The 134,213-nt window shown below is 41.1% G+C and overlaps 1 long non-coding RNA gene across 1 annotated transcript; it reads left to right on the top strand.

The window, feature by feature from the left end:
* Positions 1 to 31,326: 31,326 nt before the first annotated feature.
* On the top strand, positions 31,327 to 80,339 carry LOC144583487 (uncharacterized). Its single transcript, XR_013537266.1, has 2 exons — positions 31,327 to 31,374; positions 79,940 to 80,339. It is a non-coding gene; the product is annotated as an uncharacterized LOC144583487 (long non-coding RNA).
* Positions 80,340 to 134,213: the final 53,874 nt, after the last annotated feature.

The following is a 134,213-nucleotide window of genomic DNA, read 5'->3' as shown; positions in this document are numbered from 1 at the left end:
GTCTAGGTGGGGACACAACTATGTATAAGAAAATTACAATACTGTGATGTTAACTGTGTCCATAGTAAGGACTGTGTTGTTTTCATAGCTCTTGAATAGTGGGTAATTAATCTGTCTGTCATGCCCATAAGATCTCTTTACTGGACAGTCACCTCTAGTTCAAACCTATCACTGTATACATGAAAGTAATGCTGATAGTATGTTGTTATTGCTCCAGTGTGCATCCCTGTGATCCCACTCTGAACTCTCAATTTCTTTTCTGTTTACTGAGTTCCAACAAATTATTTTGGAGTCTTCAAATTCTAGATTGGTTTTCATCATCCTGAATTAATCTGATAGCATCTTTCAACTTGCTCCCTAACTCCAGATCATTTACAAACTCGTTACCCCACCATGTTTTACTCCATTTATTTGTATTGCCAAGGATAGACAAATCTGGCTTTTAAAAGGACTTTAACAAAAACCTGTCAGAACATGAAGCATAATGAAGATTGGTTGCAATGACTCTGTTGGGCAGCAAAAGATCACAAAAGAAGAACGAGTGAGAGAGTGAGCAAAACTGATGGCATGGAATGGTTCTTTGCACTGATTAGCTAAAAGGGAGTTATGATCAGTCAGAATAACACTGTGATTTTTAAGTTGAAATTGCTAAAGACAAAATAAATAATACTTCCAAGCTTTATTATCTACAAGTACACACAAATATTAAAGTTAGTTTTAACTTCATTATAAAATAATTGGAAGAAGCCTTTTTATAATATGTCCTTCACATGCAAGTGGTGTTAAGCTGAGATAAAGGAAACATATTGGACATGGCAGAGGTTTGGAATGGATAATTGTTGTTTTAGTAAGACATTTGAATTAGAGAAAATTATTGCTAAATACAAAATAAGGTTGAAAAGTGATGATAACAGGTGTATCTGCAAGTAAAACACTTTAAGCTAGTTTAGCAAGGGCATACAGGTTACTTATTTCATGCATTTATTTATTTCATTAATTTATATACTACCCCCTTAGTGCGATAAACTGTTCTGGGCGGTTAACAAAAATAAAACGAGCCATGTGATAGCAAAGAATGATAAAAGGAAATGGAAAAATATGCCAAGCTCCAAAGCCAAGGTAGTGCAATATTTCATAATAAAATGACAGGGTAATGGCAAACAAAAATTCATATGAGGTTGCAATCAAAAGCCTTTCTGAAGCCTGGGGCCATGGGGGGGGGGGGCAACTGCAGCTTGACTAGGAGTCAATTCCAAGGGATTGGTGCCACAACTGAGAAGGACAAGAAGGATCAGCTGCTAGCTGATGTTTTCCTGGACTCTTTAAGTGTGGGTATTCAGAGGGTGGAGGGGTGGGTAGATGATATTGGGGAAAGGCGCTCCGCCAAGTAATGAGGTCCTAAACCATGGAGGGCTTTGTACGTGAACACTAAGACCTTGAAATTGACCTGGGACATCAAAGGTAACCAGTGCAGTCAGGCCAGGACTAGAGTGTGATCAAATTTTTTTCCCTTTGGTATCTACTGAATATTGTACATGGTTAAACAACACATTGGGTTAAGCTGAGACTGGATGACTGGCCCAAGGCCACCCAGTGAACTTCATGGCTGAATTATGACTTGAATGTCGCTCACCAAATTCATCACTTTTGTCACAACATCACACACTTGTCCTGTACAGACCTTTTAGTTCCATAGTCAGCATGCCATACACTGGTTCTCTCCAGTTGTCTCTACAACAAAATCCCCTGATCAAAACTGGTTGAAGACTCCTTTCACACTATGTCGAGTATGACCTTCATCCAAATTATGTTAAGTACTTTGAATGAAGGTCACCCTTCATGAAAGCACATGGTAAGAGACCAAGGTACTCTGTACATATAGCTGTTTTGTTGTTAAAACACCACAGCTTACAACAACGTGTTTGCATCCTGCCTGGCACAATTGTTCTTGCTGCAAACAGACTTTGGCAGTCATTAACATACTGTTCTAACATGATATATGGCAGTGTTTCTTTTTAGCCCATTTTCAATTAATGGGAGCTGTAACAGTGATGGATTTGAAAGGGTATCTCCTAAACACTAGAGTAAAGCTGTTTTTGTACTTTAATTACAAGACTCTTGGCATCTAGGGACTATTGTCTCACCTTACCCTGTGCTCATTGGTGAATGTATCAGAACAATGATGGCATTCTGACTCATGTAGCTGGGATTAATGATGTCATTTTTTCTTTGGGAAAGCTATAGTTTTAATACAACAGTTGCTTATTGCAATATGGATCAGGGCGCTGTTTCAGAATAGTGATGCTGAAGAGATTTTTGTAGTAAGCAAGGCAAAAGATTCCATAGAATCCAAAGGTTTGCTTTTCAGAAACATTCAAGGTTAAATTGCTCCATTAAAATGTGTGTGTGTATGTGTGTGTGTTAAGAGCAGTAAAGAACATCTTTTAAATGCCTCATAACACTATAATGCTGTTATCAACATAGAACAGACATCCTGCTCTTTTTTCCCCCAAGTAAAGGGATTTGCAACTTTGGCATGCACACCTATTTCACTGCTTGCAACAATAATTGGTGTATTAAACCAGTGAGCTGGTCAGATAGATATGAGCTCCTAAGGAAAATCACATAGGATTGGAAAGACAGAGTACTTGTGCCCCCTGTCCTCCCTGTATAGCAACCTTGACAGTTCTCTGCCAATATTCATAACCATGAGTTTGTAACTGAATTTTAATTTGGAGGGTTTGGGACCAACTAAATGGTTGAGGAGCATCGAAGGTTGCAATGTTGCAAAATCTTTGCAGGTACGAGCTTGTATGGGCTTGATTTGGAATGCAGATGGAATATTACTAGAAACTGACAGCAGAAGAACAGAATAAACACAAAACATTCTTTTAAAAATTGGGCAACTTATTTTTACCTGCAGTTAGCTAGGTTGAAAAAAAGTAATTAACAATCTTCATTTATGTCTCTATTCCACTTTATGGGCAAATGTTTGCTTAATTTGTTTCCACACACCTCTGTTTCTGAAGATAAGGATTCCAAAGTATTTTCTTAAGTAGCATTCAGAGCTGGAAAGTTGGAAATGTTACTTTTTTGGATCATATTTCCCAGAATCTGCTGGACAGCTGGCGAGTTGCTGCAGGTTTCTTAGAATTATAGTCCTTTAAAAAGGACTTTTTCAAAGAGTAGAAAAACAGGCTTCCACCAATTTCTCTCCCCTCTCAGTTGCTTCTGCTGCTTTAGACTTTCACTTCTCCTAGTGAAAGTCCCCCTGCCCAGGTTTTTGGAGGACCAGAACTGAGTGGTCTTGGTCAGTTTCAGGAGCCCTCCTGAAACCCAACCCATCTTGCCATGGTGAAGCCCCCTTTCCTATGGAAAATTAATACAAACTTGTAGGAAAGAAGAGAGGACTTTTTCAAGCTGTGGTTGCAATAGAAAGATTTGTTTTCTGCCAACATGCACTTCTGATAAAACCATCAGGGCAAAAGACTCATTTTGTCCATATCTTTGCATTATTTCACCCATGCATTGTTATCATGGCAGGGTGCAAGGCCGATTTTTCCTTTGTGTCAGAAGTGGGCAACATGTAGCCCTCTAGATATTTCTGGTTAGAAACTCCATAACCCCTCACTATTGCCTAGCTGACCGGCCCAAACCGTCTGGAGGGTCACACTTGTCCACCCTGCTCTATGCCATGATTGTGTGTAGATCAGGCCAGGGTTGAGTCTACCTTCAGCCAACCTGATTCGGTTACTTCAGGTGGCAGGATGATAGAGGTTGTAATACTACCACAACACATCCTCTCCTGCTCCCCTTGAACATTGCCAAAAGAAATCCCAGCCCTTCTGTTGATTCATTTGGCTCCAACAATACTGGTTGGTTTCTTTAATATGATTTGGATACGTAGGATTCTCAAGCCAAAACACAATGGCAGAGGTGGGGGAAAAAAGGAAAAAAATTACAGCAGAGGGCACTTTCCTACTTTAGGTGGCTGAACACCTTGTGCTGCCCCCCCATCTCATACATGTTTATTAGTCCCATTACTCAGTGGGGTTTCCTTTCGGGAAAGTATCTTGGGACTCCAATAATAAATCACCTATCAAGCTTATTGTGTTGGGAGAGGAAAATGTCATTTTCAACTCCCTACCTGAGCCCAAACTTATCTTCATTTCTCTGTGGGTTGGGAACTGAGAGACAGCATTTACTCACAGACAACAGCATTGTAGCAAGATCTGGTGAGGAACAAAATGTACTCAGCATGCTTCTGTGCCTGCCTGCTATCATGTTTTCAACAGGATCTGCCCCCCCCCCAGCCTAGCTTCCTTTGAATCACACAACATATCCAGAATGGTGACTCAGTTGATAAACACAGAGAGGGCTCCTTCTGACTTCTGGCAAATTTTGATTCATAGAAAGTCTGAAATCAAGCTTAGTTGAGTAGACCAGGGCCTCCAATTTTACTAACTTAATTTTTCCAAGATTGATTGATTTAATGCCTTTCACACTTGCAAGGCCTGAGGCAAGTTCCAATATGAATATAAAAAAAATTGATGAGTTAAAAACAAAAAAATCAAGTAGTGAAGTACTGTCAGATAAATTGCCACATTAAAATAAATTGTGGATTAATGTTAACTAAAAGCCATTTGACAAAACACAACAAAAGAAAAAGTACCATAGCTACCTTCCTCATCAGTCAATCAGTGCACAAAAGCTGTCTTGATAAAAATGTGGGCCTACTGACAGAAGGACAAAACAAGAAGGCCAGCCAGTAGAGGTTCCACTGTCAGTGGTCTGGGGAATTTGTTCTGGGTTTTTGTCCAAATGTTAAAGCAGCTGTTTGAAATGTTAACATTATTTTGGGAATAGGGTTTAGCACCTTGGACAGCTCATGAAAAGGGCAGATAACCCAAAGTGGATTCACAGCCCCTTAGACACTGGGGCTCCCCACCCTACTCCCAGCCTCTCTTGTGGATAGTTTAACTTCAGAAGGAAGTTCCATAGCCTAGGAACAGAGAACAAAAAGGCACACTCTCATGTCCTCACCAGACAGGCTTGTAGAGGTGGTGGGATAGAAAGAAAGACCTGTTCTAAAGATCTTAAAACTCAGGCAAACTCATAAAGGTCTCTTGCTTTGGTCATTCAGATAGCCTGGACCCAAGTCATGTAGGGCTTCATAGGTCACAACTAACACTTTAAATTATATATGGAAGAAGATTGGAAGCCAATGAAGTTGATGTAGCAAAGAATTTCTATTCTCACTATAATTGGCTCCAGTCAACTGCCTGGTAATAGCATTTCGGACTCACTGGAGATTCTGAACACAACTGAAGTGGTTGCTAGAAGTGATCTCATTCAACAGCATATTCAAATGTAGATCCGAAACAGCCGTATTAAGCTGTTTTAAAACATTTTTGGAGTGCTACCTTGCTGTTACACACTGTGAGGCATCCACATATTAGAGTTAGCAACTGACTGAGTTAATTAATAAACAGACTTTCACTGAAAAAGTACATTTATAGGCAAGTTTCATTCCCTCCCATGTAGATCACTCCCAAAGGCATCCATAGAACAGAAGATCCCAATAAAGTCCAAATGCAGATATTTTTAAAGTCCCCCTTCCTATCACTTTTCTTCTGAACTTGCACCACAGCTCACTAGCTGTGGCCTGTGATGGAAAGTCTGCAACTGCCTCCTGATACATAAATTCAACTGTCCTCCTCCATGTGTACCTACTTTGGGACATGGCTGTCTTGTGTGCTGCATGTCAGGGCCCTTGTGAACCATGGAGAGGGGGAATCATTCGTTATGCTACTGAAGGGACTGATTCTATTGCTACTTTGGCCTTGACTGAAGGGCTCATGGATTAAGTTTAAGCAAATAAACAGAGGCTACATCAGTTTTTCCATCCAGCCAATGAAGTCTCTGATCAAAGCCCTCCATCTCTTGGAGACTGATCAGTAATCAGCGATAACAGTTTTCCCTACATGCTTCCATTGCTTCTAATCACAACTTAAAGAGCAAGTGGTGCATCAGAGGGACTCTCTGCTATTATCTCTGATCTGGGAGAGATCTGGAAGCTATAGTCCAAAAAGTAAGTATCTGGGCTCCATAAAAAGAAGGAACCTAGCAGACAACAGACAAGCTTTTCATCCTCATTATTATAATTGCTCAGATATTTTCTGATGTTCTCTTGACAAAATAAAGTAAAATAAAAACACTTGTGATGGGGTAGAAGCAAGACTCCTGGTCCAGATTTTCCATGCCGTCCAACTAGTTTGTTCTGTGCTGTCTTTATGCGCACAGATCCTAAAACACACAGGTCACTATAAATCCTTCCTTTTGTGCAGAATACTGCTGTGCAGAATACTGCTTTTCACAAATGCTTGCCTTTGTGGTAACACAGCAGGGATTCCTATTAAGGTTTCCAGTGCTGCATGAAAATATAAGCCATGAAAAGAAAGGCATTAACAAAACAACAGTTTTAGCCATCTAGATTAAACTGCTCATGGTGGATTCACTTTGGGGATGTTTTTACAATTATTGAAGAGGCAGAGGGTGGGTGAAAATGATACTTTAATGTGATATGATATTATTGGACCCTTTTATAAAGGTATCTGCTACACTTCCAAACTATGCAGGTGTTTTTCATCTGGCATGAGAATTGTGTTTGAGGATGAATTTCACAATGTAAATTCAATATGATTTGAAATGCAAGTCTGGTATCTTCTTGTCTTACAGATGTTGAAGGCAGTTACATTTATTTGATGAAATGTAGAATCAGTGTAGCAGCCCTCTTCCCCTGTCACTGTTTTGCCTCATGCGTTCCAGGAAATCTGCTCTATGTGGCCACATGTTGATTCATGGAAATGCAGGTTAATGTTTGGGGGGGGGGAGAAAGAAGAGCTTGCAACAGGCCAATTTGCTAAAAATTTCAGCAGGCAGGAATCTGGTCTTCTGTGGCCATCTCATGAAAATGAGTGAGGTTGCTGAAGAAATAAACTATGATTACAAGAACCACAGGGAAGTAACAGTGTCAGGGTGATGCCTAGAAGCTTACTAAATGGGATTCTGAGCCATACATCAAATGTGCTGAAGGCCCTGGTGAGAAGACAGGACAGGATCACATTACACGTAAGTTTATGGTTCCTCCAAGGTGCAGAAATTACACTGTGCACTGTGGGATGAATTCCTACCTATGATTGCCTACATATCTGTTGATGCAAGAAGTGACAAAATATTCCATTCAGACATACAAATCATGGCCTTTAGGCTTTTAAGGATACAGATACCTCTGTAGAGCTGACATGGGCCATGTGTGGCCGTGGGCATCATGCTGCTTTCCAAATTCCCAAGTACAGCCTGCATCTCCATCCTCCCTGAAGTTTTTTTTAAAAAAATGGTCAAGAAGCCCTACTTCTTCCCCCTAGAGGTGGTAAGGGGCAATTTCACCCCATACCCCCTGAAGCTGTTTTAGGCTTGTAGTGTGTGTGTGTTATGTGCCATCAGATCAGAAGGGACTTAGAGCAACACTAATAAATGAGATATGTAAGAAGAGGCTTTATCAATTTCACCACTAAGTTTCCATGGCTGAGTAGGGATCGTTCTATCCACTGACTAGTTTATTCTGCTATCACAGCCCCCACTACTCTTCAGCAGCAGATTTTAGATGTGACACAAAAGGGCAGAGAACTAGTGTGGCATAGTGGGTGAAGTGTCAGGTGAGAGTTAAAGAGATCTAGGTACCTAGGTTCAAATCTGCATTCATCCATAGAAACTCACAGAGTGGTGGCGGCAATCATAAATGACTTGTTGAATATCTCAGATACTTCAAAAACCCTATTAAGGTCGCCATACGTTGGAAATGACTTGACAGCAGATAACAACCAAATTAACACAAAAGACAGCATACTTCTAGGCAGTTTATTGATGGTGTATTTTTACTGCCAGGATATAGGAAAGGTGCTTATCATGTTATTCTGGCCAAGATACCAAAATAATTTGATTGACCCAGGAGACATAATCTACTATGACTTTGGAGAACATCATGGGCTGGTCCTAAAGGGTTTAAATATTTTATATACTTAATGGATCATAATTATTATTATAGTTCAACTGCTTTTCAATTTTTAATTTGCTAGGCTTTTAGTACACTTCTCCCTTGAATTGCATGGATCTGAGCAGCATAATTTTGGTTATAAACTTCTCCCCTGCAATCAATCAATCAATCAATCAATCAATCAATCAATCAATCAATCAATCAATCAATCAATCAATCAATCAATCAATCAATCAATCAATCAATCAATCAATACTGTGCAGTGATTTGTCTCCACCAAGTGACCTGAGAAAAGTAAGTCTTGGGCTTATCTAGGGCCCTGTTGTTGACAGTGCAGTGGTCTACCATCTGATGGTGGTGGCCCAGCTGGACTTCTCTCCTGTAATGGAGGCTCCACATAGCAGGAGGGAGGGTGCTGGGGCATGCAAAGAGGTTGATGTAGGTTGGAAGGGGTGCAGTGTGTGTGTGTGTGTTGGGAGGGGTGCAGGGTGTGTGTGTGTGTGTGAATTATTTATGTGTGTAGTTACATTTTGAAATACATGGCATTTCCATGCCCCTAACCCCAGCATTGTTGAAGGGAGAAGTGTATTACTTGTTTTAATATTGTTAACTTCCTTGGGTCACTCCACCAGAAGAAAAGTGGCATATTAACATAAGAACATAAAAACAGCCCTGCAGGATCAGGCCAAGGGACCATCTGGTCCAGCTCCCTGTACCCCACAGTGGCCTCACCAGATGCCTCAGGGAGTACACAAATCAGTTAGATACCTGTCCCCTGATACCCCTCCTTGCATCTGGCATTTTGAGGTACCTTCCTTCCAAGCCTGGGGATTATACATCCCCATCATGGCTTGTAACCTGCAATGGACTTTTCCTCCAGAAATCAGTCCAATCCCCTTTTTAAGGCATCTAGGCCAGATGCCATCACCACATCCGGTGGCAAGGAGTTCCACCGACTAACAACATGCTGGATAAATAATTTTTTTCTTTTGTCTGATCTCACTCTTCCAATCCTCAATTTGAGAGGATGTTCCCTGGTTCTGGTATTGTGTGAGAGGGAAAAGATCTTCCCTCTGTCCACTTTATTCATCCCTGAAAAAATTGGTACATCTCAGTCACATACCCACTTAGGCATCTTTTCTGTAGACACGTTGTTGTTTAGTCATTTATTCATGTCTGACTCTTCGTGACCCCATGGACCAGAGCATGGCAGGGCCTCCTGTCTTCCACTGCCTCCCAGAGTTGTGTCAAATTCATGTTGGTTGCTTCAATGACACTGTCCAACCATCTCATCCTCTGTCGTCCCCTTCTCCTCTTGCCCTCACACTTTCCTAGCATCAAGGTCTTTTCCAAGGAGTCTTCTCTTCTCATGAGAGGGCCAAAGTATTGGAGCCTCAGCTTCAGGATCTGTCCTTCCAGTGAGCACTCAGGGTTGATTTCCTTTAGAATTGATAGGTTTGTTCTTTTTGCGGTCCAAGAGCCTCCTCCAGCACCACAGTTCAAAAGCATCAATTCTTCGGCTGTCAGCTTTCCTTATGGTCCAGCTCTCACTTCCATACATCACTACAGGGAAAACCATAGCTTTGACTATGCGGGCTTTTGTTGGCAAGGTGATGTCTCTGCTTTTTAAGATGCTGTCAAGATTTGTCATCGCTTTCCTCCCAAGAAGCAGGAGTCTTTTAATTTCAGTGTTGCTGTCTCCATCTGCAGTGATCATGGAGCCCAAGGAAGTAAAATCTGTCACTGCCTCCATATCTCCCCCTTCTATTTGCCAGGAGGTGATGGGACCAGGGGCCATCATCTTGGGTTTTTTTGATGTTGCGCTTCAGACCGTTTTTTGCACTCTCCTCTTTCATTAAGAGGTTCTTTAATTCCTCCTCACTTTCTGCCATCAGAGTGGTATTATCTGCATACCGGAGATTGTTGATATTTCTTCCGACAATCTTAATTCCGCCTTGGGATTCCTCCAGTCCTGCCTTTCGCATGATGTATTCTGCATATAATTTGAATAAGCAGGGGGACAATATACAGCCTTGTCGTACTCCTTTCCCAATTTTGAACCAATCAGTTGTTCCGTATCCAGTTCTAACTGTTGCTTCCTGTCCCACATATAGGTTTCTCAGTAGATAGATAAGGTGGTGAGGAACTCTCATTTCTTTAAGGACTTGCCATAGTTTGCTGTGGTCCACACAGTCAAAGGCTTTTGCATAGTCAATGAAGCAGAAGTAGATATTTTTCTGGGACTCTCTCCATAATCCAGCGCATGTTAGCAATTTGGCCTCTAGTTCCTCTGCCCCTTCAGAATTCAGCTTGTACTTCTGGGACTTCTCGGTCCACATATTGCTGAAGCGTACCTTGTAGGATTTTGAGCATAACTTTGCTAGCGTGTGAAATGAGTGCAATTGTGCGGTAGTTGGAGCATTTTTTGGCACTGCCCTTCTTTGGGATTGGGATGCAAACTGATCTTTTCCAATCCTCTGGCCAATGTTGAGTTTTCCAAAATTGCTGGCATATTGAATGTAGCACCTTAACAGTATCATCTTTTAAGATTTTAAATAGTTCAACTGGAATGCCATCACCTCCACTGCTCTTGTTGTTAGCCAAGCTTTCTAAGGCCCACTTAACTTCAGAATGTCTGGCTCAAGGTCAGCAACCACATTATCTGGGTTACCCGGGATATCTAAATCTTTCTGGTATAATTCCTCTGTGTATTCTTTCCACCTGTTCTTGATGTAGACTAAAGAGCCCCAAATGCTTTCCTCAGAAGGGAAGTGCCCCAGCCCAGTAATCATTTTAGTCACTCTCTTCTGCACCTTTTCCAGTTCCACTATGTCTTTTTGAGATTCGCTTACCAGAACTGTACACAGTAATCCAGGTGTGGCCTTACCATCATTTTGTACAATGGCATTATAATCTTGACTGTTTTACTTTCAATCCCCTTTTTAATGATACCTTGCATTGAATTGCTTCTTCACTACCACTGCACACTGGGTTGACACTTTCATCGAGCTGTCCACCAGATCTCTTTGCTGATCTGTCATGGACAGTTCAGAATCTATTAGCTAATAACTAAAGTTTTGATTTTGTTTTTGCTCCAGTGTGTATTACTTTACATTTTCTTATACTGAAACGCATTTGCCATTTTGCTGCCCATTCTCCCAGTTTGGAGAGAACCTTCTGGTGTTATTCACAATTCCTTCTGGTCTTCACCACCTGGAAAAGTGTCATTTGCAAACTTGGCCACCTCACTGCTTATCCCTGTCTCAAGGTCATTTATGAACAGGTTGAAAAGCACCGGTCCCATGAGAGATTGCTGGGGCACATTGCTTTTCACCTCTCTCCACTGTGAAAATTGCCCAGTGACACCTACTTTCTGTTTCCTGGTTCTGAACCAATTCTCAGTCCATAAGAGGACCTGCCCTCTTATCCCCTGACTGTGGAGTTTTCTCAGCAGCCCTTGGTGAGGGACCACATAAAACACCTTCTGAAAATTCAGATAGACAATAGCCACTGGTTCACCCGCATCCACCTGCCTGTTCACCTTTTCAAAGAATTCTAAAAGGTTTGTGAGGCAAGACTTCCCCTTACAGAAGTCATGCTGATTTTCCCTCAGCAAGGCTTGTTCTTCTATGTGTTTTAAGATTTTATCTTGGATGAGGCTTTCCACCCTCTTCCCTGGAACAGACATTAGGCTAACCTGCCTGTAGTTCCCCAGGTCCCCCCTCCTTCCCTTTTTAAAGATTGGTGTGACATGTTCTATCCTCCAGTCCTCTGGCACTGTGGCCATTTTAAAGGACAAGTTGTATATTTTAGTTAAGAGATCAGCAGATTCATTCCTCAGTTCCTTAATAACCCTTGGGTTGATGCCATCTGGGTCCAGTGACTTATTGATCTTCAATTTATTGATTAGGTCTAAAATATCCTCTCTTTTAACCTGTATCTGATTTAATTCAATAGTCAGGAGAGGCCCTTTGGGCAGCAGAATCTGCCCAAGGTTTTCTGTCATGAAGAGAGATGCGAAGAACTCATTCAATTTCTCTGCAATCTCCAAGTCCCCCTTTCTCTCTCCTTTCCCTCCCTCACCATCCAGAGGGCCAGCTGCTTCTCTGGCAGGCTTCCTGCTTCTAATATATTTAAAGAAGCTTTTATTATCCCCCTTTATATTACTGGCCATGCATTCCTCAGAGTCTTTCTTTGCCTTCTTTATCATCTTCTTACATTTCTTTTGCCAGTTTGTGTTCCTTTTTATTAATTATATTTATGATACAAAATAAATAATAAATCAAATCAATTAACTGCTGTCCTATTATCTCGGTAACTCATGTACTCTGCAACCAGGGGAAGTGTCATTTAATCTCTTAAAAAATAAACAAAACTGAAACAGCTGTTCTGTGTGGGGAAAACAAAGCTACAAAGGATGTATGGGGGAGATATCACAGCTCAGTGGCAGAGTATTTGTTTTGCATGTGGAAAGTTTTCAGCTCAGACACAGGCAGGTCCACTTAAAAGGTTCAGAGGGTAGATGATGAGTAAGTACACTGAGCCTAAGACCTTGGAGAGTTATTGTCACCTAGCACCAGGTGAGATGGACAAATGATGTGTGGAGTTACAAATGCACTTCTAACTTCACACTTAAGGATCTCCAAGGAACCCCTAGAGCCTGGTGCAGTAGTATTTAACATTTCCCACCAAGGAAGACAGCACTTCGTAACACAAAGCTTATTGTACAACAATGACTTATAATAACGTATGAAGAGCTGGTGCTTTCCATAGAGTGGGCAGTGGAAGGCATGCAGGACACATTCCAGTTGGAGCTGGAGGCTGGATGGAGGTTGGAAGGGATGGGATACTAATATGAACAGTAAGCTTCCTGCTACAACAATGCCTTTGTTCTTCATTGCTGTCCTTTGCTCTGCATAACTGTATCCAATTAAAGACACTGCATTTAATCTAAATGGCATGATTATCTGATTGAATTTGAACAGACAACATGGTAGTGAAGCTGGGACATTCCCCACGGTCAATACTAATTTGGTCTATTTAAGATCAGGTATGCTTTTGGATCCCAAATATTGTTGAATTGCTTAGTCTATTTTGTAGACTCTGTAATCTACAATTCAGAGCACTTTGTCTATTGCGACTTTCTGCAGTGCATTGAGAGTGGTCCTAACCGACTAGATAGGCGGGATATAAATCGAATAAATAAATAAATAAATAAATAAATAAATAAATAAATAAATAAATAAATAAATAAATAAAAATACAGGCTAAAGCTCATGAGGTGCAAAGAGTATCTATTCCTATCCATCTATATCTGGCCATACCACCATTGCAGCAAAGGTGTCAGCCCTTTTTTGGTGGGGGGGGGGCGTTCAGTGTTTAATATCTGATTTTAACATAGATATTTGCCATGTCTGTGCTGATCAAAAGAAAAAAACATTTAAAGATTTTAAAAATAGTCTTATTTATTTTTATTTATTTATTTATTTATTTATTTATTTATTTATTTATTTATTTATTTATTTATTTATTTATTTATTTATTTATTTATTGGACCTATATACCGCCCCATAGCGCTACAAGCACTCTCCAGGCGGTTTACAATTTTTTAATTATACAGGCTACACATTGCCCCCCCAGCAAGCTGGGTACTCATTTTACCAACCTCGGAAGGATGGAAGGCTGAGTCAACCTTGAGCCGGCTACCTGGGATTTGAACCCCAGGTCGTGAGCACAGTTTTAGCTGCAGCACAGTGTTTTAACCACTGCGCCACGAGGCTCCTTATATTTCTTACTTTCTTTTTTCATGATTATTTTAATATTTTAGAGGTGGGCAACTGAGGGCCAGGGCACAGAGGTTTTAAATATCAACCTCAGTTTTTCTGAAGATCCACAGATTAGCAGTGTGGACTTCCCTCACCCGTTTGATATTTCTGTTTTCTTTTTTCAAATTTTTTATTATTATTATTATATAAATCCATCTATACTGATTTAACATTGTGTCACCAGGGTACAGCTTATAATCATTTGTAAAACAACTACTACTCACATTACACTCCTAATCTATACAACATCCTTCTAACCATTGATAGAATAAGTCCCATGTTTGATATTTTGTATTAGAAGAAGGTATCAGCCCTTTGACCTCCCTCTCCTCAGGGTGTCTGCAGGAGACAGTAACAATAGGAAGACCAAGGACAATATGTGAGGGCAACAGCTCTTTCATACTGTTCCTCCCCAGCAATTGGAATTCATATGCATGCCGCTTGAGATCCTGGAGCTGATGATCAAATGAACCATTAATAGCCTTATCCTCTGCTCAAAGCTGGCGAAGTTGTCACTCGCCACACCATCATGTAAAATCTCATAGTTTTAGTTATGTGTTATGTGAAGATGTGCTTCTTTTCTCTGTCCTGGGTCTCCCACCATTCTAGTTAATTAGATGACTTTCAGTCTCTAGTCTAGAAAACTGATGAATAAAACTTTTTTTTTTAATGCACTGTGCATGAAAAATTCTAAAAATTCTCTGCCGGAAAAAGAGGCTGTCAATGGAGGCTGCAATCGTATATCTACCAATCTATAGCTAAACCCAAATGAATGTAGTAGACCCAATTTCTGATTGGATGCACCTTTTACTATGATGTAGTCTTGCAAAGTCTTGCGGATTTTTGGTGTTGTTTTTAAATGATAGAAAGAATAGTAAAAGAGAATGTGCTGTATACTTTTCTTCCAAAATAACTATATATCCACTATATTGAAAATAATTAATTAAGGGGCATAATTTTATTCTGTAGAATGAACATGGAAATATTTTAAAATACCTTTATAATGTTGTTGTTTAGTCATTAAGTCATGTCCGACTCTTGAAAGATTTATGAAACTAATTAAAGCAATATATACGGAGCAAAAGGCAAAAGTAAAAATTAATGGCGAACTATCAAAAGAAATCCAAATACAGAAAGGTACTAGACAGGGGTGCCCACTCTCCCCACTCCTGTTTATTTTGACTCTGGAAATACTAAACGAACAAATTAGAAACAAAAAAGAATTGAAAGGATTAAAAGTGAAAGGTCAAGTCTACAAACTCCAGGCCTTTGCGGATGATTTAGTTATCATATTGGAAGAACCATTGGATTCAATAGAGGACCTGATGACAACGTTAAGAATTTTTGGTGACATGGCAGGAATGAGAATAAACCAAAAGAAGACTAAATTACTTACCAAAAACATGAGAGAACATGAAAGACAAGAGCTAATAGAGAAGACGAACTTTCATGAGGAGAAGAAAATTCGATATTTAGGAATACAGATTACAAAGAAGACAAGTACATTATTCAAAGATAACTACATGAAACTAATGAAGGAGATACAGAACAATTTGGAGAAATGGGACAAATTACAACTATCGTTGTTGGGAAGAATTGCAGCAATTAAAATGACTATTTTACCAAAAACCCTATTCTTATTTCAGTCAATCCCTATAATATTAAAACAGTCATTTTTCAAAGAATTTAATAAGATAATCATGAGATTTATATGGCAAGGTAAAAAACCAAGAACTAAAATTAAGGCAATGCAAGATGCTAAGCAGAGGGGTGGCTTTGGTCTTCCTGACTGGGTTCTGTATTATAGAGCTTGTATTCTAGATTGGATAAAAGAATGGATAACTCTAGAAAACGATAGATTACTTACCTTGGAGGGACATGATTTGCAATTAGGCTGGCATGCCTATTTATGGTATAAAAAGGACAAAGAACAAAAAAAATTTAATTCACATATGATAAGAAGAGCTTTACTGGGAATGTGGAGAAAAATTGTACAACAAATTTATTATAAAATACCTGTATGGGTGTCACCGTTAGAGGCCTTTATCCAACCCAGTCTTATGACAAAAACAAACTTTTTAAAATATCAAGACCTATTAAAAAAGGATGGTGAACTAAAGTCTAAAGAAGAGCTAGAGTCACAGAATATATATATAGAGTGGTGGCCTAGAGCACAGCTAGAATCTAGATATACAAAAGATAAAATAGAAGGCTTCTACTTAGAGCAAACGATTTTTGACAAACTTTTATTAGGTTCAAAAGAACAAACTGTTAAGAAAATGTATAATTATATGTTGGAAATTAAGATGCAAGATGAAATGGTTAAGGAATGTATGATTAAGTGGGCACAAAATATAGGGCATAACATTGATATTGATCAATGGCTGAAAATATGGCAAAATAATATAAAGCTTACAAGATCGGTGAACTTTAAAGAGAATATATATAAGATGTTTTATAGATGGCACATGACCCCAGAAAAACTGTCAAAGATGTATACAGATGTATCAAATAAGTGTTGGAAATGTGAATCACAAGTGGGAAGCTATTATCATATGTGGTGGTCATGTGGAGTAGCGAAACAATATTGGAAAAGAGTACATGTAATGTTGGAACAAATATTGCTCTGTAAAGTGCCATTAACCCCAGAACTGTTTTTATTGAGTATGATACCTGAAAATATAGATAAGTCAAAGAATTATATAGTTATATACATAGTTACGGCAGCTAGAATTTTATATGCTAAAAATTGGAAAAGATCAACGGTACCGAAACAAGAAGATCTTATTGAAAAGATACGGGAAATAGCCGAAATGGACATTTTATCAGAAGTCATGAAGGACTATCCCTTGCAAAAGGCAACAGAAAGATGGGATCTATTTAACAAGTGGACAGAATCAACAGGCAGCTTGTGAACAGTACATATTGAAAGGAGAACTGAATCTAGAAGGCAGAAAAGAGTAAATAGAATAATTTAATATCTTGATATGGCAATAGGTACAGAATGGATGAAAGTATGTTATTGTCTCCCCTCTTCCTCATCAATCCCAATTCCCTTTTCCTTTCTGTTATCCCTTATAAAAAATAATAATAATAATAAAAAAGTCATGTCCGACTCTTCATTACCCCATGGACCAGAACACGCCAGGCCCTCCTGTCTTCCACTGACTCCCAGAGTTGGGTCAAATTCATGTTGGTAGCTTCAGTGACACTGTCCAACCATCTCGTTCTCTGTCGTCCCCTTCTTCTCTTGCCTTCACACTTTCCCAACATCAGGGTCTTTTCCAGGGAGACTTCTCTTCTCATGAGATGGCCAAAGTATTAGAGGCTCAGCTTCAGGATCTGTCCTTCCAGTGAGCACTCAGGGTTGATTTCCTTTAGAATTTATAGGTTTGTTCTCCTTGCAGTCCAGGGGACTCTCAAAAGTCTCCTTCAGCACCACAGTTAAAAAGCACAAATTCTTCAGCGGTCAGCCTTCTTGATGGTCCAGCTCTCACTTCCATACATCACTACAGGAAAAACCATAGCTTTGACTATGCGGACCTTTGTCGGCAAGATGATGTCTCTGCTTTTTAAGATGCTGTCTAGGTTTCTCATTGCTTTCCTCCCAAGAAGCAGGCGTCTTTTTAATTTCATGTCTGCTGTCACCATCTACAGTGATCATGGAGCCCAAGAAAGTAAAATCTGTCACTGCCTCCATATCTTCCCCATCTATTTGCCAAGAGGTGACGGGACCAGTGGCCATGATCTTAGTTTTTGATGTTGAGCTTCAGACCATTTTTGCACTCTCCCTTTTCACCCTCATTAAGAGGTTCTTTAATTCCTCCTCACTTTCTGCCATCAAAGTGGTATCATTTGCATATCGGAGGTTGTTGGTATTTTTTCCGGCAATCTTAATTCCGGCTTGGGATTCCTCCAGTCCTGCCTTTTGCACGATGTATTATGCATATAAGTTAAATAAGCAGGGAGACAAAATACAGCCCTGTCGTACTCCTTTCCCAATTTTGAACCAATCAGTAGTTACATATCCAGTTCTAACTGTTGCTTCCTGTCCGACATATAGATTTCTCAGGAAATAGATAAGGTGGTAAGGCACTCCCATTTCTTTAAGAACTTGCCATAATTTGCTATGGTCCACACAGTCAAAGGCCTTTGCATAGTCAATGCAGCAGAAGTAGATGTTTTTCTGGAACTCTTTGGCTTTCTCCATAATCCAGCGCATGTTAGCAATTTGGTTTCTAGTTCCTCTGCCCCTTCAAAATCCAGTTTGTATTTTTGGGAGTTCTCGGTCCACATACTGCTGAAGCCTGCCTTGTAGGATTTTGAGCATAACCTTGATAGCGTATGAAATGAGTGCAATTGTATGGTAGTTGGAGCATTCTTTGGCACTGCCCTTCTTTGGGATTGGGATCTAGACTGATCTTTTCCAATCCTCTGGCCACTGCTGAGTTTTCCACACTTGCTGGCATATTGAGTGTAGCATCTTAACAGTGTCATCTTTTAAGATTTAGTTCAACAGGGATGCCATCACCTCCACTGGCCTTGTTGTTAGCCATGCTTTCTAAGGCCCACTTGACTTCACTCTCCAGGATGTCTGGATCAAGGTCAGTAACAACAGTGTCTAGGTTGTCCAAGACATCCAGATCTTTCTGGTATTATTCCTCTGTGTATTCTTGCCACCTCTTCTTAATGTCTTCTGCTTCTTTGAGGTCTCTCCCATTTTTGTCCTTTATCATGTTCATCTTTGCACAAAAGGTTCCTTTAATATCTTCAGGTGTTTTTTTAACAGATCTCTAGTTTTTCCTTTTCTATTCTTTTCCTCTCTTTCTTTGCACTGTTCATTTAAGACGGCCCTCTTGTTTCTCCTTGCTATTCTTTGGAAGTCTTCATTCCATTTTCTGTAACTTTCCCTATCTCTCTTGTATTTTGTTTCCCTTCTCTTCTCTGCTATTTGTAAGGCCTCATTGGACAGCGACTTTGCTTTCCTGCATTTCCTTTTCTTTGGGATGGTTTTGTTTTTGTTTTTTTTTTTTTTTTGCTACAATAATTTTGCTACAAGAAGCTGACGATCAGAGCCACAATCAGTTCCAGGTGTTGTTTTTGCTGATTGTATAGAGCTTCTCCATGTTTGGCTGCAGAGAATATAATCAATCTGATTTTGGTATTGCCCATCTGGTGATTTCCATGTGTAGAGTCACCTGTTGTGTTGGAAAAGAGTGTTTGTGATGACCAGCTTGTTCTCTTGACAAAACTCTATTAGCCTTTGCCCTGCTTCGTTTTGAACTCCAAGGCCAAACTTCCCTGTCATTCCTTTTATCTCTTGACTCTCTACTTTAGCATTCCAGTCCCCTATAATGAGAAGAACATCTTTCTTTGTTGTCACTTCTAGAAGGTGTTGTAAGTCTTCATAGAATTGGACAATTTCAGCCTCTTCAGAATGGGTGGTTGATGCATTAACTTGGATTACTCTGATATTGAAAGGTCTGCCTTGGTTTCGTATAGAAATCATTTTTGAGATTGTATCCCAGTACAGCTTTTCCCACTCTTTTGTTCACTGTGAGGGCTACTCCATTTCTTTTATGGGATTCTTACACACAATAGTAGATATGATAATCATCTGAGCTGAATTCGCCCATTCCTGTCCATTTTAGTTCACTGATGCCCAGGATGTCGATGTTTATTTATTTTTTATTTTTTTTATTTATTCTATTTATATCCCGTCTATCTGGTCAATTTATTCTTGCCATCTCCTGTTTGTCCACATCCAACTTACCAAGATTCACCCATCTTACATTCCAGATTCCTATGCAGTATTCTTCTTTGCAGCATCAGACTTTCCTTTCTGAGAATCCTTTCAGCTTTGGCCCAACCACTTCATTAGCTCTGGAGCTACTTGTACTTGTCCTCTGCTTTTCCTCAGTAGCATGTTGGACGCCTTTCAACCTGAGGAACTCATCTTCCAGTGACATATCTTTTAGCCTTTTGTTTCTGTTCATGGAGTTTTCTTGGCAAAGATACTGGATTGGCTTGCCAGCTCCTGCTCCAGGTGGATCGTATTTAGTCAGAACTCTCCACTATGACCTGTCCATCTTGGGTGTCCCTGCATGGCATAGCCCATAGCTTCTCTGAATTACTCAAGCCCCTTTGCCATGACAAGGAAGCAATCCATGAAGAGGACCTTTATAATACAATATTATTAAAAACTATTCACTAGGAGCATTCAGGAAGCAAAAAGCTGATATTTCTAAATGTAGCAATGCATTTCAAAGTGTGAAAATGAAAAATAGTGGCAAGAGAAATCTCTGGAATATATAGCATGCTAGTCTTGTGCAATACAGTCCAAATCAAGTCACATCTAAACAGAATTCAAACCCTGCTCCCCAGCTTCAACCCACCACATTAGCTTTTCACCTCTTATTGCCAACTATTTTTTTTCAGTCCTGGATGACAATGAGTCAGCCACCCCCATCCCCATTATCCATTCAATTGCAACTAGAGGAATTAGTACATTGAGTAATCCTTTCAAAATGAAGAGGAAATGGCTTCTGGCTTCATGGGCAGAGGACATAGTGATGATTAATCAGAGCAAACTTTGTGTTACAATGAAATAATTACATTTGGTTGAAACATTAAATTGCTAGCATCTTGGCCAGTTAAACAGAAAAGGAATTAAAATTCATAAATTATTCCCAAGCTCTGAATATGCCTCTCTTGTGAGCCATCCTTCGACCTCCCTCAGGCAGGGCCCACTGGTGCAACCCTATGTATACTGTATACTGTATACTGTATACTGTATACAGTATATGTTGTTGTTAGCTGCTCAGAGTGGTATAAATATACCAGATGAGTGGGATATAAATCAAATAAATAAATAAATAAATAAATAAATAAATAAATAAATAAATAAATAAATAAATAAATAAATAAATAAATAAAATATGTCCTCCATACAGTGCTGTATAATTTCTTAATATAATCTGAACCGATAACATAGTGAGGCCCATTTATCTTTTTTACGTTTTTTTAAAAAATACAGTATTATTCTTTCATTGTTTTTAAAAATTATTATGAAAAAACAATAATTTTAAAAGAAATGCCTTCCCTGACATCCAAGGTAAATAATAAATGAAAACAAAAAGGAGAATGGAAAGGACAGAAAATGAGTGTGCAATGAATTAGTGGCTTAGATTTTATTTGTTTATTTGGTACATTTGTGTATTGCAGAAGTTATGCGTGGAACTCTCTGGTGGAGTTTGTTTTTTTTTAAAGAAAACTTCATGGAAAATGCTATAGGCTTCTTCAAAGGGTGATGATGATCATTCCCTCTATGTATATTAATGCATGGATATGTGAAAAAAGGATGCACCAGGATTCCCGCCCCCACATGTGAAATATTGCTTAAGAAAACAGTTGTGCCTTGCCCAATGTCAACCTCAAACAAGCTCCCTCTTTTAGATTTCTTCCATTCCTTCTGTAATTCTGCCTCCTACGTATAATCAAGATGCAACGACTTCACAAAGCTCCTTTACATTCTATATCTTTCTGTTGGCAGCAAATAAATGCTGGCTACTCTTTTATTTTTATTAGCTCAGGCTGCCTCAAATCTTCTCCAGAAAAGCGAGGGAAATAGTGAAAAAAAGAAGTGCTCAGATGATCAGGAGGAAAAGCTCCCAGATCGCCCCAAAACTTTGCCACTAAAAAACCCCCACACCAAACAGCATATCCCTAACAGGTATTTTGAAAAGCTGTATAGTGAGCAATGTGTGTTAGAGAGGATAAGGAAACTGTACTTATATTTGGTGTGCTTTTCCCATCTTCACCTTAACCCACCTACTCCAGTATTTTAAAATGTTCCTTGAGGGAATATATATATATATCTCAACTCCTTGTCAGGAAAACATGCAGTGTAGGATGGGAGGATGAATGTTTTTATTTATTGAACTTGACAGCCACAGGGATGATTTTACTGACAGTGGTGATTTAACTGAGTACTGAATGTTAGTGTATTGCTTTTTTCAAAGTGTGATTTTAGAGTCTTAAAAGCTTTTGGATTACTTAGTGGATTTTTAATTAGTCATGCGGTTTAATAGCTTTTAAATCAGTAATGTATTATGCTTTTTGTTGTATATGTTGTAATATTGGGAGCTGACTTGGGTCCCTTGACCATGAGAAAGATGGTCTACAAATGAACACAAATAAAATAAAGAAAATAATTTTTTAAAAAATTCGCGAAGGCTTTCACAGCCAGGATCTAATGGTTGTTGTGGGTTTTTCAGGCTCTTTGGCCATGTTCTGAAGGTTGTTCTTCCTAACGTTTCACCAGTCTCTGAGGCCGGCATCTTCAGAGGACAGCACTCTGTGCTCTGGGCTATCCTCTGTCCTCTGCTGTCCTCTGAAGATGCCGGCCACAGAGACTGGCGAAACGTTAGGAAGAACAACCTTCAGAACACGGCCAAAGAGCCCGAAAAACCCACAACAACCAAAATTTTTTTACTCCTCTGCAGCAGGCAAAAATGTATATAAATATCCCTCTGTGTATGTAAAGATCTAAATAATTGGATGAGGGCCTAACTTACTCATATCTTCTATCAAAACAAAGAGTGAGGAAAGCAAACAGGAATATTAACTCAGGGATAGAGAGGGAAGATGCAGACTGAGAGGAGGGCAACCATGAAATGGGTTGCCTCTCCAGGTGTCTCCTTCATGCTGTTTAGGTGTAAGAGCTCCTTCTTGTGCATCTGCACTCAATGTACAGGTGTTGGGAGGTGGGGCTGACCCAGGCACATTGGAAAGGGATACAGAGAATGAGCCATAGGGGACATGGTGGCTTCAGCATTCCTCCTTAGTAACTACTAGAATGGTTGGCTTCAGATACATTCAGCCTGACTCTTACTCCAGTAACAAACACCTTTTGCAAACAGTTGCCCCTTGATAAAGCCAACAGCGCACCTCAGCCATTCTTGCAGGCCTCCCTTAAGCAACAGTAATATATTTGCCAACAGTTAGTATTTTGAGTTACTACCACTGTGAGTCAGGGAAAGGATAAGGGGAGTAAAATGAGGTCACTTCTTTTTGCACTTCAATTATGTATGCCACCAAAGTGTTCAAACATTGCTTGGCCAATATTGTTAATGTGTTCTCCTTCTGTTGCAATGTCACTTCTTTGAAAATGATGGCCCACTTTTGCCGGGATACTTCTGCCAAGGAAGTGTAACCCCAGCACACTGAGCGTTGCAGCCCAACCAGTTGCTCAGTTTTTCCTACATGTTCAGTTCTGAGTGGCTGAATATGCTTTATATCTGGCAGAAATAAGTCAGATTCACTTCTTTACTTAGAAATTATGTGAATGAATTTTGGGATTGTTTTTGTTGACAGAATATATGTCTTTGGTTTGAAAGAAAACAAAGGAAACAGCAGGCCAATATAAGTGGCTTCTACAATCTGATACGATGATACAGACAAATAAAAAAGGCAAGGTTTCACTAAAGAGATGTCTTATAGAAGAAAAGACCTAAAGTCTGTGAAATACAAGTAGTTTACAGGTAGTTGCAAAAGAGAGAGATGAAGGAAATATATGAAACATATATATGAGGAAATATATTTGGTTGATGGTTTCCATGACAGTCTGGAGTCACACCAAGTCTACACTGTATTTATTTATTTGAATATATTTAACCTGACCTATATCCAGACATCTCGGAGTGTAGGGCAGCCAATAAAAGAAGTTGTTAAATCATTTAATAAGATTAAGAGATAGTAAAATAAAACAAAATCCACAATCTAACTGACCATAATCAGACCATGGCTACTGGATCACAAAAATCTGGATGAGGACCCAAGATTTAATTTAGCACAAAAATGAAAGCTGCTCTGAAAGCATTAGGAAGAAATAAACCAGCAGGGGTAGATGGAATACCAATAGAACTGTTTTAAGCCACAGAGAATGAATCTCTCAAAATCCTAACAAGAATATGTCAATAAATATGGAAAACAAAACAGTGGCTCACAGGTTAGAAACACTCAATATACAGTCTACTCCTTAAGAAAGGGGATGCCAAGGACTGCAGTAACTATAGGACCATTACTTTAATTTCTCATGAAAACAAGGTGATGCTCAATGCCTGATGTACAAGCTGAATTTTGAAAAGGAAGAGGCACTCAATATCAGATTGCAAATATACACTGGTTACTGGAGCACAGTTCAGAAGAAGATCAGTCTGTGCTTCATAGACTACAGCTAAGCCTTTTAACAACAGAAGAACTACACAACTTTAGCATTGACAATTAAGAAAGTGAAATAGAGATTTTGTATATCTTACTTCAATTATTGATACAAATAGAGACTACAGGCAAGAAATTAGAAGAGGCTGAGACTAGGGAAGGCAGTAATAAATAAACTAGAAAACATCAGGATGTGTCACTAGAGAAGAAGACCAAGACCATCCACACTATTATAATCCTGACCACTATGCGTGAGCGTGAAAGTTGGACAGTTAAGAAAGCTGACCAATTTTAAAAAAGTCATTTGAAATATGGTGCTGGAGGAGAGTTTTGCAGATACCTTGGAGTGCCATAAAGATGAACAAGTGGGTCCTAGATCAAATCATGCCTGAACTTTCTCTCAAAGCAAAAAAATGATGAAACTGGAGGTTTAAACACATCACGAAGAGGCAGAATTCTCTAGAAAATACAATATTGCTGGAAAGATTGAAGGCAGCAGGGAAAGGGGAAGTTCAAATATGAGATGGATTTACTCTCTAAAGCAGAGGTCTCCAAATTATGGCCCATGGGCCACATCCGGCCCACCTTGCCTTTTTAATCTGGTCCAGGCATAGGAAGAGGAGGGAAGGGGGACCCAAGCAATCTCCCACCCTCACTGTTTTTCCTCCTTCAACCCTCAAAAATGTGTAAAATATATTATGTGGTCCTCATACTGAAAAGTTTGGAGATCCTTGCTCTAAAGGAAGCCACAGGCTTTAGCCTACAAGAGCTGAAAAATGCTGTTGAGGACAGCATTTTGGAGATCATTCATTCATAGGGTCTCCGTACATTGGAGGCAACTTGATAGTACATAACAACAGGAATGAGATTAATGCTCCGAGAGACGGCCATTCTTTGGCTGGAGCACCAAAGCAGAGGTGGTCCTGTATTTATTGCTCATAATGATACAGAAGTAACTTGCCTTGGAGGATATCTTACAAATACGATGTTGTGACTCTTTTCATTTGATCAAAGAGAAGTATGGCTACTCTTTCCTGACCACTTTCTAGTGCTGCAAAGTGTATCCACAAGAAATAGTTATAGCAGTTTGAACCTGATTTGTCTACCATGGCTCCATCATATGGAAAGCTGGAGTTTATAGTTTGGTGAGATACGCAGAATTCTCTGCTCAAGATTTCTATTGCATTGTTCTGTGCTACAGCAAAGAATTCTAGGTCCCACATCAAACTACATATCCCAGCGTTCCATAGGATCAATCTATGGGAGTTAAAACGTAGAATCAAACATAGAATAGCAGAACTGGAAAGGACCTCAGGGGGTCAAACCTCTGCCAAAGCAGGAATCCACAGCTATAGCATCCTTGGGAGGTGACCATCCAAGCATTGTTTAAAATAGGCAAAGCCTATGTATGACTAGGCTGCCACAAAATGGACCCCTAATTGTGAAAGGTTGCCCTCTTTATGTGTCTGTCTGTGACGAGGCAAGGAGATACTCAACATCAGGCACATGGCAGGCCTTAATTACATGACACCCCCTCATGCTTATAATGCATAAGGTAAATGAAAGCATTCATTGAGCAATCAGGAAGATATAAGAAAGGGTTGCATCCTAGAGGCTTCTTTTCTCCCCTTTCTCTCTGTCTTCCCTCTTCAGGCCACCTTCTTTTTCATCCAGATGGGATCTCAACACTTGCTTGATGCTGATGCTCCTTCTTTACCCTCTGTGGGCCAACCTAGAGTGTATGTGTATATGACCATTGTTTCCAATATCCACAATCCTACTGGTGTTAGGATTGTGGACATAAAAAACAATTGTCCATTCTTCTGTAACTTGTGGTAGCTATTTCTGGCAAAATGGTCAGATAGTGGGACATGTCATGGTTGCGTGCCTGGACACACATTGATTGTGCAATGAACATGCACCACAGCACTTCATCAGTTAGTAGCAATTAGCTGTGACAAGTTATGCAAACCTCACTCCAATGTATTATGGGATTCTGTTTTGTTTTAAGCAGCCACCACATGACATAAGCATGATCAGGATCCAAACCACATTAAAGGAAAGTGTGGATTAATTCTTTCTCTCTACACCATGGTCCAGTTGAACCAGTGCTTAGAACATTTTTAAAGTAATGTATTAGCAGTATTGCTTTCTTTTTAGAGTAGAAACTCTCATCCACATCTCCTGCCAGTATGCATTCCCCTCTGCTCTTTCTCTTCCCCCAAAATTTCACTAGGCCTTCCTTAAAAGTCCCAAAGTTTGAATCATTTTCAGGACTCAGGAAAAAGACCCAGCTTCCTATAAACTAGTGATTCACTTCAGTCCTTTGAGACTATGCATAATATATGCACACAGAATTTTACATACATGTCTTTCTTTTTTCCACCTGATTCACTAACGGAATGAATGAATGAATGACTTTTGACATTTTTGTATGTTGGCTTTTTGTCACTCTCACTCATCAAGATCAAAAACATGGAAATGGCTAATTTTAAAATTAGGAAGATTGTTAGATTAAATAAACAAGAGCACGATGTATCCAATGACCAGGCACATCAGGTAACCAGGCAGCATTATACTTTGCTTTATCCCTTTCCTGTCACTTCATGATTAGGCATCCTTCAGTCTCAAGAGACTATGGAGGACTTGGAACAGCATTTAGTGTGGCTGAGAAGGCCAATTTGAGAGTGACAATCCCTTCCACACTGAAGACAAATGCAATCTGTCCTCTGTCCAGACCCCTGATTTTGCTGCTTTCATGACTGCCTCTTTGCCTCAGCCTGCTGGACAAGGGCCTCTTCAAATTGGGAGAGGCCATGATGCAATGCCTGCCTCCAGGCTGAATGCTCAGATGTCAGGGTTTCCAATCTGTTGAGGTCCATTCATTGCTGCCAAAACTAGTCCTTGTCTATATCACATTTAGAGCACAGTGTGCTGTTCCAGCTGTGCTAAAGCAAAAACATCCCCCTCCCATTGGTATGTACCTTGGCAGGCACATATTTGATTGGAAAAGCTGTGCTAGAAGTGCTCTGGAAACACCTGCCAAAAGACTGTTGGGAAGTGTTGTTTAAACAAACATATCTGCCAACTTTCCAGTGCTATCAGTTCCACTGTGCTTTTTTAAAAAAGGGACAGAGGGAAGGAGGATGATTATTTTAATCTATCTGTGATGAATCATGGGACTAGGGTCATATGGATGAGGTACAGAATGGGGTTCAGATCTTGTTTAGAATGACCCTCAGAGCTGTGACTGTCTGGCATACAGACATAGGTGGATATAGCAATACAATATGCCCAGATTCCTCATTTACAGACATCATCACTGTTAGAAACATGTTGGGGAAATGGGAAATTGGTTGGCTCTCAAGTTTAGGATCAGGAGGTTGCCTTAGGCACAAGTCACTGATTTTTCATACACATTAGATCTAAGGATGCATATTTCATGTGATCATTATCAGTGCCTTCAAACTCTTTTCTAAAGAGTTGCTACTTGATTCTGTTCCATATGGACTGCCAATCCATGATGATGGAAATTTGGAGAAGTCATTTCAAATCATGGAGGTTTCTGTGTTTACAAAGCAGCCTCCATGATTTGAAATGACTTCTCCAAATTTAGTGCATGGCCCAATACCACTTCACAACTATAGAAAACAGAGAATATTATTTGTCATGGTCTAGATGTTTGCAGTATCTCTTGGGCAACTCTGAAAAGTGCAACTGGCAAAAATACTTGCTTAATTTAGCTCAAGACAATTAGGAAATGAATATGGAGAAACTTATTGTGAATTAACATTAAAAATACTTGGAAAAAATAACTGCTAATGCAAAAGAATGACATTTCAGTGCCTTAAAATATAAATTTAACAAAGCAACTGAGAGTTGCTTTTTAATTTAATGGAGCTATGGAAGGAAGATTGGATGATTCAAAATTTTTCAGTGCAACTTTGAAAAGGATGCAGGTGAAGAAAACTAAGTACACTCAGAACTGACTAAGAATGCAATGGGATTATACTTCATGTATTTTAATTGAAACAGATGTTAAGGCAAGCAGATGTTTGCTGTATGAGTAGCAAAGTTCAGCAGCTAGAAAGATTTATAAGATAGTCTCTGTAGTCCATACATGAAAAATACTCTTTGCTGAAGGAAAGGCAAGTATTTCATGATGATGAGCAGGCCGGATCCATCCTTAGGTTCTTCTTATTTTCATTCATGTAACAGATAATATGAGCAATTATAATGCTACAATTTGTGCACCCAAGTCCTTGATAACAGCTCCAATACAGGAGTTGCTGGTAAAATTTGCAAAGTTCAGGTTTCCCTTTGATTTCAAAGTCAGACAATGATTCAAGACATCTTCCTTAACTGAGTTGGGTATCCATAACATAGAGAATCTTCAAAACCCTAAAATAAAATACTAATACAATTGTATGAAATATACATAAACATATACAAATTATACCTAAGCCAAGTTGGCAAGGGCCTGAGTAGTTGAACTGACAACAGCAGCTCCCACCTCTTTAGCTCTCCCACTCTTTTTGAGACTCAGATCTCTTATTCTCAGCCCTTCTCTTTCTTCCTTGAGACTGAACCAATACATCACAGGGGTTACATTTGGATTAGGTTATGCTTTCCTATGAAATCTGTCCTCAGCAGTTCATTCTATCTCCAGTAGAACCAAGTTCTCTTGGATTTCTCCTTGACTTATTGTCACTTTGTACTTTCTCTTTACACTCTCAGCTTATGAAAAGCCCCAGACTTAATGGCCTGAAATATACATTACACTCTTCTGCATTTGATTATATGACAAAAGGTGTCTCTTCTTACTGTATGTCAAACAATATTTCCTCCGATAACATTTATATATATATATATTTCTCTCCAACCAAAAGTGATTGTGTGAGCAAAACTAGACCTAGGCAAGTTCCTGTTCTCCAGAATTTTTATAGCTACTGAGATCTTTTCTTCCTCTAAACATCTGGCAGTTCAGTGTGGTGTGGGGGATAGAGTGACAGAAGATCTCACATCACCACTCGACCATGGAAGCTCAACAGGAGGTAATGAGTTAGCACTGGTAAAAAAACACTCCTTGAACATCTCACCTACCTTGAAAATCCTGTTAAGGTTGCTGTAAGTTGGATATGACTTGGAAGCACATAACACACTCACAATCCTAGATGGTGAGCATCATTAGGAAAGGTTCTCCACATCAATACTGTTTAACTTTGTTTTAAACTGTCTCTGGTATTTTGGCTCAATCTGATTGTAATACTGTATTTTGGATTTTCACCAAACCCAGATGAAAGTGAGGCTCCAAAGACTGAATGGGTCCAAAGATTCTTTTGTGTCTTTAAAGACTCACATTGTGTCAATGTTTTTTTGCCTTTGTCAACCAAAGAGATGTATGCCTTGTGCCACACATCTGGATTTGATCAGGTGCAGATCTGGCCACTGTCAACCTTTAGTTTGATTAAAAGATTGGAAAAATTAATATTTTGGACTGTAGCTTCCAGAACAACCCCCATCTGGTGATCGTACTGACCCGATGATCCTGAGGTGCTGTTCTTTGAAGTAATAACTTCCCCATGCTTTTGCTTTGGTTATTTTATATGGTAGCAGATGTGACTGGAAGCTGCTCATGTGTTCCATCTTACAAATGAGTTATCTGCTGTTACTGTTCATTTCTTGGAAATGGTTTAGTTAGTCAGTGACCTCCTATAAGACCTGAAATGAGAAAGCCTTTCTTTTCTTTCTTTTTTTAATAAATAAAATCGAAAGCTCTCAGAATCCACAGCAACCATGGTCTCTGGCTGTTTGAGAGTTTCTGGAAGCTATAATCGAACCATGTAACTTTCTCCATCTTTGTGCAGAATGAAGCCTTGTTCTGCTTACCTCCCTCTTTCTACTCTGTGCATCTTTGAGATGTCTTCCTCTTGTCCTTCAGCAAGCTTGAGCGTATTTGCTTCCAGCACCTTTGTTTCTCATTTATTGTAGGTTTTAAATATGCTGGCTATAAAGCACGTAATAATGAGGAATTGAGCTACATGCATGGAATGAAAAGAGAGACCTTGTGGCTTTTTGCACGCACGTAATTTCATCTGGAAACATTTAGTTCTGTCCCATCTTGTCCAAGTAAAACCAATAGCAATGTTGGCTGTTGAGTTCCATACAAGCAGGATAAATCTCCCAGTCATCAACTCAAAATCTAACAGCTCCCTGGATTTACCCACAGTAATACCATGCTCTATCATGAATGCACATCATTTACAAGGAGAAATTTGTATCCTTTCCAATGTTCTTGTGTAAAATGTGGAAGCAACTACATCCTTCTCAAACCTTTTTAATGGTGTTGGAAAACACTCAGTAACAATCTAAGCAAATCCAAGGCAATACATCCTACAAAATCAATAGAACCAACTGAATCATATTTATTTATTTATTTATTTTATTTTATTTCTATCCCGCCTATCTGATCATATTAGACCACTCTAGGCGGCTTACAGTAAAAACAACAATGTAATTTTAAGACTTTACAGCAGAAACGTAAATAAAAAAAAAAAAGGAGCCCATGTTGATTGCTTTCAGTTGGCCTGGAAGGAATAGATTTTTGTCCTTGCCCCATGTGTTAGGAACAAAAGTATGTTACTTGCATAATTACATGTGTCTCTGCCTTCTAGGGACAGCAGAAGGAAAGATAGGCTACTAGGGTTTCTTGATGAAACTGTTCCTTATTTTTCATATTTCATATGTCCCACCTATCAACCATTCTGTAAAAAGGACTCCACCCCCAACAGAAACACAAATGCCCCTTTTTACCCTGAAAGGGCACTTCTAGGTTTCCAAACATTTTGTACCTTGCATACTTAGCAAGATGGTAGATAGAGAGAACAGGAAGTTACAAGAAACACCAAGTGTTTGAAATTACTACTTGCATGCTGAAAGGTCACAAAAGGGATGATCTGCAGCAAATGTGCTTCATGGCAGATGGCATGCCACTCTAGTAGAAAGACATAAGAACTGGAAGAGAGTGAAGTAGACCAAAATCCTGTCAAGTTTTATGTGCATGGAAGAACAATCATGCAAATGTGTTTTTTTTGTGTGTTTCGTCAGCCCAACTGCACAACCAGGGCATGACCATGTGCACAACAAACAGCTCACAATATAGCTGTGATCATGTACCCCACTCAATTCTATGCTTAGTAACTACAAAATGTCTGCATCCCATCTAGGCTTCTCTGTTCCAACAATGACATGTGAAATGCTGCCACCACCCAGGTACGTTCCTTATTTCTCTTGTTTGCCCTGTTGCTTCCTCTCAGAGTTAGCTTCACTTCCCCTGGTTTCTCTCTCTCTTTGTCTATTAATCATGTAGGCAATGGTAGCAAAGGCCCCCTTACAATCTTTTCTTACTCCCAGACAATGTAGTTTGACAATGTGCTAAGAAAACTTCCTCTTTATTGAATATGGCATTTTGTTGACAATCCAAACACCAGCTTCCATGCAGACATCCTGTAATCATGTTGTTGAAGCCTCATTTTTCATATGAACTACATTTTGAACAAGATGTAATGAAATTAAGTTGCTTTGTACAATTAATTCAATAATTTGGCTATTGTTTCCCTGTGGTAAACAATTTTATTTATTTATTTTCATTTGTATGCTGCCTTTCTCCCAGAATTCACAAATATTAAAATAGAGTTGCATTTGATTACCTAATTAAAACATAATTTCAAAAACTCTTTAAATTATAAAGCAAAACATACAGTATCTCCAGACAACTAAAAATGAAGAAGGGGAAAAAAAAGCAGTGTGAAGTTGAAAACATATGAGTTGGTATCTTCTTTAGAAGTCTGTTGCTTGAATTTAACCCTGGTTGAGACAAGATAACACATTCTTTGTTAAACCCTGCTCTTATTTCATCTGGAGTGTGCTAATCAGGAGTAGATAGCTTATCAGATTTCCAGTCCCCACTGACCAACATTTAGCTGTCCTTCCTTCTTCGTCTAATTTAGTGAGCATGTCTTTCCCTTTCACTTACTTCCTTGTGTCAGCTGCTTTTCCCTTGAACTCACAGTTGCCAGAGTGGAATTTGATGTTAGGTGTTTATATTTGGATTCTCAACACAAGGTACCTGTGACAAACCCAGACCTACTGGGATATGCCACAGTTTCACTAAGCTGCCACCAACCATTCCCTATAAGAAGTCACACAGACCAGGGATGGATTTTTAACAAATAAAAGAACAAGGTTTATTAAATAACACACAGGGAGAAATAAAAGGATCAAGTGAATAAGATACAGTAACGTGGCTTAGTCTCAATCATACATACACACAGTTTGGTTCACACAGAACACTTAACTTGAAGCACAGACCCTGAACCTATCAGTTCTGGCTAACCATACAGACACCTGAACCTATCAGGTTGGTACTGACTGACACACAGTATTACCCTGTCTGACACACAGACTCCCACTCAAGCTTCTTCTCTCAGCTCTACTTCAGCTCCTTCTTACTTCTCCACACAAGCTCCACATATATATACAGTACAGCCCCTCCTCCTGATGTCCCGCCTTCCACTCCCCATAGGATGGAACTTTCCCTCCAAACCCATGACAGACAGGTAACATCAGTGCTGTATGTAACACCTCCCCTCTTTATAAGTTGTTTTGTAGGGGGAAAGCTAACGTGCTTTTCTCCAAAAAACAACCTGGTTAAAACACACAAAAACAGTTATACATACAATATCATACTTACTTATACTTACACTCTAAGTTAAACATTTACCATTTACTGTACAATACATCAAGTTACCTTTATTCATACAAACCAACATGTTTAATAAACAGACACATTTGACTTTTTGTCATCAAAATATATACATAGTCCATGTTTCTTTCGCCGTCTTCATTCTTCAGGTCTTCTTGACAAGGCGTCAGCAACACAGTTCACTGACCCTCTGACCACCTTCACTTCAAAGTCATAGTCTTGCAGGTTTAAAGCCCACCTCATAAGTTTACTATTGTGGGTTTTCATTGTCTTTAACCATTGCAGTGGTGAATGGTCAGTGCACAGAATAAAATGTCTTCCCCAGATGTAAGGCTTGGCCTTCTGGATCGCGTAGACTATGGCCAGGCACTCCTTCTCCACGGTTGCCAAATGTCTCTCACCTTTCTGGAGTTTCCTACTCAGGTAGGACACTGGATGCTGGTCACCATTCTCATCCTCCTGGCAAAGAACTGCTCCTACCCCGCTGTTAGACGCATCGGTGTAGATGATGAACTCCCGGTCGAAGTCTGGAGCACGCAGCACTGGATAGTTGATGAGCGCCTCCTTCAACCTCCGGAACGCCTCCTCACAGTCGCTGGTCCACGGGATGCGGTCATCAGCCTTCTTCCTCGTCAGATCGGTCAGCGGAGCCGCAATCTCGCTAAACCTCGGGATGAACTTTCTGTAGTAGCCCACCAACCCAAGAAATGATTTGACTTTTCTCTTGGTGTTGGGTCTAGGCCAATCACGAACTGCTTCTATCTTGGCCTCGAGGGGTTTTATCACTCCTCCCCCTACTATGTGACCCAAGTATTTTATTTCTGGGCTACCCAGCTGCAGTTTGTTCTCTTTACAGGGCCTAGGCCAAAGCACTTCCTCCCCTGGGTCAAAGTGCCTCTCTCTAGCTTTGTGGTCATACCATGTTTTCTGTCTGACCTTCTGAGCTTGCAGGTTTTCTGCTGCCAGCTCTAGGTTTCTCTTTAGGTCATTCATCAAGGTGTCTATGTATGTCACAACGTCTTGTGGGTCATCCTGGGTGATCTGCTCCCAATTTTGTTTGATCAAATCAAGGGGCCCTTTCACCCTTCTCCCAAATAAAAGTTCAAACGGACTGAACCCGGTACTGGCTTGTGGCACTGATCGATAAGCAAACAAAAGGGATTGCAGCTTCTGGTCCCAATTGTTTGGATTCTCTGCCAAGTAAGCCCTAATCATGCGCATTAGAGTCCCATTGAACTTCTCAGTTAACCCATTACTTTCAGGGTGATAGGCAGTGGTTTCCTTGTGCTTAATTCCACAGATTTGCCATAAGCGTTTCATGAGCTTCGATGTGAACGATGTGCCCAAATCTGTGATTATTTCTGAGGCAAATCCCATCCTAGACATATACCCCACCAAGGCATCTGCCACTGTGTTAGTTTCAATGTTAGTCAAGGGAATGGCTTCAGGGTACCTCGTGGCATGGTCCACAATGGTGAGAATGAACCTGTTCCCCCTCTTTGTGGCCTTGGGCAAAGGTCCCACAATATCCACCCCTATGCATTTGAACGGAGTGTCAATCACAGGCAAAGGGCACAACTTTGCTTTGGTCCTGTCGCGATTATTCCCCTGCCTTTGACACACATCACATTGTTTACAGAACTCCCTGATCTGCTTCCCTATGTCAGGCCAGTAAAAATTTTGTGTGATTCTCTGCTGTGTTTTGTTCACCCCTAAGTGCGCAGCAAACATGTCAGAGTGCCCCCTTTGTAAGATCATGGGGCGATACTTTTCAGGCACCACTAGCTGACTTCGGATCCCATCTCCCCCTTTTGAGATATTCCTCAGGGTCTCTCTATACAAAATCCCCTTTTTCTCTAGAAATCTCACTGGGGTTTCAGGTGTTAGCTGGGCGTCAGTCACCTGTTCAAAACACTTTTGGAGAGTGGCGTCTGCCTTTTGCTCTTGGCCAAATCGGCTGTCTGTGGTTAAGGTTTCCACCACAGCTTCGGAACTCCCCTCTGCTTCCGTCTCTGGCTCATCATTACCCCCCTGAACTGTCCCCATGGTGGCTTGTGAACGTGTAATCACTAGCACCCGTTTCACATGTTCAGCCAGGTCATTTCCCACGAGCACGGCTGCTGGCAGAGTCGATGAAATCGCTAGACGCCAAACTCCCCTCCAGCCTTGAAAGCTCACAGGTACCTCAGCTACTGGCAGTGAGATCACCTGCCCCTCAATCCCTGCCACCTTCATGCTCTCATTTGGGATTATATATTCCCTAGGAATAATATCTGGATGGCACAGGGTCACCTGGGAACAAGTGTCCCGCAGCCCCCGATACTGATGGTCAAGTATTCCTACGTCCACCCCTGCTGTTTCAAACAACTGAGAATCTGTTCTCACGAGCAAGCAGCGCTTGACCTCCACAAGAGGACCATTTTCCTCAGCCTGATCAGCAGATGTAACTGTTCCAGATTGAGTAGCCATGGCAACAGGCTCCCTCAGTGACAAGGAGTTTTGCTCTTTCTGGACACAGAACACAGCTTTTGGCTTGGTTCCACTCGAATCCTGAGGCACAATTCCTTTTAGCTGCTTTAATTTCTCACACTCTGAGATTAGATGGCCCTTTCCCTGACAGAAATAACATTTTCTGCTATATTTTGAGTCTTTCTCATCTTGTTTTGGTTTTCCCTCCAAAATCTGAGGTCTTGGTTTCATGTCTGAGGGCTTCCCTTCACCATGGGCCCCTCCCCCTTGCTGGCTTTTCCCTGGTCCCTGAGAGTACTTGCTGTAGGTTTCTTTAGGTTTCCCCATCGATTTCCCCTCACCCAAGGGCTTTCTTATTTGGGAAATAAAATCTGCGATCTCGGCTGCTTCTGCCACAGATTTCGGTTTCCTTTCCCTCACCTGGAATTTCAGTTCCCCATGCAGGACTGAATAGAACTGTTCCAGCGCTATCAAGTCTTTGAGCTGCTGAAAGGTCTCTGTCCCCTCCTGAGATAGCCATTTCTCTAGCAGCCTCACCAATTGGGCCCCCACTTGGGTAAAAGTCTGCTCTGGTTTCTTGGTGATTGACCTGAATCTTTGCCTCAGCTGTTCCGCATTTATCCCATGTCTGGCAAACACCAGTTTTTTAAACTCTGCAAAATCTTTCATCAGTTCCTCTGGCATCTCTGCATAGACTTCTGCAAGGCTGCCACTGATTAAAGATCGCATGATGGTCATCTTCTCAGTTTCCCTTACTGAGAAGTCCACAAACGCTCTTTCCACTAGGGAAAAGAACACCTCAGGACAATCTCCCTTGTGGTACACAGGGAATTTCTTCAGGTCAGCTTTAGACAATTGGCCTCCCTCAGAATCCCTATGGTTATTATTGTTCTGATTCATCAGTTCCAATTTTCTTAATTCAAACGCCATTTTCTCTCTCTCCATTCTTTCTTCTCTCTCCATTCTCTCTCTCTCTCTCTCTAATTCAAATTGCCGTTGTTTCTCTCTTTCCCTTTCCTCCATTTTTTCTCTCTCTAATCTTTCCTCCATTTCAAATTGCCTCATCCTCAGTTCATGCTGTTGGGCTATGAGCATTTTCCTGAGTTCTGGGTTCTGTTCTCCCGTGCTGTCACCCTGCACTGAGCCAAATTCATCCTCAGAACCTTGGTCAACCTGGGGGTCTTTCACTTCACCCATTTCTGCCATTTGGCTTCGAGTCAAGGGCATAATCCCCCCCCCCAGAACAGGCTGCTTTCAAAAGTCAAGCCTCAAAATAAAGCGACCACTTTTTTTTTCTTTTGCCTCAGAACCAGCTTTCTATAGATTACTGCTGTTCTTCAGCACTAACTTGCAACAGTTGCGAGCCAGAGTCTACCCCCCTCTGCTAGGCCTCGCAGCAGGCAGGCTAAATCACTTCTACTTTACAGTTTTGCCTCAGCCTTTTTCCCGCCAAAACAGGCTGCCTCAGAGCTCCCTAATCTAGCCCCCAGTTGGCAAGTTCTTCCACTAGCGCACCTCCCCGTGAGGTACACCTAGAAGATTACCTACACGCCTCAGATTGTCCCTGACTAGACCCCCCTTGCTCTGGGCACACTTGCCAAGGCTTTGCTGGACCACTGGACAACTGGACCAGTCGTATCCCACACGCTGGACACCAATCAATGTGACAAACCCAGACCTACTGGGATCTGCCACACGTTAACTAAGCTGCCACCAACCATTCCCTATAAGAAGTCACACAGACCAGGGATGGATTTTCAACAAATAAAAGAATAAGGTTTATTAAATAACACACAGGGAGAAATAAAAGGATCAAGTGAATAAGATACAGTAACGTGGCTTAGTCTCAATCATACATACACACAGTTTGGTTCACACAGAACACTTAACTTGAAGCACAGACCCTGAACCTATCAGTTCTGGCTAACCATACAGACACCTGAACCTATCAGGTTGGTACTGACTGACACACAGTAGTACCCTGTCTGACACACAGACTCCCACTCAAGCTTCTTCTCTCAGCTCTACTTCAGCTCCTTCTTACTTCTCCACACAAGCTCCACATATATATACAGTACAGCCCCTCCTCCTGATGTCCCGCCTTCCACTCCCCATAGGATGGAACTTTCCCTCCAAACCCATGACAGACAGGTACCATCAGTGCTGTATGTGACACCTCCCCTCTTTATAAGTTGTTTTGCAGGGGAAAAGCTAAAGTGCTTTTCTCCAAAAAAACAACCAGGATCACAACACAAAACAGTTATACATTATCATACAATCCCATAACCCATACTTACTTACTCTAGGTCAAACATATCAACTATACATTTAAACATTAACATTTGCAATACATTAAATTACCTTTATTAATACAAACCAAGCCTGTTCAATAAACAGAGTAGATAGCTTATCAGATTTCCAGTCCCCACTGACCAACATTTAGCTGTCCTTCCTTCTTCGTCTAATTTAGTGAGCATGTCTTTCCCTTTCACTTACTTCCTTGTGTCAGCTGCTTTTCCCTTGAACTCACAGTTGCCAGAGTGGAATTTGATGTTAGGTGTTCATATTTGGATTCTCAACACAAGGTACCTCTTAGGGTTCTAAACAGAGAAACATTAACAGTATGCTTTACAAGTTGTGACTAAGTTCCCCTTCTCCTTGTTTCCTGTCACCCCTTGTGAACTCTAGGTATACAACATAGGCCCAGACAGAGATTGTTTTGTGTAATGTATCCTATCATTTCAGTTGCAATCTTGTTGTGTGTATATATTAGAGTGTATATAAGATACACTACATCTTATGTGCTTTTATAGGAATGTGAACAGGGCAGTTATCCACAGGAGTTCCCTCCCACTGAAGTCAATGGGGTGGAATTTTTTTTGTACCAGGTCCACAGTTAATCTAAAGTTGCCACACTAATATGGGCAGGCTACGATCTGAAGAAATATAGGATATGATGTTTTGTTCCCACCTTTTTCTCCCCATCATCTTTCCCTTGATTCCATCCTGTTTTACTAAATCTCTTAGTATATCTTCCCAGAAGAAGTGTTACAACATGTTTTACCAGCATATTTGGGTGTGTTGTATCAGAGAACCTGTTATGGTGAAAATGTATATTGTCTTCTTCTAAGGTAGTGGGATGTCTACAAAATCCATTCATATGTCCAGAATATAACTGACCTGAGTGCATGAGAGAAAGCAGCTCTCTTCACATGGAGAGTAATCATATGAAGAGCTCAAGTTGCTCAATTTGCATAAGAAACCCTGGTTTATCAGGGTTGCACAAGGCCTTTACATATATAGCAGAAGCATTCCTGTTCAGGATATAGCTTTCCACATAAAACCTGCTCTGTCTCTTCTCATGTTCAGGTTAACCCTGTCTTGAGGGCCTTAAAAGCTGATGTCACTAAGGACAGAATTGCTTTGACATGTATTCTCGAAGGCTTTCATGGCTGGGATCTGATGGTTGTTGTGGGTTTTCCGAGCTGTTTGGCTGTGTTCTTAAGGTTTTTCTTTCTAACGTTTTGCCAGTCTCTGTGGCCGGCATCATCAGAGGACAGGAGTCAGAACTCTGTCTGTGCTTTGACATGCATAACTTTGATTTAGTCTGCATAAAATGCATGCTTTTGGCATCAGTAATATTACTGGTAAGATCTCCACTGTGGTGTAGTAGACAAAGTGAGGGACTAGGACTCTAGAGAACTGGGTTGGAATCCCATGGAAACTGACTGGGGGAGTAGAAGTGTTAAAACCCCTTGTGGCAACCCCAGACCTACTGGAGTATGCCACCATGTATTTATGCTGCCACCAACCATTCCCTGTAAGGAGTCACACAGACCAGGAATGGATTTTAATAAATAAAAGAACAAGGTTTATTGAAACAACAACCAGGGTCAATAAAAGAATCAGGTAAATAGGATAATGTAACGTGGCATAATCCCAATCACACACATACAATAGCTTGGTTCCCACTGAACCCTTTAAGGTAACGCACAGACCCTGAACCTATCAGTTCTGGCTACCTAAATAGAAACCTGAACCTATCAGGTATGTACTAACTGACAAACAGTTGTACCCAGTCTGACACACAGACTCCCACTCCTCACTCTCCATACAAGCTCCAACTATATATACAGTACAGCTCCTCCCCCCTGATGTCCCGCCTTCCACTCCCCATAGGATGGAACTTTCCCTCCAAACCCATGACAGACAGGTACCATCAGTGCTGTATGTGACACCTCCCCTCTTTATAAGTTGTTTTGCAGGGGAAAAGCTAAAGTGCTTTTCTCCAAAAAAACAACCAGGATCACAACACAAAACAGTTATACATTATCATACAATCCCATAACCCATACTTACTTACTCTAGGTCAAACATATCAACTATACATTTAAACATTAATATTTGCAATACATTAAATTACCTTTATTAATACAAACCAAGCCTGTTCAATAAACAGGTACATTTAACTTTTGGTCACCAAAATATACATAGTCCATGGTTTCTTCGCCGTCTTCATTCGTCGGGTCTTCTTGACAAGGCGTCAGCAACACAGTTCATTGACCCTCTGACCACCTTCACTTCAAAGTCATAATCTTGCAGGTTTAAAGCCCACCTCATAAGTTTACTATTATGGGTTTTCATTGTCTTTAACCACTGCAGTGGTGAGTGGTCAGTGCACAGAACAAAATGTCTTCCCCAGATGTAAGGTTTGGCCTTCTGAATCGCGTATACTATGGCCAGGCACTCCTTTTCCACGGTTGCCAAATGTCTCTCACCTTTCTGGAGTTTCCTACTCAGGTAGGACACTGGATGCTGGTCACCATTTTCATCCTCCTGGCAAAGAACTGCTCCTACCCCGCTGTTAGACGCATCGGTGTAGATGATGAACTCCCGGTCGAAGTCTGGAGCACGCAGCACTGGATAATGGACGAGCGCCTCCTTCAACCTCTGGAACGCCTCCTCACAGTCGCTGGTCCACAGGCTGCGGTCATCAGTCTTCTTCCGCGTCAGATCGGTCAGCGGAGTCGCTATCTCGCTAAACCTCGGGATACACTTTCTGTAGTAGCCCACCAACCCAAGAAATGATTTGACTTTTTTCTTGGTGTTGGGTCTGGGCCAATCACGAACGGTTTCTATCTTGGCCTCTAGGGGTTTGATCACTCCTCTCACTATCCCCGGCTTAATTGAAAAACCCTTATGATATTTAGTGAGCAGCACTTTTAGTTCTTGCTGCTGGTCTTGGGTGAGTGCAGGACTGATCTTCACCTCATCTGGGTTGTATTTCACTTCCCCTCTACCCTCCCAGAAGGGTAATTCAGCTTCCTCACTCTCAGCTGCTTTTATGGCAAATAAAACCCTCTGTTCCCCTCTGTAGTAGGGTTTCAGGGCATTCACATGTACCACCCTTCGTGTTTGGTGTTCCTCCTGTTCTATAAGGTAGTTCAGATCTGACATCTTGGAAATGACCCTGTATGGTCCTGCCCATTTGAGCTGTAGTTTGTTCTCTTTGCAGGGCCTAAGCCAAAGCACTTCCTCCCCTGGGTTAAAGCGCCTCTCCCTGGCTTTCTGGTCATACCAGGTTTTCTGTCTGACCTTCTGAGCTTGCAGGTTTTCTGCTGCCAGCTCTAGGTTTCTCTTTAGGTCATTCATCAAGGTGTCTATGTACGTCACAACGTCTTGTGGGTCATCCTGGGTGATCTGCTCCCAATTTTGTTTGATCAAATCAAGTGGACCTCTTACTTTTCTCCCAAACAAAAGTTCAAACGGACTGAACCCGGTACTGGCTTGTGGCACTGATCGATAAGCAAACAAAAGGGATTGCAGCTTCTGGTCCCAATTGTTTGGATTCTCTGCCAAGTAAGCCCTAATCATGCGCATCAGAGTCCCATTGAACTTCTCCGTTAACCCATTACTTTCAGGGTGATAGGCAGTGGTTTCCTTGTGTTTAATTCCACAGATTTGCCATAACCGTTTCATGAGCTTTGATGTAAACGATGTGCCCAAATCTGTGATTATTTCTGAGGCAAATCCCATCCTGGACATATACCCCACCAAGGCATCTGCCACTGTGTTAGTTTCGATGTTAGTCAAGGGAATGGCTTCGGGGTACCCCGTGGCATGGTCCACAATGGTGAGAATGAACCGGTTCCCCCTCTTTGTGGCCTTGGGCAAAGGTCCCACAATATCCACTCCTATACATTTAAACGGGGTGTCAATCACAGGCAAAGGGCACAACTTCGCTTTGGTCCTGTCACGGTTATTCCCCTGCCTCTGACACACATCACATTGTTTACAGAACTCCTTGATCTGCTTCCCTATTTCAGGCCAGTAAAAATTTTGTGTGATTCTCTGCTGTGTTTTGTTCACCCCTAAGTGCGCAGCAAACATGTCAGAGTGCCCCCTTTGTAAGATCATGGGGCGATACTTTTCAGGTACCACTAGCTGACTTCTGATCCCATCTCCCCCTTTTGAGATATTCCTCAGGGTCTCTCTATATAAAATTCCCTTTTTCTCACGAAATCTCGCTGGGGTTTCAGGTGTTAGCTGGGTGTCTGTCACCTTTTCAAAACACTTCCGGAGAGTGGCGTCTGCCTTTTGCTCTTGGCCAAATTTGCTGTCCGTGGCTAAGGTTTCTACAACAGCTTCGGGACTACCCTCATCTGCTTCAACCTCGGGCTCGTCAGTACCCCCCTGAACTGTCCCCGTGGTAGCTTGTGAGCGTGTAATCACTAGCACCCGTTTCACATGTTCAGCCAGGTCATTTCCCACGAGCACGGCTGCTGGCAGAGTCGATGAAATCGCTAGACGCCAAACTCCCCTCCAGCCTTGAAAGCTCACAGGTACCTCAGCTACTGGCAGTGAGATCACCTGCCCCTCAATCCCTGCCACCTTCAGGCTCTCATTTGGGATTATATACTTCCTAGGAATAATGTCTGGATGGCACAGGGTCACCTGAGAACAAGTATCCCTTAGCCCCCTATACTGATGGTCAAGTATTCCTACGTCCACCCCTGCGGTCTCAAACAATTGCGAATCTGTCCTCACTAGTAAGCAGCGCTTGACCTCCACAAGAGGACCATTTTCCTCAGCCTGATCAGCAGATGTAACTGTTCCAGATTGAGTAGCCATGGCAACAGGCTCCCTCAGTGGCAAGGAGCTTTGCTCTGTCTGGACACAGAACACAGCTTTTGGCTTGGTTCCACTCAAATCATGAGGCAAATTTCCTTTTAGCTGCTTTAATTTCTCACACTCTGAGATTAGATGGCCCTTTCCTTGACAGAAATAACATTTTCTGCTGTACTTGGAGTCTTTCTCATCTGGTTTTGGTTTTCCCTCCAAAATCTGAGGTCTTGGTGGTTTCATGTCTGAGGGCTTCCCTTCAACATGGGCCCCTCCCCCTTGCTGGTTTTTCCCTGGTCCCTGAGAGTACCTGCTGTAGGTTTCTTTGGGCTTACCCACAGTTTTCCCCTCAGCACCTAAGGGCTTCTTTATTTGGTAAATAAAATCTGCGATCTCTGCCGCTTCTGTCACCGATTTAGGTTTCCTCTCCCTCACCTGGAACTTTAGTTCCCCATGCAGGACTGAATAAAATTGTTCCAGCGCTATCAGGTCTTTGAGCTGCTGGAAGGTCTCTGTCCCCTCCTGAGACAGCCATTTCTCTAGCAACCTCACCAGTTGGGCCCCCACTTGGGTAAAAGTCTGCTCTGGTTTTTTTGTGAGTGACCTGAATCTTTGCCTCAGCTGTTCCGCATTTATCCCATGTCGGGCAAACACCAGTTTTTTAAACTCAGCGAAGTCTTTCAGCAGTTCCACTGGCATCTCTGCATAGACTTCTGCCAGGCTGCCACTGATCAAAGATCGCATAATAGTCATCTTCTCAGTTTCCCTTACTGAGAAGTCCACAAACGCTCTTTCCACGAGGGAAAAGAACACCTCAGGGCAATCTCCCTTGTGGTACACAGGGAATTTCTTCAGGTCAGTTTTTGACAGGCTGCCTTCCCCATTCCCTGGGTTCCCCTCATTATTATTGTTATTACTATTTCTACTCATTATCTCCAGCTTCTTCAGCTCAAACGCCATTTTCTCTCTCTCCAATTCCATTTCAAATTGTCTCTGTTTCTCCCTTTCCTTTTCCTCCATTCTTTCTCTCTCTAATCTTTCTTCTTTTTCCATTTCCCTCACCCTCAGTTCATGCTGTTGGGCTAGGAGCATTTTTCTGAGTTCTGAGGTCAGTTCTCCTGTGCTCTCATCCTGCACTGAGCCAAATTCCTCCTCAGAACCTTGGTCTCCCTGTGGTTCTCTCACTTCCCCCATTTCTGCCATCTGACTTCGAGTCAAGGGCATAATCCCCCCAGAACAGGCTGCCTTCAAAAGTCAAGCCTCAAAATAAAACGACGACTTTTTTCCTTTTTCCTCAGAAACAGCCTTCTATAGACTGCTGCTGTTCCTTCAGCACCAACTTGCAACTGTTGCCAGGCAGAATTCACCCCCTCTGCTAGGCCTCTCAGCAGACAGGCTAGATCACTGTTACCTCACGCAGCTTTGCCTCAGCCCGTTCCCGCCAAAACAGGTTGCCTCAGAGCTCCCTAATCTAGTCCCCCCAATCCGAGTGTGCACGTTCTTCCACTAGCCTACCTCCCCGTGAGGTAAGCCTAGAAGATTACCTACGCGCCCTCAGATTTTCCCTGACTAGACCCCCCTTGCTCTGGGCACACTTGCCAAGGCTTTGCTGGACCACTGGACAACTGGACTAGTCGTATCCCACACGCTGGACACCAATCTATGTGGCAACCCCAGACCTACTGGAGTATGCCACCATGTATTTATGCTGCCACCAACCATTCCCTGTAAGGAGTCACACAGACCAGGAATGGATTTTAATAAATAAAAGAACAAGGTTTATTGAAACAACAACCAGGGTCAATAAAAGAATCAGGTAAATAGGATAATGTAACGTGGCATAATCCCAATCACACACATACAATAGCTTGGTTCCCACTGAACCCTTTAAGGTAACGCACAGACCCTGAACCTATCAGTTCTGGCTACCTAAATAGAAACCTGAACCTATCAGGTATGTACTAACTGACAAACAGTTGTACCCAGTCTGACACACAGACTCCCACTCCTCACTCTCCATACAAGCTCCAACTATATATACAGTACAGCTCCTCCCCCCTGATGTCCCGCCTTCCACTCCCCATAGGATGGAACTTTCCCTCCAAACCCATGACAGACAGGTACCATCAGTGCTGTATGTGACACCCCTCCTTAAATATCTAACTGACCTTGAAAGCCGTATTAGGTTTGCTATAAGTCAGTTCCAACTTAAACAAAACATACAAAATATTAGTTGCATTATTTGTATTACTAAAGAATGAACATTTGTTAAGTACAGCATAAACCAGTCTGAAGCTCAAAGGTCTTGACATGCTAATATGTGGGCACTTTATCTTACCTGATATGTACTCCTCAGGGTAGAGATAGGAGGCTTGTAAAATCTTGGCAGGGATGTTGAGCTTTTATGCTGCTGGCTGATTGCCTATAGAGAAACTCATAATGTTTACACTTCTTGTCTCAGGAAGCTGGTAGTACAACTTGCTCATTGGAGTACACCTCATTTTCTTTGATTGAAAAGTGTCAAACTATAAACTGGTATTTTTTTTTTATGTTGGTACCAAATTCCAGACTGTGTAGATCTCTTAATTTGCTTACTGTCTGCTTTAAAGTCTATATATTGGTATTCCATTTTTAACATCATGCTGATTTTCAGATTTGGTGTGTATTACCTCTAAAATGTCTTACAGTGTTTTTTGACAGAAGGTGATTTTAAAATATGAACACACCATGCACATAGCGCTTAGGGTTAAAATAGATGATACACTTCGTATTTATTTAGAAAAAAACAACAAAATGGTAAGGCTGAAGTCAGAGCCAGCAGAAACTGAAATGTTGTCCCACTAGTTTCATAGTGTTCCTGTTTCTAAGATTGGGTGTTTTTTTGTTTTGGTCCATTTATCATTTTCTGTGCAGACTGGCTTTTTTTGTCCAATGTAAACAGCCCTGGATTAACCGTTGAGCAAAATACTGTAAGCTTGTGCTTATGGCATCAACAAGGGAAGGGAATGCCATAGTTTTTTATTTCAGTGCTGGATTTAACATGAATTTGTATCTCTGGGGATATGAATACAAATATTAGCACAATAGGTATCTGGGAAGTCCAGTCCCTTCCCCCCAAACTAGCAGGTCTGATTAGTAATTACCGCATGGTGCACGCATACAACCAGCATCATTATCATCATGCCAATTGCAAAAGTAGCCTGGCCAGCACTTCCCTGCCTTCCTCCATAGCTGACCACTCAATAGCTAAGTGTGGAGACTTGTCATTCTGCCTCCTTGCTGGAGTGGTCACCTGCACAGGGAGGCAGGGAAGTGCCTGCCAGGCTACTTCTATGATTGGTGCAATGAAAATGACACTGGCCCCCTGGGCCACGTGGTGACCAATAATTGGACCTGCCAGTTTGGGAGAAGGGACTGGACCTCCCAGGCACCAAATGGTAACTTTCCCAGGCCTATGAGAACTGTGGGCATTGAAGATGACCACTTCTAAAGGTTAATGTCAGGCAAACCAACATGACCACTCCTGGTTTTTGCTTCATTAGTCTCTCACCACTACCAGAATTGTGGCTTTAAGCTCCTAAATTCAATCCAGTTCTACTTCAGATGGCCAAAATTGTCTTTGAAATAACTGCAGCTGTTTTTAAAAGTGTAGCTCCTATTAGTGCCATAGATATTGTCTCAAGTTTAGTGACCATTTTGGCGAGGATTGATATGGTACCAAGATATGCTTGATGAGCACATGTATTAAAAAGTAATTACTGGTTTCTGTGAACTTTTCATGAGTCAGAAAAAATTGGAGGGGGTGATAATCTGGTTGAATATTACGGAAATATTTTTGCTCCTATGTGTTTTTATTGCATACCATCATTTAAAATCAATCAATTAAACAAAGAAATAAACAAGCAGCCAATAACATCCATGTGTGGGATTCTGGGAGCAGTAGTCCAAGAATAGGAACTTTTCAAACCTCTGAAAAAAGTAATGTATTGAATGTACTTCCAGACCTCTGGGGAATCATACAAGAAATATTTTTCTCCCCATGGACCCCACTTCTGAGGACTAAACAAGAATATGTGCTGGACGGGATAAGGACTACTTTATTGAAGCAATCTGTGTGTGACTAGGTAGCAAGGAACACTATGTGCTTAAGCAAAAACCAATCCCCAAACTCATTTTTCCATAAACAGAACTGGGCAACAGAGACATAACTCTGTTTAATGCTGTCTGGATGACTTCATTTTCTAAATATTCCAAAGCTCACCAGAGATCATGTGATTCACTCAGCTTCATTCACTCTGGAAACTGATCTGTCCCTTTATTTCACAACAGATCATTTATCAAGACTCCATAAGGAGAGCATCTATTGGGGAGTTACAACCCTTCAGGCAGATTTAGTTCCATTCCTCAACCTCTCTATTTGCTTTCCTATTTTGATTGTTAAAATGTCCCTGCACGTGTCTGTATGCTGCAAATGTTTGAAGACATTTACTTCTTATTTTTCGAGACTGTCTACTTGATCTTAAGAATGGCCACCAAGGTGGCTTATACTACAGTCTCAACCAAGGAAATCTCTAGATAAAACTTAGTTTTCTGAACTACAACTGTCAGAATACTCCAGCCAGGATGCCTTCCAGAGATTATATGAGTAGGCGCTCGGATGAAGTGTGACAAAACCCAGGGTCTTCCTTTAGTTCCGATTCACTGTTTATTTCTGATTACCACTGTTTATTTAAAATATTTGCACCCAGATTTAAAATATTAAAATAACCAATACAAAAATTGGAATTAGGGATGGGGGGGGCAGCCAATTACTGAGAAGAGAAAGGTCTTCGCCTGCCTGCAGAAGAACAAGAAAGATCAGCCTGACCCTGTTGGTTACGTTGTCTAAGGCTGATGGGAACTGATGTAGCCCACCAACATCTGGGAGGTAACAATTTGTTCTGCTTACCTATTTAATACATTTTTATCAAACATTTGTACAATGATAATGCTGGCACCTTAGCTCAAGCTGCAACCCAGTAGCATATACCAATCAACCAAAGGGGGAGCAGAATTAACCCTGATGAAGATCTGTGGCGCCTCAGACTAGCAGCATATCTTTTGTAGAACCATTTCCCAGCCAGCTGTCTGTCAAAACAATGCATTTATTCAAAAATTGCCACCGCTGGGTGCTGGGTGTGTGTGTGTGTGTGTGTGTGTGTGGAACACACTTTAATCAATGGGAGAAACATGCATAAGTCAGGCAAAGTGTGTAAATGCATAGAATCTTGGAGTTAGAAGGGGCCTATAAGTCCACTGAGTCCAAACCTCTGCTCAATGCATGAATCCAAATCAAAGAAGATCTGAGAGAGAGTCACGTCACTTGAGATTGACAAGGTACTTGATCGCTGTCGTGCCACCACTTCCTCCCTTGACCCTTGCCTGGCCTGTCTAATCAAAGCGGCCAGGCCTGTGGCAATTGAATGGGCTACTGCAATAGAAACTAATGGGTCTCTCTCAAGGAGATACTCATTAGGCCCATTAGGAATGTTTCCTAATGTTTCACAATGTTTCCTTCCTTAACAAGGTTGTAGAAAGGGTGATGGCTGGTCAGCTTCAGGCTCCCTTGGATTAAACCAATGCCCTGGATCTGTTCCAGTCAGGCTTCAGGATGCGTCACGGTATGGAAACGGGTTTGGTCACCCTGCTTGATGACCTACTGAGGGAGGCCGATAGGGGCAAAATGTTATTGTTGGTTCTCCTTGGTATCTCAGCCACCTTTAATACCACCTACCATGGTATGCTCCTGGGACAGCTTTCCAAGTTGGGCATCAGTGCCATGGCTCTTGCCTGGCTCCGGTCCTTATTGGAGGACTGTCCCCAGAGAGTCCAGCTTGGAGAGAGTGTAACAGACCTGTGGCTCCTCAATTGTGGGGTGCCACAGGGCTTAATCATCTCTCCAAATGCTGTTTAATACGTATCTATATGAGGCTGCTGGGAGGGGACATCCAGAGGTGTGGTGCTTCATGTCATCAGTATGCTGATGACGTGCAGCTCTACATCTCCTTTTTTCCAACAGTAGTGGATGCCGTTGCGTCCCTTTAGCGCTGCCCGGGGGCTGAACTGCAATGGATGCAAGAAAATCAAGTGAGGCTGAACCTGGACAAGAGGGAGGTCTTGAGGGTGGCTGCTCCTGCTATCAGTGGTTTGGGAAGTTCCCTCTCTTTGGGGGGGGGTGACTCTTACCACAAAGAGTGTGGTCCACAGTTTGGGGCTCCATCTTGATCCAGTGCTTACCATGGAGTCCCAGGTAGTGTCTGTGGTCCGTATTGCCCATCTACATCTTTGGCGGATTGCCCAGATGTGCTCCTATCTTGATGTTGGGGCACTCACCTTTCTGCTCCATGGGCTCATAGTCTCGAGATTAGACAACTATAATGTGTTCTATATGAAGCTGCCCTTGAGATTGATGCGGAAACTACAAATAGTCCATAACACAGCCGTCGGACTATTAACTGGTGTGAAAAAAATCATCACATTTTCTCCACTATGGCGTCCTTACACTGGTTGCCCATTCATTTCCACATTGACTTCAAGGTATCCATGCTTACATATAAACAGTTGAGGACCTCAACACCTGACAGAGTGCCTGCTCCCACCTACTCTGCTCATGTCACTCAATCTAGCTGGGCTGGGCGGCTGAAGGGCTTGACCCCAAGGGAGGTCTGGAGGGAGAGAACTAGAAACCAGGCCTTCTTGGTGGCAGCCCCTCGCCTCTGGAACATCTTGCCCTCTGAGATTTGCCTGGCACCATAGCTGGGAGTTTTTAAGAACAAGCTGAAGATTTGATTCTTAATGAAGCCTCCTCCACCCCTCCATCACTTAGTTCCCTATGTTTTCTTATCTTGGACTTTGTTTACTTCTCTTTTTTTGTTTGGATATTGTCTGTTTTAATTCTTGTTTTATATTGCTCAGACTGTAAGACACCCAAAGTAGATTTGTTTGAATCTAGATGGGCTGGGTAAAAGCAATAAACAAACAAACAAACAAACAAACAAATGGTTGTCTAATTTTCTCTTGGATGCCACCAGCGTTGGAGCGCTCACCAATTCCTGAGGTACACAATAGGAAAAATATTCATAAATTTCTAGATGAAATTCCCACCACCACAGTCTTCCAGCATGATACAGAAAAAGGCCAGGAAGTAGCATTCAGAGAAACTTAGTAAAACAGAGATTGAGAGATTTTCACATTTATAACTGTTATTGATTTACAAAGTTCTAAATAATTTGGGGCCAAGGCTTCAGAAATAAAGATGTAACAAATACTGGCAAATGTTTTCATCCTCAGGATAATGACACATTGAGATGTACTCATCTCTGGAACGTCCTTCTCTAAGGGGTAGGCTGGGTGCCAAATGCATTGCCATTTATGTATTACCAGAAGACTTACATGTGTTTAGGGAATATGCTTGGGTTTCTGCTGTACAGTGGTACCCTGCTTGACGATTACCCCGGTAGATGACGAAATCGCTTGACAACGACATTGATGATGATTCAAATGGTTTTTTTTTTCACTTTATGACGATTGGTTCCCTGCTTCGGGAACTGATTTTTCACTTTGCAACAATTTTAAAACAGCTGATTGCGGCTCTCAAAATGGCTCCCCGCTGTTTTGCTGACCTCATTTCGCAAGACAGGGAGCAGAAAATGGCCTCCCTATGGAGGATCTTCGCTGCACGATCAGGTATTTCCTCCACTGGAATTCATTGACCGGTTTTCAATGCATTTCAATGGGGTTTTTTTTTTTTGCTTGACGATGATTTCGCTGTACAGCAATTTTGCTGGAATGCATTATCGTCGTCAAGCGGGGCACCACTGTATATTTATTTCTCTGCTGATTATTATTGTTTTTACTAGATATGCTGCATTTTATTGGCCTAAATCCTGTTACTTAGATTATTAGATTGCAATAGCATAGGCCCATTGAATCAATAGGGATTTGGTAAGTCAACTGCTCCACAAGTTCCATTTATTGAAACAGGCCTATTGTTGTTGTTATTGTTGTTTAGTCGTGTCCGACTCTTCATGGACCAGAGCACGCCAGGCCCTCCTATATTCCACTGCCTCCCAGAGTTGTGTCAAATTCTTTTTGGTTGCTTCGATGACACTGCCCAACCATCTCATCCTCTGTTGTCCCCTTCTCCTCTTGCCTTCACTAACATCAGGGTCTTTTCCAAGGAGTCTTCTCTTCTCATCACATGGCCAAAGTATTGGAGCCTCAGCTTCAGGATCTGTCTTTCCAGTGAGCACTCAGGCATGATTTCCTTTAGAATGGATAGGTTTGTTCTCCTTGAAGTCCAGGGGACTGCCCTAATCAATTTTTAAAAAAGTTGCAGCTCATTTCAGCCACTGGAAATGCTGGAGGAGTTGACTTAGCAAATCACTGTTAACACAGGATGCCTTTATCCACAGGATCTATATCCATGGTTTCACTCATCTGCAGACTGAAAATATGAAAAATATTAAAAGGAAAATCCAAAATTTTTTCCACAATGTAGTTATTGGAACTGCTCAGTAGAGGAAGCCAAAAACCATACTACATATAGCATTCACTCTTATCCATGGTTTTTGGCCTCTGCAGTGAGGCTTGGAACCAACCAACCCCCCCCCCCCAATATGGTAGTACTACTGTAGATATAAATAGATATAAATAAAATAGAATGAATTAATGAACCAATGGGAGGAGACAGAGGCTGGTGTCATGTTATTACCTCTATGCTATCTGAATTAATTCATGCCAAATGTCTAAAAAAGGTTTACGTGTCCTCTTGTTGTAAATCCATGTTCTTTATGCCAACTGCCTGTTACAGAACAAAATGAATTTGATATTTAAAAGAATATACTGTACTTGGTAGTTAAAAAAAAGTGAAGTCTGGCATTTTAAAATCAACCCCCAAATCTATTCAACACACATTGTGTTTCAGTGGACATATACTATTTGGTTCTAATCCAAGAGGCCATAGCAAAAACTTTACATGATTTAAATATATTTTCTTTTTAGTATCTTCTAAATTGCCTGCCAGTTGCATCTAGTTCTGCTTTAAAAGAATTTGAGGTGGGTTATTATCTGGGTCTAGCCCAACAGCACATCCAAACCAAACAATCCTCCAGACCTTTCTGTGGTTTTAAAAGCTGAACCACTTTACACTGTGGCCCCCCTCCTTTTTCCATGATCTCCCCTCTAAAGGCAGAAGAGGAAAAAGGAAGGTGCCAAATGCTTTGCAAATGCCTGCAAAACAATCATACCATTGCTAAGGATAAGCATGGCTGAGGATGTTGCAACAACTGCAGAAATGATCTATTCTTTTAAAATATTATGCCACTCCTGTCTCCATAGAGGGGTCTTATAATTATGACCAGTGATAAGGTGAGTTTAACTGGTAAATATCTGTTTACTGTAGCTGTTCCTTGTGCTATCATGTACACAAGGTAGGACACTGTTGAGTTACTTGATATGGGATTATTAAAAATCCAGCATTCCTGCGTGTTATAGGGATTGTAGGTAAAATAGTAGCATAAGTCTTTCTGGAGATTTTGTGTAGTCCTAGAGTGGCTGCTGTCACTATCCAGGGATAAGATTCCACATTTAAACCTCAGAAGGAAGCATTGGGGACATTCTTATGATAGTGTCTCCATTTTGTGTTCCTTTCAGTGAGAGAGTAGATCTCATCTCTGGTTCTCTCAATAGTTATCTTTGCAGTCTTAAGCACACACATACAGGCTTCATTCCTTTGAACACATGATGTTATCTGCATTACATAGATATGGTAGTGTTATCCCATTGAACTGCTCTAATTGTGCAATATAGTTATACCTACCCCCATTCCCGTACAGATATCTCCACAGTCACTACAGGCGTAAGAAGTAATCTGTTTAAAAGAAAATGCTTGGACAAAGTATTTCTGAATCATTAGATGTTTCAAGTAAGTACAGATGTCAAAACAGAATATTACTTTCCTGGAAATCAGATTAGAGTTACAGAACAAGAAGAAATACTCTGGCTGTGCTATGAGTCTTCAAAACACCAAAATACAGGAAACACTCTGAGCATATCTAAATAGGCATCTCTGGAAGTCTGAAGCCACCAGTCTCTTTGGAGGCTTGGATGAGAATAGACTGGTTTCATATAAGTAGATTGGCCCAGCTATCTCTTTTCCCAACTAAATCAATAGCAAAAATCAAGTATTGGAATATTGCCAAGCTGTTTCCTTTTGGAATTCTGCCATTTATTTCCTTTTTCCCCTTCTAGGGCTCACCTCTACGATCCTAATCCCTTGTAAGTGCTGAACGTATTTGCTGCAATATCTAAATAATTGGTTTTGTTCCTCCCTCCCCCACCTCCTCCAGCTTTACATCCCTTATGGAGAATAAAGCTATTAGCAGTTACCATAATGGCAATACATTACACTCAATACCAGAGGTAGTACATCTTTGAATACTATTTCTCAAAGAATACAAAGAGCAGAATGCTGTTGCACTCCCTGCACTCACTTGTGGGCTTCCCAGAAACAACTAATTGGCTGCTGTGTGAACAGTAAGCTTGGCTAGATGGGTCTACTCTAGCATAAGTTTTCTTACATTCTTGACAAATGTTACTGGGTAGTATGAGAAACATCAGTGCAATTGAGGGATTATTTAATTCTTTTTTAAAAAATCCAAAAAAAAAAAAAAAACCCTTAAGGTTTATTAATGTGGGATATTGTGCCTCTGTATCCATAATTCAAAATGCCAGGAAATGGCCTGATATTGCTGCACAATATCATTCCTGTGTTGCCAGCAGGAAATTAATATGCCAGAGGTATCCTGTAGTTCTCAACCTTGCATCCGCAGGTGTTCTTGGACTAAAACGCCCAGAAGGCTTCACCACTAGCTGTGCTGACCAGGATTTCTGGGAGGAGCTGTCTAAGAATATCTGGGGATTCAAGGTTGGGAATCACTTCTATAGACCATTTGGCTGCTGCCCTTGGTGTTGTCAACTTTCAGGTTGCCCATTGCTATGTCAAGCTTCACATCATTTTTCCTGTTGGCAACATGATATTGTGTAGCAATATCAGGCAATTTCCTGGCATTTTGAATCACTGTCCATGGATACAGAAGCACAATATTGTATTCCACATTCATAAAACAGGGTTTTTGTTGTTGTTTTGTCTGTTTTTTGAAGATTTGAATTATTCTTCTGGCCCCACAAGAGAGGGAAGGTGTAGAGAAACAAAATATTTTCAGTGCAAATTAAGCAAATTTGTGCAACCAACACTAATAATACCAATGAGGCAGATTACAGAAAATACCTGCTGCTTCGTTGCATTGATTTTTAAGGTCTAGAAACATGGGTGGGTTTGTTTGCAACCATGCTTTTAAATAAATAACCAGCTCCTCTGTTTGTATGTATCTTGCTTCTGAAGTGGAAAAAAGATGATTTTGCAGAGAGACAGTATGCATAAATAATGGTGATCTTTATAAGAAAAAAGGATGAACTTTTCTCATCCCATCTTTGCCTGGAACCAAGGAATTTGAAAATTCCTCATTTAGTTGAGATAGCCTAAATCAATAAGTATGAAGGAATCAATTAATATTCATATGGAAGAATCCATTTTTTTCCTAATCTTTAACAAAACAGGATGTTTAGACATTGAGAAACTCTGTCAAAAATTGTCAAGGGTTGCAAGATTTTTCAGTCCTGCACACTGATGATGAGATTAGGGCTGTTTGTCCGCAGAAGCATTAGCAAGACCTCTTTTATTCTTGTGTGTGTGAGGAACCTTTTTGTGCAAAATACAAAAATGCACAAAATACATTTTTTTCAGGTAAATATATGTATTTTTCATTTTAAAAAGTCCGAGGAAGTTTTTAAAAAGCACAAGAACTCTTGTAATCTCTCCAAGCAGACAGCAATCTTGTAAGAGTTGTTGTTCTTATTTCCAAGAACAACATATCCCACCCTAAGCCCATGTACAATGTGAACGACACATGACAAGATGGCCCCATGTGCATTTTGCATGGAACGTGAGGATTTCTCTTTTGGATTTCCATTTCCAGAGCTTTTTAGCCAATGAGGTCACAAACTGGAACTACTTGGGTGTTACAAGAGATAAAACTCCGTTTTCAGACTCTACAAATACAAATTATTCCAGATACACGTAAAGAGCGGGTGAAAGATCTGTGCTTCCAGTCTAGGTCAGATGCCTTCAGAAAGGAGCATGACAATTCAGGCAGTAACTTCTACAATGTTCACATGACAGTCAGGGCTAAAAATAGTAGATGGTTTGTATGGTATACAGAGAGCTTCTTATCTTGCAGAATCTTCTTATTTGACAATTTCCTCTCTGACTGCGTAAAACATGACCTTAAATAACAGCTGTATCTTTGTCTTAGGGGGGAAAAAGGTAGAAGATCTTTACATAGTACAGCTGTTGTTACATGCCATCAAATCGCTTTAGTTTTATGCTTACCCTAGTAGGATTTTCAAGTTATCTGGGATGTTCAGGTTTATTATTGCCACCACCTTGTGAGGTTCCATGGCAGAGCAGGGATTTGAATTCAGGACTCCTCAGTGCTAGTCTGACCCTCTAGTCACTACACCACACTAAATTTCTTCAAGACAGTGACTAAGAGTTATTTAAAATCTGGAGGTTATTGAGTAGAAGATGAGATGGCCTGTTGCCCAAAATATTGCGCTTTTGAATTTGCAGTACTAAAATTGTTGGATATGACCGATTCAGGCTAAGCACTTTGAATTTAAATAAGAGAGATGCCAGCATGGACTTGACCTTCCTGTTGAAACCAGCGAGATTTTAAATAGGAGTGACTTTGGCCATGTTCTCCTGCCCTGTGTAATTAGCTTCTAATGGACTATGTAATGCTATACAAAAGTGTATACATTTTTTAAGGATGGGGCAAAGTTGCATAGTGAGCATAATTCATGAGCTGTGACTCTGTGCCTGGGAAAATCAGGACTGGTGGTGAGGCATTGTTGTAGGGGCTGGGTTTATTCATGGAACTGAATTTGACCAACCAGTACTTTGGGCTTCAGATGATAATCCCTTCCTTTTCCCTCATTGTTGTTGACGACTTCTACTACTACTACTACGACGACGACGACTACTACTACATACTCATCATCATCATCATCATCATCATCATCATCATCATCATCATCATCACCACCACCACCACCACCATCATCATCATTGCAGAGCTGGAAGTAACCCAGTCCAGTTCCTGTCAAGGAGGCACAGGAGGGAACTGAACTCCCAACCTCTGGCTCCGAAGCTAGAGACCTAAAGAACTGGGCTATTCAACAGTTCTATAACTATTACAATGTCTTGTGCAGGTATCTTCAGATTTAGCAAATAATAAATTTAAGGGGGCTTAATACCAGGTGATTAGGAGTAACACTGCAACCTTAAACAACAAATTCATCCGTGTTAATAATGAGATATATAACTTCGTTTTACCTCTGTGTGATGGATGGTGTTGTGTATCTCCAACATGTCAATATGACTATGATAACTGAAAGTGGTGCCGTAGAAGGCACTGGATAGGATCCAGATTTATTGTTACAAAACTACATTCACATTGGTCATTAACATCAGATGGCTAAGTTGTGGGGACTAAGTCCTATTGATTTCCATGGGACAATTCAAAGTATGAGTAGCTCTGCATCCAGTATAGCATGTGACTTGTTCTCATAATTTCACTATCAGATAATCACTGTTTGAGAAATGACTTCCCAACTTTGCATATCTGTGGCATCACACTGAGAACCTGCTGCATTGTAAAATAAATAAATAAATAAATAAATAAATAAATAAATAAATAAATAAATAAATAAATAAATAAATAAATAAATAAATAAATAAATAAATAAATAAAGGATTTCTCTTTTTCAGTGTCTGTGTTTAAGTCTTGCAGATGCAAACCATTTTGCTTGGCTTTTTTCTCTGATGAGTTTCATTTCCTGTACACTGTTTTCAAAAATCCGTACACCTCCCTGGCTTCTTTATGGAAACAAGAAAAAGATGTACTGTGAATGTCAAGTAACCACATTTAGGTTATAACACTAGTGTCTTTGGAAAGAGGTGAGATGGTACCACATTAAAAAGTGAAAGCCTTCCTGCCCCTTCTCCTTTGAGTCCTGTAATTTTGGGTTTCAGCATTATTAGCAGCTGCTACGGAAACACGAGGAGGTGGTGGAGACTATTAAAGTATCCTTCAAGCCAAAGAGCTCATGTGAAACTCTAATATTTTCTACTGGGGTTCTTCTGATTTTCTCCCCCAAAAGCTGTGTTTTGAGTCATAAGATGAGCACTGCATGAAGGTGTTAATAAACAAGAGCTTACACCATGGACTCAAGAGCATCATATTGACTATAGCCTCTGGAACTCCCTCCCACTAGAGGCCAGGCTGGCCCCATCTTTGCTGCCCTTCTGCAAGCAGACAAAGACCTTTCTCTTTAGGCAAGTTTTCCCTTAGTGACTGTTTGAGAGAGGTTTTTAAATGGATTGTTGCTTTGAATATGTTTTGATGCTGATTTTGGTTACTGTTTTAGTGTAATAGCTTGATTCTTTTTTAAAAATATTTGTATACTTACAGTTTTTAATTTTTAAATATTGTCTTTTACTGATGTCCCTTTTAAGGAGAATGGTGAGGTAAATGCATTTTAAATAAATAGAAATTAAAATAAATAATATGTTCCTGAACTCTGACTATGAGGTGAGGACTGCAACTGTCCCCCGCTACACTCACATAGGTGGAATGCCCATAAGCAGGTTTTGGCTTTACTGGTTCAAAGGTCACCAAGCTTTGCCAGACCTGAGCATGTGACCCTGATGTCATTACGCAGCCACCAGCTTGCCAATGTACACCAATAACAATAAGGAGAGGGTTTAAAAATGTTCTTGGAGGCCTCCAAGAAAAGTTTCCATGGTACAAAATGGTCTTGCAGCCCCCCCCAGCCCAATTCTTCCTCCAGCTTCCTAAACTAAAAACATAGACAGAGATCTGGACACTACCAATTTGGTATTTGAGGGAGGGAGTACTTTGTGGACATCTCACCCCCCCCCCCGGCGTCTGGACATCATATAGACCAGTGATGGTGAACCTTTTTTGAGCCCGAGTGCCCAAACTGAATAGATCATTGAGTCCAGCTCCTGTCCAGGAGGCTGGGGGGGGGAGTCATCAGCCCCTCAACCTTTGGTTCTGCAGCCGGATGCCTCAACTCCCAAGCTACCCAACAAGCGGGCACCCTCTGTGCCAGCATGTCCTCCAGAGGGTGGCCAGGGGGTGCCTTTTCCCCCATACCCCCAAAAAAGGCAGGCCCCTCACCCAGGCTTCCTGTGCTGCACTTGGTCCCACTTGCTTGCTCTCTTGCAGTGCCAAAGCCACAGTCAATGGGTGGCCGCAATGCACGACAAGGGGCAGCTGGGCGTGGCTCCTCCTTCGCCTCCTTCTCCTCCTTCTCCTCCTGCTGTTGTCACTTGAGGTCCACCTCCACCACCGCTCATGGACTCCCTTCAGGCGGGGGAATGAGGTGGCGGTGTGAGCTTGAGCTGAGCCCTGGCAGTGAGTGGCACCATGCCCCACACTGGGCCAGCATGGGTGGCGGCATCGGCATGGCTCACATGCTTACAAAGGGGCTCTGTGTGCCAGCTGTGGCACATGTGCCATCGCTGATATAGACCATGGTTGGTGCCTCCGAAGTTGCTCACCCCATCATTTAGAGAAAAAGGAACAGAACCTTTAGGATGGGAACTCCATCTATAAGTAGAAAGTAGAACCTGGGAAGCTACCGTTATACTAACTGCATGCTTTATAGATAGAAGAGAGTCGACCGGGAAGGAAGAGTTACTCCTGGGAAACAATAATCTAGACAAGAAAGAAATTACTAGGACTCAAGGCAGATCAAGGTAACGCAGACAAGATCAAGAGTGACCCTAACTATATGTATCTAATACTAATGATTCTTGTAGACACACAGTTCTTAATATGAGTGTTTTTACACCATTAAATTTTTCTAGCACCACTTTCCATTCTGCATAAACTCCAGACCTTTTGATTTAACACTGGCTCCACTACCTATTTCTTTCTGAACAGCTTTGGATTGTCTGAATCAACTTAAGTCTCCTCCTGATTTTAAATCTTTAAGTAACTCTTCAGATTACTTGCATGAATCTCTAAACTGGTACTCAGGACCCCTACACCTGTGGATCTCAGTCTGGAACTGCATGTCTGCAAACCTGCTTGCAGTCCATGTCCCATTTTAATGCAATTCCTTGCATTAAAGCAACCAATTCCCTGATCATGTCAGAGGTGCAGGGAAGCCTTGGCTACTGAAAGAATTGGAGTTGGGTTTAGGGCAGTAGTTACTCAAGAAGATGTGAAACAGAGATGCTGGAGGTTCCAATGTTAGCTTCAGTACAGTAGGCTCTCTGCTTTGCTCAAAACTAAACAGTTGTGAAAAACCAGAGGCTTTCTTAGAGCTGCTGGAACCAAATATTTTTCAAACTGTAATCAGTTGTAATAACCATGTGTAGTAATGTTCAGACCTTACTGGGCAGATAAATTCTAGATGAATTCATCTTCTTTATGGCATTAAGTTGTGCAATGGGAAAAAAGCCCATTAGATTTTTTTTAAAAAAATCTTTAAGTAGTCCCTGGGTATTTCTTTCAGTATTTCAGTAAATATAGTGTACTGGAAAAGGAAGAATGAAAAGAGGGGAAATGGTAGACTTGAATTGCAAACTTTTTCAAGTTCAGGTTTTCCCAAAGCTTTAGTCCTTGGATGGAATCCAGATCTCCATTTCAGCAAAGGGAATATTTCCTAACTCATGTTAAATGCCAGGCCAGTTGAATAAAATGTAAATGAGTAATCCTTAGGTTTAGTAGTGAAACTAACTTGAATGGGTGAAAATAATAAAATAAAGATTAATTTATTTGCTGATGATTCCCAATTGAAAGTGAAAAACCCATTAGAAAGTATAGATAGAATTAAAATTCATTTAGAAAAAATTGGAAAAATAAGTGGATTATGTGTAAATTGGCAAAAAATCTGAAGTAATATTGTTTAATCATAATAAACTAGAACAAGAAGAATTTGTTGATAAATATGATTTTAAGATATGGAAGTCAGTTAAATATTTAGGCATGGATTTAGTAAAAGATACTAAAAAAATAAAGGAACATAATTAAAATAAATTAAAAGAAGATATTAAAAAGAAACTGCAGGAATATACTAACTTAAAACTTTCTTGGTTTGGAAGGATTGCAGTGATAAAAATGAAGATCCTACGAAAAATTGATTTATTATTTAGAATGTTACGAATGCAGTTAACAGAAGATGATTTTAAATTTTGCCAAGGAATGATTAATAAATATTGTAATGGAGCCAGAATAAATAAAAAATATTGGTATAAAACAACAAAAAGGAGATATAGGCATACCAAATATAAAAAATTATTATTTGGCTAATCAGTTGAGGTTTATTGGGGAAATTATATATAACCCAGAAAGGATAATTTGGTGGAAGATAGAATCATCAGTATTACAGGTAGATATTGAAAAATATCTATTTGGTATGATTAAGAAATATAAAATAAGTGAAATTAATAACCTGTTTTTAAAGACCATGTTAAACGTCTGGTACAAGTATAGAAAGAATTTATATCTGTTTAACTCTCCATTAGGATTAGTGACTGAAATAGAGAATTTTCCTGTCAATATGAAAGTTTATGCAGAATTATTTAAAGAAAAAAAGTGATTAGATTAAAAGATTGGTTGTATAAAATGAGAACAAAAGATCAAATGAAACAAATCCTTCAAAATAAGAATATATCATGGTTGAACTGTATGCAATTAGAAAGATGGACTAATGAATGGGTAAAGAAGTATAATAAAGGTAGAGAATATACAAAGTATAAACAATTTCTATTGTCATATGAAGATATTCAGATGACTGATTCAGTAAAGGGTGCAGTGAGTAAAATGTATAGATTCCTGCTTGATCTAGAAGAAGAGACTGAGAAAGAAGGATTGAAGTTAGTGTGGGAACAAGACATAGGAAAAAGAATAAATTATGAAGAATGGAGGATGTGGAAAATGAGGGTTTTAGATTTCTGTCAGTGAGAATAAGAGAAAAAAATTTCAAATTGGCTTTAAAATGGTATTTAACACTGACAAAATTGAAGAAAATTAACGCTAGTTATCTGAATGTCTGCTGGAAATGTGAGAAGGAAATTGGTACATACTTTCATATGTGGTGGGAATGCGAAAAAATACAAAGATTCTGGAAACAAATCTTTAAAGAACTAAATGACATGTGTGAAAAAGATATAGAATTTAATTGTTCAGGCTTCCCTGTCTTTCTGTGCACCTGCAGCATAGACAGGGGAAGGCTGACCAAAGGAATTCTCCCTACTGTATTGGTAAAAGTGTGTGTGTGTGTGTGTGTGTGTGTGTGTGTGTGTGTGTGTGTGTGTGTGTGATTTTGATCCCACTTCCCCCATCTTTCGATGCCTGGGCAGGCACAGGAAGACAAGGGAGTTGGAACCCAAGTGACCCCCACTCTTGCTGTCTTTGCAAAAACAGCGGGGGTGGGGGATCACCTCTGTCAGGCTTCCCTCCTCTTCCTATACCCAGGCGGGCATAGAAAGACAAAGGAAGTGGGACCCAGGTGATCCCCTACCCCTGATGTCTTTGCAAAGTCAGCGGAGGAATTGCCTCAGTCAGGCTTGCCAAAAGGGAAGCCCTCCCTGCTGTTCCTTGCAAAAGCTAGGTTGCTGGAACTGAAACCGCGGTTCCAGCCTTCTAGCTTCTGTTTCCATGGAAGCACTACTGTGGAGCAGGAAGAGGCAGCTGGGAAGGGAAGTGGGAGTGGGAAGGGGTGGGCACAATCTATGGGGGCACAGGGCTTCTTCTATGGGCTGTCTTTAAAAAAAATAACAACAAACTGATGAATTCATTCATGGTTCGTCGGGCCACTAGGGGGCAATTTGTGGTTTGTGGGTCATCAAGTTTGACAGCCAACAAACAAAGATGAAGCACCATTTTGGTGCTTTGACCCCATCTCTACTCATAACCTCTATTCAGGTGTTCTTCAAAAGAGTTAAAGTAAAAACGCATGGTAGCTCTAGCCCCTCTGTCCTGTTCTCCATGTACTGTATGGAAAGCTTCATCTGAAGAAGAAAGCCATTTTTACCCATGGGGCTGTTCTCCTCTGACCTTGAAAAATCAGGATTCCCAAACATGTGGAGATGCTCCATGAATAGACAGAGATCCTTTTGAGATTTAGGTCTTCACACAGAGGGAGTCAGAACAGGGTATGTGTTTAGCTAACACACTCCTTCTGATGCATGTTTGCCTTAACTACTTTGTAGAATGCCTGGACAGGACTATTGTTTTCCTATCAAAGCTGGCAAGAAAAGAGTTTCAGTAGTTGTTTCTATTAGTTGTTTTCCGGGCCTCTCTTGGGGTCAGAACTCTCAACCGCCCTGCCTGGGACGATCTTATAGGGCGGGCAGATCTAACTGGAAGGAGGCGCTCAGCCAGATATCGAGGTTTCAAACCGTTTAGCGCCTTATAGGTTGGTGCCTTATAGGTTGGTGCCATTACCTGGAAACTTGTATGGAAACTGGGATACTGGCCTGTTTGTCTTGTTGAATTTTATACTTATCATGGCTTCTTCCTTCTGCAGGGTCTGCTTATGGAATTACAAGGGGAACCTTCAAAGACAAATCAATCTAGATGAGTTGCCCAAAATGCTTCTGAGTGGGCACACACAGGATTGTATAGAAAGAAGTGGTTTGTTTGTTTGCAGTACTTTTAGGAATACATTACCTACAGTATACTCTCCACCTTCACCACCACCACCACCTTGTTTGTGTTATTGTCAACTTCCATTTTCTTTGCTCATGATTATGTTCCTCAAACCTGAGATCCGTCTGCACATCGTGTAACTATCACAGTTGTGAAGCAGTTACACCAAAGCTGCTAAAGACATTCACAAAATAAATGTGATAGAAGGGAACTTTTGTGACAGAAAGACTTAGCACACCCATTTATTCATATTGTTTTATAAATGTGTTTTTGTAATGCATCATTCATGGTTGCCCATAGTGTTTGTTGTGTACAAATCACTGACACTATTGAGGCAACTGTAATTATTGACACTGAGGAAAATATATGCACGTCCAAGGATGCCTTTTGTTTTTGATATGTAATGTAAATCAATCTTCAGGTGCTTTGGGAGAGGGGGAAATACCTTATGACCATGAACATATCAGCTGTAAACATGGGACACTTAGTAAGCATTACAAATACTCTAGTCCAGTAGAAGATAAGGTATTGGATTGGAACATGTGAGGTCAAGGTTCTAGTCAGCATTCGTAGATCTTTGTGTGATACTCTCCCTTGGCTCAATTATGCATGATGCTTATGATGTAACCACTACCTATCAAATAACAAAATTTGCAGTGGCAGCAAAAGAAATACATTCTAAGCATTAGAGGCTTTAAGGAAAGTGTGATGATTGTATTTATATGTAAATATGTGGTGTCAGTGGTATATATCTCTTGCTGTTATATTGTGATTTATTTATTTTTATTTATTTATTTTATTTATACCCCGCCTATCTGGTCTTGCGACCACTCTAGGTGGCTTCCAAACAAATAAAAAGCAGCATATAAATGTATGGGGGGGGACGTGGTGGCGCTGTGGGCTAAACCGCAGAAGCCTGTGCTGCAGGGTCAGAAGACCAAGCAGTCGTAAGATCGCATCCACGCAACGGAGTGAGTTCCCGTCGCTTGTCCCAGCTCCCGCCAACCTAGCGGTTCAAAAGCATGCAAATGGCGAGTAGATAAATAGGGACCACTTCGGTGGGAAGGTAACAGCGTTCCATGTCTAAGTCGCACTGGCCATGTGACCACGGAAGATTGTCTTCGGAGAAAACGCTGGCTCTATGGCTTGGAAACGGGGATGAGCACTGCCCCCTAGAGTCGAACACGACTGGACAAAAATTGTCAAGGGGAACCTTTACCTTATATAAATGTAGCAAATTAAAGAAAAAATTTAGACCAATAAACAGATTATTCAAGATGGAAAAATAACAAAGGGGAAATGAAGAGGGGGAAATTAAGTATTAACTGGAGGGAAGGCCTGCTTAAACATCCAAGTTTTTAATTGGTTCTTAAAAATACCCAGCGACGGGGCCGCACAAATCTCTGGAGGGAGGTTGTTCCAGAGGCGAGGAGCCACCGCCGAGAAGGCCTGGTTTCTTCTTTTTTCTTTCCGGGCCTCCCTCAGCGTCAGGCTCCTCAGCCTCGCCTCCTGACTCAATCAAGTGATACGGGTAGATCTTGGTGGGAGTAGGCGTTCCATCAAATATTGAGGCCCTAAACCATTTAGGGCTTTATATGTAAGCATAAATACTTTGAAGTCGACGTGGAACCGAATGGGCAGCCAATGCAGTGCGGCCAGAATAGGAGAAATATGATGGTATTTTCTCACTCAACTAAGGAGTCTGGCCACCGCATTCTGCACCACTTGGAGTTTCCGCATCAGCCTCAAAGGTAGCCCCACGTAGAGTGCATCACAGTGGTCTAATCTTGAGATTACGAGTGCATGTGCCAAGGTAGTGAATGCCCTGACATTGAGATAGGGTCGCAGCTGGGCTATCTGCCAGAGATGAAAAAAGGTGGTACGGACCACCGATGCCACCTGAGTTTCCATGGTGAGCGTCAGGTCCAGATGGATCCCCAAGCTGCGAACCCCACTCTTATCGGTAAGGGTCACCCCCCCAAATGAGAGAGTTTCCCAAACCACCTACAGTAGGGGCACTCACCTTCAGAACCTCCGTCTTGTCCAGGTTCAGCCTCAGCCCATTTTCCTGCATCCATTGCAGTACAGCCTCCAGGCAGTGCTGAAGGGACAGAACGGCATCTCCTGCAGTTGGTGAAAAAGAGATGTAGAGCTGGGTGTCATCAGCATACTGATGACACGATGCCCCACATTCGCCGATGACCCCACCCAGCAGCCTCATATAGATATTAAACAGCATTGGGGAGATAATTGACCCCTGTGGAACCCCACAATTGAGATTCCACAGGGCCGAAACACGGTCCCCAAGCTGTACTTTCTGGGGACGGTCCTCCAAGAAGGATTGGAGCCAGGCAAATGCCAGGCCACCAATTTCCAACTCAGAGAGCCTCCCCAGGAGGATACCGTGGTCAACGGTATCGAAAGCCGCCGAGATGTCGAGGAGGACCAACAGAGACATTTTACCCCTGTCAGCCTCCCTCAACAGGTCATCGTACAGGGCGACCAATGGTGTTTCTGTACTGTGGCGCGGCCTGAAGCCTGACTGAAATTGATCCAGGGCATCTGTTTCATCCAAATGTGCCTGGAGCTGATCAGCCACTACCCCCTCGACCACTTTTCTGATGAAAGAAACTTTGGTGATGGGCCTATAATTGCCAATTTCATCCGCTGCCAAAACCTCTGGTTTTAAGCAACAATGCTTGTTTTGTTCTGTTCAAGGTTCCAGTCCACGCTGATCATCTATCTCTCATAGAGCCAGTATTTCATCCTCACCTACCTCACAGTTCTCTATTTTGAACTGATCTCAGTCTATCTCATAGTGTTATAATAATTCTGTGCTTGCCAAGTGGATTCTGAATTATGGGGACTAGAGATGGGGACAAATCACCATTTTGGTGATCCATCCTGCTTCGTGATCCATCAAAGTTGACGAATCACAAAGCTCCCCTCATGAACTGACAAAGCACAAATTTTGGTTTGTGGAGAGGTGGGTTTAGACAGCCAGAGGCTGTCTAAAGAACCCTGCCCCCCACCACTGCTGCTGATCGGCAGGCCCATAGGCAGAATGGGAAGGGCATAGGAAGAGAGGGAAGGCTAGCATTCTCTTTCTATCGGGGACAAATAAAAATGGGGCAATATTCATCCCTTTGTATTCATTGGGGTCTCTGGAACTGACGAATATGAAGGGACAAATTAGTGATTAGATTAGACAAAAAAATAGTGATTTTTTAATGAATATAGTGAACCATTTTTAAAAATTAATCCCCATATCTAATGGTGACCCTTTCCAGGGTTTTCTAGGTAGAGAAGTGATTTATCATTCCCTTCTTCAGGGACCACCCTTGAACTGTGCAGCTTGCCTAAAGCTGTACACAATGGTTGTTCTCCTAGGAGATATAGTGGAAAATCAGATAGTCCATCTCACCGAGCTATCCAGACAATATATTCCTTAGGAAGGAAAGAGGGGTAATCTGACACATGGAGTTTAGCCCTATCCATACAAAAACACTAACTTTCCATATGAAGATGAATAATGCAAAAATGGAAAACTCTGAAACCTTACCCATTTTTAAAAGATGTAATTTAAGCCTGGGCCTTCATATTATTTGGATGTGAATGAATTGAACTTTGTCATTCAAAAATGTGAAATGAAACTGTGCTTTGAAGAAGATGTGAAAGAATTGGAAAAAAATTAATATTCATGTGCTCATAGATCCTAATGATAAACGATGCCTTCGATGTAGATTGAAAATTGACTTCCATTTCCTTATGATGGGTTTTATATTTTAGGTCATGGGAGGAGGGGAAGGCAAGCTCTGGAATATCTGTTATTGGGAGAGTTTGCAGTAATTGGAATATGTATCCATTTTCTTCACTTGTCTCTTACCAGTTTTGTGAATGAGTCATAAATCATAGATGCTAAAGCTGCAAGATCTTGTGGGTACTTGTGGATTCATAACCAAGCAGCTGAAATACATAAATTAATACAAGCAAATGTAGTTTCTTCAGTAAATAAATAAATAAATAAATAAATAAATAAATAAATAAATAAATAAATAAATAAATAAATAAATAAATAAATAAATAAATAAATAAATAACTTTCTGTTAAAAATCATTGCTCACTCCAGCATAATACTGTAGTATGCAGGGATGTCTGAGCAAGGAAGCCACTTGGGATTATGGAAAAGTCAAGGCAGATGAAAGCAGACATACAGACCTCAAAATGTGCACTGCTGTGTCTTTGAGTTTGTGTTATGTGTTCCTCCTGTAAAGCAAGACAAACTCACAAAATTGAATTTGCAGATCAAAGATTGGTGCTGGATGCTTCCAAAAGCCACATTTCACCCTTCAAAGTGCATTCTGTCATTCATATTCATGGGCTTCCAATCGCAGCTAGGTTGGGCCCTACCATTAGGAAAAATGAGGCAGCTGTTTGTCAGACCCAGGAGGTGGTAGGAGGTGCTAGAAGAGAGAGCTGCGTACCCCCTGCACCTCTAAAGCTAGCTTGTGGCAGAAGACAATTTCTGGTGTGGAAGAAAAATTCAGCTGGCAGACCAGTCAGCTTTGGGGCATGAAATGGGAGGGGGCACTATTTTGCTCCTTGCCTCAAGCAGAAAAGGACTTACTCCAGACCTGCTCAAAGCACTGAGAGGAGAACATAGTAGGAAGGAGAGTTTCTGGGAAGCAAAAGCATGAGGTGAAAGGAGGGTTTCATTGAAGGGATCCAACTTATTCCTTTGTCTGTCAATCCAGCTCTTCAGTTTAGTAGCCAGTGATGCAAAGGCAAATTTGGAAATGCCAGGTGTTCATTTTTCCTGTCCCAATAGGCGAGTCTTCCACACAGAGAGCACTAAATACAGGGAGCTGGATTGATCCATATCAACAGACAATTTATTGGGCTTTAAAAAGAAGAGGGGGCAAGGCTTCTGTAAAGTTAGTGGCTCTTATTTGCTTATTCAGGGCTAAACAATCTTCAAATACTTTGTGTTGCATCAATGTCCAATTCTTAGGAAAACTCAGGTCTTCCCCCAGCTATTCTAATCAATGCAGCTAAGCTCAGAGGGAACAGATAGCCTGGGTTGGGGTGGTGAATTATGTAGCGTTGCCTGCTAATCAAAAAGTCCAGGGTCTTTGAGTGTGTGCGTCTTAGCTCCACTACACCTCTGCTGCCAGGCAGTCTCGAAACATATGATAGTGAAGTATCTGGCTGTGGAGCCAGAGGCTGGGAGTTCAATTCCCCACTGTGCCTCCAGCCTGTGTGGCCTTGGGCAAGCTACACAGTCCCAGGACAGACCCAGAAGAAGAGAGTGGTAAATTACTGCTGAGTATTCTCTACCAGAAAAAAGTCTCACAGTAAGTCAGAAATGATGTGGTGGCACATGATTAACAAAAATGGTAAAAAAATGGAATGTGAAGTAATTTGTGAATTCTTCAAAATTCTTCAAAAACAAGCTTTGATTTAATTTTTTTATCTGAAACTTTCAATTCTGAATTTGAAGAAATTGGAAAAGCTTGGTGACTACATACAAAAAACTAACTGAAAAAAGTTCTTCCTCATCTCTAACATAATCCTCTACCTCTAGTCCTTCACTGACACAGATTTCTTTGTTTTTCATACATGTAATTCCTGTCAGTTTAATCCTATGCAGGGAATATCAAGAAGAAAGCACTGGAAAGGAAGCTGATCTTGTTTCTAAGTACTCAGTTTCTTCAGTGGTGTGTTTCAATCTGTTAAGGATCATTGAATTAGATGATTCTGGGTCCATAAAATAAAGCTATCGACCATGTATGGTGTTCTTCACAAATTTCCTTGATAAGAATTTGTGCATTGCAAATCTGTTGTAGACTTTGATGCCTGACAGAAGAGTCATTCCTATGCACCTCTATGTCATCCACCAAAATGAACAGTAGAACATTCCTAAATTATATCTTTTGCATGCTTTTAACCAGACTGCTGGAACTGCTGATGTAATGCTTTATTAAAAATAAAAAGATTATACCCATAACATGTCTGTTTCTAAAACAATCTCTGAAATTGAGGTAACTCTGTGTTTCCTCTTATAATGTAGCTATGACTTACACCAGCTTGCAGAGTCTAGTTATTAAGTCCTTAGTACAGCAATTCTTTTTCAGTGTTGCAGAACAAAAATAACATGATATCACTGGCTGGGCTGCTTGCTCCTACAAAGAACTTGACTGTACAAGAAAAAAAATTGAGGAAAATGCTATAGGTTTAAGTAGCCTAATTTGCATTTTTCGTCATTGATCACAGGACACAATGGAAAATGCAAATCAGCCCTACCCACACTCAATCCATAATATTTCCTCCCCATCAGAGACCTTTTTACTTTTTAGAAAGTTGAGTCCTTTTGCTTTGGTTCAATGTGTGCAGATTGCTATGAAAGGATGCAGAAAGGAAAACCAATAGAGCACACACACACACACACACACACACACACACAAAGTGATGCTTTAGCAACACACCTTCCTTACTATCTCTTGCCTCATAAGGGAAGACAAGGGAATGTGCATGCATACAAACAAAAACACATCTAGTGTTAGCACTCACCTTTCTCTGCAAAGCCTCTCTCCCAAGATGCTTCTCTTTTTAACTTTATTTTTTACAGCTCCTCCTGGATGGGCAGAGCTTCTGTTTCTTTGTTTGTTTACAAGTTAACAAGCTCTCACATCTGCAAGGTGATCACTATTTATGTCTTTGTGGGTAGGAGTCAGTAGTTGTGTTTTTTTAATTGCTGTTAGCCACCCAGATTATTTATTTCTTTATTTAAATTTTTTTTACCCTGCCTTTACCCTTAAAAAGGGCAGAAGGTGTCTGACATCATTGAACATAGGTTACTAAATAATAAAAAATAATCAAAGAGAGTAGCAAGCAGTTTGTGATTTGTATGATGTAGTACATGCTTTATGGGTTTCTTAAAGAAACTTGTTATGCAGTAGTACACCTGAATGGTATGTAACAGTAATGTTGAATTAGTTTAATCACTTTTTAAAATATCTGTTTTCTTCATTGCCATAAAAGATTGATGCAGAAACTACAAATGGTCCAGAACATGGCCGCCAGATTACTAACTGGGGTGAAAAAATTATCGTCACATTTCCCCTACTCTGGCGGCCTTACACTGGTTGCCCATTCACTTCTGCATTGACTTCAAGGTATTAATGCTTTCATATAAAGCCCTAAACGGTTTAAGACTTCAAAACATGTCAGAGCGCCTGCTCCCACCTAGCTCTACTCATGTCACTCAATCTAGCTAGGCTGGGCAGCTGAGGGGCTTGACCCTGTGAGAGGCCTGGAAGGAGAGAACTAGAAAGTGGGGCTTCTCGGTGGTGACTCCTTGCCTCTGGAACATCTTGCCCCTTGAGATTCATCTGGCACACTCTCTGGGAGTTTTTAAGAACAAGCTGAAGACTTGGTTCTTCAGGCAGGCCTTCCGCCCTTCCATTTCTTAGTTCCCTGTGTCACCATTTCAAACTTCGTTTATCTCTATGCTGTTTGATATTGTTTGTTTTAATTCTTGTTTTTATTTGGACTGTAAGCTGCCCAGAGTAGATTCGTTGAATCTAGATGGGTGGAGTAAAAGTAAGTAAGTAAGTAAGTAAGTAAGTAAGTAAGTAAGTAAGTAAGTAAGTAAGTAAGTAAGTAAGTAAGTAAGTAAGTAAGTAAGTAGATAAATAAATAAATAAATAAATAAATAAATAAATAAATAAATAAATAATATTTGTCATATCAACACACACATTCAGTCTCTCAACTAAATTATATGTTTTGTGAACGTTACTGATTGTGGTTTTTTTAAATACTGTACTTTCATAACTGCACTAATTTAAAATAATGTGGTCTCATTGTCCTCCTCTATGATATATACACAGAAAGAAACTGAGAGAAAGGCAGAGAGAGATTAAAACAGGAAAACCTGATAATGTGTAAGGAGCCTCTGAGGAGGATTTTTTAAAATCATTAGAACCTTCAATCATTTCAACTAGTCGGAGGGGAAGAATGTTTAAATCTGTAAATGGCAAAAGTGAAAGAAAATTATTCCAAGATCTTTGAATACCTTCCTGATTGCAAAGGAAAATATGTGAGAGCTTAGCAACAATTTAAATTTGCATTTTCAGTTATCCCTGCTGAGATAATCTAAAACGAAACAGTAGGTCTGAATGTAATTTACTGCAGGAACTATTTAAGACTGCTCTAGCTCCACACATAGTACTTGCAATTATTTTGAGGATACTACTTTGCCAATTGTCTGCCTGTCTGTCTGCCTGCCTGCCTGTCTGTCAAACATATGTTGGAGGAAGAGAAGTGCTCAAGCCCAATCAGCATATAAGGCAGCGGGAGAAGGCGGCTGTTTGTATATATGGTTCTGTTCTGTTTACTATTATGTAAGATGAATAGAGATGTGTAAATTTAAAGCAGTAAGAAAAGATACCAGAGCATTTTGATAGAAGATGTTGTTCTAGGTTTAATCTGCAATAGCACTGAAACATCAGGCAATGCAAGTCAGCAAGCAGGATAGGACAAAGGACTGGGAAACATTATAAAAGTGAAAAAAGAGAGAGAAGACATCAATGTCACATGTATGTTACATACAGCACTGATGGTACCTGTCTGTCATGGGTTTGGAGGGAAAGTTCCATCCTATGGGGAGTGGAAGGCGGGACATCAGGGGGAGGTGCTGTACTGTATATATATTTGGAGCTTGTGTGGAGAGTTAGGAGTGGGAGTCTGTGTGTCAGACTGGGTACAACTGTGTGTCAGTTAGTACCTACCTGATAGGTTCAGGTTTCTTTATAGGTAGCCAGAACTGATAGGTTCAGGGTCTGTGCTTTACTTTAAAGTGTTCTGTGTGAACCAAACTGTTGTATGTATGATTGAGACTAAGCCACGTTACAGTATCTTCTTTACCTGATCATTTTATTTTCCCTGTTTGTTATTTAAATAAACCTTGTTCTTTTGTTTGTTAAAATCCATTCCTGGTCTGTGTGACTCCTTATAGGGAATGGTTGGTGGCAGCATAATTAAAGTGTGGCATACTCCAGTAGGTCTGGGGTTGTCACATTGATTGGTGTCCAGCGTGTGGGATACGACTGGTCCAGTTGTCCAGTGGTCCAGCAAAGCCTTGGCAAGTGTGCCCAGAGCAAGGGGGGTCTAGTCAGGGAAAATCTGAGAGCGCGTAGGTAATCTTCTAGGCTTACCTCACGGGGAGGTACGCTAGTGGAAGAACGTGCCACCTCAGATTGGGGACTAGATTAGGGAGCTCTGAGGCAACCTGTTTTGGCGGGAAAGGGCTGAGGCAAAGCTGTGTGAGGTAACAGTGATCTAGCCTGTCTGCTGAGAGGCCTAGCAGAGGGGGTGGATTCTGCCTGGCAACAGTTGCAAGCTAGTGCTGAAGGAACAGCAGCAATCTATAGAAGGCTGTTTCTGAGGCAAAAGGAAAAAAGTCGTCGCTTTATTTTGAGGCTTGACTTTTGAAGGCAGCCTGTTCTGGGGGGGGATTATGCCCTTGACTCGAAGCCAAATGGCAGAAATGGGGGAAGTAAGAGACCCACAGGTAGACCAAGGTTCTGAGGAGGAATTTGGCTCAGTGCAGGATGAGAGCACGGGAGAACAGAACCCAGAACTCAGAAAAATGCTCCTAGCCCAACAGCATGAACTGAGGGTGAGGGAAATGGAGGAAAGATTAGAGAGAGAAAGAATGGCGTTGGAAAGGGAAAAGGAAGAGAAACAGGAAAGGGAAAGAGAGAAACAAAGACGATTTGAAATGGAAAAGGAAGAGAAACAGGAAAGGGAAAGGGAGAGGCAAAGACAATTTGAGTTAGAGAAGATGGCGTTTGAGTTAAGAAAATTGGAAATGATGAACCAGAATAATAATAACAATAGAGATTCTGAGGTGGGCCAATTGTCTAAAACTGACTTGAAGAAATTCCCTGTGTACCACAAGGGAGATTGCCCTGAGGTGTTCTTTTCCCTCGTGGAAAGAGCGTTTGTGGACTTCTCAGTAAGGGAAACTGAGAAGATGACCATTATGCGATCTTTAATCAGTGGCAGCCTGGCAGAAGTCTATGCAGAGATGCCAGTGGAACTGATGAAAGATTTCGCTGAGTTTAAAAAACTGGTGTTTGCCAGACATGGGATAAATGCGGAACAGCTGAGGCAAAGATTCAGGTCACTCACAAAGAAACCAGAGCAGACTTTTACCCAAGTGGGGGCCCAACTGGTGAGGTTGCTAGAGAAATGGCTGTCTCAGGAGGGGACAGAAACCTTCCAGCAGCTCAAAGACCTGATAGCGCTGGAACAGTTTTATTCAGTCCTGCATGGGGAACTGAAGTTCCAGGTGAGGGAAAGGAAACCTAAATCTGTGACAGAGGCGGCAGAGATCGCAGATTTTATTTACCAAATAAGAAAGCCCTTAGGTGCTGAGGGGAAATCTGTAGGTAAACCCAAAGAAACCTACAGCAAGTACTCTCAGGGACCAGGGAAAAACCAGCAAGGGGGAGGGGCCCATGTTGAAGGGAAGCCCTCAGACATGAAACCACAAAGACCTCAGATTTTGGAGGGAAAACCAAAACCAGATGAGAAAGACTCAAAATACAGCAGAAAATGTTATTTCTGTCAAGGAAAGGGCCATCTAATCTCAGAGTGTGAGAAATTAAAGCAGCTAAAGGGAAATGTGCCTCATGATTTGAGTGGAACCAAGCCAAAAGCTGTGTTCTGTGTCCAGACAGAGCAAAGCTCCTTGCCATTGAGGGAGCCTGTTACCATGGCTACTCAATCTGGAACAGTTACATCTGCTGATCAGGCTGGGGAAAATGGTCCTCTTGTGGAGGTCAAGCGCTGCTTACTAGTGAGGACAGATTCGCAATTGTTTGAGACCGCAGGGGTGGACGTAGGAATACTTGACCATCAGTATAAGGGGCTAAGGGATACTTGTTCCCAGGTGACCCTGTGCCATCCAGACATTATTCCTAGGGAGTATATAATCCCAAATGAGAGCTTGAAGGTGGCAGGGATTGAGGGACAGGTGATCTCACTGCCAGTAGCTGAGGTACCTATGAGCTTTCAAGGCTGGAGGGGAGTTTGGCGGCTAGCGATTTCATCGACTCTGCCAGCAGCCGTGCTCGTGGGAAATGACCTGGCTGAACATGTGAAACGGGTGCTAGTGATTACACGCTCACAAGCTACCACGGGGACAGTTCAGGGGGGTACTGATGAGCCCGAGACGGAAGGAGAGGGGAGTTCAGAAGCTGTGGTGGAAAACTTAACCACAGACAGCCGATTTGGCCAAGAGCAAAAGGCAGACGCCACTCTCCAAAAGTGTTTTGAACAGGTGACCGACACCCAGCTAACACCTGAAACCCCAGTGAGATTTCGAGAGAAAAAGGGAATTTTATATAGAGAGACCCTGAGGAATATCTCAAAAGGGGGAGATGGGATCAGAAGTCAGCTAGTGGTACCTGAAAAGTATCGCCCCATGATCTTACAAAGGGGGCACTCTGACATGTTTGCTGCGCACTTAGGGGTGAACAAAACACAGCAGAGAATCACACAGAATTTTTACTGGCCTGAAATAGGGAAGCAGATCAAGGAGTTCTGTAAGCAATGTGATGTGTGTCAGAGGCAGGGGAATAACCGTGACAGGACCAAAGCGAAGTTGTGCCCTTTGCCTGTGATTGACACTCCGTTCAAATGCATAGGGGTGGATATTGTGGGACCTTTGCCCAAGGCCACAAAGAGGGGGAACCGGTTCATTCTCACCATTGTGGACCATGCCACGAGGTACCCCGAAGCCATTCCCTTGACTAACATTGAAACCAACACAGTGGCAGATGCCTTGGTGGGGTATATGTCCAGGATGGGATTTGCCTCAGAAATAATCACAGATTTGGGCGCATCGTTTACATCGAAGCTCATGAAACGGTTATGGCAAATCTGTGGAATTAAGCACAAGGAAACCACTGCCTATCACCCTGAAAGTAATGGGTTAACGGAGAAGTTCAATGGGACTTTGATGCACATGATTAGGGCTTACTTGGCAGAGAATCCAAACAATTGGGACCAGAAGCTGCAATCCCTTTTGTTTGCTTATCGATCAGTGCCACAAGCCAGTACCGGGTTCAGTCCGTTTGAACTTTTGTTTGGGAGAAGGGTGAAAGGGCCCCTTGATTTGATCAAACAAAATTGGGAGCAGATCACCCAGGATGACCCACAAGATGTGGTGACATATATAGACTCTTTAATGACTGACCTGAAGAGAAACCTAGAGCTAGCAGCAGAAAACCTGCAAGCTCAGAAAGTCAGAAAGAAAACCTGGTATAAGCAGAAAACCAGGGAGAGGCACTTTAACCCAGGGGAGGAAGTGCTTTGGCCTAGGCCCTGCAAAGAGAACAAATTGCAGCTGGGTGGCCCAGAAATAAAATACTTGAGTCACATAGTAGGGGGAGGAGTGATCAAACCCCTAGAGGCCAAGATAGAAGCTGTTCGTGATTGGCCCAGACCCAACACCAAGAAAAAAGTCAAATCATTTCTTGGGTTGGTGGGCTACTACAGAAAGTTCATTCCAAGGTTTAGCGAGATGGCGACTCCGCTGACCGATCTGACACGGAAGAAGACTGATGACCGCATCCCGTGGACCAGCGACTGTGAGGAGGCGTTCCGGAGGTTGAAGGAGGCGCTCATCAATTATCCAGTGCTGCGTGCTCCAGACTTCGACCGGGAGTTCATCATCTACACCGATGCGTCTAACAGCGGGGTAGGAGCAGTTCTTTGCCAGGAGGATGAAAATGGTGACCAGCATCCAGTGTCCTACCTGAGTAGGAAACTCCAGAAAGGTGAGAGACATTTGGCAACCGTGGAAAAGGAGTGCCTGGCCATAGTATACGCGATCCAGAAGGCCAAGCCTTACATCTGGGGAAGACATTTTATTCTGTGCACTGACCACTCACCACTGCAGTGGTTAAAGACAATGAAAACCCACAATAGTAAACTTATGAGGTGGGCTTTAAACCTGCAAGATTATGACTTTGAAGTGAAGGTGGTCAGAGGGTCAATGAACTGTGTTGCTGACGCCTTGTCAAGAAGACCCGAAGAGTGAAGACGGCGAAGAAACATGGACTGTGTATATTTTGGTGACCAAAAGTTAATTGTACCTGTTTATTAAGCATGCTTGGTTTGTATTAATAAAGGTAACTTAATGTATTGTAAATATGAATGTTTAAATGCCTAATTGATATGTTTAACCTAGAGTGTAAGTATGGGATTGTGTTATTGTATAACTGTTTTTGTGTGTTTTGATCCTGGTTGTTTTTTGGAGAAAAGCACTTTAGCTTTTCCCCTGCAAAACAACTTATAAAGAGGGGAGGTGTTACATACAGCACTGATGGTACCTGTCTGTCATGGGTTTGGAGGGAAAGTTCCATCCTATGGGGAGTGGAAGGCGGGACATCAGGGGGAGGTGCTGTACTGTATATATATTTGGAGCTTGTGTGGAGAGTTAGGAGTGGGAGTCTGTGTGTCAGACTGGGTACAACTGTGTGTCAGTTAGTACCTACCTGATAGGTTCAGGTTTCTTTATAGGTAGCCAGAACTGATAGGTTCAGGGTCTGTGCTTTACTTTAAAGTGTTCTGTGTGAACCAAACTGTTGTATGTATGATTGAGACTAAGCCACGTTACAGTATCTTCTTTACCTGATCATTTTATTTTCCCTGTTTGTTATTTAAATAAACCTTGTTCTTTTGTTTGTTAAAATCCATTCCTGGTCTGTGTGACTCCTTATAGGGAATGGTTGGTGGCAGCATAATTAAAGTGTGGCATACTCCAGTAGGTCTGGGTTTGTCACATTGATGTCCTACCTGTGTATGAAAAAGACAGCCAAAAGAATAATGAAAGGGCTATAGCGATTCATCCTCAGAGGAAAAGGTACAACAGAGGTACAACTGTTTATCGCAGAAGAAACACAAATTAAGGGAGACACGGCCGAAGGGGGGAAACAGTGAAAAGAGATATAAAATTATGCAGAGTGTGGAGAAAGTGGATGAGGAAAAGCTCTTTGTCTTTCATAATGCTCGAACTCAGGGACCTCCACTGAGGCTGAATGATGGGACACTCAAGACAGGTAAAATACAGCACTTACTTGCATAGTATGTTAAACCGTGGAATTCACTTCCGCAGGAAGCACTGATGGCTGTCAACTTGGGTGGGATTAGATAAATTCATGGAGGACAGGGCCACTGGTAGTTACCAGTCAGGATGGCTATACACCACTTCCAGCATCAAAAGCAATATGCCTCTGTGCATCTGTTTCTGGGGAGCATGAAAGAGAAAGGGTGTTCTTGCCTTCATGTCTTCTTGCTGGTAGGGTTCCCGTAGGCATCCAGTAGGATGGACACCATGTGGAACAGAATATGTTGCACTAGAGGCCTTTTGTCTGATCTAACAGAGCTCTTCTTATTTTCTTCTGTTTCTTCAAAACTGGACTTATTCCTCAGGGTATGTGTTCTTTGGGCCGTAACCATGAAATACAACCCTGTGCATGTCTATGCATAAATAAGTTCCATTCAGTTCACTCAAACACACTCCCCAAAACTCATTTTCTTAGGCAAGTATGATCTTGTAAAGTTACTGCTACTTGTTACTATTACTTCTCCTGGAAGCTGTGAAGAGGATGGGAGGTATATTTCTCAGAGTTTCCCCTAGAAGTTTTGCTTCCTGGGGGAAGAAAGAAAATGGTAACCTCCGTAATCCATGTATAAAATTTGACTGGACTGCTAGGTACATCTTATGTTGATATTTATTTATTTATTTATTTATTTATTTATTTATTTATTTATTTATTTATTTATTTATTTATTTATTTATTTATTTATTTATTTATTTATTTATTTATTTATTTATATCCTGCCCATCTGGTATATTTTACCACTCTTTGATGACAGAGGGCACCAAGCTGGTTTAGGAATCAATAGAATGGTTTGCAATAGAATGGTTACCTCAACCTGTCCAACAGTGGGCTTTTTATATATATTATATTAAATGTATTTGCATATTTAATATAACCAGATGTTTAGATTTTAATTTCTCCCTGCATGTTTATTCATTTCCACCTCCCCACAAATACATCCTTATCCCCTTTATTTTGTGAAAAACTAGAACTGGAAACAAGGAGAACAAGGCCAGACAGGCCATGGGACCCACCCTTTGGAGGGTTCACAGCCAGGGAATCTGCTACAAATTCCAAAATATGCTGAGTACAGTCAACTGCCTCGCACAGCTGTTTACACATAGACCTCCACGATTTTATTTGGATAAGAGGTATTTCACTGAAAAACTGCCTTTTTCTGCAAAGCTGTTGATATAGCTCGCTCCTTCACTGGCAGCAGGAAGTCATGGGCAATGATGCATTTTAAAGTTCACAATTTTGGGTCCTTCAATGAACCATAAAATATTCACGACATATAAAAGAGCCCAGTCAGATAAAATCAAACAAGCACAGAGGACACATAAGCAATACTTCAGAATGGAAGAACTTTACGACACCTGGCAGTGTGTGTGCCTGTACCTGTTTCCTCTGGATTGGGGGTGTGGGGCTGGTAGGGCAATACCGGTATCACTGGTTTTGCCTGGGAAGAGTAGAACTAAGCAGTAAAGTGGTGCTCCTGCTATGTTAGCCCAAAGCATGTTATTGCCTGCAAGTGTGTCACAGGCAGGTGGATAGATAGAAGCAACGTCAGTGTTCACATGCAAAATACTTCCACTGTGTTCCTGTTCCCAGCTTTTGGAAACACTCACACTTCGTGTGTAGCTGGCTGGGAGATTCTGGGGTTTGTTGTTCAAAAAATTCAAATCTCCAAGCATTGATCCCACAACCACCATTGGAACTGGATTCAGCTATAGGTCAGTCCCTGTAAAAGGAATGGAAGAAAAGAGTGTTGTCCTGCTCTTTCCTGTAGCCAGTAAATGTCCTCTGCCAGAACTGCAGACAACACTTAGGAACATAGACATACGATAGGCATCCAGTCACCTGTCCAAACAACACACACACACACACACACACACAGAGAGAGAGAGAGAGAGAGAGAGAGAGAGAGAGAGAGAGAGAGATCTACGGAAGTGCATCTCAAAGCCTCTTGTTCTTGGAGAGAAAATGATAAATAAACTGTCTCTCTTTTCTCCTCACATCAAGACTATACAATACTTTTTCTCTTCTCTGCATAGGAACTCTTGAGACATATCTTGAATACGTTGTGGTCATTTATCTGAAAGAAATGGCTCATGAGGCAAGATTATTACAATTTCTGCATACAAGGACATCTTTCCTGCACAAGATTCACCTGGAAGGGGATGAAGAAACACCACACTGTACAGGATTGTTATAATTTGAATGCAGAATCTTGCAGGCATCTTTCCTGCACAGGATTCACTAAAAGTGTGATTTTTTTAAGCAGCACAGAATTTGGCAGTTTTCTGCACAGAACAATGGAGAAAAACCACCAGAAGTAGGAGGGGTAGGAGGAATGAGACTGGGATTTCATTTTGTTTTCTGGGGTCTGATGGGCAGAGATAGGGTACTAAGTTTCTCATCCTCAAGGATTATTCAAGAGTTGTGAAACACAGTGCAAATCCTGTTTCAAAATGTATTTGCTCATACTGCATTTTATCTTGCTCTCACTTTGGGTTCTGGCCAAGCCATAGCATGTGTGCATTTCTAATTTGATGTTTGTAGTTAACTTACATTTCTTCATTATCCCTTTGCCAGCTGGTGATGTTAAAATATGCCATGTCATTTGGGACTGTATCTATTACAGCGGTAGGGGGGAAAACCCATCAGGTTAAGGCAAGAACAGAAGCAGCTTTTCTCCCTGAAATAACAGGCAACTGGAAGAGCAGTTATGGAAGAGCTTTGTATGAAATATTGTGTCTTTTTATAAATGGTAGTTTTTCAGATGACGTCAGCTAAGCGCAAACACTCTCCAGAAGCTATGTGTGTTTATTGCCTGAATATATCAAAATAATGGTATCAGAAAAACATGGGCTACTGGCTAAGAACTGCTTTAGACATGCAGTGATGGATGAACGTAAACATGTCCGAAGCATCTATGGAGCTATAAAGGCCATTGAGTTGAGGACTAGTTATTGACTACAGCTCCCTGGCATATGTGTAGCATTCTGTATTTAGATATAAGACATCTCCTTTCAAAGACGAAGATATTCACCATATGTGAGATGAGTCACAAACTCATAAAGTGTGAATGGGCTTTGATTATGAGTAATAATTGCTCAGCAAAGTGACTGTTTTGGACAACACCACCAAACTCTCCCATCCATCAAGACCAGTAATTATTCTGCCTGGGGATTCTCAGTTCTTTGAATAATGAATAGTTAGTCATCCTGACACATGGAAGATCTTCTGTGAACACATGGAAGCTCTGAAATGTTTCAATTTTTGTGTATTTCAATAGATGTCTGGTTCATTAGACTTAACAATGAAATAGCAAAGAGAGACTGACAGGGAGTCAGGGATAATACAAAAGCAAAGCAAAGCTGTAAGATCCCAGAATACCTTTTAAAAATAAAACATTTGTGATTTTTTCTTCTTTTATTTCTCCCTTACAGAAAAGGAGGCCGCTGAGGGAAATGTCTTTTGCATGGTGAAACTATGGAACATATCACCTTATATTGCATGTTTTATAAAGCGTCCCAAAATTTAATCATTTCCCCAGTTTAAAATATTATTCAGATAGACCAAATAAACTGTATACTTCTCTTGCCCTTCTGAAGCCACAGCCAATGTTGCAAAATTTTGAGCAGCAGCATGTACAATCAGGAAACAGATTATTAAATCACTGCACTAATTAGATTAACAATGTACATTTAACTGTAATTTGAATTTTAGTTTAGCTTGATTTGACTGAAGATATTATATGTTTCACTGTATTTTAATCTTGTGTACCTTAAACGGCTGACTTACGTGGTTGTAACAAAATTTATATATGTATAAAAATATCTCCTGACATTCTCTGATTTTTTCCCCCTGTGGAAATCTGTAGCCACCACATATATGATGACCCCAAAACTGGGCCAATGTGGAGAATTCAAACTGGTGGCTAGGTTATCAACACAATTATTATTATTGCAGCACCATACTGTGAATTTGTAAAATCCATTGGGGAATTGGCCAGTGTTTCATGGGGAGGCACACTTGTGGAAAACAGCTGAAGACTTTCTCCTTATCTTTGATCACCCCATTTATCTGCTCACCAGTACTGTCTTTCAAGAAGGTCTTTGTGCACAGCACTAGAGCCTGTATATAGTCAAGGATGGCTTGTGGTCTAACCAGAGGCAACACGTGTTCCAAATTTTAGATGGTAAGTTTTCTCCCTGCTCAGATAATGAGCCACCAGTAATGGGTCACAGTTGTAAAGTTCCATGAAAAAAAAAGAGAAGGCCAGCATCCTGCTCAATGTTTAAATGTGCACAAAACTCAAACTGTGGAAGCTGCTACAGCAATCTTATAAGGTTTTGGTTGCAGATAACCAGGTACATGGCTAGCACCAAAGTTCCACACAGGTAAATATTGAACAGGATACTCACCCAAGTACGCAACCTGACAACAGTACTGGTGATGTTTTCCCATTCCCAATGGTACAGTTTTCTCAACTATTGCATACTGATAGACCACTAAATTCTTTGGGTATTTTGGCCACCATTTCAAATTTCTTTACATAGGATCAACCTAGTGCAGATTGAGATGGGTCATGGAGAGATGTAAGGTAGATTGGATACCACATCACTCTGCTGTCCCCACCCTATAACAGGTAGCATGTGAAAGACAGGGTCCCTTTTATCAGTCACATGGATCATAGTCAGTTTCCTGCCAGATGTTTTGAATCTGTAATCTATGCCAACTAACGGGCTATCTTTCAAACACCCGATGTCTACCATGGCTGTGCATCAAATAAACCATGTACAGAATAAATAGTAAGCTGGATGAAATGTTGCTATGTGCAGGATATTGTGTTCATTTCACTGGGGTCATGAATTCAATGAAAATAGGGAGGTGTGTATGTCTGGAAAAATATCTCCTGCATTTAGGTTTTTTATGTGTGAGAAAACAGTACAATCTAAACTTGTCTGTGTTGATATTTAACATGTATTTTTCCTCTATGGAAAAAATCTTTCAAAAAATGAAACCAATAACAGCATTGTTGTCATTAACAATACTGGCCAAGGCATCACTGATGTTACTTATACAAATTCTTAGCAATGTATTCATGAAGTTGGAAAAAATGAGCCTTTGTGTGTTTGAAGAGAATACTTTGAAAACTAATTTAACAAATGCTTCCGCCCCCAATGCCCCTCCTGCATTCCTGAGGGGTTTGCAAAATGCCAAAAGGCTACATACTTCATTGTGCATCAGTGTTTTTTTTCTTTTCATTATTACAGAAATGAAACTATCCCTTTGTTTCATGAGGGGTTTCCTCTGCCCACAGAATAATAAAGCAGTTCTTTAGCCCAAGGAAGATGGAACATTTTGCCAAAGAACGGAACAAATTCTTCCAGGTTGAGAATTACGGCCGATTAGGAAAGGCCAATTTTGCAATTAAAATGGTGCAGCCCAATTTACAATTAGAAATAGCTTGGAATCGTATCACAGAAGACTCAGAGCAGCTGTCAAATAAAGGTGGGATTTTCTCATGAAGGCATCTTTTTCAGCCTAAGAGCCACCCTTCTGGCTGTGACACACTTTTGCTGAGTGGGAGCTTTTAAAATGATTCCTAACAGAATCAGAACAAATAATTCGCAACAGTATAGACAAATCAGATTTAGTTTAACATGTACAAATCAGCAATTATTTACTCAACAACAGTTGCTAATACATTTGTATAAATGCTGATTTTTATATGTTACACTAAATCTCCTCTCTACAGCTGCTGTCTGATGTAAATAGCTGTGTTGTGGATGTCCTTATTTAACAAGCATTGTTCTAGAAACAAGGGGGCTATCCCAACTTGTAATAGCAAAACATTTGTGCATTGCCAGGGCTTTAGGATGTAAGTTAAGGTAATAACAATCTTGCATGCTTTGTAACACTGGGGTATGGGTAGGGGAAGGCTTTGAAGATCTAAAGGGATTTTCTCCTTTCCCCACAACCTATTGCTTACCTTTTTTTTCTTCCTCTGGCTGGCCCCTCCTCTCTTCCTGTTTCTTTTCTTTCTTTCCTTCCTTTTTTGTTTGTTACTGTCTCTCTGCTTGTGCTCACCAACCATGCAGCTAGCATGGACAGTCTGTATCCCACATGGTTGAGATTCAGCTCTCCTCATTTTATCTTTTTATCCTTCTGACAGTAACTATAGACCGCAACTATAAGTAAAGATATCTTCTTTTCGACTTAAATGTTTCTAGATTTTGTACCAACAAACTGCTAGTCTGGGAGTGGGGTTAGTGCTGATTTCTCCATGTTTAATACTCTGCTAACTAAAAGGGAATAACCAAAATAATTTCTCTAACAATCAGTACCTTTAGACATTGCAGGCTCAGTCTATTTCTTAAGGAAACAAAATATACAGACACTGTCACCATACCATCCTGAACATAATGGAGCTCATGATTTTTGAAGCTAAGCAGTATTAGATTAATTAGTATCTGGATGGGAGACCACCAGGGAATGCCAGAGATTTCCATGTAGGGCTAAGAAAGAAGCTGTCCTGGAGTCCTAGAATTGACAGTAGTGAGCATTGGAAATTCTCTGGAGCATAGGCTGAAATCCTGTTGCTTAGAATAGCAAGTTGCATTAAAGTAGCTACCCCCCCAAGGATTTGGTGAGTCAACTCCTCCAAGCTCCATTGATTCAAATACAGTAGGTCTACTTTGATTGCATCTTACTATGCTGAAGTAACTCACAATAGAAGTAGGCCTATTTGAATCAAAGGACTTCAAGCAAGGTTGTCTTCCCACTGATTCAATGTGTCTTCTCTAGTGTGACCTATTATGCTGAACAACAATGTTTCCACTGCAGTCACCCCAAAAGGCAAGTGTCAGTGCAGTTCAGCCTAACTTGAAAGCTACTCAATCAACAACTTTGACTACAAAAATCCCCTGCAAAAGAGATACAGTTGGAATCATAAGAACTGGGGAGATAATCTTTGCAGTTAATGTTACATGATAGAAAATCTATTTGCAAGCCTGTCAAGCTGGTGAGTTGCAGAGTATAATGAAGTACTAAATAACCTTCTTTGGATGGCAGCCAATGGATACCTTTTCCTCCGGGTTGCGAAATGAGAGTCATTCAGTAAAAAAGGAAAAAGACAGTGGTGTGAGGGAAAAATGAATGTAGGTATTGGGGTCTGGTTTTGTGAAACATGAGCACCACGGCTGAGAAAAAGCTGAGAGCAATAATTAAGCTCTGCATTGGGGCAACTGTGGAAAATCTGGAATCTCAGTTTTGCGTTGTGTCTGGTTATATGAGCACTGAGCTCAGAGCTGGCAGCTGCCGCATTTCAGCCAATTACTTGAAGCAAATTGTGTGCTGTTTCAACATTTGACCTTGGAAGCATTTTTAAGAGGTAGGAGTGAAAATCCATTACATCGGAAACAGGGGGAAAGTCACTTATAAGAGACTTAAAAAAAATTCTGTAGGAAATGGCCTACTCCACAATATAAACACTTGCAAGCCACCCAGTGCTAATAAACAATCATTAATCCAGGAAGTGGATTAAAAGTTTGAACACCATTTTAAAAAGATCAATGTACCACTCCTGAAACAATTACTGAATCAGAATTACCTCTTTGGACTTTGGCAAATTTCTTCCCTACAAAATACATGTGTGGAATTGAAAGAGAGGGTGTATCTGCTGTACACTGCACACATATAATGTCATGTTTATAATGTCATGTTGCCACTTTAACTGTCATGGCTCCCTCCTATAGAATCCTGGGATTTTTAACTGGGTGAGGTGCTTAGATTTTCTCTGCCAGTGAACCCCAGGGGTGCAATTCAGGAGAGTGAACCACTGGTTCTTAACCTTTGTTACTCAGATGTTTTTGGACTGCAACTCCCAGAAGCCTTCACCATCAGCACTGCTGGCTGAGGTTTCTGGGAGTTGTAGTTCAAAAACACCTGAGTAACAAAGGTTAAGAACCACTGAACTAGAGCACTGTATCAGAGAGTCAAAAGTACCATAATGGACTGCAAACCCTTGGATTCTACAGGGTGGAATAATAGCATGGAATCAAAATGCACACAAGGAATCAGTGCCCTGCCCCCAAACATCTGCTCCAGAAAGTTGGGGAAATCCTCTGGATCAGTGCAGGTGGTTAATGAGAGTGGCCAGATGTCCTGCTTGAAAAAGGACAGTCACGTCTTTGAAGGGCTGCCAGGGGATAGTCCTCTTCTGAAAGGTGTCCTCCATTTAAAGGACAGCTCCTTCCTGATTTAAAAATAGAGAGCCACAAGGAGCCAGATCAGGGAAATAGGGGTTAGCCACCCACAATTAGCACCTGGAAAGCAAACTCAGCTAGCACAGTAGTCCTCTGGCCACTGCCTTCCCTATTCAGGTGAGTTGTGGTAAGACTCTGTTTAAATTATAAAAATAACTTCTAACTTTGCAACCTCACATTTAAATTAGTATATGAAATGTTATGCAAATAAGCACCTTTTCTGTCCCCCTTTTTGGAGCTATATGTTGCCACTTTAGAAGTAGTACAATAGGTAACTGTGGATGGAAACTGATAAAGATCATCTCCCTCCCTCCCATTTGGATCCACTGGAGTCTTCAGCAATAGTTTTCTGTTTACAAAAGGGCAGAAGGATCTAACTTATATTCTAACTAATATGTTTGTGCCCTCCTTGGGATGTGTGAAGAAATTTGTATGTGTGTGTGCGCGCGCGCACGCGTGTGTGTGTGCATACACGCACACACGTGCAAGACTGTCTTAATAATATTTAGTTTTCCACTGTGTCTAGAAAGGGTCACTCACTGACTGTCTGTCATGAGTCAGATGATTGAGGGGAGTGAAAGACATCAGACATTCCTATAGACTAAGGAGAGCGTGTTTATTGAAATGGTGGAAGTTCACATGAAGTTACAACATTCCCAGTGCTAGAGAATATGAGAGATACAGGGAAAGCCCAGGGATGAGAAGGCAACTCCTTCCCAAAGCCTCAGGCAGGCAGGCTGTTTGACTCAATTCTCGTTCCTTTTATCTTCCACAAATAACAACGAAGAAACCCAGAGAGGAATGAAGATTGGAGAGCTTTTCAAGCTTGTGGTTGTTTTTATTTGCTGTCAAGTTGAAACAGACTTATAACAATCCTAAGAGGGTTTTCAAGGTAAGCGAGATATTTAAGGAGTGATTTACCAGTGCCGCTTGCATGACTAAGTGGGGAGGTGAGCCCAGGCATCCTAGGTCATCACTCTATTCACTACACTACACTGGGTATCCCCTTTCAAGTTTAGCCACAATTAAAATACAACGCAAGGATCACCTAGATGCAAAAAAATATTGCATTGCTTCATTTCCTTTTCCACCCTCATAAAGCAAATGCCGAATCATCCTTTGTATCTGTTGTGTTTCTGGAGTTTCTTAAGGGATATTACATTTTCATTCACTTTTTGTGGCAAGGAAAACAATAATTTTGCATCTATTTTGAATGTAAAAACCACTTTTAATACATTGTTTGTTCCTTTTTTAATTTTAAATTTCAACTTGTTTTTCAATGGTGAGGTGAATCATATTAAAGGAGAGGTGAGGATGATGCATCAAAAAGGGAAGCATGGTGCCGAGAACCTTGCTTACCCACGCCAATGTAAGATACTTTGGCTTCATTAGGATCTTTGAAAAATATGATGCTGTGATATCAAGGGATGTGAAAGTCAAAATCCTTTTTGAAGAGGACAGGGAAACAATCAAGTAACCATTGTTTCTTTTGGCAGACAAGATAGACAATGTCCAGCTTCAAGGGTTATACGAGAGCCATCAGGGCAATCCACACTTTGCATTCAGAACAACCAACTCTATAGTAGATATAAAAACACCATTTGTCTTTTTTTATTCCTTTGGTTTTTTTTTATTTTTTCTGTTTCTTTTCTTCATTTCTCCCCATTGGGCTTATTTCAGCAGAACTCTGATTCTCTCGACCATCTTCATAGTTGATTTATGGGTCTGCTGGATGGCCCATCAGCATGTTGCGAGAAGTAACAGTACTCATGCAGCCCTGGAGAACTCTAGTCTCTTTCTAGATGAATGACCATGGAGCCAATTTGATGGAAACATGGTGGCTACGGTAAGGCTGCTAGCTATCTTGGTGTGCTGTTTGGTTTTAATAGAACTGTACATTTCTAGATGAACACTGGTTTTAGGGGGAGAAAAACTGCATTGTTGACACATGTATCAGACAAAACACTTTTGTTTCTTACTTTGAAAAGTAAAACCACAATCCACAGTGCTGTGTAGTTGATAGAGAGTTAGACTAGGACTCAAGGGACCTGGTTCATACCTTCACTTTGCCATGGAAACTCACTGAGAGGCAGCAACAGCAAAACTCCTTGAACATCTCACATGCTTCTAGCCACTGAACCAATTTCTCTGTTCATTAGTGAAGGGCAAGGAGTTCATTCCAATTAATTTCTTCAATGACTTTAGCAAAATTCACAAATGCCTTCATATTGTGGATGAAAAAAAATGTGAACTTTAAGAAAATTGAGGGAGCAACTGAAACTGACTGACTTGCCCATCTAGGACACAGCCGGCCCTGCTTCTGACAAAGACGTTGAATGCTGGAAAGCAGCAGGAGTAGGAGCAGCCTCCCAGCTGTCCTCAGAGGACTTTGCAGAGACTCCAGCCACACAGTTCGTCCTCCTTTCCCTGAACTAGCCTTATGAATCTGATGCACTGGATGGCACTTCATGATTGTTGAAATAAGATATGTGGCTTCTGTACAGGGAATGGGGAAGGGCCGTTACTTCCCCTCAGCCAGAATTTTGGAAAACACAATGGATTCAAAGATACTATGTTGGCAAGTATCCTATTGGCAGTCTAAGTGAGAGAGTAAACCCACTGGATCAATTGCTGAAACCTACAACAACAATATTTACATAAATCCCATTCAATTAGTGGGTCTTCTCTAGCTGGGGCAAGCAACAGGGTACTGGCCATAGTAGTTGCAACAGATAATGTTAAAACACGTGGTACTTTACAAAGAGCATCACCCTCACTTCTGATTCACTTCAAAAATAGATTTTAAAATCCAGTCATTGGTGAACTCTACCCTTAATCTAAGCTATCTCTTTCTCTGTGTTTTTTCTTTCAATTAGGCTTGCAGTTTGTCTCCACGCTTGAATAAAGTGTTAATTGTACGGAATGTGTTTGATTTACCAGATGGTCAGTCAGTTGTAAAATCTGATATTAATTGCTTCTAAGAGAGACCATTCAGAGTTATAAAGACAAAGGAGATACTGTGTATTATATTTCTAAATACCATGGCAGAAATTCATATCAAGGCATTCTTCCATACAGAGGACAATGATCTCATATAAATGTAAAGCTCTAGTAAGTCTTCTTATAATGTAAAGACATCGTTGTTCTTCCCACACATGTCTGTATTCGTGCAAAGCTGGAATGAATGCTATTTGAATAGAGCGAGCACAGTTGTACAATCCATGAGTGCCATATGTAAAGGATAAGATTTTGTGCCCAACTAGCTACACTAGCAGCATAAGTGTGAGAAGATGGCTGGAGCAACTTCCAATGAAACAACCACAACAGCTATTGTGAAGAGCAACAGACCTAATGGCACTGTAACATCTTAAGCAGTGCCTTATGCAAGCAAAATCAAAGTACTGAACTGTACATTTGGCTAAGGATGAAAACAGTGATTCCACAAGTGGAGTAACACCATCACTGGATGCACCCCTTAGACCAGTGGTTCCCAACCTTTGGTCCCCAGATGTTGTTGAACAACAACTCCCAGAATTCCTGGCTAGCACAGGTAGTGGTGAAGTGAGAGTTTTAGTCCAAGAACAGCTGGAGACCCGAGGTTGGGAACTATTGACTTTTTAGACAATAGACTTTCCCACTGGATTCTGCTCATGAGAATTCTGAAGTCCAAATATCATGGCCACCTGAATTATTAGGTGTGCCCAGCTATTGGGACCACATTTACTGTCTCTGTGTTTTGTTGCTTGAGGTAAAGCAGCAAATGGTTATATTTTCCTTTATTTTTAAAACACTGTTTTCTTTTTCTTGTAAGCAGCATTAAAATTACTCAGCAGGAACACAAGAAATTACTCAATAACTATGTGACTTGAGTCAGCTAAAATTAAAGTGCTATATATTGTGGGTCCCTTGTGAAACGTAGATAGGTTCAAAGAATTGTAGAAGCAAGTTTGAGGGTGAGACATGGGTTGGGTCTGAAGTATGCTAAAATGAAGGCTTTTAAGCTAGCTGAAAAGCTCTTTCAAGACCCTACATCCATGCTGAGTATGAAGATGATACCTCTTGTTTATTCACCTAAGGAGCAAATTGTAGGGAGCAAGAAACACTGTAGGGAAATGAGCTTCAGCTTCCTAGGGTCCAAAGGTGACTATCAGGAGCCAAACACTATTCCCTTGATTTATTTGGGCTTGCCATAAGCATTGCAAAATGTAAATCCAGTCTCACAGATAACAAATTAAATAACCAAACAAATTAAATAATGGAATATTTGCTGTGCTTTCATGATGTCTAAAATTAATTAACTGAGCTTGACTACCTCCCTAGTTAGAAGCAAGCTATTTTTCTTTTTTGTTGATGCAGAAGTTGGGATTGTGGGTCTTGAACATTATAAGGTAAGTAGAAATTAACAAACGTATACCTACCAACATGTGCACTTTTGATTAGCCAGTTTCAGATTGAGGGTTTTATGCAAATTTGAATTTCTCTGTAGTAAGCCTGAACAAACACTTCTGCTGAAGCAAGGAATGCATTAAAGGAACCAGCAACTTTTTACTCTCCCTGTCAATACAATTTCCAGCCTCAGACTAAAGGACCTGGATGTAAATAAGGCAGGAAAAAACCTACAGTTATATGGAATATACACTATGCAAATAGCATGCAGAACAAAGACACTTGATATCTCAAGGGATACGACAATATTATGCATTGCATGGCATGAGGCCTATTTAAGTAAGTTCATGCATTAATGAGTCCTACTTTGCAAAACCTTAATGAATGGTAATTTGGTTTTTAATTGTGGATAAAATGCATCAGTACAGAATTACTTTTTGGGGGGAAAAACCCACCCAAACAAAAAAGTTTCTCCACAATAAGATTTGCATGTTTGCAACCATATGACTGTTGTTGATATGTGACTTCACAGTATCCAAAATAAACTTGCCTCATTGCTGAAAACGTGTACGCTTGGGGTCATCAGTGTTGTTGGGTTGCAAGTCCTATCATCCATCCCATTGGCTCTTTTGGCCAAGAGTTTCAATCCAAGAACATCAGGGGAGCCATAGGTCCACCCCTGTTTCAATGAAATAAATAAATGTTTGGAGGCAGAGGGCCAATGGAATTGCCCCAGTGCAATGTTTCCTATAAGGTGCACGCAGGAATGCAGAGCTCCATCAGCACCGCAGAGCAGCAGCGTTTATTTCTAGGTTTTGGATGAAACTCTGCCCCTGTGCACAGACGGGTGAGGCTGTCATGGAGCAGAGATGAAAATTAGAGGGAACATAGCCCCAGTGCATTCAGTTAGATGATTGAAGGGTCTGTTCTCTTCTGATCCTAAAAGTACATTAGATCTCTCAGTTTCAAGAACAGTGTTACTATACTAATGTTAACTTATTGTGTGATTCTCACTTCTCTTTCATTAGAGTAGCTTATAAGTGCCCAACGTAGGTGGGGTGTTTGACTTGTAGCAAAGCGTGTATATGTTGAATAGTGAATTCATTAGCAGTTGTTCATTTAAAAAATGGTGACGTGGTGGCGCTGTGGGCTAAACCGCAGAAGCCTGTGCTGCAGGGTCAGAAGACCAAGCAGTCGTAAGATCGAATCCACATGATGGAGTGAGCTCCCATCGCTTTGTCCCAGCTCCCGCCAACCTAGCAGTTCGAAAGCATGCAAATGCGAGTAGATAAATAGGGACCATCTCAGTGGGAAGGTAACAGCATTCCGTGTCTAAGTCGCACTGGCCATGTGACCACGGAAGATTGTCTTCAGACAAAATGCTGGCTCGATGGCTTGGAAACGGGGATGAGCACCGCCCCCTAGAGTTGAAACGACTGGACAAAAATTGTCAAGGGGAACCTTTACCTTTACCTTAGTTGTAGAAAGGGTGGCCATGTTGGTCCGTGCACTAAGATATTAGCATTTTTCATTATTTTTATGAGTAATGTGTTAGTGATTTCTTTTTGTGATTTAATATTGTTGTTGTAGCTGTTGTTGTTAAACAGGAACTTTAATCACCAAATGGTGGTTAAAAAAATGCCCTAAATGATTCCCACTCCCCGGACAAAATTTTCTAAGCAACAAGTAAATGTTATTTATTTCAAAGGCTAGCTCTATTGTAAGTCCCAGTGAAGTGGGAAGCTCAGGTAGGAGAGGTTCAATCCCTCTTAGAAGATGTTTTGGAGTGAAACTGAAGCAATCTGAGAATTTCTTACCCTTCTTGAATTAGGTAAAAATTCAGTAGATCCAGATTCACAAGACACAATGGCATGAGACCTTCACTAATTCAGCTCCTGCTTGTCACACAGTAGTTAACAGAACTAAAGAACCTATTAAAGGGAGAAGTGGCATGAAGTCACCTTATTTTGGAAACAAGTCTATAAATTTTGGTAGGCTGCCGATGAACCTCGGAACTTAAAAATCATCTTGAAGAAATTCAAGGTTAGTGTCTGAGAGAAATGTGAAGTCAACTGAAACAAAGCATGGATGCTAGCCTGATTCTGGGGACAGTGTGAGTATCTTTTGGGCGTGCTATCACAGGAAACAGCAGTTATCCTGAACAACAGACATAGCCAGGAAATGCCAACATGCCCGGGAAGGATGAGATAAATAACTCTAGATGAGATAAGTTGGGAAGCATTGCTTAAACAACACAGAAGAGCTGAAAACAGCAGAAACTTTCCAATTAGAGGAGGCATTCTTTAGCCATTGTGTGTATCCAAATAGCCAACTCTCTATTGAAAAGAGAAAATAGACACTTGTAGGACACTGCTTTATGTTATGTGTGTATTCATTTATTCATTAATAAAAATATTTCTCTTTTGCTCTATACAGAAAGATCTCAGAATGGATTGGAGACAACAGAAAAATTCACATTGTGAAACATTTAGAGCAATTGAACACCAGAAACAACACAATGAACCAATACAGGCTTTCACCCCCTTCTTCTTTCGGACATTGGTCAGAATCCTACTGGTGTTTGCACAATGTTGGTGTAACTTGCTATGGCCAGTTGATGGAGTGTTGGAGTGCATTTTGGTTGCAAAACTGAGCCCACAAGTAGACACATGACTGAGATGCACCCTGACACCTCACCAATTGGCTCTAGCATGTTCACATAACTTTTAGATGAATACCAACAGGATTCTGGCCATCATCCCTTGAGAAGGAACATTTAACCTAAAAAAAAGATAATATCTTTGAGTCAGTCTCTTGACATGTTGCAGTTGTTGCTGTTTCTGTTCAGAGGTCCAATTGAGGGGAAACACACTCAAATTACTTGGATTACAAAATTTAAAGAGAAGGTTTTAGGGTACAGCATTGAATGCCTACTGCCTCAGTACACATTGGCACAAAATAAGGTTTAAGTCAATGAGTCAGCTTCTAAAAAATGAAAACAGGACAAACTATCTGTGGGTACACTGAGAAAACTGAGTAAACTAAGCTGTCATACTTTGGATATATCCCAGGAGGACTCATTGGAAAAGAAGAGAGGAATGCTGAAAAGAAGATGGGTCAATTCAACAGAGGAAGCAAAAGCCTTTAATTTGCAAGATTTAGGAGGGCTTTGAAAACATTGCCAATTAAAGTTACAATGTTGTTGTTATGTCCCCTCAAATTGGAACCTAGACCATGGTCACATGAGCCAGATGTTGCCTTCCCTTCTCCTATTGAGTTCGTATCATAAATTTGTGGTCACATGATGCATGGCCATTAATGAATTGTTTACCCAGTGAATGTGCTAACTGCGCATCATTTCTCACTCGGCCAGAGGCTTCTACTTTTTTTTGTTGTGGGCTTTTTTTTCAAAACAATTGTTGCATTGCTCTATGTATGAACAATCTTACCACAGCCTTTTTGAATTACTATCACCATGCATGTCTTTCTAAAATGTTTCCCCGTGAGGCATTTGTACTGATGAGTTGGTTAACTTCAGTTAAACAGTTCAATAAGAAGCTCTAGACCAGGGGTGTCCAACCTTTCACTTTCCCTGGGCCACATTAGAAGATGAAAATTTGGTTTGGGCCACATGGGGGGGCAGCCCTAGCTGTCCTCCACAGCCCCGCTCCAAGCGCGCTTACCGGCAGCTGCGATCTCAGACAGCAGAGGCTGCCAGCTTCGACTCCGGCAGCTTTATGGGGCCGGGAGGGGGTCCACCTATTGACAGGGACGCACAATGCAGTCGCGCAGCCCCCCTGTCCCCTCCCCTTCCCTCCCACTCCTTCCTTCCTTCCCTCTACTGTTGTGACATGCCCCGGGCACATTCCGGCCACAAGCGCCGGCAGTGTAACTTGAAACTTTGGAATTACTTTAAAAATAAAAAATTGCACTGGGCCGCATTACGAGCTGACCTGGGCCGCATGCGGCCCTTGGGCCGCAGGTTGGACAAGCCTGCTCTAGATGCTTATTGAATATTTCAAAAACACCTTGGGATACACATTCTAGGATGAATGATATGTAACCGCAAAGCATGACAGGAACACAATTAAAAGTCATGTAACCACGGGGGGGGGGGATTTCAGTGGTGTGGCTGCGGCCTGACTCATAGCGACCTTAATAGGGCTTTCAAGGTAAGTGAGATACTTAAAGAGTATTTTTTAAAACCAGTTCCACTGTTCCTGTGAGTTTTCATGGCTGAGCAGGTATTTGAACCCAGGCCTCCTGAGTCTTAGTCTGTCTTTCTCTCCACTACATCACACTGGGTATGGGATGGAGCCATACCTAGAGTGGGGAATATTGTTGTTTCCACAATTCAATGCTGGTTGAGATATTTTCAAAGGTGCAAGAGTCTTCTTATCAAAAAATAAAGAGATTCTAATAACCCTGTTCATCATATTTGGACTAAAGCAAACTGTAGTTCCCAAAGGCAGATATCACTGCATCTTTTTGTCTTTCGGAGAAGGAAAGGTGAGGAATGCCCCCACCATTGATTTTCATAGCAACAGTAGGAGTATCTCTCACTCTCTTTCACTTGCTCTCTGCCTCTTTTTCTCCCTTTCCAAATCTGGGAGAAAAAAGACACTACTGCCACCTGTGAGATGAATGTGACAGTGGAAGCAGTAGAACTCTTCTTGGGGGCAGCAAAAAAAATATGTGCATTTATATAATTTGCAGGTGCAGTTCTATATAAAGACTTGTTTAAAATATTTTGCATTAAAACAGAGCATGAAAGACTTGCAGCCTTTCTAAGAATCTGAGACCAAATACAGCCTGAAACTAAATCTAGAATGATTAGATCTTCCACCGCACCTCTCAGGTTTCTCAAGTTACAATGCAGAGATTTGCCATTTCTTTCAGCTGGGAAATTGGTCTGCAGTTTGTTCCACCTGTCTTTTCCGAGATGTGGTGCCTGCTTCCCTTTTCCACCTGCTGTGCACCTGAAATTTGGCTCATTAGTGATATCACTGATGTTTGTAATTGTGTTCTGGAATGCAAATTTCTCAGTCTTGTTGTTGTTTGAATTGAGCTACAATTCCCTAAAGGTCCTTCAAAAGCTTGGAATGAAAAAAAAAGCATTCAGATATTTTACACTGCCTTCATGTGTCAGTTTAGCAGGACAGGAATGAATTCAGTGGGACTAATTTTTGCAGAGACAGGTGTATGGTTAATGGTTTAGTTGCAGAGACTAGTGGTTGCCAACATTTTTTCACTTGTGTACCCCTTGGCAGCCCATTTCCATGAATTGTACCCTTAATATTAGGGGGCCAGGGTTAGAGGTGCTTTCTGCCCTCTCAAGCTACTTCCTCATCTCCTCTGGTAGTTGCATGAATGTGCCAGCAAGTGGGTTAAAATCCATAAGGAATTTTGCCCTGTATAAACTGCAGAATTTATATTTAATTTACCACCCCATTAGTCCGATTCCAAACCTCCACTGCCTTGTGGCTATATCCACTGATGGAAAAGGCTTCAGGAATTAACCTCGAGGCAAAATCCGGAGCCGGAGTCCCGGAGGCAGTTCGTGTCATTCTGGCAACCCCTGCGACGTCACTGAAACCAGTTGTATTGGCTCTTGCCTTTCCATTGGACTATATCAGTGATGTGGAGAGGGGGGATTTGCTGGTTGGGTAACAGCCTATCCTCCATATTATTTTACCCAGGCTTTGTGCCCTGGAGAGGACACTCCAACTTCACGTACAGCATCAAAACACTAGACGCTGTTCCAAGTCCTTCATACAGAGCACGTTACCATAGTCTCTCGAGACTGAAGGATGCCTAGCCTAAACTGCAGACAATAAGAAAGGAGCAAGTGGCACAAGCCCCCAGGCGAGTGGCAGAACAAGAACCAGCATCACCTTGGAGTGAAAACCAATTGGTTAGGCTTTCACATTGTGGACAGGGAGAAAAGGAAGAAGCTGAGGGGTTTCTCATTGCTCAGAATACAAATAAGTGAGGTACATTGTTGATGCACATGCCTTTCCTGCCATTCTTCTTCTTGTTGTTGTATCCCTAAATCTCCTGGTTTTGCACTCCTGGGAGTGCAAGTATCTTAGATTGGGAATAATTTGTGTAATTTAAAATTAAACAGCAGGCACAGGGCATTATTATGCCACAATTTATTTATTTATTTATTTATTTATTTATTTATTTATTTATTTATTTATTTATTTATTTATTTATTTTGTATTTATCCCGCTTATCTGGACCAACAGTCCACTCTAGGCGGCTTCCAATATAAAATCAGAAAGTAAAAACACTGTGAAATACATAATAATACAATTCCCAAACTTGCACATTTTGGATGACCTGGAATACATATCCTGTCATCCTCAGCAAGCCAGGCCATTGGAGCCCAAGGTTAACAATGATTATCACAAATTATTTTAACAAATAATTTATTCGACATAGGCTTTCATCCCTGCAGCCTGTTCTTCATCAGACTGAGCTACACATAGCTCAAAAAGCAAACATGAGGTACTCTCCAAATTTGGGGGGCAAGGCTCCCCCATTTCATACACACACACACACACCAGATGGAAGCTACTTCGTCAGATTCTTATTATTTTAAATTGTAACTTAAACAGTAACTATTTAATTGCTTCTAGGTTCCTTTGATCAATAACTGTAACAAATTACTTCCACAAATACCTTTCTAAGCTTGATTAAAAGAAGTCTGCACTACACCAGACCAGCTTTCAGATGGCAGGAATCTGAAACTAAGAACACAGCATGGAAAAAGTTACTTTTTTTAACAGCAGCCCTGAGAATTCCCAGTAAACATGCCAGTAGATATCTAGGAGGTATTGCCCAAAAAGTAACTTCTAAGCATTGGCTAAGAGATAGAAACCTGTCTGAGGCCACCTAGTGAGTTTATGGTTAAAGGGAAATTTGGCCCATTTTCCTACCTCACCACATGCAAGAGTAAATAATAATGAATGATACCCATTCAGAGGTCTTTTGCCCACAGTATGCAATGCACACAGAGCCCAAAGACATTATGAAATCCTGTATTTTAGAGATGTTTCCCTCTCATATTTATTTCCAGTATTATTATTGCTTGTTTCCAGCTGTGTCCTCAGCCCACTGTGCATGTCCAAAACTACAAATTATCACTGCTTGCTGTCACATGGAGACCTTTTGCAAGCACTGGTTTTTTTGGCTGCCTGAAAAACATATGCCTAAAATGGAGTCTCAGAACTTTTATGCCAATGGAAGCAAAGTAATGGAAATTTACATCCAAGCCTAAACACACAAGGTGGAAGTGCAGTGAACGCCAATGGACTGGTGTCCAAGCCATTCCTTCACATATTAGTTGGTCTACAGGACACGTCCATGTCTGATTACCTCATCGGAGTCTCAGTTGATAGGCCTGAGCAATCAAAGGCATCTGTTCTGCTGGGGGAAAATGTTTCTATTTAAAAATGTTTCCTATTAAAATAGATGAAAGATTTTTCACTTACCTGAGGCTGGGAAAGGAGAACTGGGAAATGTTAATCAAGACATAGGAACATGAGAAGCTCATTTTTACTGCATTAGACTACTGGTCCAGCTAACACTGATTGGCAATATCTCTTGGGTTTCAGGTATACTTCTCTCCTAGTGCTGTCCTTAGTGTTCCCGATTGTCTTCCATCCAAGTAGTAACCAAATCTGACCAGGTAAGTGTCTTCAGGGTTGTATGGTGCTGCAGGTGGTAATGCAATATATACTTAATCAAGAATAGCAAGGGTTCTAATCCAGCCATTCACAACCTTGGTGGGTTTTTTTTGTTTTGTTTTGGCCACAGCCATAAACACAAAATGAAAGGAATATAGGCCAAATCAGGATTGTATAAGCTGCATAATGAACCTTATAAGGTGATGAATGAAGAATTGTTTCCAGTATGTGGACCCTTCAAATGTGCTGAGAATGGCTGCTCTAGTGATGTTTTAATAACATTTTTTAAAACTGTCTTCCCATTCCCTGTAATTTTAGGCCAAAATGTGAGACTAAGGATGTAGGTGCTTGAGTAACACTTGCAAAATAATAAGTGTGCATACATATGTGTGCATGAGAGAGTGGAACAAGCAATATGAATTTCTCACAGTACCTGCCAATGAAAATGCATGTGTGTGGCACACATAGAAATATTTTTGCAGCAAGCCAATGAGCCCTGGTATCAGCTGCAAGTTTGGAGGTAGTGAGCACTTGAGTAGTAAAGCAGTAACATACAATAAAATCAAACCTTCTCCTCTATCAGTGCTTGCCCTGAGACTTGTCTCCTCACTTGTCTACCCAGGGAAACCCAGCAAGGATGGGGCTGATGTATAGGTAGGAAGGATATGGGGGGCTTACAAGAGTGCTCTCTGAGTGGTAACCAGGATGGAAAAACAGGGCAGAGCTGAGAAATTTAGAGGTACAAAGAATTCCTGCTCAGAAGGGCACAAACTCAGCTTTTAGTATTTATTGTTGTAAGGGTACAAAGCGCTTCTCGTCCTTCCTTCCGTGACAAAATGAAACACTAAACAGGCATACAGTATTTACTTTGGCATGTAACATCATCACTATATGCTCAGTTCCTCTTCATTTTCCCATCCTCTCCCTGCATAGGCCAACCTCATACTACCCATAACCAACAGGATAGGAAAGCTCTGCATGCCACAATGGCTAGTTACAGCTATGGAGCCCCCAGCTTCTCCACTTTCAAGCTGTGACACCTGAATAGGGCTTACATTGACACAGTAACTGTGTGTGTGTAGGGGGGGGGGTTGTCTCATGGTTGGCACAGTTCATTTTGAGTACTTAGGGGCAAACAAAGCAGGTATCATAGAAAGATGGGTTGCAACATATTTGTTTGGAGCAGTGGTTCCCAACCTTGGGTCCCCAGATGTTCCTGGACCACAACTCCCAGAAACCCTGACCAACACAGCTAGTGGTGAAGGCTTCTGGGAATTTTAATCCAAGAACATCTCGGGACCCAAGATTGGGAACCACTCACTTAGAGCTTGCCAGCCTAGGGAGAACTGTCTTACCCCTTTCTTTTTGCTTTCTTTCTGTTTAGCATAGGGTGGCTTTTATATCCTCCTTTAGGGAAGACAATCCTCCATTTGAAGAACTGTCCTCATTTTTTTGGTGATGCACGCCTTCCTTTTTGGCAGTGAAGCAGTGGCCACCCTTTAGCACTGTGTATTTAATGTACTATAGTCAGCTGTATTATATTTTAAGTACTATTGGGAATATGGCATCAATGCTATTAAAACAGGCACTCTCTGAGGTTTTATAAATATAAGGCAATCTAAATGTATTAAGGCCACATTGTATATATATTTTCATTGTGTAAGATTAAACGTGTACTTAAATTAAGAACAATAGGTATTCATACATCAGCATGAATGCTCATGAGAAACCACTCTTCTAAATTAAATAAGAAGAAAATTGGCGCTTCTTGTTCCAGGAATTGTTTTACAACAGCATAAATAAATGTATATTGATATCAAGAGGACAAACCCTTTCTGGATTCAAGACTCATTTCTCATCTTTAACATTATTTTGGAAGCACAGTCCTTTTAACAGTTATAAAATATTAATGGATGCAAATTAGGGAATTTCTTAAGTTGCAAGGCATGTGCAGTACCATCTTAACAAAAGTCTCCCACAAGTTCATGGTTAATTGTATTCATAGCAAAATGCTGCAACCAAATGTAAAGGGAGACTGTGAATGGGGTGGCTTGTTTTCATCACATATTTGGTTTGATACTCCCTGACATGCAGTTGAATCATTTTGTGGACTGGCTCCACTGGAAAGCCTTGTGTTTGAAATCACAGGAGGTCAAGTTTGAAAGCTCTTTCTATGTGTCAGGGTTTAGTAGAAGAGGCACCAGGACCAAGTCCAGAGCAAGACCACAAGAACAAGGTAGAACCAACCCCACAGCCCAAGCAGAGATCAACCAGTTAAGGTTCTGAGTCCAAACAGCAGCTGAGTAGAAGGATGATGCAAATCATGGTCAGACTGTCCAGGGGTCAAACCCGGGAGGAACCATATCAAGGCAGCAGGGTCCAGGGATGCAAGGAGAGCAAGGCAGGTACAAGCAGGCAGGATAGGAACTGCAAGACAAGGCAGGAACAACAACACAGCCAGAGACCTCCATTGCTGAGGGAAAGGCCTGCAGTAAAGGCCTGTTCTTCTATAGCCCAGTCCTCAGCTTCCACAGGTGGCACTCCTGAGGAGCCGGGCAACAGCTGGGAAAGGGCCCAGTCCTGCAAACCTTAGAGCAGATCTTCCCAGGGAGATGGGGCAGATTCTGCCTGTACTGAGGTCGCAGGATTCCAGCATGGCCCCAGTCCTGACACTATACTGTTGCATCTGACTCATTCATATGTATAAATTACTCCTTGACCAAATGACAAATATACTTGTGTGACTCAACTCAGTGCTGGTCAAGGAAAGGTTGTTGAGGCTGACAAAATGAGGCCAGCATCTATATATTTAATAGCGTGTTTCAGTCACATGACTTCCTCTCAGTGTGACCTTTGTTGCTGTTCTATGCTGCCAAGTTAGAACTGATATATATTTCTGGGGAGGGAAACCTGGCTTCAACACACTGCTTAGCTGGGTGCAAGTCACTAACTTTTAGTCAAATCTGTTATTTCTTGTTTATTTGCTAAACATGTACGTTTCATCTAATGAATTCCAGATGGCATACAGAACTATCCTCCTCCCACATTGTCCTTACAATAACTTTGTCAGCTTGAGGGAGTGTGATAATCCCAAGGTCACCTAGAGAGTCTCGTGAAAAAGCAGGGATTTAAACCCAAATCTCTGGAGACCTTGTTCAACATTCTATCCACTACACCACACAGGTTGAAATGCAATATTAACTTGCAGTTAGAGTAGGTCTATTGAAGCAGTGGGGATCCCGTGAATCAACTCCTCCATAAATTCCATTGATTCAAATGGCCTACTCTAGTTGTGGCTTATGATTGCATTTCAGCCACAGGATCTTACAGTGAGACACTGGAGAGGGGAAGGAGTGGAATAATCCCACATACACTATCAACTATGAAAGACAGGATTTGTGTGAGTTTTTTTTTTTTTTACAGAACAATGTTAATCTTACAAGCAATGGTATTTAGATATTTTTTAAAAATTGGAAATGTTCGTTATGACAATCCTTATAGCTAGGCCTTCAAGGAGACTTCTCTCACCCATCCCCAGAGAAATGAAGTGAGTTGTGTTGGTCCATAATACAGAGTGTATGTGTGTGTGTGTGTACTTGTGCATATGTATGCATGTTTGTGCATGTGTATGTGTGGCAGGGCCCCAGTTCCTCTAACCCAGTTAGAGCTCTCAATAGAGGGCCAGATCTCAGAGTGAAGAGAAGGAGAAAGTTTGATTTTTGTTTTGTGTGGTGGCTTAATGCTTGAGTGACTCTTTAATCCTAGCTGGCATCACAGCACAAATGAGTTTGTATATGGGATGTGTTGCAAACACTGTATTTGTTTAGAAAGTAGTGTAAGAAATCCATCTGTGTGCCTTCTTCCCCGATCTCTCTCATACAGACACACAATTTTGTAATTGTTACACAAGGGTTCACCCTACGTGATAGCACAAAGGCTTGCTTCCCCATGTCAGGGTTTGGCCCTAAAGTTAAGGAAGCTACTGACCTAGCAATCCCGAATAGAGATGGGCACAATCTGCTGGTTCGGTGGTTTGGCACAGTTTGTTTACCATCCCAACAGGTGTTCCACAGTTTGGTGCCCTTCTCTCTCCAGTGGGTGCCAACTCAGAGACAGCACCTCAAGGAGGCAGGACAGGGAAGATTGGACTCTGCCTCCAAGTGGGACCTGACAGAAAGGGCAGGGCGCCAAACCATGGAACACCTGTAAATGAACCATGATGAACCATCGAACCAGCAGATTGTGTCCATCTCTATTGGGGATTTCTACGCTTCCTTAATTTCCTTAATTTTAGGCTGTTCACACCGATCCCTAATCCTGAATGCTGAAGCAGCTGTAAAATGTTTGTGTGTGTGTATGCACAGACATATGCATGCATGTATGTAAAAAAGTGGTAGATTAAATGCAGCACTAACAAATACCTGATAGCAATGACACAAATAGAAGAGTTGTCTGGATAATCTCACCAATGAGTGTACCAAAGAAGAAAGTTTGTTTTTGTCTTCTAAATAGTCAAGATTCATGGTTCTTGTGTCACTGACTCATTTGGTGTGACCTATGGCAGTGGTCCCCAACCTTGGGCCTCCAGATGTTCTTGGACTACAACTCCCAGAAGCCTTCACCACCACCTCTGCTGGCCAGGGAGTTGAAGTCCAAGAACATCTGGAGGCCCAAGGTTGGGGACCACTGACCTATGGTGAACATCACTTACTTCCTGCACACTATTTTTCATAGAACTAACCACAGTCCATCTGCAAGGAATGTAGAGAACAATTTTTGCAGTGCTTCAGAACAAAGCCACGGAGGGTGCAGATCTTTGCCACCATCGTTCTGAGCTGAAAACACAGGATGTTGACCCTTCTAGTGCAGGAAGGAGACATTAATATCAGAAGCAAGGGAGAAGGGGCAAAGCAAATTCCACCAAAATAGATTCTAAACTGATATTTTTGGAAAAAAATTAAGTGAAGGAAAGCAAGCAAACATTACCAATGCTAAATGTTCACATGAAAGTTGCAAACAGCAAAGGAAGAACTATGTTCACCATTATCAGAGATAGAGTTGATAAGGTGGATAAATGCTGCATTGATAATTGAATCTCTGATTAAACTCCATGTACAAAAGCATCATTACAATGCATACAACTAGAAGCTAAGAGGAAGACACACAATTCCCTTCTTCTCCTTCACTGATCTAGATCAAAAACTTGTGTGAGTGAGAGGCCCAAGCCCTATTCAGTCTTGCTTTGAAGCAATGGATATGTTGAGTGGAGTATAATAGCTTCCCTGCTCTTGGCCATGGATACCCAATATGGTGTAGTGGATAGAGTGACAGACGAGGACTCTGAAAAACAGGGTTTGAATCCCCTCTCAGCCATGGAAACTCACTAGGGGAGTGGAACAGGTAAAAACATTCTTTACATATCTCACCTTGAAAACGTTGTTAGGGTTGCTGTAAGTTGGTTCCAACTTGACAGCATGTCACACACACATGCTTCACTCCCTCCATAACCTCTTTAACCACGCAATGACAATGGTCTGGAGAAGGAGAGGAAGTGGTGTCTGGGTAGCATGTCTGTCTGAGCCAGAATCACCCCTGGGTACAGCAGCCTCCGTCTTTTCAGACGGACACATTTCCAGGATTAGAGAAGACAGAAAGGGCAGGACTCCCATGCTTCCCACAGTCTGTTTGGGTTCCATGTGCTTTTAAGCATGACTGAGCAGGTCCAAAGAGTGGTAAATATGGATTGTGTCCTGATCTTTTTAAATACAAAAAAGATGTTAGAAACATCTTTTTTGTATTTGCAAGAGTATTTGCTTGACTCAGAGCCAGATTAGACGTGATGCTCATTCATGTGTCTCATTCTTCATGCTTGTTTTTTTTAAATAATACTTGTAGAGTGGGAGTAGGAACTGAAAAGGCTTTGAAAAGTTACTTTTCCATTGCATTTCCCATAAGCCTCCATCACACCTCTTTCTTTTTGCCTGATTCTGTTTGTTTGACTTAGTTACTCGCTTGGCCGCTCAATTTCTCTGTTTTCCATTGCGCTTATTCCATGACAACTCTAGGTGGAACTGTATATAGAATTAAACAATCAGAATGGACAATTAACTATCCTTGTCATTACACAGGGATATGGCTGTAGCCTGCTTCTGGAAGCCAAAAGATCTAGATGAAGAAGGGCCTTTGTGACAAACGTGCTTCTCCCTGACAACCTGAGGGCTGATCTACACTGCTCTTTTTGGAGTAGACTGGCATGAAGAAAATAGGGTTATGGGAGGATCGGTGAGGTGTGGCATGCCATTTGGTGTGATCCTCATAAGCAACCCTATTTGATCTGGCTCTTACCATTTTGAATTTCTGATATTATGAAATAGCTTAGTATGCGAGCTACTTGAGGATATCAGCAATTGAGCACTTCCTCTACTCCTTGACAGAGGGAAGTGATTTTTTTCCCCAGACGCCAGTACATCATCACTGATATGCTGCATCACTTAAAATAAGTTTTTTTTTTAATAAAAAGAAGTTTCTTTGTTGTGTCTTATTGAGAAAATGCCCAGAATCAAATACATTGTATTCTTTCCTGCACGGGATCAAACAGTGGGAGAAATGCTTATCTGATTGCCCTCTTAAGTTAATATTATTTGAAAAGCCTAGTAGCTTAAAAAAAAAAGCTTAAGGACTTATTTTTAATGAACTACTAGGAGCAAAGCATAATGATTGACTGTGTCTTCTTCTGTGTAAGATTCCACAAGAAGACAGTAAAAATGTCTCAATTTATTTTTTTTTAATTTAAGGATATTTAAATTGGTTTGCTCTTCTGTAAGGTAGAACGATATTTGCATTAAATATTCAATTGCTATTTTTATGGACACAGACCAGGGTTAGCTGTAGTGTTAAGAGCAGCCAGGCAGCAGCATTTGGAAACAGTAAAATGGCTGTCAATTTCTGTTTGTTTGTTTGTTTTGTTATTAGTGATCTAGATCAAATTATCCCTACTAGAGTAGACTCATTAAATCAATGGGAACTTGGATTTCATCAGTTCAGTTAATTTATTCTAGTTCAATTTAAAGCATTGGATTGTTACTATTTGGAGGGTAATGTGACTTATCTGAGATTTTCTAGGTATCAAAATGAGTTGATTAGCACTATGCATCTTAATTTGGGTGAGGGGTGATGTGACTCACACCATTTGCTGCTCTGCCTCCAGCATCAAAATACCTTGTACTAGCTTTGAACTTAGATCGGTGCAATAATTTTACACTCCATGTTGTTTGTCTAACTCATATGATCCCATCTTCCTTAAGAATAAAGAGATTTCTGAATGCAGTTTAGGGTTGGATGTTGTGGAGTTTGGAATAATATTTTGTAAAAATAGCATGCTCACATTAGTTAAAGTGACATAGCATTCATTATTAATTGCTTTACAAATACTACGTTGGGAATGTGCTACTATCACATCACTTTGTTGGCTCTAATTCAGTGGTTCCCAATCTAGAGTTCCCAGATGTTCTTGGACTAGAGCTTTCAGAAATTCTGGTCAGCACAGCTAGTGGTGAAGACTTATGAGAGTTTTAGTCCTCAATGGTTTGAGACATTATTTATTACAGCATCTTTCCCTATGAATATCACCCCACACCACCAGATCTATGCAGGTCACACTCTTATGGGTTGCGACACCGAGAGAGGCCAGGGAGACATCTAAAAGAAATGGGGTCTTCTCGATGGTAACATCATCTCTATGGAATGAGTTTCTGGCACCTGACCACTTCCCTCTCCATCTTTAAGAGGATGCTCAAGACAAGACTGTTTACAGAACTTTTAAGAGCACCTTCCTCTAAATTTCCATTATATTAATGCTACCTGTCTTGCCATCACTAACTTGGTTTTTATCTTAGATATATTGATATTTTTTGATCAATTTTGATTGTATTTTATTTTATTCTGATAATTTTGTTTTGTTATAGTTATGCTATGTTACATTATACTATGTTGTTTTATTTCCTCTGTTTGTAAACTGCCCAGAGTAGTGCCTAGCACTAATCGGACAGTATACAAGTATTTGAAATAATTATATACATACAGAACATAATAGTCCAAGATCATCTGGGGACCCATGGTTGGGAACCCTGTCAATTGATTTGTTTGCAAAAATATACTAGAAAATAGAACAATGGCCAACCCAACTATAACACTCCAAACAATGTTTTAAAAGTGATGAATATTGTTATTTATTACACACATACACACTCTCATTCCATTACTTATTAAAAACAACATTACTATGACCTCTTTGCTCTCCAAAGTACTGCATTCTTGGCAATTCCGTTACTTACAGTACATTTATTCCAGTTCTGCTAGAATGTTCTCATGTTATATTTTCTTCATAGTTTTCTCTTTCTTCTTGTGAAGGATGGCTGGGATCCATAACACCATGTGATTTCCAATAATCATATAAACATAACGGCCCTTAACATGATATCATCTACTGTTGAAGGTTTAATTAAAGCTTACAATACAAAACAGATATGGGAACAGAATGACTACAAATCCTGATTTTAAAAAAGCACTAGGTGTGTGCTGAAGCCTTCTGCGTCTTCTCTATAATTGAAGAAATGGCATACAGATGAGGGACAACTGGCCTTGTACCCTTCAGGAGACATTCTAACCTCCTTCTTCCAAAGTCTGCGATATTTCCTCTGTGTTTCTAGAACTCGGGGTAGGGGAGCGGAATCCTGCAAATAGGGGAATTCAAGTTGCTGTGACCTGGTGGGGGTGCTACACAGCACTTTCATTATGTAATGTATCCGCTCAAAGGTCATAAAATGATTATTTTTCCAGTTATATGTACATTCTATCCTGATAATGCAACAACTGGTAAATTAAACTGTCTGGATGGGGGGGGTGCCCTACAGTACTGTGGGATGATTGGTGGAGAGGCGGCAAGAAGATATGTATAACACATGGTGACCTGAGCCCTCCCGAGCATCTCAGTGGGTGGACTATCCTGAGGAGATATTGAGCTTTATTGGGGGGGGATCACCTCTCACTGAACTCCTTTGTTTTGGTGCCAGCACCCCAATCCACCACTGGCAATTTCCCCTTTCCTCAACTCAAATTACTGACCATCCTTTTAACCCTACAAATGACATATAGAGGATCAATTGTGATGTTGCTCCATCTCCGGGGTGAAGAGCAATCACACAAATGCTCCTGCTTCACTTATCTACATTTGTCTGAAGACATACCCCCTGTACAAGAAGAGAGAGAGAGAGTGTGTGTGTGTGTTCTACAGAGAATATTAGCAAACTGAAGACCACTGGGGGGAACTAGTTAACTGGATGTACATTGAAATTATCTGGCATGAATTGAATATATTAGAAATAATGAATCCTTACAAACGGGTGCTTTTGAATGCTAAATCCTCATTTAGTTTAAATATACTGATGCAGCCTAGGAATGATCTCAGAGGGTAATGAAAATCACAATAATGACAGATTACTCAGTTCACTAACTTCCCTGATTAAAATCTTTCTTAATAATGAGCTAACCAAATTAAAAAGAGGCACAGTGTATATAAACCTATACATATTTTCTGAAGTTTTGAGCTGTTCAATACATTGTGGGAACAGGTTTAAACAACCAGCTAACAACAGTATAGAAATGAATGTTCTCTGCTTGGCATGCATCTTGCAGCTCTGTGTGAGGAAGAGGGGTGGAATGAGAATCAGGTTTCTTGGCCTTTGTATGAAGGGAAGAAGACTAGTGATTTGTGTATCCCTTTGATTAACTCATTTCCCCTTCAACAATGAGCTTGTGCCTTGGAAATGTGTACTCAAATCTGGTTCTCAAATTAAGCACCTATTTACCTTCCAATGACCAATCACAAAACAAGCAAGTTTAATTCAAGAGTGGTTAGGGAAAAATCACATTATAACAAATAGGTCTCTTTCATTATCAAAGGAGCAGATTTTCTGAAAACATGCCAAAGATACCATCTAATTTTGACTCCTTCTCAAACTGTGGTTGTTTACAGAGGTCAATTACTCCTTATCTACATGTATCATAGGAGCAGGACCTAACCTAGTGCCCCATAGATGTTTTAAACATCAGATCCCAACAGTGTCAACCAGCCTATATCTGGGAGATGTGGTCCAAAATACCAAAATATCTAGAGGCCACCATGCTATGGAAAGGCTGCCCTGGATCCATGTGTGAAATGAAAGCATGTGTGAAATGATCTTGGAGTTGCACTGTCTAGTCCCACTTCTGCTGCCACTTGATGTGCTAAGTGCACATTTGGTAGCTGTGTGGAGGGTCCTAGGTGATGTCTTTTCATATGGGAAGATTTCCACTGGTCCTATCACATAGCTGTCAAATGCATGAGTAGAGGATGCAGAATACTGGTGGCCCATGATTTCCTGCCACTTGGGATGAGAGGAGATAAATTGCTGCTGCTCCCACCTTTGAAGCCACATGCTCACCTTCTTCCTGCTCCTCCTGTGCTGAGATCTTGTCTCTTTTCATCATGCCACAGCAACTCCCTCCTTAATAGTATATAAAGATGCACTGGATGTTTTAAGCAGCTGGTACTTCTTTATATTGAGGGAAGGTGAGCAATGTCAACAAGGAAGAGGAAGAGCCACATAAGAAGGAGGGGCAGAGACATTACAAGAAAGGCCAAGGGATTGAGAAAGAAGTAGGAGTTGTAGCAGCAGTGGTTAGATACTACTCATGGGGGAAGGAGAACATGTCACCAGTCCTGCTACTTGAGGTGACTGCTGCACTCTGTCTAATGGCAGGGCTGGTCTTGCTCCAGAATCAGTACACATGGCATGGGCAAGGTGCAGCACTAACTGGCATTACCTTGAAGGCCTCTCACATGTACTTTCAATAAGTGAGAGCATCTCCTCCTATTTCCTGTAAAGGAAAATAAAAGAATAGAAAAAATAACATGACTGGTGGTTGACCCTTCAACCCCGATGATGGGGCAGCATCTACAACTAGACCTAAACACATCATGTCAGTTTTGGGAGGGTGGGGTAAGCCTTATACTGTGCCACATAGCTCTGTCTTCCAAAGCCCTATTGCCTCATTCCAGCATTTGCCACTGATACTGCACTTTTTCTAATGTTTGAAGGGCTTCTGTGTGACCCACATATTTTAATTCAAATAAAAAATTCCACTGCAGGGTGAATGTCTCAATCAAGCAGAATCTGCTGCTGCCAAGGGAGACCCGTGTCTGCTCAGGGTTTGGCATTCTTCTTCTGCCTCTCTTCCTGCTATGTTTGGAGACCTCAACAAGACAAGGATGCCTTGTGAATTCTGATCCTGCAACATCATCATGTTTTTTAAATACTCCCATGAGCTTAAGGTGGTGTGCATCATTCTCTTCCTCCCTGCTTCAACCTCTCAATAATCCCATGAGAATGGTGAGTTTGAGAGAGAAAGTTTGATCCACAGTCACTGAAAGAGGTTCCTGCTGACTTATAGCAGCTGCATAGTAATAACAATTAAGTACAGTGGTGCCTCGCTAGACAGTTACCCCACATGACAGTTTTTTCGCTAGACATTGACTTTTTGCAATTGTTATAGCGATTTGCAAAACAGTGACTCCTATGGGGGAATTTCGCTGGACAATGTTTGGTCCCTGCTTCGCAAACCAATTTTCACTAGACAACAATTTTGACAGCTCCCTCCGTGCTTGCAAAACGGGTGTTTTTGGGACCTAAGCTTCACAAGACAGCTATTAAAACAGCTGATCGGCAGTTCGCAAAGCGGCTTTCCTATGGCCGATCTTCGCTAGACAACGACGATTCTTCCCCATTGGAACACATTAAATGAGTTTCAATGCATTTCAATAGGGAAATGCTTTTCGCTAAAAAATGATTTTGCTAAACAACGATTTCAGTGGAATGGATTATCATCGTCTAGCGAGGCACCACTGTAATTTCACCAAACCCCCGAACTGTGAGCCAATGAGGTGAGCAACACCAGCTTGCAAGGTAGGTGGTTCAGTATTCACAGATATTTATTCAAGTGGACCCTTCCTGCCTTATTCCAGGGCACACTTTTACAGCTTCATCAGTACACGAGAGACTCTCAGACCACTCCCTGAACTGAAGTGCAATTTTAGCCCCAGGGCATAGCTAAAGTTAATAAGAACTGTGGAGGGAAAAATCGTATTATCACTTTTTTCCAAAATGATCTGCCTGTCCAGATGGGTTTCTCTGAACAAGGCCTATAGAATCATAGCACAAAAATGGTGTACTGAAGAACTCTAAAGCTCTGATACATATGCTGGAAAAAGTGTATAAATGCTTCTACGTGACTATGAGTAACCAAGTAATTACTTGCAGTTGCTTGTCAGTCTCACCTATGTTAATCCCCCATCTTTTGGCAGATCCATAAAAAGTACTAGTAAAACATAAGGAATATGTTTTGATATCCATCTCGGTCACAAAATTCATTGTTCTTAGGAAATGAGAAATTGAATCCCTGCTGATTTATATAAAGAAGAAAAGCCCTGCATTTCAATAACAGTAGATGCTTGGTGATCACAGCTTGGGGAAAAGTGCGACATTTCATGTTAGCAATAGGAAGGAGGACTGATACAAATAAAACTGGAGGTACATCCATTTCCATTCATACAAACAGAGGAATTTCTGCTCTCAGAAGCTTCTAGGAGTACATTGTTGTTGTTGTTTAGTCATTAAGTCATGTCTGATTCTTCGTGACCCCATGGACCAGAGCACGCCAGGCCCTCCTGTCTTCCACTGCCTCCTGGGTTTGGTCAAATTCATGTTGGTAGCTTTGATGACACTGTCAAATCATCTCATCCTCTGTCATCCCTTTCTCCTCTTGCCTTCACACTTTCTCAACATCAGGGTCTTTTCCAGGGAGTCTTCTCTTCTCATGAGATGGCCAAAGTATTGGAGCCTCAGCTTCAGGATCTGTCCTTCCAGTGAGCACTTAGGGTTGATTTCCTTCAAAATGGATAGGTTTGTTCTTTTTGCAGACCAGGGGACTCTCAAGAGTCTCCTCCAGCAGATCAATTCAAAAGCATCAATTCTTCGGCGATCAGCCTTCTTGATGGTCCAGCTCTCACTTCCATACATCACTACTGGAAAAACCATAGCTTTGACCATGCAGACCTTTGTTGGCAAGGTGATGTCTCTGCTTTTTAAGATGCTATCTAGGTTTGTCATTGCTTTCTTCCCCAGAAGCAGGCGTCTTTTAATTTCGTGGCTGCTGTCACCATCTGCAGTGATCATGGAGCCCAAGAAAGTAAAATCTGTCACTGCCTCCATATCTTCCCTTTCTATTTGCCAGGAGGTGATGGGGCCAGTGGCCATGATCTTAGTTTTTTTGATGCTGAGCTTCAGACCATTTTTGAGCTCTCACCCTCATTAAGAGGTTCTTTAATTCCTCCTCACTTTCTGCCATCAGAGTGGTATCATCTGCATATCTGAGCTTCTTGATATTTCTTTTGGCAATCTTAATTCTGGTTTGGGATTCCTCCAATCCAGCCTTTCATATGAGGTATTCTGCATATAAGTTAAATAAGCGGGGAGACAATATACAGTCTTGTCGTACTCCTTTCCCAATTTTGAACCAATCAGTTGTTCTTTACCCAGTTCTAACTGTTGCTTCCTGTCCCACATATAGATTTCTCTGGAGATAGATAAGGTGGTCAGGCACTCCCATTTCTTTAAGAACTTGCCATAATTTGCTATGGTCCACACAGTCAAAGGCCTTTGCGTAGTCAATGCAGCAGAAGTAGATGTTTTTCTGGAACTCTTTGGCTTTCTCCACAATCCAGCGCATGTTAGCAATTTAGTCTCTAGTTCCTCTGCCCCTTCAAAATCCAATTTGTATTTTTGGGAGTTCTCGGTCCACATACTGCTGAAGCCTGCCTTGTAGGATTTTGAGCATAACCTTGATAGTGTGTGAAATGGAATACACACACACCTTCTAAATAGATTCCACCCTTCTGCCACCACCATTTTGTTTGTTTGAAATGCTTTGCGAGCTAGTTTAGCAGCTCAGTGATAAGGAATACTTGAGCCAGGTGTTTGGGAGGTTGAAAAATCAGAGAAGGGTCACCAAAACAACTTACCTGACAACATGCAATTTGCACTATTATACACCTGGTGGAAACTTGACAATACACAGTGAAATCATATAAGGCAATTTTTTTCTAGTATTGTAGAATATTACACCTTACAACTGCCTAAAATTACATGCTCAAGGATTCTTTTGCAGACCTAAGATATTTTGCTTCCACAGGTGGAACAATAATCCTTTCCTGAGATCAATGTGTGCGACACCCCAAGACTGTCACACATACAAAATCAAATCGTAGCATTGGAAATGAATTCTGGGTTATACTGAACATCAACCTTGGATCTCACTAAGTGTTCTAGGATGCAGCCACATCTGCTGACTATGTGGCAACCACACTTAAGTTTATATAGTGAAAACATATATTTCAGTTTGTTTCAAGATAAAAGCCAGTCTTTTGAACAATGCAGTATTTTATAGGATTACCTGGGCCACAGTCAGTCTGATTCAAAAGGCATGCAGAAGAGGGGTTTTTTTGTACAGTCACGAAGTAAGACTCTCTCACACTATAGTATTTATAATAATTCTGGGCAAAGTAACTATCTTTTTGATAGCAGTTGAATAATCGATATGTGAGATGAAAGTGGGAAAATGTATCTTTCTTTCTACAGTGACTGATTAAACTGTCTTGTTGCATTAAAAAGATAATATATTTCAATATACTAGTTATCCCTAAAGAATTACATTTTGTTCCCAAGTTAATGTCTTTTCCTTCAGTTGAAAATGACTATGTAGGAGGGGAGAAGATTGTTTTATATTTTCCCCCACTTCTTTCTCTCTTCCCCCACCAATCATATTATTAGATTCTTCTCTTCTGCATGTTTTTCAACATTTACTTATGTTTCAGAGCATTGGGTTGTTGACACTGAAATCTATAGATTGGGAAATTAAAACACACACACACACACACACACACACACACAAACCTAAACTGTGCATAAAGTCAAACAGACCTAAGTTCCAATGACTTTAACATAAGTAAATAGAAATGGACACACACGCATGAGATTCTCTGTATGGATGTCTGGGTCTCCTGTCTTTTCTCCCTTGTAGTAGACAATCACGGGCCATCAACTGTGATTGCATAAAATGGGCAGCTGCTTAAGGCTGCTTTTTTCCATCCTCTTTTCATTATTTCTCATGTTTCTCCGGATCCACTGGCATGTGCAACATGCCTCTTGGGATTTATGACACTAGACTTTTTTGCAGTAGCATCTTCGGCTGAATAACCTAAAGAGCTCCAACACTTTATACAGTATATCACAAAAGTGAGTACACCCCCTCACATTCCATAACATGAAATGTTATGTGTACAAACAACATGTACTGTGACATACCGAAGCAGAGCAGGATCCCCTCCCTTCAGAGACTGGGCCTCAGGGCAGTATTCCAACATATCAACCCCAAACACATTTCCAAAATGACCACTGCTAAAGAAGCTGATGGTAAAGGTGAGGGACTGGCCAAGCATGTCTCCAGATCTAAACCCTATTGAGCATCTGTGGGGCATCCCGAAATGGAAGGTGGAGGTGCACAAGGTCTCTAACATCCACCAGCTCTGTGATGTTGTCATGGAGGAGTGGAAGAAGACTCCAGTGGCAACCTGTGAAGCTCTGGTGAACTCTATGCCCAAGAGGGTTAAGGCAGTGCTGGAAAATAATGGTGGCCACACAAAATATTGACACTTTGTGCCCAGTTTGGACATTGTGTACTCACTTTTGTTGTCAGCAGTTTAGACATTAATGGCTGTGTGTTGCATTATTTTGAAGGGAAAGCACATTTACACTGTTATACAAGCTGTATATTCACTGCTTTCCACTGTAGCCAAGTGTCATTTCTTCAGTGTTGTCCCATGAAAAGATATACTAAAATATTTATAAAATGTGAGGGGGTGTACTCACTTCTGTGATATACTGTACCTTTAGGTACTTGCCTATTTAATGGGTCCTTTCATTGGGAAACTGACTCTTGTCTGAATACACCTATAAAACCTGCAAAACTCTGGGAATTTATAGTACCCCTGGGGAGGTAGATGGGGAATTGAACTCCCAACCACTAGCTCTGCAGCTGGGTACCCAACTCACTGAGATATTCTGTTTCCATTCATGTCTTGTTTTTCATCTTCTACTGTATGCTGCTGCTTTTGCTGTTTGCTGGGAGGTTTCTTTCCTTGTGTTACCGCCTTGTGTTCTAGTTATATTATTTTAATGAATTTTGTTGTCCTGTTTTGATATTATTTAATATTTTATTGTTGTAACCCATTTTTGTATTTTTTTACAGGAGGGGTGAAAAAGTAGGATAGGTTTGTAAATAAGAATGCACAAAGCAATCTAATGGGTTCATACAAACTTATTTTAAGAGCCTGGAATTCTCTTCATGCTGAAATCTCAAAGGAAGTTCTAGCAACCTTCAAGCCAATATTTAAAAGGGTGGAGAACTAATCAGCTGGTTAGCAAAGCTATTGTGCAGACCAAATTCGTTTAGAATGTGGGTTGGCCTTCCTTGCACCAGTCCTTCTGAACACACACATTCCTCTCCTTTTGCTGAACTCAGGGAAATGTTGAGACATGTACAGAGTGTGTAGAGTACCAGTTCGTCACTTGCTGTAAGCAGAGGTGAAAACAGCTACTCTTTTGAATTACAGCTCCAAGAATCCTCCAGCCAGCATAGCCATTAACCCTGCCAGTTGGTGGATACTGGACACTGAATTTTTGGTGGTCCCAAAAAGCAACATTTCCACGCTCTGGCTGTTCAATGAAAGAGACATCTTAGTACTTGCGAGAAAATTAGGAAAACTTGATTGAAACAGTTTCTTCATCTTTTGCTAGACTTCTTTTTATGCATTGACTGATACCTTTACAGCTTTCTCCTGGGTTATAACTTTAGGGTGCAGGTTCAGGGCCTTGTAACCCAAACAACCACAAGAGGAGATAACTATGGCATGCAGATGTAGGCAGTGACAGCAGGAAACAGCTGCAGTGGAAGCACCTGGCAGGGGCAACCACTTACAGGGTCTGAGGCCTGTCACCACACAGCATCCTTCCCCTTTTCAACTTTCAGAGAAGCAGGTACATTGCTCAGCGTGTCCTTACTGCTGAGTCTCCATAGCTCTTCATTTCCCCAGCATGAAAAAGAGAGAAATAACTGAAGGAGAGCAGAGTGATCAGGGCTGAGGGAAGAGAGAGTCCCAAAGAACAAGAGGAGAAAGTAGAGGTGCAGAAGTAGGACACTAAGAATAATAATACAGGGCTGACAGCACTGGAACAATTAGGGTAATTCTTGAGGACAGAGAGGGTTGTAACATATCTTGTCCTCCAACCTGGGCAGAAATACTGACACCCTTTCTCTTGCACTTTCACCAATAAAACATGGCCCTCCAATGTGTTGCCTTTCAGATGTTGAGGGACTGGAGCTTCTATTACTCCTCACCACTGGCTGGCTAGGGGGATGATGTGTGCTTGGTCCAGTAACATCTGGAGAGCCATACATTTTCCACCCCAGAGTTAAATAAATAGCATGTGGGAACAATCCTTAATGATGGATAGTGATCCCCCCTCCAAACTGGTAAATGTACGTAGGGATGGAAAAAAAAAATCTGTTTCAGTATCACTCACATATGGACATTTTAAATTAATTCTTTAATTCTTTTCATCTCAAGAACGTTTTGTGACTTTTGATAAATTCTTCATAAAATGGAAATGAAACCCCCAACCCTTTTAAAAGAAAGAGTTCTTCCTAACATGCAAGGGACCATGTTGTGCCACGTTGTCTCACACTTTCATAGATGATTCACATTATAAAACGCAGCCTGCTATATAGAGTAAGAACTTTTCAGAAAAAAGGCACAGCAACCCTTATGCAGCACTAATATGGTTCCACATACATGGGTTCAAACTCAAACATGTAGCTCTTTGGGACTTGAATATAAACATATGCTTTGGGAGCTACCCATGTGAACTTGGTGCACAGCCTGTGGAAGATGAATTATCATTGGCAGCTTTTTGTTTTGTTTGTTTTTTATTTTCTTAATGGTCCAATAAAAGTTATTACCTGTTCCTGCATTTGCTTTGTTTTGAAGACCAGGTGGCCTTGTCCTGATTTCTTCTGAAATATGTAAGAGTTAGGCATTCATAGCCTTGCCCTTTGATGGATGGACCTGCCCACTGGAGTTTCACCCATATTTGATTTTTAAATACATCTCAAACTCATTCTGTCTTGAATACAAAGAATTTTGCAAACTGAAAATACAAAATGCTTAGCTATCCCTAGAATTGAAATATGAGATGCAGATCATGAACTAGGATCATACATTTAGTCAGAAGACTACACAGAAAATTTAAGAAAATAATGTTTACGGTAATTCTATGTTTGGGCCAGAATGGTCTTTCACCCTGAGTCTGTTTAAACATGCTCCAACTGGTTTGCTGTTTCTTTTCTCAAATTCTCTTACCTATTGGGGAGAAGTGAACAATAAGAACTAGGGAATTTTACATGTTGAATTACTTAATTTCACTCAGTGAACAGTTTTTTCCTCTTAAAATCCCTCAGGGTCAGGTTACAGACCAGGATATTTTTTTTTCTAAGATGTTTTGCTTCTGATGCTTTTTCCATCCATTTTTTTTTCTTCCAACCACTCTTGCAAAAACTTTTGTATCTATCCTGATCTCTTCACATACAGGAAAACAAACATTCCTTAATAAGCAGTCAAGCTCTCTGTCAAAATTAAGGGGTTTGTTGTGGCATGTGCCTCTCACACAGCATTTCCATTCTCTGCTGGGGTAATGCAACCCTACCATTGACTTGAAAATAATTAGATAGTAGTAGCAAGGGTGTTTTTCTTCCTGACTCTTCAAACTAACAATTCACCTCCCTTCAGGAGCATCATCAGACTCTCAAGCTGAATAATGATGGACTTGAAACAAATATCAGTATGGAACTCAGCAGCAAGAATCCAACTCAAAACAGCTTTGATCCTGTTTTCCTAGGTGGAGTGGTTCTTTATTTAAAAGCCACAGTAATGCCTCCCACAAGGTATTACGTTGGGGAATTAAATAAAATTAGCTTCTGCTGCTATTTTCAGAGTTAATGCTGCATTTTCATTATGTATAACAATCCAGGATAAGAGTGCATCCAGATTTTTCCCTCCCTAGGTAAACTAAGCAAGATGCTGGAGATTCACTAGTCTTGTTTTGTTTTTTTAAAACAACCAGAATAAAAGGGAGAGATTGGGTCATCATCAAAGCCCAGGAAGAGGGACAACTATTTCCTATCAATGCTATCTTTTGGATGAAAAGCACACACTTACCCAAGCTGGCATCTGTCTTGTTAAGGGAAGACACACAGGGGGTTTAAAAGCTCCTGTGCATGGATGAATAGATGGGGAGGAACCACGGCTGAACAGTAGAGCAAATGCTAGTAAGGCCACACCTGGAGTATTGCTACAGTTCTGGCTGCTGCACCTCAAAACAACAACAACAACAAAACACACACACACAAAAACACATAGTTGAACTGGAAAAGGTGCAAAAGAGAATGACTAAAATGATGACTGGGCTGGGGCACTTTCCTTCTGAGGAAAGGCAATAGCATTTGGGGCTCTTTAGTCTAAAGAAAAGGCACCTGAGGGGGGACGTATAAAATTATGCAGGGGATGGATCAAGTGGATAGAGGGAACCTCTTTTCCCTCTCACGCATACCAGAACCAGGGGACATCCACTCAAACTGAGTGTTGGGAGAGTGAGAATAGACAAAAGAAAATATTTATTTACCCAGTGTTTTGTTAGTACATGGAACTCCTTACCACCGGATGTGGTGATGGTATCTCGCCTAGATGCCTTTTAAAGGGGATTGGACAGATTTCTGAAGGAAAAGCCCATCACAGGTTACAAGCCATGATGGAGATGTACAATCTCCAGGCTTAGAAGGAAGGTACCTCAAAATGCCAGATGCAGGGGAGGGGGTATCAGGAGACAGGGATCTAGTTGTCTCATGTGCTCCCAGAGGCATCTGGTGGTGCCACTGTGAGATACAGGAATCTGGACTGGATGGGCCCTTGGCCTGATCCAGCCAGGCTCCTCTTATGTCCTTATGTTCTTGGAAGGCAGAAGATGAGAGATTCTGTCTTTCTCTCTCCACTTATAATGGAATGGGCAAGATTAATCTCCAGGAGCATTTTGGGACCTCCAAAGCCCCTAAGAGCCTCCCCAATTAAAACAAAAACAGTCAATCAATCAATCAATCTCTCCCCCCCCCAGGGCCCCAATCCTCCCTTAAAGAAACCTGAAGTGCTCATCTGGGCACTACTTCCTGTCTCCATTTAAAAAGAAATGCAAAACAGCTATTTCTGGGATTGAAGTAGCTTGCAGCAGAGTCTGGGGGGTCTAAAATTTACCTTCCATCAAGCCTGTTAAGGTTGCCCACTGCTCAGCAAAAAAGATCAAATAAACTAAAGGGGGGAAGTTATCTCTCAAACTTTGTTGTTGTTCTTGGTGTTGTTTGGTCATATTCCACCAGATCCTGCTTGCATTCCCATTCAATCCTTAGTTCATATTGAGTTGGGAGACTTTGTTTTGCCTTCTCGGAAAGGAATGTATGCAAATTTCTTCACATTTTTTTTTCAAAAAGAGTCCACATTTTTGTACATATTTTAAATCAACACATTCTTCTCACAGAGTAAAGCCTCTGTGTATTTTAATTTGCATGCATTTTTAGACATTAGTCTGTGTTAAATGTCAAGGTTTGCAAATGTACAGATTTGGAAAGCAAACTGTGTTTCTCAAAAGAAAATATGCCTTTTGCCAGAATGCCAAACTCAGGCAAATGATTTGCCACCCCTCTCTAAGACCCTGGAGGCCTGCTGAGACATAATGCTGTGTAGACAATATTGTCCAACCTCCCATGAGGTAACTTCCTATGTTCATCCAGGCAGACAGACTCCTGCCCATGCAAGACTTGTGATGTGTGACAGAGCTATTGAGGTGTTTGTATTTCCCGCCTTAGTTTGATATCAGACCAACCAGCACATTTACTATCATGACTGTAATGTACTCTTAGGATCCTTATGTGTTTGTAATGATAGCAAATTAGGTGCTGAATTAATGAGAAGTATTGACAGTAAGGATTAAAATATAGCTCCTAACTAGAAATCTAGTCATCATAACCTTAAGTATCTGTTCTCACAAAGTGTAAAATGCGCAGCTGTGGTGGAAGGAACTGTTCTATTATATGCATTTTTATTTGAAGAGAATGAGGGGCCTTTCTGAAACCCTTCTGCTCTGTCACTTTTGCCCAAGAGTATGATGATCATTCCTGACACAGTGTGAAATACAATGAGGAAGCAGGGAAATTGAGTCATCAGTCGGAAATACACTAAAGATAACACATCATTTGTCAAAGTTATCAGAGAACGTTTGCAAAACTGGTTCTCTTCAACCTAAGCGAAAAACTAAGTGAGAAACTTGGAGAGCATTAAAAATGAGGTCCATTTTTCAGTGGATATCTCTGGTGTTTCAAAATACAGAATATGTAATAGAGTCTAGACCAGTGGTGCTTAAACTTGGGTTACTCAGGTGTTTTTGAACTGCAACTCCCAGAAACCCCAACCAGCACAACTGGTGGTGAAGGCTTCTGGGAGTTGCAGTCCAAAAACACCTAGGTAACCAAGGTTAAGAACCACTGGTCTAGACCATATTCCCATTTTCTTTCTCAACATGTTTATCTAATTGGCATCATAGACCCCAGCAGTCCACTGGTACATTTATATAAAATGATGAACTAACTATCTTTGTGATTTGCACATACAGCATGATTGTTAGTTGGGCAGTTTGTGTTCTGGAAAAAAACAGTATAATTCAGTGCCTTGTGGTAACTTCAATTAATATTGATTAGGTGGAGATAACATGATTATCTCAAGTTGCCCTTTTACTTTATGGCTGGTGGAATAGTAGATGCATGATATTTCTGTGCTCAAATGTAAATGCTGTAGCCACTATACCATACTGCTTTGTCACCACATGCTTATGTTTGCAGAAATATGAGTCCCCCCCCCCCCCCGACAGTCCCAATGGTACTCCTCTCATTTGGTTCATCCTTGACAGGTCATTAGAGATAGGAATGATTTTTAAAAAATGAATCATCAAGTTTACTCAAAAATTGCTAATTTGTCAATTCATATTCTTATGAATCAATGCCCCTGACAAATATAAACCAATGTTTTCTTAGTGATTTTTGATTTGTCATTTGTTTGGCTATAAAATCCCACCCACCCCAGGCACCCAGGGAAGCTTCCTTTGATTCTCCTCTACAATCCCTTCATGCTTGGTGAAGATCGGGTTTCAGATGTCCGAGTTATACATCCACAAAGAGCCCTCCAGGAAAGTCCCCCCCCCCAGGCACCTAGAGACACCAAAATCACAGAGAAGCTTCCCATGACTCTCCTCTACAATCTGTGTAGTTTGGTGAAGATTGGGTTTCCCCAAGCCAGGTGCTACAGGGCACTTTTCACTAAAGTGGTGGTGGGGTGTCCTGGGGGTGTAAACTCAAACATGACATCTGAAAACCAAACTTCACCAAACTTGCAGGATTGTAGAGGAAAGTCAAGGGAAGCTTACCTGTGAATTGGTGTATTTAAGTGCTGGGTAGGGGCCATTTTATTGGGCTAAAAATAAAAAAATGAATTGACAAATCAATCCATTGATTCCTTAGGAAAAAAGATACATTTGTCATTCATGATGTGTCAACCTTGATGAATCATAAATTAAAACAAATCACATTTTTATGATTTGTGCCCATCTCGACAGGTGATATTTTGGTATCATATGTGTAACCTTTCAAGCAATCATGCAGAAGAGGCGCTTCCTTGATTTCAGTTCAAATACCGTATTTTACCGTGTATATGATCCCCCAATATATAAAATGACCCCCTAATTTTGACCCTTGATGGAGGCGGAGGAGCATTTAATGGGCAACTGCTCCTCCACCTCCATCGCCTGCTGCTGCTGTCTCCGCTGCCCCCTCCCATTACCTCCTCCAGTGCAACTGCCGACTGCCAGGGCTCTCCTCCAGCTCATGTCGCTGCCTTGTCCCCTGCCCTAAGGAGATCGTGGGAGGAGGTGATCTGGAGGCGGTGGCAGGAAGAGGTGCCTGAGTGCGCATGAATGTTTGTTTGCCTCAGCTTCTGTCTCCACCACCAGAGGGGACAAGGCGGGTGACATGAGCTGCAGGTGAGCCCCGGCAGACGGCAGTTGCACTGGAGGAGGTAATTGGACAAGCGTGGAAGGCAGCAGCAAGAGGTGCCCGAGCGCATGTGAATGCTCCTTCGCCTCTGCCTCCTGCTGTTGCCGCCTCGGGGCCACCAGAGGGGACAAGCTGTGAGCTCTGGAGGAGGCAATTGGGCAGCAGCAGCGGCAGGAAGAGGTGCGTGAGCGCGCGGGCGACTGCTTCCTTCTGTGTATAAAGCGATGCTCAGTTTTTCCTCTTAATTATTTTAGAGAAAAGGGTCATTTTATACACGGAAAAATACGGTACTTCCTCTTTCACAGTAGAGCATATACAAGGCATGAGACAGACTGGAGTAGAATGAGTTGAGATCAAAAATAGTGAATCTTTGGTTGTCCCAATGTTTTGAGTACCATCTTCCACTGTCCTTTACCATTTGTCTTCAGGGGGTAATGGGTCAAAAAATGTGTAAGTCCAAAATTTCCTCAACCCATTCTAGAGAGCTTAACTCCCAAACTTATTTTATTTTCCAAACACAGATAAAGTGATTTATTTCCAGACAAGAAAGAGTATGGCTCATACTTGTTTAAGAATCCTAGTCTAATGTTCTAACTATTGCATCCCACTGACTTTTTAATACTTTATGTAGCTAGTGCTGAATTCTGCAACAGAATGACAATTCTTCAGAGATGCGATGTAGCCATTGTTTGCCTAATTGACCAAGCAGTTTTTCTGACAGAGATAATAGTCCATGTTTCAAAAATGTGTGTTACCAATCTGTGAAAAAAGGAAGCAAGTTAGCCTTCCCTCTTCTATCCCTAGTTTTGTCACCTTCCTACATATGGAAGATGTCATTTGAAGAGGAGAACCTAAATTATCTGTTGAGGTCACGCTGGCCACGTGACAACGGAAACTGTCTTCGGACAGGCGCTGGCTCTATGGCTTGAAAAGCGGGATGAGCGCCGTCCCCTAGAGTGAAACACAACTGGACTAAAAATGTCAAGGGGAACCTTTACCTTTACCTTCATGAGTTTTCAGAGTTCCATCTCATATGGAGAGCCTCCATCAGTAGTGGAGCTTGCTGTTCAGATGTGCCTCCCATTAATACAGGTAAAAGTAAAGGTTCCCATTGACATTTAGTCCAGTCATGTCTGACTCTAGGGCGCGGTGCTCATCCCCATCTCCAAGCTGTAGAGCCAGCATTTCATCCATAGACAGGTTCCGTGGTCATGTGGCCAGCACGACTAGACACGGAATGCCACCAACTGTGGTGGTGCCTATTTATTTACTGCATTTACATGCTTTCAAAACTGCTAGGTTTGCAGGAGCTGGGACAACAACGGGAGCTCACTCTGTCGCCTGGATTCGATCTTATGATGGCTGGTCTTCTGACCTTGCAGCACAGAGGCTTCTGCAGTTTAACCCGCAGAGCCACCATGTCCCATTAATATAAGGGTGCTACAAATACTATCAGAAGTTGATGCTAACCTGCTTCCTCTCCTTGCATGTGGATACAACACAGATTTAAATAACTGAATAGATATATTGATAAGCAATTATTCTGACAAACCTTCTTTCCTGCTTGCCTTCCTGCCGTCCTTCCTTTAACCTCTCAATGTTTCGCCCCCGAGGGATTGGTGGGCAAGGAAAGAGATGGATTAGCTGCTGAATCTACAAATTCTTCCACCAACCAGATGGAAAAACAAGTTGCAAGCATTTCAAAATGCCCATTGCATTTAGCTAATGATGATTGCCAGTGTTGCATTGCTGTGACAGTGGAATACATACACTGTTAGCAATGGGGATGTGCATTTGATCTGCATTAAGGGCAACTAGTCAGTATATGTTGCCTTGATGCTGTAATCCACATACTACTCTCATGTGGAAGCTTTTCAGAAAGCAGGATATTACATTCATTCCATCAGGAAACACACACACAACCCCAGGCACCTAGAGACATGAAAATTATAGAGAAGCTTCTCATGACTCTCCCCTACAATCCATGCAAGTTTGGTGAAGATTGGGTTTTCCCAAGCTAGCTGCTAAAGGACACTTTTTTGGGGGGGGGTGTCTTCCTTATGGGTGTAAACTCAGACATCACCCTTGACTGTCATATGTACTTTGTTCCCACCATGTGTACTTTTGTGAGCATTGGCTCAAAATTATATCATGATAATAGATCTTCATTATCTGCTTTTTGAATGAGAAGCTTCAGGAAAGTTGTTGCTGTCATTCTCTCCCTCCCTCCCCTTCAAAGGTCTTACCCTGCATCAATGTATTTTATGAAACTATTACTGGCTGATTTAAGATAAAACTTGCACAAGAGAGCATGAAAGCCAGCAACATTTCCAAGGAATTCAACAGTGTTTCAGCTTAATCACTTTTAAAAGCTTAGGGGATTAAGCAATTGGAGGCGATCATTTTCACAGACACAAATCAAAGCCTTGTGCTTCTGGGAAGACAACAAAGACCGAAGGGTCCCTGACAGCTGTGGAGTGTATCGCAGTTGCTCAAGTTCTCTGACTCACAATGAGGTGGAGGCAGTAAATGCTTTTTAAATACTTGGCAACTTCACCGCAGTGCATGACTCAAGGGCTCATCGTTAGAAATCTCAGTGCTAATCAGCAGTAAAAAATCTTTTAAAAAAAAGAAGTCCTAGAGGCTCATTAGAAAAAAAGTTAAAACAAAAATTCATGGCAATCAAAGTTGCATTCACCTAGAATATCCTCAGTGAAGGTCTCATTATTCCCTTGTACATCCTCTTAGGGTAGGCCCCAAAAATACTGCTGCCTGAGAACAAGTAGGAAATGATGCCACCCTCCACCAGCTGTCCACAGTAACTCGGGATATGCAATACTTGAAGCCAGGCAAGTTATTTTTTGCCTCATGAGACACAAAATTCCACAAGCACTTCACTCCATCTCTAGCAACAAAAATACAACAATGGCAAATAGCTAAAAATGTGCTGCCCATTGGTAACAAGTGAGACCTGCTGGTTAAACTGGCCATCTCACTCTGCCAAATGGTAGGGAAGGTCTTGCCACTTCTCTTAGAAGAAGTGCAGTCGATTAGGGATACTTCAGTGGACTTACCCTGGTTTAAGCGCAGTGGTTAAACCGCTGTACTCCAGCCAAAACTGTGCTCACGATCTGGGGTTCAATCCCAGGTAGCCGGCTCAAGGTTGACTCAGCCTTCTATCCTTCCGAGGTTGGTAAAATGAGTACCCAGCTTGCCGGGGGGGGGGGGGCAATGTGTAGCCTGCATCATTCACTTGTAAACCGCCCAGAGAGTGCTTGAAGCACTATGGGTCGGTATATAAGCAGCACGCTTTTGCTTTTACTGGATGCAGACTGAACATACTTTGTGTACCAAAGAGATTACAGCCAGGACATGCCCAATAAAATATGCACATTTTTGAAAAACATATGGGTGTGCATTTTTGAAGTGTGTACAAAAGCTGCGAAACTAAGGATTTCATTCATGTCATATCACCTGGCATGTGAGGATCACCAGATTCCAGAAATAGAGAACTAGATAAGTTAGAGTTATTTATTGTTGGGTGTCTGTCACACCAACTTTACAAATGACAGTCCTTATCTGAAGGAACCTTCTGATAGAAAGGGCTGTCCAGTATATCTCCAGTTTAAAGATAAAGAAGCATAGGTAGGAAGAGTGCAGGAACTTCAAGTGCTCATCATGTTTTGCATCCAGAGAATGATCTGAGCAGTAGGCGTACAAGTCCCTTAGACAAAATCCCTGTCATGAGAAGATAGATGGTTTTTAGACCACTCTTTTGGATCTCTTTTTTTCAAGAGATGAGAGTGGTCATCCTAAATTATATGGTTTTTTAAAAAAACTAGATTTATTGTATTAAACCTGGACACAATTCTCAGTCTGTCTCTTGGTAGGGAGCACAAAATGGCTTCCATTCATGCATCGTCTAAACAAAAAGAGGCCCCTTGTTTGGTATAACAAAGCCTGTTCAGATGGGAGAGCACTGGGGCAGAGAAGGAGCAATATGTCCTTTAAAACTAGCCAAAACTACTTAAAATAACATAAAAATTGTGTTTGAGTCTGGTGCCTCATGAGACTACAAGAACGATAAGAATGGAGCCTACAATTTCTTTTCCTCTTGCCTTTTTGCCACAGGGGGCAGAAAGCACAGTACTCTCTCTCAGCTATCTGAGCATTTGGGGAAAGAACATCTGGTGTATTGCTGGCTTCTTTTTTGTAAGAGTGAAGAGGAATTCCATTATTTTACATACCAGTTGATCTAGTGGTCTGGTGTGCTTCCTGCCTTTTCTGGGGAATCAAGGATTACAGTTTATTGGTTTCAATTTCAATATTGTGAACCAAACACTTCTCTTTTGTCACTGCAATGGCAGAAAGACCAGTATGGATATAGATAATGCCACTAAGGCAGCAAGAGTGAAAGGGTATGTTGAGATACATGCTCCATGCCTAGTGACACTTGTACTGGCATTGACTCTGTTCTGTACTATCCTTCTCCAGACCTTGTTCTATCATCATTACTACTTTTGATCATCTGAGGGTTTTAAAAGTTATTGAATTTCACTTTAACATGCAGAATCTGAGTAACTATTGGCATGTTTCAGCCATTTTTGATATCTTTCATTTTAATGGAAATGACATATCTGGCTTTTTCAAGTGCTTTATTACGACAAACTCCAATGGACAACTGTAGCTGTCCAGATATTGTTGAAATAGAACTGAAGTTCCCATAAAAGTATGCTGCTTATAGACTGTCCCATAGCACTGAAAGCACTTTCTGAGCAGTTTACAATTTAATTATACAGGCTACACATTGCTCAAGCCAGCAAAGCTAATAGTGAAAAATCATGAGAGGTAAAGTCCAAAACCATCTGCAAACCCCCCATTAACAAGAGAGAAGGTTAATCTGTTCCATTAGAGAGAGAACTCTGGGTGTCTTTACTCCCCCCCCCATTCAAAGTTATAATATTTCCTGTGTTTCAAAGGCCTTCCCAAGATGGTGCAGTCCCAACAAGGAGTTTAGGTTAACATTAAGATATCTGGTAGGCATTCAAACAATTAATCTGTATATTACAGATTATTTTGATACTGGATGAGGATAGATCTAATAAAAATTTTGTTACATAACATTAGTTTTTAATTCACTAGCACTTCTGGTTAGATGCTTTCTTCCCCCTCTTCTCTTAAGAACAAGAGCAGGAAGAGCTAATTATACATATGATGTTAGACCAAGAGGAAGTACACACAGAAGTAGAGAGTAGGAAAAGGGCATATTTTGTTTAAACTCAGAGATATTGGCTATTTCCCTAGAGTTCAGATTCTGCACTTAACCATATCCACATCTCCTTTTAATTAAGTTGTAGCTTTCCCTGTTATTAAATGATAAAGTAATTTGTTTTGGAGATAATTTTGCTTACTCAGCAAAGGATAAAGCTGTTGCTTCATTTCTTCTTCCAAATTCACAAAATAGATTGTGCTGTATTAATTCTTTACTGATGAATTCCTTGTCAAGGTTATGGACCTTGTGGAAACTTCTGACCAGGATAGAACCAGAGAAGGAGACAACGTTCATTTTATTTTCAGAAGACACATTATGCCACACCAAGGCTAGAATATAGCCATTCCTTTCCAAAATGGCACTGTCTTCTAAGTACTTACACCTCAAATCCTGCTTTTGTCATGTTGTAAAATCTTTCTTTCAGAGAATTAACTGCCTGCTAGGGTCAGTAGTTCTTAAGGCACTGACCAAAATCTCAAGGAATAGCTATGTTTCTTCAGTTGTCTAAGAAGGAAGAGATGTTGAAGGGCAAATGGTACTTGATGAGGTGGCTTTAAAGCCAGGATGCCCATCCTCATCCAATTAGGGCTCCTGGGTTTAGCATGAAGGGTTTTTTAAAATCTAGTTTATGCTTATACAACATTGACACACCCAAAAGTCAGGAGAGGAGAATGAGAGGAAAAACCAGAGGATGCAATCACTTGTGTCCATAGCTCCATGGAAAGGAGCAGAGCACAAGCATCACAACTCACAAGTCTTCTTGTTGGCTGGGAAAGTCTTCCTGTGCACTGGTGGTATGGTTTCCACTAGTCCTAGCAGCTTGTGGAAACGTGTTGAAAAACTCTATGCATGTTTGCATTCTGCAGATAACACAGCATGCACTGAGAACCCTGACAGAAATAGTGTCAACCACTGAAGCTGCTGATCATATTTTGTCACCTGTCCAGACATAGCTTTTGCCCTTAGCTCTGGGTTGCTGTATGTGGGTTTTGCCCAGATCTTGGGCCTATTGACTCGTATACTACTTGTGACCATTTCGGTAATCAGCTGGCTAAGTAGCACTTTTGCTTACCTCTGAGCTCCTATACCCTCATTCCTATTAGGAGGCTGGATGTGACTGTTTTCCAGTTACCCCAGCATTACCCCCTGCCCAAATATAAATGCTGGCTAGCTGAGTTGTAAGACAAACATAGATGCCATTTCAGCATTCTTTACAATTTTATCCTCTGGAAAAGGAAGAAGTTTCCACAAGACAGAAACCAACATGGCATTTCTACTGTGAGATTGTCACAACATCTTTCTTGCAATGTCTCCCCACATCACTCCCTTGAAGGACACATATTTGTATGCAAAGTATATTCTGGGGTAACATGGCGGTTCTCGCATCTAGTTATCATGGCTTCTTGCTTATAACATATCCTCCCTCACCTCCTTGTAAGTGTATGTATTTATCATGCATATTCTGAGAGAAAATATCTGGAGATAAATTATCCCTGCCAGAATACTAAGATGCTCTTGTGGCAGATATCATGAAATCAGATGAAATCTTGCCTTTTTTATAAATCCTCCATTCCCTTCTTGTCCCACTAGGGAAGTGAATCTCATACTTTACACTTTTGCTGGGAAACTGATTAAAAGTCCCTCTCTTTTCCTGGAAGTTCTCTTTTCCTCTGTGTGTTTTTCTGGTTTTTTTCCCTCGAGAAATCTTGCAGGGTTTCTTGGATGTTGAGCAACCCTTTTCCCCCCCTAGAAGAAACAGACATCTGTACAGAATTGTTACAACTCCATCATGAAGTGGTATCTTTCCTGTACAAGATTTTTTTTTTTTTGAAAAGGATTGAGTTGTGCCAAATTTGGTAATCTCTTATGCAGATGAACAGGTGAAAAGTGGGAGGGAGGATGAACAGGGAGAAGACGACCAGGATCTTGTTTTTTTTTTCCAGGAAGCTAAGTAATCTCACTGGAGCAGGGAAAGTGTTGGACAGATGTCTGAGCATGGCAAGACTATATCAACAAGGATTTTTCTCCCCAGAGAAACTTAGGGCCTGTCTACACTCTGAAATTTGGTGCTATTCAGAGGGTGCTTAAAAGGTTCTTATCTTCTGTGCAATCTATTTTAACTCAAGTTCCCACCCAGGAAGGCAGAACAAAGAGCCATTTTGCATCTCAGTGAATCATCTCAAAGAGATTACATGCCCCAGATCTGTGCCAGAAAGATACCAGCCAGCTCTTAAAGGGGAAGGATGGATGGTTTTAAGTAGAAACAAAGTGGATGAGGTCTTTTTTTTTTATGTGCCAGACAGTGCCAGAAAGTAGGAACACAAGTGGATGAGATTTGTGTGTGTGTGTGTGTGTGTGTGTGAAACAGTGCTATCAGGGAACCATATTCCATAATTATATGCCAGTTTGGCTCATGCTTTTCATGCACTCCCCCATCTGTATTTGGAAAGGGAGATGTCAATTATGAAATTTTCTGTTCGAACAAAGTCACTATTGTAGAATTGTTTTTAGCAATTTCCAAAGAAGAATTAGTCATCATATAGGTTGGGAAAAGTTTTTAAAATTTTACTTTCCATATTGTTTTATCCTTCACCCTATCTACCACTTCAGATAATGTCTATTTCCCCACTCCATCTCTTTAATGCACATCAGCTGACTTTTCTTTGAAAATTGTGTAAAGGAGAGAGTGTTTCTGAGTGTGAGATCTGTAACATGGAAGGGTATCAAATTGTTTTCAGCTAGAGAAAAGCAGCTGAGAGAGAGATTTACTGTATGTCAAAAGAAAGCCAACTATGCTCACTGTTAGCTAACGGAAATAACATTAAAAGAGAACAGAACCTCATTTCAGCCTTTCTGTGAAAAATAAGTGTATGCAGAAGGAGGGGACTGTCACAAGTGACAATAGGCTGAAAGAACGTATTTTGGTTTTTTAGGGAAAATGCTCATTTAAGATGAAAAGGAAGGATTTATGTATAAATGTTGTGACATTTTATAAATGAAAAAAAAAGAATACCAAGCAATTTAAAACCTTTTAAATCTGGAAAATCCCAGCTGAAATATTCTATAACAAAGAGATAATTTATACCCTGTTAAACAGATAGCCCTGTAAGATTTATTATTATTAAAAGAAAATCAAAATCTTTAATTGCTTATCCAAATGCTGATACTTTTGTCCTTGTGAAGCTGAAATTCCTCATAAGAAAACTGCCAGACTCAGATATCCAGACTGTAATATAATTTTTTTCTGCTAAATATAAAACCATATTGCAGAACTCTTTTAAAAGATGTGAATGAGGTGGCTGCATAATACAGCAGTCTGTTGGTTGTTTTTCATACTTAAGACCTTCAGTATCATAAATGAGTCTGTATGGAAGCAAGTCTATGGTTGTTGAGTCTGAAGACTGTAACATGAACATTAGCATTCATTCTGAACAAAACAGAGGTGGGTTTTTGTATATTTATGCCATTATTTTATCCAGTATACACTACATTACAGCAAAAAGAATAATTTTCATTTAAAAATAAGGCAACTGGCTGGATAGGTCAGTAGTTTAGGTACCTGGCTGCGGAGCCAGGTGTTGGGAGTTCATTTCCCCACTGGGCCTCCTGCAAGTAGGGCTAACCTATGTAGCCTTGGGTAAGCTGCACCGTCCCAGGATGCATCCAGAAGAAAGGAATAGTAAACCACTTCTGAGTACTGTCTTCCTGGAATACCTGAAAAGGGTTGCTGTAAGTCAGAATTGGCATGAGGTTGCTATTATTAATAATAAAAGCATACCTTTCAATTTATAAAAAATAATCTGCCAAAATGGCTTACCAAAAATGTTGGAGGATCATGACTGTTCTCAGGTGTGCATAATATAAAAGGGGATCATACCTCCCTAAAACTACAGTCGTGCTCCGCTTTACGATTGCCCTGCATTACGATGAAACCGCATTACGATGACATTTTTGCAGTTGCAAAACAATGGTCTGAATAGGGGTTTTTCGCTTGCAATGATTGGTTCCCTGCTTCGTGAACCGATTCCTCGCAAAATGATGATTTTTGGACAGCTGATTGGCGGTTTCAAAATGGCCGCTAGGTAAATAAAATGGCTCCCCGCTGTTTTCTGGGATGGATTCCTCACTGCACAGGCACCGAAAATGGCCGCCCTATGGACGATCTTTGCTGGACGGTGAGTTTCCAGCCCATTGGAACGCATTGAAGGGTTTCGATGCGTTTCAATTGGCTTTTTATTTTCGCATTACAACATTTTTGGTCTACAGTGATTTTGCTGGAATGAATTGTCGTAATGCGAGGCACCACTGTACCTCTATTTTTTTTTTTGCTGAGTTGCAGGTTTTATTGAATCGAACTGTTTGCCAGACACAACCATTCAAGCTCACTGCAGCAGTCTTATGGTTTTAATCAGAGGTGACGGCATCAAAGAAACTCCTTTTATTAAATAAACAGCACGGTGATTAGGAGTAAAAAAAAAAAAACTAAGGAGGATAGTAATACCACAGAGCTAGGCAAATTGACTAAAAAACAAAAGCAGAATTGCAAACTCTAGAAATTAACCAAACATCCCATAATATGCAAGGTACTAAAGAAAATCCCATGAGTTTGGAATAAAACTTCTATACTTCTACCAAACTATATAAGAAGAAAATTAAGAAGTAGGTTATGTCTTTCAGAAACTTTGGGGAAAGAACTGCTCACATGCAATTTTTCACTAAATAAAAAAATCCTCTATATACTAATCCCATTGAATTTGTAGTTGATGAGTTGCTTGATAAAACTGATTTTCAAGGATTAACAGCTGATCACAAGGCAATTTGTAAACACCCAATTTGTTAAAACAACGGATGTGCAAAGGCTGCTGATCCATCCTCTGCCTTTTTGGTGATACTCTGACCCAATCCTTGTCCAGGTCCTTGGCAATATTTGTGCAGATCTCCAAACTTCGTATGAGATCGTTTCAGATATTACAGAATTATACTTTGCAGGCGATCCATTTGGTTTCATTAGATACAAGAAAATAATAGACCCCAATAGAACATTATTCAATAAAATTTGTTTTAGTAGAAGGAATGGATGGGCTCCCTTTGCTATCCTGTCATCCATGTTTTCAAAGCCTTCAGCAGACTCAACTTTTTCCTGAGAGTCTGAAGAATTTGAGATTGGGGTCTCCTTCATGTACAGTATGAACAGGGTAGACCTGAGAGATATCAGAAAGTTTCTTGATAGGTTTATAAGACAAGAATATTTTTAATTGACTTTCCTATCTGAGTGGGCTGTGGAGCTTTTAGTTCATCATGCAACAAAATCCGATGCTAAGAGGCATTCATCTGTCCCTTCCAAACATTTCTTAAATTGTTTTTGCTGCCTCTCTGGATGTTGCAGTCTTCATTCCAAAGTCTGAAACACCTCATATACTAGGTATTATTACAGATTATGGTGTGTGTGTGTGTGTGTGTGTGTGTGTGTGTGTGTGTGTGTGTGTGTTTTGGTTGGCCTGGCTATTAGGGATTATACTATTCAGATTTGTTGGACGTCACCTCTGAGAATTATCCACTCTAGTAATTCCACCTGAGAGACCATACAAGGTTCCTGGAGAAAGACCTACATGGAAAGCTTCATGGTTTAGCTTCCTGTTGAAAAAAGGAAGTTCTCAAAGATCCTTTAAAACAATGAATCACACTTCTTGAAATATTTTTTTAAAAAAGCAAGCAACCAGGTAAAGGTTCCCCTTGACATTTAGTCCAGTCATGTCCTATTCTAAGGTGCGATGTCCATCCCCATTTCGAAGCCGTAGAGCCAGATCGTTTTGTCCATAAACAGTTTCCGTGGTCACGTGGCCAATGCGACTAAACACGGAATGTTGTTACCTTCCCACCATGGTGGTACCTATTTATGTACTTTCCTCAAACATTCCTGGGCCTCTAAGGACTCTTTGGTTCTGGGGAAGACTCTGGGGACAGACAGACAGGAGTGTGACATGCTAAGTGTTTAAAAATCACTGCAGCTGTTCCCAGTGGCTGAGACAGGACAGGGTGTGGTGATTTTCAGATATTCCTGACTTCCTGCCCCCATTCCCCTGAAGAACTTTTAATTACCAAAATATGGTGGGGGCTGATGACATCAGCATACTTACGTGACATAACTATATGCTACTGGATTTCAGCCACTTTGTTTGTGGGAAACTACCTTTTTCCTGTCACTTGTTCAACCCAAATTAACCCTCATCTGTTTTTCCTCCTCTGGAGCCAAAACTTCAAGGAGGGGAGACAAGTGATGGCAAAAAGAGTTGGTTATGGCAAAGGGCTCGTTCTTACTTGCCTATCTTTCTAGCAGGGCAGAGGCTCCCATGTATGCTGAGAAGCATCCATTGCTTTTACAATGCTGTTGCTTTCTGCTGTAGTTCAGGCAGTATAGTACCAGCTTTTTCAACTGTGGCTGGGTCTGATCTCTAGCAGAGATTCTAACTGAATATGTGAGATGTTTGGGGGGGGAATTATTGTATACTTCTCTGCCCTGCCTGCAGTTTTGAGATTTTGCTCCATCCCTTTTAGTGAGATATCTGATACCTTGTATGTATGTACAGTGGTGCCTCGACTTACGAACGTCCCTACTTACAAACATTTCGACTTACGAACAGCTCTGTCGCAACAGTTTGCTTCGACTTGCAAATGGAGCTTCCACTTACGAACAGAAACAGGCAGGGGGAAAGGTGGGCAATTCAGATTTCTAACTGCTTATTTGTACTATAGCTCTTTCACTTTCAGCAGTTAGAGAGTGTGTCGTGGTTGTTGGAGGCTCCAGAGTGAGCCTGTTTGTGTGTGTGTGTGTGTGTGTGTGTGTGTGTGTGTGTATGTTCTGGGTGGGTTTTGGCTGAGGCGGGTATGTTTCTGTGCTGTGTTGTTGGTGGCTTTGCTGTTTATTTTTGGAGTTTTTCCCCCCTTTCTCTTAAACCTCAGCAACAGAGTGACTTTACTGTTTGTTTTTGGAGTTTTTTCGTCTTCTTAAACCTCAGCAACTGAGGTGGCTTTAGTGTTTGTTTTTGGAGGTTTTTCCTTCTTCTTAAACCTCAGCAATGGAGCGCCTTCCAACCGGGGCTTGCTGTGTTCTTTCTAATTTTTTGGTGATTTATTTCTTCAGCCAGAATGGATTAATCGGTTTTCAATGCATTCCTATGGGAAATGGTGCTTCGACTTACGAACACCATTCCAGTACGGATTAAGTTTGTAAGTCGAGGCACCACTGTAGTTCAGACTGCTATATACACAGCTCCTCTCCTCATTTCCATTTTCATAACAACCCTGTGAGGTGAGTTTGACCTAATAAGCTTCATGGCTGATTGAGGATTTGAAACAGGATCCTCCAAACTCTGCACAGTTCTTCTCCCTTACCCATAAGACTTATATTTCTGGTGGCTTGATACCACAACTGATGATAGCTTTGCATCTCTAGCTCTGAGTTTTATAATAAAAAGAAGTACACTGCACCTCAGAAACAATTATAAAGACCAGTCCTACCATTAGGAAGACTGCCGAAAGTTGTTCAGAAGATAGATGCTTGAGGGAGAAAACAACATCTTCCACCATTCTTCTTGAGTATTCTGGCCATTTCAGTCTATTTCTGAGGAGTCGTGTGCTGCCTGTACTAGGATATTGCCCTCATAAGCAGTGGAGGACACTATATTTCCAGTGTTGAAGTAAAATTCAGCTTACTGTCCAGTTTGCTTTGGTATGTACAACGGATATGTGTCACCTTACCCTTTGCCTCAGGCAGCAAAACATCCTGAGCTAGCCTCCCAATTGCATCCAAATTTGTGTACAATTAAAGCAAAACGTTACACATGGAGAGAATCCCATATGAGATCTTTCTTCTTTTCTTCCTTGAAGTGACTAATGATGTGTAAAGTCCCTCTGGCTTGCTTCATAGTTACTTGAAAACTTTCATGCAGAATTCTCGGAAAAACTCAGTTTGCAATCTTTTTGAGATGCTTCCAGAAAAATTTGTAAAGTGCAAGACCGGGAAACATTGGTGAACCCCACGATTCCAAACACATCCCAGTGGGAGGGAGACTGGAAAGTGTGTGATGGAAACTTGCAGCAGCATCTGAGCCTCAGCTTCAAGGTCTGAAAACCAAAGTACTGCTGGCTTCTTCTGAACAAAGTGAGGACAGTAAGAGTTCTGAGATAAATGGAAACTCCCTGGCAATAATCCAAACCAGGAGTATCTTAGCCTACAGCACGAGGTCTGGAGAGTGTTGCAATTTCAAACCTTATAGAATGGGTCTATCTCTTTCTGATATCCTGCCATGGAGAGTGCTGAGAAACCTGAGGACTATCTGGTGGTAAAAAGGTCAGACACTGTCCTGATCTTATATTAGGAAGGCTTCCAGCCCAACTTGTGTTCCCATGTATTCCCTGTTTCTTTTGGTGGGTGGGTGGATGCTTGAACTTTTCCCCTCCTCAGTTTCAGCTAGGCTATCTGGATTAGGGGTCTGGTTTACTCAGTGGTTTAGTTATCTGGCTGCGGAGTCAGACCTTGGGAGTGAGATTCCCCACTCTACCTCCTCTGTGGCCTTGGGTAAGCTGCACAGACCCAAGGTGCCCAAGGAAGAAGGGAATGGTAAACCACTTCTGAGTATTGTCTGCCCCAGAAAACCCTGGAAAGGGTCACCATAAATCAGAATTGATGTGATGGGACACAATTAGTCTTATTAGAATACATGCTAAATTGTTCTCATCATTG

This window comes from Pogona vitticeps, chromosome 6 (assembly GCF_051106095.1).
Source record: "Pogona vitticeps strain Pit_001003342236 chromosome 6, PviZW2.1, whole genome shotgun sequence".
In the NCBI taxonomy this organism is placed as follows: domain Eukaryota; kingdom Metazoa; phylum Chordata; class Lepidosauria; order Squamata; family Agamidae; genus Pogona; species Pogona vitticeps.
Note: the sequence above shows the minus strand (reverse complement) of the source record. Positions and strands in the feature narration are given on the sequence as shown.